A 121,896-nucleotide genomic window follows, 5' to 3' on the forward strand; every position below is an offset into this window, starting at 1 on the left:
GTGTGTATCCTGCAAATTACGTATCTTGCTTGCTTGTGTAGAATTTGCCACTCGCCACCTAAATCAGCCATAACAACTCACAAAAAATGGAATAAAAATTCACTAACTCTTTATGATCACATATGATGCTCCCACTGCATGCAACATTCACAGCAGAGCACTCAGAATACTATTGAATGTTCATTGGCTGTCAGAGAATGTGTGACGTAAGTGCACACAACAAACCTCAACTTGACTGCCATTGTTCGTGACTCCAACTATAGTGCCTAAGATTCGCAAGTCATTCTGTGGTGTTCGCGAACTACACTCCTTTTGCCATTGTATCATAGGCAGACCACTATGCAACTTGCAAACAGTATATCTACATGAATACTCCAAAAATTACATCCACCTGTGCGTAACTCAATAGGCTGACTATCACTTCCTTGGATTTCTGTTATGGAAACGGACTTCTGCTTCCGAGGTTAAGCCAAGAGATAAATACAATTATGCGAACCACCCCCACCCCCTCCCCTCTCATTCACATTTTACCTGAGAAATATGAGTTTATTTAGATCAAGTATCGCTTTTCTCTTGATGGAGAAGGTGTGCTGCTGCTGCCTTTTCTCTTGATGGAGAAGGTGTGCTGCTTCTGCTTAGCTGGAATACTTCCTTAGTATGCAGTTTAACAGACAGATAACCTCTATGAAATTCCTTTCTCTCAGATACTCAGTTTGTGCAACATCCATCTGCTTCTCAAAACTGAAACATCAAACTATGACATGTGGTGTAAAGTGTCTATTCTGCGGAATAACATGTTCTACTTCTAACCTCTCAGGCCGACGAAAGATGTTCATGGAAACCGGAAATGTTGTTTAGGAAGTTATTAAGTGTGGAACATCCCAGTGTGCACCCTGGTTTGTCATTTTGAAATATGTGTAAATGTGTGTAAAATATGCTGGCTTGAAACATTGACAAGATGCAGCAGCAAGTGACCGTCTCCACCTGCTGGGGAATGCTGCTTGCGCTTTGGCATCACAGCTTGGTGGTGCCTTGGAAGTCGTAGAGCAAAGGGTGCAGGAGATAATGTCAATGCCAGAACAGTTGAAGATTATATATGCAAATTGTCATTCTGTAATATCAATTCCGTACATGAACACATGTTGCGATCTATGCTGAGCTACCAGGTAAGAGAGATCTGTTTCACCCTCAATTATAAATCGAGGTGTACAGTGGAAACATTGTGCTCATAATATAGAAGAGTTACTGCAAAATGCAAAAGTGACCACATTATTTTTTAGCTTGAATAGATCAGAGCTCTTGTTCAGCACCCGCCCACTGCAAAGGGTGAAGAAATTTCATGTCGCAGTCTAGTTTCACTGAATAGAAGGTCCACTACAGCAAATAACTTCAAGAATGGTGACTGCAAGATATTTGTAAGGTAAAAGTTGGCACACATATTAGACAGGTGACAAATGTGCTTGGAGTGGAGTACATCGTACTAAAATCCCGTTCATTGCACTTAAAAATTCAATGCAGTGGCCAGATACGATTAAGATATTCATTGATGGATCAAAAATTGCTAATCAACCATACGAAGTAACACAATAAAATAACAGTACTATTGCTGTAACAGATTTTATTTTAAAAAAACGTATATAATTAGTCATTATCACCCTCAATATACTCCCCTCCTCTATCCTTACAAGTCTCCATGCGAACTGTCCATTGATGGAAACATGCTGGAAGTCTTCCTCTGTGACCTCCTTGAAGAGGCATACTGCTTTTTCTTTCACTGCTTCAAGAGACTGAAATCTTGTTCCTTTCAATGTAGATTTGACCTTGACATGGTGCTTGGTGGGTGGTCTAACACTAGGACACTGTACTTCGCTAGAAATATCTTAACAGCCAATGTCGTACGAGATGGTCTGTTGTCTTGATGTGCAGGACCCATGACTTGTTCTTCCACAATTTGGGTTGTTCTTTTCTTCTTTTCTCACAGAGTTGAGCAAGAACTCTGGGTAGTTTGACCGTCAGAATTCCATAAATAGATATGGTGAAGTTGGGACCAAGATTCATCACATGTTATCATTCTTTTCAAGGAATTAGAATCATGTCCAATGGTATTTAAAGTGTCAGTACAAAAATTTTCATGAGCTTTATTTGTTGTATCATGAGAATTGTTGGCACCAGTTTCACACACATTTTTCTCGTGTTAAACTGGTTACGTAAAATTTGCCTTGCACATTTTTTGTCAATTCCCACAGTTCCAGCAATCAATAGAATACTCAACCAATGGTCAGGTCAAATCAGATTAGCTACTTTTTTGATATTTTCATCCATCTTTGATGCTGAAAGATGTCCCAGGCATGAGCCAGTTTCATTGTCTTCTTGGCCATCTTGGAAATGCTTGAACAACTCAAAAATCTGCATACATGACGAACAGTCTTCCCCATTCACTTCTTGCAGTAAAAGATATATTTCTATAGCAATTTTTCGTTGCTCTATTATTATACTTAATACCAGCTCTTAGACAAATGAAGACTTTGACCACACTGATTTGTTTATAGACTCAGGCATGTTGTATTTGACTGAGAAGGCTTTATGCCTCACAGCTATTGGTCATTCATCTTTGGTGCATGTGTACTTACTCTGTGACAGCTTCAGTCCCTTTATTTTATAGCCACACCTCATATGTGGCTAGCACATTCCTTTGTCTTAATACCAAACGGTATAGCCTTACTGCCTGCCTCTAATATCAACAGTGTTTACCACAGAGACTGTGGCCAACATGCATGCTTTCCATTTTGTCTAGCCACTTGGGTTGAACATGATCTCGATTATATCTTATTAAATGTACTATCAGCTCTCAACATCATAGTGTTACTGAGGGAAAACAAACTCCAGTTTATGAATATTTTGCAGAAGATTGTTGAGCTGAAACAGAAGGAAATTTTGAAGAACTTCTCTGGATTCCATTGCACCAAAGACCTCCAACAAAATGTGTATGTCGACCTCCGCACACAGAATTCAACACACAGCTGGCAAGTACTTATCCCCAACTTCAATGCATCTGACTAAATCCTTGCACTTAATAAAAGGGCATAATGCAGAGCAAGGAGAGTGGTGAGGAATACAATAGACTTGTGCTTACCAGTGCTATAATCTTCAATGTGAGCATGAATGAAAGAATAGCACTTACGAAACTTAAAAAGAATACTGGAAAATATAAACAGAACAACAAATCTGTAGTTGAGTAATGATAAATACAGTGTTGCTCCACCCCATCGTGATATACCTGGATCTTCTTTGTCACGCTGCCCATGAGGTGGTTGAGATGCTGCTCAAATCTGTGCCACAGCGACACTCCTGAGGCCATCCAGAACTTGAAGACTGTTATTGTGATTAAGCACAGCAAATTTCAGCAGGTTCATATCAACAGGTACCGCACACCATCCACCTGGTTCATTCCTGCCTCTTGAAGGAAGGTGTTCACAGAGTGGGTGCCATATGCTCGATCTTTATCAAATGCATCGCCAAAATTTGACTGCAGTGCTGAACAAAAGGTTGGCTGATTCTCAAATTACTCTCGATAGCAATGAAAAATGTCCAATTTCCGTACAAGGTACCAGTCAAAATATGACAGAGCCATGTCACTGTCGAACCTGTGGAACTTCACGCTTTCCTTCATCATGCTAGTGATGGGACAAATGACTGGTTTTAACAACTGAGGGGCCAGTCCATTGTTTTTTAGTTCAGTCAGTTTTTTCCAGTTGAATGAAACAACCAAATGAAAGTGGTCTCTGCAGCCATGCCCCTTATTGGAAGACAAAATCCTTATGATAACATAAGTTAAACACAACAAGAGCAAAGCCCACGAGGAGGGTGTGGTAAAGCTAATCTGATAATTACTATGCACTTCACTGAAGTGAATCAAGCACGTGGTTCCATATTGGACAGGATGATTGTATCAGTCTGCTTTGGAGTAAGGAAATCACTTGCAGGAGCCCCAAGAGCCTCACTCATTAGCCACTGAACACTGAGCCTAATTCCTAACAAGGTGTCTTCAACTTTAGAAATAAACGCCCCTACCATTGCCTCATCACTCTCATCTCGCACTTGCTTGGGCAGTGTGAACTTGGCACAATTCTTTGTCACAAGAAAATGGAGTGTGCCCACTGGCTGGGGAAACAAATGCCATGGCTGAAATATCCAGAACAAAGGGGCCAACCATCTCCAAGTTTCTACGGTGGAAGTCAAAAGCTCATGTAGCAGATGGAGTCATAAGTTGCATCTTTCAATAGCAAATCTCAGAAACTCAGCCAGAAGTCAGTAAGTAAGTAGCACAAGTAACTCTGAAAAACACTGCTCCCCCATGATCTCTGTGGAGAATCTAGCAAAAATATCTATTTTCCAAACAGAAAGTATGTTAGATGAACTTCCAGTGGGATGCTACATACCTACCCTCATCCTGTCCCCTCAAAAAAGTTTATTTACCCACTCTAGTCCCTCTAATTTTTCAAAGTTAAATTCTCCAATTTGGTAACAACCTCCTATTCTTGAGAAAATCTGCAGCTCACACCAATGTGAGCAAGCTCATGCTCCTCCCCCCCCCCTTTTCTTGGGAGGGGGGGGGGGGGGGAGAGGAGGAGGTCCTGATCTCCTCCTTTGTCTAGTTTTTTGGGCACCACTCAATCATCATGTGGCCCGTTCTTTTCTTCAGAAATTGGCTTAACAACTTCTGGGCTCTGCCAACAGAAAGCTGCGCCAGGTTTTTTCAAAGTGGGCCCAGCATTCCACAAGGCTTGCAATTCCACTGACCTAGCTTGATGTTATTAGCCATCCCGACTGCCCGCACTCAGTTTTTTTATAACTAGTGTCTGGCCTGTGGCCAGCAAGCACTTCAGAGGCAATTTGGGAGAACAGCATGCTGCATAAAGAAATTGCCTTGGTCTCCCTCAGTTCCAGCTATTTCTTTATTCCACACTGCTTCAAGCTGTTTTGTGTGGCACATCTGCCACAGTCTGGATCTGTATCATGCCCATACTTGGAAGTGACTTAATTCAAATCTGAATATGGCTCTTCCAGAATCTACAGTACAACGGTCTTGGTTAGTCACTGCCTAGCCATTTAGCTACAAAACATATTTGCTACTGTAACTGATTAAAAAAAAAAAAAAAAGACTGATTGTTTATTGCATACTACTATGACAAATGTTTCATCAATAAGCGCAACTTGAAAGCAAATCATTCAGAAACATGAGAGCAAGTGAAAGCAACTGAAGCAGTATTTCTGACTAAGTAATGCAATGAAGAAGATGTGCACATTACTTGAACATAATGTCTCACTGCAAAAGTTGCTGGCTATGTATTATGATATGTATCTTATTTGAACATTTTGCTTACCAAACCATACATATATAAATGATCACAATACCTTACAGCATTGTAGATCATATAACTTAATAGCCTTGGATTTAGCCAGAACTGCAGTAATAGGTGCTTGTAGAACAGTGTAACTGAAATGCATTTACTTCATGTTTATCAACTTTGGATTTTGATACACTGTTTACAAATTCCTGAGGAGAAATCTTCTGGGAAAGACAACAAAGAGCAAAATTAACGTAACGTCAACAATGCACCTGTTTGTAAAAGATACTCAAAACATAAGGCATCATTTGGAATGCTTTGTAGTCAGTATTTTTAACCACAATGACAAAATGCCCCTGCCAGCTATTGAGAAGTGTGAGAATCGCATTGTGGAAGACTCTGCAGGAGAGACGCTCAGTAGCTCGGTACGGGCTTTTGTTGAGGTTTCGAGAACATACCTTCACCAAAGAGTCAAGCAGTATATTGCTCCCTCCTACGTATATCTCGCGAAGAGACCATGCGGATAAAATCAGAGAGATTAGAGCGCACACAGAGGCATACCGACAATCCTTCTTTCCACGAACAATACGAGACTGGAATAGGAGGGAGAACCGATAGAGGTACTGAAGGTACCCTTCGCCACACACCGTCAGGTGGCTTGCGGAGTATGGATGTAGATGTAGATGTAGGTACTATTTCAACAAAAATGTTCTCATTGAGTGTCTGCATGATTACATCTGGCCATAAAGAAATTAGATAATGCACTGCATGTGATATTGTTGAAAAACTGACCACAAATACATAAAGGAATAACATCTCTACAGAAGTTGATGATAGTCTGTAGTTCCAAATGGATGAGGCAGTCACCTGTCTTCTTTGCTTGTTGCACTAGAGTAACTGCTTTTTACATTTTTGAGGGTACTGGCTATTCTTTTTCACAGTGTCACACTTTGTGGTGGTAGTAGTAATAGTAGGCTTCTAAGGGACTCCGAAGCTCCCGTACCATCTCACATGATTTCTCCAGCTGCTCCTGTCTTGTGCTGCCCCTTGCCAGTTATTTATTCCCAATCTTTCATATTTGCAATCCTGGGTCTCCCCCTTGGTCTTTTGCCACATGGCTTCTCCCTGACTATTCTTAACACAATTTGGTCTTCTTTCATTCTCATCAGATATCCAGTCCATTGCAGTCTTCTCACATTTATTACATTTACTATCATTGGTTGTTGTGATAGCTCATAGATTTCTATGTCGTGTCTTCTCTTCCAGCATTGTGATTCATTGTCATAATATGGACCAAAGACTTTTCTATACACTTTATTCTCAAACACATGTAAATGGTGGCGTTCTGTTTTTGTTGGACTCCATGTTTCTGCCCCATAGATTAGAACTGGTCTGATGATTGTATTATATAACTTTATTTTAGTTTTCCTAGTCAGCAGTTTGTACCCTAAGAGATTTTGTATTGCATAATAGGTTCGGTCAGCATTTTGCAGTCTCACTTTTATTTCTACCTGTCTCTGATTTTGTTCATCTATCATAGATCCCCCACTTCATGACTTCTTGTAGAAAATCACTCCAATGCTGAAAGGGGTGAGCACATGCTGGTCACTCAGACTCCAGGATGAGAGGAACCCAACTGTTGTGAGGGCAATGGGAGATAAAGATCTTTGTCTCCGATTTTCCTTACAATAGATGAGTCCCTCTCATCCTGGGTCTTAGTGGCCTGGCCTTCCTTTTTAACTTTTGCCAATCTATTCATCTCTATCCCCTGACTATGGAACTAATAGTTCAAACAGCTAGGATAGTGTCATGTACTTTTACATATGCCTACTGGTAGTACAAGTATTTCATCTCCTAAAGGTGAGTACCATATTTACTCGAATCTAAGCCGCACTCGAATCTAAGCCGCACCTGAAAAATGAGACTCAAAATAAAGGAAAAAAAAATTTCCCGAATCTAAGCCGGACCTGAAATTTGAGACTCGAAATTCAAGGGGAGATAAAAGTTTTAGGCCGCACCTCCAAATCGAAACAAAGTTGGTCCATTGTAATATGAGAAACAATTTAGGTCGAATGAATGACGATACAGCTACAGTAGTTTGGTTCGAGTCGTAAGCTTAGCAGTTAAGCTTTACCACATAGCCATTGCTATGCGTCAGGCACTCCGTCCGTATTTATACGGGTGCCCTTCCTTTTTCACGTGGTTCGTCTGGTTTGAATCGATTGCTTATTTTGCTTTGATCTGATAAGTGCTGTTTTCTTTGTTATAGGTGTTTGCGTCACTCTTAAGCTGAAAATGCATTACTGCACTGTCATGCATTGTTTGTCGCATTCTGATAGTGCGTGTTTACGGCTTGTCGCGGCTCGCGGCATGGCTTGCATTTGTGCGCGCTACCGCCGGGTACAGTTAAAAAAAAGAGGAGAATCGTCTCATTAGCGAAACAATGGCAAGAGACTGCTATTTGTTGTTACTTAGACTGCTGCTTTCTTTGATAATGATCAACAAGAATCAAATAATAGACTGTGTATGATAGAACATGTTCTGAACGAGAGTTAGGCGAAAATTTTTCTCCGTTTGAAAATCTTTGCGGCCGCTTCTTTATTACATCAAATTCTGCACAGAAATTAGTCATCTTAGATTTAAAAATCTAGTCACTTGCCGTGCTTCATTTCTGACTGTATCACTATTAGGCATAAGAATAATAGGAATATAAACATGACACAATACGTATATTCTTCCGCGTTTGCTGTTGTCTCACTCTAGTTTCGTAGTTTATTAGGCAGACAGGATTTAAATGAGATAGCAGCAAACACGAAAGAATACATGGCAAAATGTTTATATTCGTATTATTCTTATGGTGAAGAGAATACTGTATGTGATTCAAATTTCATCAGGTTCCTATTAGCAACCATCTCTTCTCACAGATAGGAAAAAAATTCAGAACGTAGAGTTGGCCATATTGACAAACAACCCAAACAGTCTTGCCTGTCAGTTTTTCGTAGAACACTGAAATTGTGCTACATTCGAAGATGAACAATACGGAATTTGTATTTACTTCGTTGGATAATGTATGAAAATGCAGTAGTCGAAACTCGCGACGGAGAAAAAAAAACTCGTCTTCCACTTTTTTTTTTTTAATTTATTTACTGACGCAGAGGTTTTGGCGCCAGTATTTATCTTTGTGCCTACAAAGCATGCCTGCGTAGCGCTACATATATTCGCTGGCAGAAGTTAGTTGTGGCGGCACGTACCAACATTTTTCACAACTTCCGCTGCTTTGCACTCGATTCTAAGCCGCAGGCGGTTTTTTGGATTACGAAAACTGGAAAAAAAGTGATGCTTAGATTCGAGTTAATACGGTAGTGACCAGTAATTTTGTCTCGTAATTTTATAGTTTTCTCGAGTGACTTTTCCTCTTGACGCTTTTAAGGAAATATTGCACATTTCTTTGTTGCTGTCTGCCACATTCTTTTATATGTCAAGACTCCAATACTTATAGCTATTATAAATTATTACCATCTCCTCGTCTTCTCTTGTGCTGTGCAACAGTTTGGTAAGTGGGAAAGGCCAAATGACAATGCAGTAACTTTTTCTTGTCTTTTAATTAACGTGTAAAAACACAATAGTCAATAAAGAAAACAATTACAAAACTGATATGTTGGCAACAATGACTATTTATGATTACGTTTAATACTGAAAATCAGATTAAAACACCAGTTCTTACACTCTACCATGAGCAAAGATGTTTCATTTTGCAAGGTATGTAAGTTACCTGCATAACTGTGTATATTTTTGGTACGTAAATGCAATGTAATTAATTAAACGAATTCTTTTGGAAATTACATTCATAAAAGTAAGTGTCTGACAACTAATGCAATAAATCTAAGGTAATCAAGACACATTTCAACTGTAGATATTTAATTGACAATTTAAACTTCATTCAAATACCTCTATTCCCCTGTGGTGTAACTGACTTGTGGTCTTTTCATAACACCAAGGGAACAGCCACTAAGTGGAAGCATTTTTGCTCATTCAGTAAGACTCTTGATGGAAAACTGGTTTTAATTCACCTTCCCCAACTCAATTTTCTTCTGAATAGCTTTATATGAGTGATACAACAGAGAATCAATAAGACCAGCCACTGTGAATACCCCACCTATGATGGCACATACATTAGTTGCAAAATGTCCAAATGACCTGAAAAAACAAGATTTCTTAGTTTTATCTGACTTTGTACTTTTAGTTTTTTTACTAAATGATATAAAACTTTACCTTTCTCTTTCAGTGTACTTCACCATCATAGGAGCCAACTCGTAGTTGAAAAAAATTCCAGGCATCCCTGATTCACCACTGATTGTAGATATAACCTATAATTTTAAATTTTTATGAGTATTTGAGTCAGTAAATTCGAACCTACAGTAACACAAGTTGGTGAAAGATTAATTCACTTACTTTCTGGTGCCTGGTTACAGAAAACTGGTTTGTAAGTAAGATTGTGTTATCTTTGCTCACATATGTTGTAGGAACAATCTTGACATAGTACTGGAACATTGTAGAACCTGAAATGAGCAGTGTGTGTGTGTCAAGTACAACATTAAAAAAATCCAGTTTTGTTCAATACATAACACATACAACTGATACAAAAAGCACAAATATTATAGAAAATTAAATTAGTTAACATCAAAGGTAAGTCACAGACTTCTTGGCGAGTGACTCAAACATTAAAAGAATCAAATAAAGGTTTCTCAGGCTTCCAGCCGCATCATGTGGTTTAAAATCCACGAGCTTTTGGCTGAGTACTCCTTGCCCACTGTAAAGTGGCGACTGTCTTCTGGCTGCTGCTGCCATCCTTATATAGCTGGGGTGCCTTCTCTGACAGCACTGGTATCCACTCCGGCACCATATATGGTAATGTTTGCATGGTGCAGCCCCTGCGCCTGCTTCAGCCTTCCGATGGCCAGGTTCCATGCTGCGCTTAGCTGCAGGCCACCGTCTTTATTGAGCGTGTTGACACAAATTTTTATTTTGATTGCTTCTTTTGTTATGCTATCCCAAAAACTGTTGGTCCATGTGATAATAGATATCTCATTGAATGCAATGTGATGACCGTTTTCTAATGCGTGCTCTGCTACCGCTGATTCCTCTGGGTACCATACACGGAAACATCTCTCCTGTTCTACACAGTGCTGTTCAATTGGACGCACAGTCTGTCCGATATAGAACCGTCCACACCCACATGGTATTTTATATACTCTTGGCATTCTGAGGCCTGGATTTTAAACCACTTGATGCACTGGAAGCCCGAGAAACCTTTATTAGTACATATCGCTGTGAAACTATGCACTCCTATAACACTAAAAGAATCAGTTTACTTCAGCAAATATTATTCAACCTACTCACCCATTCCACACGGGTTTTTTCTGTCAGAAGCTGATACACAGGTCAAAAGTATCAAATATTACAATGGCAACAATAGCTTACAAATAACTGTAGCCCTGTCAGCTGATTTTTGTGTCACAAAACATGAGGTTATGCTTTATAATTAATTCAGATGCATCAATGGTTTCAGAGCTGGTAAAAATGGCACGAAAAATTATCTTGTGTCACATGCTGGGAGGGGGTGGGGGCTGTGACAAGTCCAGATAATGGTGACACCAACTGTGTGTTACTTGTGTAGTGAATCAGCATCTGAATAGTTTCATTTGTTAAAGTTGTAGTGGGAGGAGTGTTTCACTGTATTACTGTTTGTTGTTAGCTTAACATTAACCAACATATAAAACTTGCTGTCAGCAAATCCAGGCAAAGATACTTCTTACTACATGTGAGATAAGCAGCAGCAGCAGCTCATGAATAGTGCAACAAATTCAGTGAGAGTAGCTACTTGTGCACCATTTGACATTTAAGTTGTCAAGTGCCACACATGATGGATGCACAGTGAAAATCAAGTGCACAGGTGGCATGAATTCGATAGTAATTATTACTTGAAGTGAAATGATGAATTCTGTCTTATTATGCATGTGAAATATGTAAACATGGTTTACATACTGACAGTGTTCTCTTAAAAGGAATAATCATGGACTGATGCATTTCAAAATGAACTGTCACTAGAGATAGGCATATCAGCCTGAAAGCATGGTTGTGAATAAATACATTTAATAACAGAGGAGTTTGTGGCACAACTTGACTAGAAGAAGGGATCGGTTGGTAGGACATGTTCTGAGGCATCAAGGGACCACCAATTTAGTATTGGAGGGCAGCGTGGAGGGTAAAAATCGTAGAGGGAGACCAAGAGATGAATACACTAAGCAGATTCAGAAGGATGTAGGCTGCAGTACATACTGGGAGATGAAGAAGCTTGCACAGGATAGAGTAGCATGGAGAGCTGCATCAAACCAGTCTCAGGACTGAAGACCACAACAACAACAACAACAGTCCAGGTGGAGACTACTGTCCTTCCTAAACTGTTTAAGGACTGCAAATAAACAGAAAATAATCAGTTGATTGATCTTTTTAGACTGATCCACACTGACTCATAGTGCATTGCAGAAATTAACACCCCCCGCTCCCCCTCTCCCTTTCCCTTTCCCCATGAAAAGTGTGGAGTGCTGTTGCTCCAATGGGTCAACAAGGTTTTAGTATGTTACATTTGTGTCCTGTGAACAGAAGACAAAAGTTTCCATAATTAACAAAAGTAAGAAAACTGTAATAACTTCTTCTTCCATGACGGAAATTATCCACCAACGGCACCATGATGATCAGTGTATAAACACCAAGGGGAAGTCACTCTATGTTCATACGATTCTTACAGTAAATATTATAGTTTCTGATGTAAAGAGTGAAGTCTCCTGGAAAAAATATTTCTTGCATTTGATAAGAACAACAGAATCAAATGAAACAAGATCTCAACCAGATTACAATACTACATATTGAAGTTCTACTGTAATTGCTGTTTTTGAGCCTCTTCTCTAGATTTTTAAGCAGGAATAAAAAGGGAAAGGGCTGCCAAAATAGCTTTACTGTGATTGCTCTTCTGTGAGCAGTTGAAATCAGTAAGCTCACTCTTAGATGACATGTCTTTGGGCAGTTGGAATTGCAAAACTAAACACTTTGGATTCAGTTCCTTCTGATTTCACCAGAGGGACTCTTGCTCATGTTACAGATTGGGGGGGGGGGGCATTCGAGGAGAATTTGTGTCCCCTAATCTGTGACATCACACTGGTGGTATTTTCAGCTACTGGCTAATGACCAGTTGATCATCAGCCTTCTTCTAGGGTGTCTTTTTTCTTGAGTGTACTTCTCTGGTTATGCCAATGAAGTGGTATGCCAATAATGGGATTTATATAAGCTGCAACCCACGTTGTGGGTTTTGGAAACAGCCACAGAGCAAAGGAGTGGAGTTTTGTTCTTACAATTAGCATCTCAGTATGATATATGGTCAAGGGTGTAATATTCCTAAATTATCTTTTTCTTCTCCTTCTTGAACTCAAGGAAGTCTGGAGATAGAGAATAATGCCAGTATTATTAGTAACAGACAGGAGGACATTTACGATATACTTCTTCAAGCATTGTGCTCCCACAGACCTCATAGATAGGTTGATGGGTGCCATGGGAAGCCAAATGCCTAAGCCTCAAACATTTAAAGTATCTTGTGGTAAATGGATGCCCGACTTTACATTGCTCCAAAGTATAACTCTGATCTTCTCAGGAAAGTTATTTTCTTTGAAAATGAGAATGAAAGCACAGTATCCTCATGGTTTCTGATGAATCCAGCAAGACAGAAATATTCTGGCACTCTAATTTAGTGAATTCACTTCATAATCAGTTTTTAGTGTGAGGTCTGTGTGAAAAGCAAGACCTTGGATCATGGCAAACCACTGTATTGGAGTTCCAAAGCCAGCAAGCAACCACACTTCTGATGCACCTGACAATCATCTTGCTGAGCAGTGTTTAATATCTTCACCAAAAGAGACCTGTTTCTCAATATTTCAATAGATAAACTTAGTTGACCTTGTCTTCAACAATGAAGGATGATTTCGGCCATCATAAAATACTATCATTCAAGGAACATACCAGATACTAGGCAAACCACTTTGCTCAACTGCTCTTCAGCTGATAACCTTCCCATAGCATTGTATTAAACACACAATCACACCCCAATACAATTTATGTTTTAACATAGCTGTTGTCTGGCAAAAATTTGACTTGTATATCATTTGCCAATATACTATTCAGTTTGATTAGTTCTTCCCATGGACAACATGTACTGATAGGTGTTGTTACTTGTGTTGGTAAGTACTGTAACTGGGATTTGACAAAAAATTGGGAACAATTCATGAAACCAAATGAGGCTGGATGACCAGTCTGGGCTCTCAAAGGCAGAACGCTGAATAAGCACAGAACACAACAACAATGAAAACAGACATTGGAGACAGCAGTATAAACAAACAAGCCCACAGAGTAATGCAAGACAGAAACCAAAATGTACAGAACTGGGAAAAACCAAGGAACAACAGTGTGTTAAAGCTAGCAAATAACTGTGAGGTGATACACCACTGAAAGCAGGGCCACAGTGCAGCAGAATTTACAGAACTGCTGCGAGCACTAATTGGTCAGTGTAAGAGGCATGGTGCTGCAGCAGGGTGAGACCAGCACTGCGGCTCAGCAATGTGCACACTCGCAGATATTGCATCTCTGTCTGGAGGCTGCAGTCAAGATCCACACTTTCCAGCGGATTTTCAAAGTCACCAGGTGGGGATACCAGATCCCCCCACCCTGAAATGGCCATGTATGGCTAGAAGTATCCAGGCTGGTGTTTCAGGATATGAGCTGGTATTATGATTTGTGTACCAATGTGGAAGCCTGCTGACAGGTATGAGGACCCATGAGTGTCTGACATGTTTCTGGGATGCAGTGACATGGTTGTGGAGAGTGTGTGGAAGCTTCCACCTCCATGTCCATATCCACAGAAATCGCTGCTGGTCTTCTGGAGTGCAAATTTTATCTGTACAGTTGCGAAAGTGGCACACATCTGTTTTGAGGACAGGGTGGCCTACCAGCAGCCGTGCAGTCAGTAGATGTGGATGGAGATGGTTGGTGTGATGGCACTCCAAACTGCTCAGAGGGTCCACTGTTGTAAGGTGTCACCTATGAGTGATAAACATCATAGCCTGTGTCCATGTGTCTTTCACCCCATATGAGCATGTTTGCACCACTATGCCCAGGGAATAGCGTCCAGCATGCTGTGTCCAGGATTCTCAGAGCTGTAGGGCCAGGAAATGCAGGACAGTTCATGGTCGTCTCCCAAGGAAGAGCTTCACCGCACTACGGTCATGGACGGGTGTGCTCCGGTACATGCTCATGAACATCGCGAGCACTGCTTTGGTGGTGGTGGTGGTTTCCACTGCTTTTAACATTTGCTGCCTAAATGTCTGTACCAAATGCTCTGCCCCCACCACTGGGGGATGTGTGAAATGGCAGATTAAACAGGCGTTGTATGCCATTTGAGGTCCAGAGTTGTTCAAAAGTTGTCACCTCAAACTGGAGCCCATTGGCTGACATGATGGTTCAGGAAATCCCTTTGATGGTGAGAATTCAGAAGGGCATGTTAATCGTAAAATCTGTTGTAGTGGACACCATACTGACCACATACATGTAGCTCGTGCAAGCGTCCACAACTAGTAACCATATAGAACCTGAAAACTGGCCAACAGAATACAAATAAATGTGGTTCCAGGTGCGACAGAAGGTGGGCCTAGGGGTGAAGTATTGTGGTGTGGCCTGATGAGGGGTATGAGTGGAACAGCTGTGCACCATAGCTTTGTGTCCTTGTTTACCCTGGCCAGTAGGAATGTCACTGCACTAGGCCTTTCAGCCATGACATTCCCCAGTGCTTGTGATGGAGTAGTTATAAAATTTGATGGTGCAGGGCAGTCAGGACAAGAACACAGTGAATATCTGCCTCACAGTCAATCAGGAGGATGTCACACATGACTGACAGATGATGGGAGAGATGAGCTAAGCTTCAGAGCTCCAGAATAGTGTTCTCAGGAAACTAAGTGGGCCACCCACAAAGTGTTTAGTGCATGACTCACTGTAGGACTGGGCCACAGCCCATGTCAGCAGCAATTCATGCAGGCATAATGGGGAACCCATCCGAGGTTTGTCACCATTCTGTATTTATCTGGACACATGACATTTCCTGCTGCTCAAAGGCCATGTCTGGTGCCACAGAGTTTCCACATTGGCGTGTTGCAATTTGGGCTTGTAGTTAATGGTATGTCCAAATCAGAAGCACTGTACTGTCCATTCTGGTAGTGAGACGCATGGCCCAAAGAGTGTCAACAGTGGCTTACGGTCCATAATTAAATTAGTCCCAATAAGGTAAACATGGAAATTTTTAACTGCAAGACAATTACTAAAGCTTCCTTTTAGCAAGATATTCTTTTGAGACAGTGTCAATATCTTTGTTACATGGGCAAACTGATTGCTCAATACCAACTCTGCAACAATGCCATATGGAGAGGTGTCTGTGGCCAGAACTGGTGAATGCGATAGTGAAGAGGGTGTGTGTTGAGGTGGCATATGCTTCAACTACGTGGAAGCACACTCACAGGCAGCTGTTCACCTGTATTGAAAGCCTCTGTTCTGCAGCTGATTTAGTTAATGCGGGATATGGGCCACTTGTGGGGAGCAAGTGCCTGAGGTACCCCATTTGCTCCTGAGCAAAATTAGCATTTGTCTAAGGATCACTTTAGCCCCACATCACAAATATAGTAAATACAGTGCAAAGGTTTCACAGGCAGTCCTCAAGCGTAGTGTATGTGACAATTAAGTCACCAAAATAATTAGTACAAGTGGGTATAGACATGGTTACCTGTTCCAGAGTGGAAAAGATCCCAAAAGGCAAGTGCTTGTATTTATATAAACTGAAGGTAGTGTTGATAACTGCAATGCCTTGCGACTCCTGCTACATCTGCAAATATGTGGCAGTAAGGTCTATCTTAGAAAAATATTCTCCTCTGGGAGGTGGTCATCCCGACTTGGTATCAGGTAGGTCTCTACTTGTGCCTTGGAACGAAGGTCTCCACAGAGCCAGAGACAACCACTGGATTTCTTTACCTCTACTAGGGACATGACCCAAGTGCCTGATTTAACTGGTTCACTCACCCCAATCAATCAAGTTCCTTCTTGAGAGCTGTCCATGAGGAGACTGGAATGGCTTGTGCTAAACAGAAATGGGGCACTATGTCTAAATGCACTAAGATATAAGTCTGAAAATTTGTGGTGCACCCCCGGCCAGGTCCAAAAATAGAAGCAAAAGTGGCACAAAGGTCATCGAGTTTCCGGATGGGAAGGGCATAAGACATGACCTGAACCTTGTTACTGATGTAGAATCGAAACAACAAGAAGGAATCTAGCCTGAAAAAGTTTTTGGCTTAATGACTATCGACAACAAACAGTGTTGAAACTTCCTGGCAGATTAAAACTGTGTGCTGGACCGAGACTCGAACTCGGGACCTATGCCTTTCGCGGGCAACTGCTCTACCAACTGAGCTACCCAAGCACGACTCACACCCTGTCCTCACAGCTTTAGTTCTGCCAGTACCTCGTCTCTACAAACAGTGTTGTCAGCCACGTGACTTTCTTGGGGCTGTGGAGACCTGAAATGACCACCATAAGGAATTGAACTGTCAACACATGCTGCCAATGTAGGTGGGGCCATGTGGAACTACTGCCTGAAGTTAATGCAGTTGACACATGCGTCAAGCTTGGTCCAAATGTCCTGATAGCTTATGGCAGATTGTTTGGAAATATCCAACCTTTCCACAATGGATGCAGTGCATGCAGAAGTTTGTACAATCCAAACATGTGTGTGCTGTGCAACATGGGCAAGCCGGAAGACCCCACTGCTGGGGCCATTCACAGGCCATCAACACATATGAATTTGATGAATCATGAAGACTCCATCTAGGAAGTGGGTTATGAGGATATCACGGTCCTGGAGTGTGATGCAGCATATGGTCCACTGCTACTAGTGGTCGAGCCATGAGGCAACATTTACTGCCTGTATGATTTCAAAAGTGCGCAACTGTCAAAATATCATGTAATGATGGTTTGTTTAGCTTAAGGGTTGAAGTGCTTACTTCCAGGTTGGGAGCCAAATGGACCACTATGTCTCAAATTAAAGAATCTGGATAGAATGTTTTGCAAGTGAGTTTGTTCCAAGAGCTTTGAGAACTCTGCATCCTTTGTATGCTGCTAACCTTTTACAGCATTTCCAACTATTGTGACTAGTATTTGACAAAAGATCAGAAACATCTCAAGAAACTTGCAAGGCTGGCAACAGCCCTGGGGTTGTCAATAGTCGAATTATGAGCGCAGGTAGAAGACAACAATCAGGAAAATAGAAGAGATAGCAGTACAAATAAACAAGTGCAAAGAGTAATCAAAGAGAAAAATTAAGACACTGTGAAATGGGAGCCCAGGAACATCAGTGCATTTTGACTAGTGATATGATTGTGAGGCAAATACACCAATAAGATAGCAGGGCCATGACACAGTGAAACTTATAACATTGCCACAAGCACTAATTGGTCAATGAGAGAGGCATAGCACTGCAGCCGAGCGAGACCAGCACTATGGCATGGGGTGTGCATGCTCATAGATATAGAAGCTGCCACAGAAAATATTCCTGAGAATGCTAGTTTACGACACGTACTTTTAAAAATAAACTCATTCTTCAGGCAGCCTTTTTTAAAGATAAATATTATATAATTATATATGCAGATCTCAGTATGATACACTTGAATATTAATTGTCAAAAAAGAAAAGAGGTGTGCTTCGATTGCTTGAGTACATTTAAACACAGCAAGCCACATGCCAAACATGAATCATTTAAGTTATAAATACCCAGAAATGCAAAATTACTGGAAGTTGTAGTTTTTACTTAGACCAATATATGGAAATATACAGGAACGTTCACTACAATCTAGGAAAATTTGAATTTCATACCACATTATTCTTATGCCAGGGGTCATTGTTGACACTCTGCACTGCTAAGTATGTTGTTGTTGGGAAATACTTGACTGCCAAACAGGCAAACAAAGATTCCAGTGTACCAACATCAAAGTGAAACTTGAAAGACTACTTTGTGAGGACCTCTAAAGTCAAAAAGAGCTCAACTCCTGACTCCTAAGAATTCAAGACCATCACTGTGATCATCGGCAAAAGTTATTGGTGAGCCAACAACACTAAGCAATTACCAAGGAGAATCTTCAATCAAAATCCCACACTCAACGTGTGACAAATGCTCTCCAAGACCATTACGGTGAAGCACATTAGGCACTGCAATTAGCATTTTTGTTCATTTAAAAATGATGCTGTGAGACAAATCGATTCTTTTCTTGTGAGAAAAGTTTTACAGAAGACATGAAAGTCAACTGGATAAAATTACCGAGCCTCACACATGATCCAGGAAATATTCCCACTGATGTCTGAAAAAATTTGTCACCAGTCTTTAAGTGTGAAGTTGGCTAGTCACGCATTGGGTACCTTCCCAGATGGCAGATAGGGGAATACTCACCAGATATGGCAGGCATTGGGGAAATAAAATACCCAGGGTGGACCCAAACTAGCACAAAGGGAAGACAGATCTCAAAGCCATAAAGAAGGCAATGTGTCTAGGACAGATCATGTCTGAAATAAAATCAGCACAGACAGAGGCTTAAACGTGGCAGCGTTCGTGATGCGGCCAGGGGACATTCAAATTGCCAAAAACCCAAAGAAAATTTCACGCTGGACTGGAGATGATGTCAACAATTCTGAGGTGGAACAGGCCAACATGTCCAATCCTTGAGGATGATGATTATGGTGAGTCTTCATGTGCTAACTGTTGCATAGAGCAAGAGTCATATCATGCTTCTACATTTTTTAAAAGCAAAGAAGCTGTCACAAAAGAAGTTTATTTGAACAATATTTCAAGTATTATGAAGCTGTGGATGAAAACAGTGGTGTCTGCATCTCCATCTGTTTTCAGCAAGATAGTGCAACGATCACACGAGCCTTTTAGTACAAAACTGAGTGTCAAACAATTTTAAAATGTTTTGGTCTAATGAATATGAGTCTCCAATGACCCTGATTTAAATGATGGAATGCAGTTGAAATGGCCTCCAACAAATCACATCATCCCATTGAGGCATCATTAAGGACCACCATTGAGGCAGCTTTCGCTCAAAGGGCTTCACAAACATTGTATCCTATGTGTGTGTGCTTCACACTGAGATTATAGACTGTTATGCTTGGTAATGAGGGCATCTGAGTCACTTTGCTGTACAAAGGTCACCTGTGAACTCTATGGTGGTCGCCCACATATAATGTAAAACGATTTTTGTAATATTTAGTATTTTGCAATGATAGACTGTTCCGTCAGTTCTTGGTACAATATTTGATACATTACAAATGAAAACACACACAACAGTAGTGTAATATTCTACAATGTTTATGATTTATTTCACAAACCAGTTTTAAGATGTTTTGCAATTCATTAGGTACAAAGATAAATATGTGGTGCAGAATTTTTTGAAGGATCACAGATTTTAAATTTGTGCCTTTATAGATTAGCTCTCTGTTATCAAATATGAAAATTGTTCATGTTACATTTTAAGAATAAATTAGAGGAATTATTTCAGTTACAAGGTTATGTAACTAAGATAAAATATGTGACACATCAACTAATAAACTATATAACAAATTACGACAACTGTTCTTAGAAGAAAATAAGTTGAACAAGAAATTCTGCAGACATGTGCCATGGGAGTGGCTGAACCAAATGATCTTGTCTTTAACAGGTCCTAAATTACACCCAGATAAGATATACTAGTGACATTACGCAGTTAAGTGAAGCAGCTCTGTTTATACAAGATAATATTTTGAACAGGACAAGAGAAATTATAGTAAATGAAATAAAGGGAAAAATTGGGGCATGTAAGTAAGAGGGGTAATTTACAGCATGGTCTGGATGGGATTATGAGTAGTATCTGCAGTTAGGTGTGGTGAGTAAGGGAACTATGTCTGGTCATTCTTCAGTATTAAACTTGGTCAGATGGACATATGTTTATTAATTTCCATTATTCCACAGTAGTTCTTCTTCCTTCCTTTATGGATAACACTTCATATTGCACCTTGTAAGTATGGCCTTCTTTAAGCAGCTGGTCTGGTCCTTTTCTTATTTTCCTACTGCTGTGGTGTTTTTTCATGAGATTACCCTGCCAGACTGACCTACATAGAATTTGTCACACTTACAAGTGTTTTTATATATTCCACTCTTTTCCAAAGCTGAAATGTTGTCCAGAATGAGATTTTCACTCTGCACCAGAGTGCGCACTGATATGAAACTCCCTGGCAGATTAAAACTGTGTGCCGGGCCGAGACTCTAACTCGGGACCTTTGCCTTTCACGGGCAAGTGTTGTGTTTAGCATCACCCAAGATGCATCCCACAGTGTTGCACACATAAAACGATGTTTTAAAGTTCCTGGACTTAAGCTTTCTGGCTACATTCAGTGAAACTTTTCTTAAATATGGAATTGTGCACCATTTATTGCATTCTTAAGGTGGTAGGTTGAGAACAAACAGGGTAACGAACAGAGCACACCTGTTGTTCTTGCTTTTTGTGAATTTTGGAGTCCATCAAGATAGGAGGGTAGCCATTGTTTGGAGATCTTGTCTGAATGAATATAATTCAATTTGGAAGTTGGGAGATGTATATTAGAAATGTATCACTTAGTGAAAGGCAGCATATTAAGTGTCACTGGGTGTTGAGATCTGGAAGGTAATACAATATCTGTGGTGGTAGGTTTCCTATAAATCTTGAAAGTGTGAATATGATCACTGATGTCTATAAAACTCTGACCAAAGAGGCCATGAAGGCTCAATGGTACCGACCGGCTGCCATATCATCTTCAGCCCACAATAATCACTGGATGCGGATATGGAGGGGCATGTGGTCAGCACACCACTCTCCTGGCCATATGTCAGTTTACGAGACCAGAGCCACTACTTCGCAATCAAGTAACTCCTCAGTTCGCTTCACAAGGCCTGAGTGCACCCCGTTTGCCAACAGCGCTCAGCAGACTGAATAGTCATCCACATAAGTGCTAGTCTAGCACAACAATGCTTAACTTCAGTGATCTGATGAGAACCAGTGTTACCACTGCAGTAAGGCCATTGGCTTATTGATGCCTATGGTTTGATCTAAATAATTTATACAGTTACCCCAAACTCCATTGTGAATTTCATGCTATTATGGTCATCAACATGCCTAAACCAATATCCAACACTGGAAGAGGGTGGACCATTTCTGCAAAAACTATTTCTCAAAATCGTCAGTAATTATTTCAGCAAGGGTGAACTGAGGGGGCATCCCACAGCTGGACCATCCAACTGTTTGTATATCCTGCATTGAAACAGAAATAATTTTGTGTTAGGCACGTTTGTGTAGCTAACCTTACAGTCATCTGTAACAACCAGGTTAACTCCTGATTTATTAGATAAGTCTGCCAGAATGTTTAGACACTCCTGTACAAGCATATTAATGAATAGTTATTGACATCAAAAGAAACTAGCTTGACACTAGAGGGGCATCTGCAAGTCTTTCACCTTGTTCAGAAAGTCAACTGAATTAAGAATACCGTGACTAGGTTTAGACTTTGTTTTGACCTTGATCTGGTCATTTAACTCTTTGGCTAACACGTAACATGGACTTGAGACCTGAGAATGAAGACACAACAGGAAGGACTGGGTTATGATCTTTGCAGAGTTGTTGATTGAAATTCCCAGTACTACCCCTTTCCATCCGCTGCTCAGTCACATGTGCAGTCAAGGACAAAGTTACAATGACGAGGCAAAACATTGTGACTGCTTGCTTCATAACATGTTGGTCCACCTTTGGAATGGAATACAGCAGCGACTCTGTGTGGCATGGATTTGAAAAGCCATTAGCAGAAAGTTTTCAGTTTTTCATGCATAGGTCATGCAATTCCCAAAAATTATAAGTTGGTGGTTTGTGGGCTCACAGGTGGCACCAAATAGCAAATGGCTCTGAGTGCTATGGGACTTAACATCTGTGGTCATCAGTCCCCTAGAACTTAGAACTACTTAAACCTAACTAACCTAAGGACAACACACACATCCATGCCCGAGGCAGGATTCGAACCTGCGACCGTAGCGGTCGCGCGGTTCCAGACTGAAGTGCCTAGAACCGCTCGGCCACTGCGGCCGGCACACCAAATAGCATACATGATGTGTAGCATCGGACTTCTTGTGGGCTTAGAGGTAGCAGCAAATAGCATACATGATGTGTAGCGTTGGACTTGAATCAGGTAAATCTTGTGGCCAAGACATTATGTTAGTACACCGCCCTGCTCCTCAAATCACTTCAGCGTGATTCTAACTTTGTGGCATGGACAGTTATCCTGCTGGAAGATGCCATTGCCACCAGGGAAGACAAAGCATGAAGAGATGCAGGTGGCCTGCAATGATATTCATTTATTCCAGTTTGTCATGGTGCCTTTGACTGCTACCACAGGTCCTATGGAAGACCAGATGAAAATGACTCCCACAGCATAATATAGTCTGCACTAGCCTGTGCCCATAGCACAGTGCATATTTCGAGCAGCAGCTAGCGTGGGTGACCCTGTATCCAGGCACTTCTATCACCCTTTTGTAACCAGAGAACTGATTCATCTGAGAAGGCAAACATTTTCATTGATCCACAATAAGATATCGATGATCCCGTGTCCACTGCAATCGTAACTGACAATTTCATTGGGTTTGCACAGGAACACATAGGGGTCGTCTGCTGCAGAGCCCCATGTTCAACAATGTGGGCTGAACGGTGTGCTCCAAAACGATAGTGCCTGAACCAGCATTGTACCCTGTTGTCAGATCTGTCAAAAACTGTTGCCTACCTTGCTTCACAGAATGGACAAGCCACTGCCCTCCATGTTCTTTGTTGAGGCGTGGATGTCCAACACTTAGTTGCTTGCTCATGGCTTCAGTGATCTTCAATCTGATCTGACATTTGAAAGCATAGTCAGTTACCTAAATGTTTCATTGGCTCATGGTAGAGCATAAAAATGATGAAAAACTTCAACTTGAGGACATACCTGAACTTCCCTATCAAAGCCTGCTTATGAAGTATCAACAACCAGTATTAAGAAAGGAATCTAGAAATATTTTACAGCCCCCTACGTATTACTCTCACAAGAATTGTGAACACAAGATTAGACTACTTACAGCATACATATACAGAAGGCTACATAAGCAAAAAGGATCAGAAAGAAACCCTAACATGTGGTACATTGTGAAGTAGCCTCTAGCTTGGGCTTTGTAGTAGTTTGCAGAGTATGGATGTGCATGTAGATGTTTATCTTATCATGAATGGCTTCTTTAATCAAGATTCACAGTTGTTTACACCAACATTATGATAAATCATTGAAAAACAGGAAATCCTGAGATGCTTTACAGAGAGGTGACAATAGTGTGACAAGTGTTAACTCTAATTTCTGCTATATGAGTACTTCAAAAAGACTAGGTGAGAGAGCAGCTAAATCAATAAAAATTCAAAAACACTGACTGGTTTTGAATGCTTCCCAGACACTACCAATTGCTGCTAGCAGGAGACAGCATTTAATGCATCTAACATGTGTAGTATCTCAGTTTTATTTTACACCTCCAACACACCATTATTTATATCCATATCTAATTTTGTACAAATATTTTCATCTACATCATGCACAGCAGAAATTTATTTTACTCTGTGTGTGTTCATTTCTCTTTTCCTTTACAGAGACAGTGCCAGAGAAAGTTTGTTCATGTTCATCATTCAATGGAACTAGCTGCTATTGTAACAAACTCTGTCACTGTTATCTGCCATTACACTCAGTATAATTAGTATCGGGTAATGTGGCATAATTACTTGGTTTAATTCCACAGAGACATGTATGAAGAGTGCACACGTGATACACAGATGCTTGAATGTAATAAATAGGTACAAGATAAAAGAAATTATGTTTCTGTGACTTACTGATGAAAATACGTTTTTATGTTCCCAAAATCCTGTGTGCAGAGGACCAAACTAACATAAATGTTTTGTAACATTCCTTTGTTTTATAACATTCCTTCACCCATGAAAAGATGTGGCATGGTCAGTTGCTAAAAACTTAAATGTGGGACTCTAGGCAATGATATAAACAATTCAATCACATAGTTAATACAAAATCTGCTGAAAGAGGAGGGGATGTTATACATGTCAACAAATGAAATGACTTCAGCAACCATCAATTCCATGTGCCACTTCTAGTTTCATAGACAGTCATTCTAAACATGTACAGGTTAATGCTGGCAGTGACCACAAATCATTAAAATTTGTTGATGTCATAGGATTTCCACTGATTCAACTACTCCTGTCAGCCACTACACAGGCAGTTTACTGGAGTGTGCAAATGGAAATAAATCTGTGACTATGATTTTTGTTTTAGATTAGTGATGTGTTGGCAAATGTGCCAACACCTTGTAGATAGAGGAGGCTGAAATGCACGCTAACTAACGCCGACGGGCGTGAAGTCTGGAACAGGATACTTTAGAAGGCACTAAAGAAAAAGTATGTATCGTATGTTTACTTAACTTTACTTCATCCTTGTGGTACATCGCTATTGACGATACAAGTGAGACTATCTCCAGATACGGTAAATTACAATCACTGTAAGGCAAACGGCGCCTTGCTAGGTCGTAGGCATGGACTTAGCTGAAGGCTATTCTAACTGTCTCTCGGCAAATGAGAGAAAGGCTTCGTCAGTGTAGTCGCTAGCAAAGTCGTCGTACAACTGGGGTGAGTGCTAGTCCGTCTTTCTAGACCTGCCATGTGGTGGCGCTAGGTCTGCAATTACTGACAGTGGCGACACGCGGGTCCGACATGTACTAATGGACCGCGGCCGATTTAAAGCTATCACCTAGCAAGTGATTCTCTTGGGTGTGGAACAAGTCAGAAAATATAAGAAACATGAATCATTTGCCGGAAGATTGTCAAAATGTGGGAGTACATTACAGCAAACTGGAACAGCTAACATTTGCTGAATTAATATGCTGTCAGAATGAAATATAGTTATGCACTTTCAATAAATTTTAGATACACAAAATACCTAATCTTGACAGTTGTGGCCAAGCAATGCCAAAGCTGAAATCTAACAGACCTTTTTCCTTAAACTGGTCAAAGCGTCTCTGTTAAGATGTTCATCTACAGAGTAGAAAGAGTTGCCTATCAAAAAGTCTTTGAAACTCTGTTTAAACAGTATTTTATCTGAAACCAAGTTCTTAATGGTTCCTGGAAACTTACTGAAAATATGTGTTCCTGAATATTGGATCCCTTTTTGGACCAGGATAAGTGATTTTAGGTCTTTATGTAGATTGTTCTTATCCCTAGTATTGATACTATGCATTGAGCTATTAGCTGGAAACAGACATAATAGGCCCTACTTGCAACAAATTTTACTGAGGAATATATATACTGAGAAGCAGTGGTTAAAGACTTTGTGTCACAAACTGAATGAAAGCATCATGCAGTAAAACAATGAAATTGTTAGGATTAGTGGGGATGTATGACCTATTTACTTACATAAGAAATGCAGTTTTGTAACAAAGAAAGTAAAGTCTAATATTTCTTATGATAAAATTAAATTGGTGTGAGAGATAGAAAATATATTAAGAGTATGAAACACAGGTATTTAAAAAAAAATCTTACAATAAATGATACCAGAAGCATCATCAATATTTTGAATAACTCACTAGTACTAGTTCTCAAAAATTTTGTAGTTAGATCTAGAGACAAAATATGTAATGCCTGCAGTAAGCAATGCTATGTATGTTAGGATGAAGCACAGTGACTCAGTCCTCTTTCAAATAAATGATGTATATAACTGATTCACTCAAGAAGTGATATCTCGAGCAAATCACTGAAAACTTGTTTTGTTTATTCTAGATGTCGTACCCAACTCAGGCATCTTCAAGAACAATGTTAATTTTTATACAAGAAGATGGTTCAGCCAAGGGTGTTATTTCCATACCTGCCTACATTACCAAATGACGTACTCTAAAAAGCATCAGTATTAAATTTTAGATGTGAATTAATTACGGTGTTTCATTATGCTGAAAGGGATTATCAAGTGACTTAAGCATCATAATTTTGTGCTATTCCTAGATGTATATGGATGGTCATAGAGGTGTCACAAGTTTCTTCAATGCAGGAATGTCATACTGCACATACATTAAAACTACTTTAACTGTCGCTGGCAGTGTCTTACAGAATTCAAGCTTAACCCAGGTTCAGTGTCTAGTTTCGAAGAATTTTATAATATTTTGGCTTATAGTTTGCCAAATGTTTGCATCGCTCTCCATTGTTTTTACTGATTCAACGTAGAGAAACAAAGATCTTGTATCAAACGCTAGTTGCATTGTAACCCCGCATTATCTTTGGAAGTTGTCAGAGATTTCTCTACAAAGAAAAAAGAAGTAAAATCAAGTATTGGGATTTTCCAGTTACAAAAGTACCGCACATTAAGGAGGAGTTTCACCAGACACTTTGCCTACTCCTTTGTAGAGCACCAGAAGTTGTTTTTTCCTCATTTTGCGACAGGCATACATCTTCATCCATACTCTAAAAACCACTGAGAAGTATTTAGCAGAAGATACTTTCCATGTACCACATATTATGGTTACATTCCATTCCATTTGTGTATAAAGCACTGGAATAATAATTGCTTGGATGCCACTGTGTGTGCTGTAATTAGCCTAGTATTTTTTTCGCGACCGAGCTAGGTGGCACAGTTGTTAGCACACTGGACATTCAGGAGGCCATCCAGATTTAGGTTTCCTATGATTTTCCTAAATCACTCCAGGAAAATGCTGGGATGGTCCCTTCAAAAGGGCATGGCCAATTTCTTTCCCCATCATTGACACAATCTGAGCTTGTGCTCCGTCTCTAATGTCCTTAATGTCTACGGGACATTAAACAAAATCTTCCTTTCTTCCTTCTCTCAGCAGTTCCTACAAGAGCAATATGTATGGGGCTATGGTATATTCCTAACTTCCTCATTTTATACTGGTCCTTGAAACATTTTTAAGTGATCTAAGATAACTGACTTCCATCTTGAAGCCTCTGCAAGTTCAGGATTTCCGTGACACACTCTCATGAGTCAAACAAATCTGTGACCATCAGCACTGGCTTTCTTTGTATGTGTCCAAAATCCCTTGTTAATTCTATTGGTTGCGGATCCCACACATGTGAATTGTAAGTCTAGTAAGGGTGGCACAAGTGTTTTGTACAAAATCTCACGTGTAACTTGATTTCCATTTTTCCAGTATCCTACCAATCATTTGAAGCCTAAGTGATTATCTCACATCAATCAGGTATGTGAAGTGATTCCAACTGTGACTCAACAATATTGCAGTCATAGGACACAATGGCATCAATTTTATGAAATGCACAATTTTACTTTTCTGAAGTTTCAAAGCAATTTGTCACTATTTGCACCACTTTCAAACCTTATTGAATTATGATTGTATATTTGTGCTGGTTTTTTCCAATAGTACTTCAATATGGATAACATCATCTGCTGAAAGTCTGAGCTTACTATTAATAGTGCTTGCCAGGTTATAACATAAAACGTTAACAGTAAATATCCCAACAAGTTTTCCTGGTGAATGGCTCTAAGTTAATTCCACATATGTCGACGGCTCCCCATTCAAGACAAAAAGCCGGGTGCTCCCTACCACTAAGTCATTAACCCTTCGATAGTTGTGGCCCTTTGCCTCCCAATCCATACTCTAACTGCATCTGTGAGGTCCTTTATTACGATTATCAGGTACAGACCATGCGAGTACTGGCGATTAACGTAAGGTTAATACACTCACAAATTCGTTTCAGGTCTTATACATCGTCAATACGAGCTGATGTAGTATCGGGTCAAATGTTTTCGCAGTTGATAAGAAATACTGCATCCACCAGCATACCTTGATGCATAACTGTCAGAATGTGACGTGAGTTCATCACGGGTGCATCGTTTCTTCGCTTCACGCGCGGTAACTGGAACGGGCTACAATAAGCTTACGATGTTTTCGTTTGATTATCAATCCTTCGCAGCAAATGTATAAACACAGTATTTGGCTTTTTCAGTCTTAGAGTGTACGGTACTAATTGTTTTAAAAATTGTCTCTTCATATGTAAAGCATCATCAGCGGTATGTGCCTTCTGTTAATTCTTTTCACATGTAAATACGAAAACTAGTTTTTGCTATTATTGTTGGTAAAGGTAGGGCTAAATTTATATCGCTTTCACTATTCGCTTTTTTCGGCTTTTGGAAGCCCACTTTCCCTTTTGTACTATAATTTAGGAACTGTGTGTGTTATAAATGATTTGACGTACTGTAGCTGCATTTGTTTAGCATTCAGAACTGGCGAACTTGCAAATTAGTATACCAAAAGCTGCAATAGGCGAGAAGTGGAAATAATTTCTCGTTTTCCTGTCCGAAACCTCAGTTAACAAGAGAAAAACAGACAGTTGTCACTAAAGCACTTCAAAATGAGCAAAAAAACAACTTCCGGTGCTCTTCAAAGGGGTGGGCAAAGTGTCCGGTGAAACTCCTCCTTAATGTGCGGTACTCTTGTAACGGGGAAAATCCCAATACTTGATTTTACTTCTTTTTTTCTTGGTAGATAAATCTCTGACAACTTCCAAAGATAATGCGGGGTTACAACGCAACTAGCATTCGACATAAGATCTTTGTTTCTCTGCGTTGAATCAGTAAAAACAACGGAGAGCGATGCAAACATTTGGCAAACTATAAGCCGAAATATTATAAAATTCTTCGAAACTAGACACTGAACCTGAGGATCTTAAGCTTGAATTCTGTAAGACACTGCCAGCGACAATTTCGTGTATGTATCTGAAAGTCATATATGTCCTGAAACTATATTTTAGTAAGTAAATACGCAAATATCACGTTTGTTCAAACTCACCACTGCAATAGTTACAATAACATTGAAAAGGTTAAGCATAACCCTTCTTAATTCACGTCCCGTCTACGATATAAACTTTCTGCTTTAGGAGAAATCCGAATTTTTTGTTTCTTTGCAAATTTAACTCGTCTTTTCTTTTGTCATTAGTTTCAATTTTATGTTCAGTTTCGGGCATAATTTGCGGAAGGGGGTTTATGTAAGTACGAATGCTGTTCAAGATGACTGTTCTATAAAAGTAGCGTCTCATTGCGTTTACAAAAATTACGAATTTTGAAATAAATGGCCATCATTAACTTTGTGATCTAATGTAAAAGTGTAAAATATATTTGATAAATGTCAATTCTCATTAGCCCTTCTACATAATATTTAAAAATAAACATACTACCTTTGGACATGATAACAGTAAATCTACACCATGGGCTGAATGGGTTCAGTGGAAGTAATAAACACTGGTGACATAAGCTCTATGTTCTTTACATGTTGTGACACCAAGTGATTTACTTACTTTTTTGTGTTTTAGACTTCACATGAATGTGCAGTCCTGTGTCTCATGTAATTATTAAAATTGTAAACTCAATTTCTGGGCCATAAATGCATTGTGTATAAGTAGTGAAGCTAAAAATATGAATAAGCTTGAAAGTGAGATACTATCTGCATCATTAACATTAGCTCACAAAAAAGTAATTATTTTTTTTTAGTGTCTAAACATTACTAAGTGTAAAATGTAGTGATCAATCTTTACTACAACACCAACCATTGCAGTTCAGCTAGGTTACACGAATACTGTCCATGACATTTAGGTTGTTCCATGTAGAACCACAGATTTTTCAGGGGTGTTAACTCCAGCAGGGTGTGCTCCCAAAAGCCCTCTGCATCACATAGTCTTCGTTGATCCAAAAGTTATTTTCATGGAAGACAGAGCTGATAATTCTAATGTAGTCTTTCATTCAGTTTCATGTCCAGTTGGCATTTCAAGAACATAGCAACTAGGGTGGCCTTGTGATTTGCCCCAATCACATCCTACTCTTACATCTCCTGATGTTAGACTCCAGTATTCCCTCTAGTGGCTGAGCCGTAGCAATGCAGCTCTTTCTAGATTTCAACTGACAGACTACAGCTTGAAGATTGTGGGTGGATGATGGGGATCATTGACCTGCTTTGCCATCTCCACAATGGCAGCAATGGTCCTTGTTCTAGTGGGGGGACATATTTCAACAATCAGAGTTTGTAGACTGGAATTGGCTCCATACATCCTGACAGCACTGTCAACGTGCTTGGTGTGAACAGATGCACCCCATACAGGTGAAATGTAATCTGCAGAGCTCTCTCTCTCTCTCTCTCTCTCTCTCTCTCTCTCTCTCTCTCTCACACACACACACACACACACACACACACACACACGGCATGAGCAGTTCTCAAGACCTAAGGTGTAGCTCCCAGGTGGTGCCTATCAGCTTCCTCAAAATATTGTTTCTTGCACTGACCTTTATCCCAGTGTTATGCTAATGTTTCCTAAAGGACAGTATCAAGTCACACCCTGATATACAGGTGCTGGGCAATGGGCAGTTTGCCACGTGATGTCCAGTTCACTCTGGGCATCTTTATCCTATAAGTTAAATGTGCACTGTTGCATCATTGACATAGATGAAATGCCTTGGAGTGTTCTGTAATAGGCTGATTGTTTGGTAAATACTTAAAAACACAGGAGTGAGCACACTGTGTCATTTCTATATGCCACTTGATCATCTTACCCTGGAGAAAGACCTGGATCTTCTATTCTGCAGGAGATTGTCTATAAGGGATGTTAGTTGGTAATCACTTGTGAGCTTATAGACTTTCCTCTGCAATATTCTGTGGTTGATAGTGTCATAGCCACCCATTAAGCCAACAGAGGTGACTCCAGATATCTTATCCTGTTTGAAACCATACTCAATAAGCTGGGGATGTTCAGTAATTGACTGCAGCAATGTTTTTCAGGTCAAGAACCAGCCACTGCCATTAAACCTGAAAGGCTGATTTAGTGGTGAATCTGAAACATCCATCACATACCTCATGAATGATCTTGGTGTATGCAAAGCTAATTACTAGAAAGCCAATAAACTGACATTGAAATGAGGTAATCTGGTCCAGATTTACCATCATTATGTGCAATTTCTATGGAAATATTAATTTTGTCACTATCACTTATCTGCCTTGATCCATTCCAGCATCAAAATAAAGTTTGTGTGACAATAATAATCATAACTATTGTGGTAAAAGTTATGTAATGGATCCTCCTTGCCTATTTCAGTTTAGGTATGATATATGTACATTTTTTATTTATTTATTTTTGTGGCCCGCCCTAGTTTCACACAGGTAGTACCAAGTATCTACAGCCGGACAATTTGTCTTGATAGCAGTAATTAATTACATACATTTTACTTATGAATCAGTCTATCTATTGGTGAAACTCATATCCAAATTATTACAAGTAGTTGGCTCTCAAATTTGTTAGTTTCACAAGCACGCAAAAAAATTATCATCTTCCAACCCAACTTAGACATTGAGCTTGTTAGTCTGTCACAAAAATCAGGATTTCAGGGGGAGGTCCAATATCAAATTCTAGCTATTATACTCATGACATAAAATTTGTTGACTCCACCAACTCTTAACCACAATTGTAACCTCAGATGTCAAACTATGCTTCAGATTGTTCCATCACCACAATCTACATTTCACGAAATGATGTAGGAGCAAACTAAATACTGCAGGTGTTCTTTCTCTTTTTGCATGTATATCATCATGTGCCACTTCGTTATTAAGTCATGGGTCAGAGCCAATGTTCATTATAAGTATGTTCAATCATGCTGTCCAAATACACACACAAAATAATCTACAGCACTCCCAGTTTTCAACCAATAGGCTTCTCCTTCAACCCTGAAAGAGGGATAACTGGGGGGAGGAGGAGGGGGGGGGGGCTAAAAAGGAAAGGGTGGGGTAGGTCACTCAGGCTCCTTCCTCCTAATAGAATGGTCCCTCTTGGTTCAGAGGTTGAATGACCTGAAACTAACCCTCCCCACACCCCTACCCCTCCTCCCCACTTTACAGCTTATTTGGGGAGGGGCTCCTCTGAGTACTGGCCAGATTCTCTTCCCTGTGATTTTTAACTATTTTGTGTTTTGTATTTAACTACTTTGACAAATTGTTTTTCCTACATGCTCACCTGAATTATAACTTTGTGCAATCATAAATCTGTAACACTTATGCTTAACTTTCATAGTGAATTACATCTCTTTCAGTGACAAATTATCCTGAATTTCTAATAAAGCAGAAATGCCAGTCCCTGTGGGTGCTTACCAAACTGGTCCCAGTTGTTGGGATCGTATGAAACTGGGATTTACAATTGGTTTCTGTGTGGGAATGGCATCTGGTGCCCTATTTGGAGGATTCTCTGCTCTGAGGTACGGTTTTCTGACAGAATTGTATTAATAAAAAATGGGATTGTTAATTTTAATTTGTAAATGTCATTAAAGCAAACACAGAGTATGTACTTGGTGATGGCAGATGCCTAGTTTAAGTACAAAGGGACTTAATTCTTCCCAGCATATCATGCATCACTTCTTCTCGATAAAAGATATCCTGCTTTATAAATATCAAATTATGGTTTCCTAACTTGTGATGCTCATTACACCTTTCCTCGATACATATGTAATGTCTGATACATCTGACACTTTAATATTCAGTGAAAAACATGGTGAGAATGGCTCTCTTGTTGAATTTTATTGAGACTTGGAAAAAGGCAGATTATTCTATCTCCTATTTGCTCAGATTTAAAATAAGTTTACTTCATTGCGAACTTATGACAAATGGCTGTATTATTTAAAATTTCTGTTACTAGATTTTATATTATAAAACTTCAATCGTTATATGTCAAGTATTCTGTCTTATATTGTTTTGTATAAGAGGAATAGAGTGGTGTATTTGTTACATAGTCTTTTAGTTAAAAAACAAAACACAAACTGTGAAATGACAATGAAACAGAATGGATGGCCTTACTGACCTTCAGGTTGTGGACTTCCAAGTGCTGCCCATAAACAAACACAAAAGTACAAATAAACTGTCCTAACTTTAGGATGTGTTAGGTAGTGAAAGGTTTGAAATGAGGTGTAGGTCATTCAGACCTATATATCCTGACAGTTCTGGCAACATGATAGGGTATATTTTAGCACCAGTGAAAGCATGTTTGCAGAGCTGTAGGCCAGAGCCCAGTAGTTTACTCTGCTACCAGTTGAGAGGGGTATAAACATTGTGTATCAACTGCCTTGGCAGTGCTTGTTTTCTTGGAGAGTGACATGCCATTCAAATGGGCACAAAAATCCCCAATTACAATGAACTTTTATTCAGTAATTTCCTGTCGGAGATATAAAAGAGTTATCACCAAATTTTTTTTTCAGTTGGGCTTCTCCTTTCTAACCTTCGGTAACCTGCAGATCTGAAAGCTAGTTCTGTTTTTATATGGGTCTGTTGGCAGTACTGAGAGAGAACTAGAACCACATTTTTTTCTCCATTCTAATGCATAAAGCTCTTCTTATTGGTTTTTGACTGATTTTGCATGTTAATCATGATCATAAAAAGCCATTACTTTAAACAATTCTTTTTATTTAACAACGAAAGAAACAAGTCTTTATGTAAAAAGTCTCTACTCTATTTTTTGTATCTATTACTGCATTATATTATTTGAGATTTTTTGTGTATATCTCAATGTGTGGAATTTTCTTTATGTAACAGGTATGGGCTTCGTGGAAGAGAGCTCGTGAACAGTGTTGGTAAAATGATGCTGCAAGGTGGCGGCACTTTTGGAACATTTATGGCAATTGGTACTGGAATAAGGTGTTGAAAATAACTTTGTTCCCAAAATATAAGACTGGATATGACAGGTTAACATGTAGCACAACGTTAATATGGCATTTGCCAAAATTAGCAATGGACACATTATAGAATAGGTGGAGTTGACAGATTATTATTAGCTGCATATTCTTTCTGGTTGATATGTTATGAAACTGTAAAAAAATTGAGTGAGTCTGTGATTAATAAAATCAGCAAGTATGTGATTAACATCCTTATGGAACTGGCACATGAATTACTAATCATAAGCCATTGACTGTTTTTAATTACATGTATAGTTGGTAACTATCATGTTTGGGTATAGTGAACATTAATACTATTGGAAGTTTGTATCACAACCCATTTTTGGTTTTGCATTATTTCCTGTTGACATTTGTAATAAAGAATCCTCTTTTGACATGAGTACAGATATAAATGATGCTATTTAAAGGTGGAATTTCCGCAGCTGTGACTTTTTACTGTATTTAAGAGATGACACTTTTGTGCACATTTGACAAGTAAATGGGTTTGAATTATAAAAATTTATGTAGGATAGAGTGTTTCTTTCCAAAAGTATATTCATGTACTATAGATGCAGTAGCCAGGGTGTAGACACAAAATCCAATGCTTTCCCTGCTTAGGTGATGCAATTAGATGAAACTGTTCCCATCGTGCAGAGATCTTGGTTGGGCATGCTCTGGGATAGGACGAGATAGCACATGTCAGAAAGCTAGCAAACGTCTGAATTTTTTTAACATTAAGAATGTTTCACATAACTCGAGAAGTAAGTGAACTGCTTACACAGATAAGAGTGGCAACAGACTTTGATTCCTCACCCTACATGGCCATTGGGTGTGTGAATACTTCATGGGAGAAATAAGAAAATAAACTATGTTTTAACAAAATTAATTAATTTCTCCTAATATTAGATATTTGGGGAGCAAAATAACTGATGATGGTCGAAGTAGAGAGGATATAAAATGTAGACTGGCAATGGCAAGGAAAGCATTTCTGAAGAAGAGAAATTTGTTAACATTGAGTATAGATTTAAGTGTCAGGAAGTCATTTCTGAAAGTATTTGTATGGAGTGTAGCCATGTATGGAAGTGAAACATGGACGGTAAATAGTTTGGACAAGAAGAGAATAGAAGCTTTCGAAATGTGGTGCTACAGAAGAATTCTGAAGATTAGATGGGTAGATCACATAACTAATGAGGAAGTATTGAATAGGATTGGGGAGAAGAGAAGTTTGTGGCACAACTTGACCAGAAGAAGGGATCGGCTGGTAGGACATGTTCTGAGGCATCAAGGGATCACCAATTTAGTATTGGAGGGCAGCGTGGAGGGTAAAAATCGTAGAGGGAGACCAAGAGATGAATACACTAAGCAGATTCAGAAGGATGTAGGTTGCAGTAGGTACTGGGAGATGAAGAAGCTTGCACAGGATTGAGTAGCATGGAGAACTGCATCAAACCAGTCTCAGGACTGAAGACCACAACAACATATATATATTGCTGTTTTACATCTTTCTCAGTTCACTTAAATCTCTTCTTGTGAAAACTTCCGCTGCTGGATTAAATACAAGGCGGAAACTTGTAAGCACACTTGTGCTACAGGTTGAAACAGTTTGTGTCCTACACTTACTGACAGGTAATGTAACATATACAAGGGCGTGCTGGAAAGTAATGATTCCAGTTTCTTTTATGTGAAAACTCTTTAAGGCTTTTTAAGTAAACCAAATGTTATCAACACTTTAAAATTTATTCTTCATGTCTAGATACTTGGCTGTTGATGTTTTTCCTGATGAGAGACCAGTTTGTTGCTACCATCACTGTAGCATCTTTTACTTCATTGACAGAGCAACAACCTCGCCTCTGGTTGCATCGCTTCATTACTATCAAAGTGAAGTCTTTGGAGATGCTCTTTGAGTTCTGAAAACAGGAGAGGCCAAGTTGGGACTGTGTAGAGGGTGAACTCAAGGTGTCGGATTGTTGCAGATGTTGCAGCGCTCATGTGTGGTCCAGCATTGATACACTAAAGGAGAGGGTGCACTGTGTGTGTACAAATTCAAAGCTCGATTACAACATGCTGTTTCTCACATGCTTACAGAGTTACGTTACACACCATCATGTTACATGCTACAATTCGGAACCGTCTAGTGCCAGACAGATGCAGATAAGAAGAATAAGGATGTAGAATGTTAATAATGTCAGTATTACTTTTCAGCACACCCTTGCAAATGTGTCAGTCACACTTCGATCATTAGATAAGCCTGTAAGCATTATTTCAGTCAGTCTCGCTAGCACCTCTGATTTATTGCCAATACACAGAAACAATTCAAAGAATGAGCAAATTTGGTGAAGAAGAAAACATTATTTGCTATAAAAACATCAAAACAATTATAAAACTTTAAATGAAAGACATTCAAACATTATTCAAAGGAAAAAAATAGCTATCTGGAAACACCACAATTCTTTACTAGGCATGGGCCTGTCGGAAGTGGTACACCACTGCCTTCATACAACCTTTGAACTGACTTGCCCTGCCAATTATGGAGGACCTACAGTTTAACATGGATTCCAAACCATGGTGCAACTCAACATTTTTCACATCAACAAACAATACCATAGTGATAAGTGACATAAAAAAATAGGACTGATTTAGGAACCCCGAGACCTTTTGGATTTGTGGTCTGACAAACAGCAGTGAAAACGGAATCTTGTTTGAACAGTCTGTACATTCATAAGTGTTGGAATGCTTGTCCTGTTCAGCACTCTCGTTACGCCTCTTCCTTGTCATTTGCATTTTCTCTATAGTTGGTTCCCACTTTTGCATAATGCTCGTTTTATTATGAAGTCTCCTCGTATGTCTTCAAATTTTTGTTGAAAGAAGTAGTCCCTTTATTATTTTTATTTTGCGATCATACAGTTTCATTTTGCTCCCAAGAATCTGTTGTGTAGATTAGACTTTAAAAGTAGTATGTCTATTAAGTGGAAGAACAGTTTTTAGGTCAGCAGGTAATCTTCCATTCACATACATAATACAACAATTTCTGGTCCATCCTGCCTCCCAAACCTACAAATATTTGTGTTGTTTCTGCAATTGGTAGCATTTTTGAGATTGATTGCTGGCCTTTATTTGTCACTTGTACCATCACTGCATTATGAAATTACGTGGAAATGTAACTAATATCACATCTAGCCTTCATCATGACTTGCAAATAACAAGCAGTTGTTTCCTTTACTCAGTTTTGCAGGTACTACTACTTCAGGAGTGTTCCTCGTACTTGACCTTAGTGTCCCAGTGTAATGTCTTTTCAGGTTCAGTAAAGTTTTAGCTAACATGCAGCTTCTCCTCCAACAAATCTAAAACAACTTTTTCAGGACACGATTTTCCTCCCTTATTGTCAAGCATCCCTGTGTGTACAGCACACTTCTTTATAAAACCATTCAGATTGTTCAGCATGTATATTTTGATGCCATATTTATGTCTAAAGGACAGTCTCTCTTCCAAAGGACAGCTGATTCATTTATCCTCCTGAATAATACATATCACACATTCTATTGTTAAAATAATTTAGTATGTGTCATATTTTATATAACTGATCCTCTGCTTGTGGATATCCTGGCGGCAGATTATTAGCAAAATGTAATGCGTGCAAGATGATTATATATTTTTCTCTGCTCATTCACATTGTTATTCATCTATTTTGAAACAGAGGATCTAACTTCCAATAGTCTTGCAAATGGTACGATTTCGCATTACCCATATGAAATGAAATACCCAGAAAGACAAGTACTGTGTCCCCAAATCATCTGTGCAATATCATGAAATTTATTTGACAGCTATCATCACTATGGCATGTTTCTGTATTCTCGACATTTTGGATCTCCTCTGATTTGTCATCTTCTGATACATCCAGTAACTGATTGGCAGTGAATTTTAACTCTTTTTAGCATTAAAATATTGCATTGTTCTTGATTATCCATCAGAGAAATAAGCTTGCAAAAGACACCTGTAAGGACAAAAAATTGTTCCCGGGACTTCATTGCTTGTACAAACAGGTTTCACAGCTGCAATACTACAGTGAAGAATACACCTGTGGATGTGCACAATTATAAGCAATTTCTGCACTTGCTCATTGGTCATGGGAACACTTATAAGAATTAGCAATACTGGGCTATGTTGATGCTTAGAAGTGACAGCCACAGTGAATGTGTTAATGCTTGGAAGGTTCCCCCATCACAGTTCCAGAATATTCCTTCCTTTCTTGACAAAAATGGATTTCTTGGTATTTCAGTGGGATAATTAACCTTATCAAAGATAGGGGTACCCAGTCTAAAATTTGATAGTGTTAACAACTTTCTTGAAACATATTACTGTTCACAGCTTTCCATTAATCAGGAAAAAAAGCGCTTTGGGAAAAATTAAAAAAGTTTTGAGTTTTTGAGGAGGAGCACTGACAGAAATCTAAACAAATTTCTCCTCTACAGACATTAAAATTAAATAATGCTGCAGGCCCACAGAAAATAAAAATTTCTTTCTTTGGAAGTGGCAATGTTCTTGTCTTCTCTGAAAGGTACAAATGGTGTACAAATGCTTGAAGCACTAACTGCCCTGCCCCCCCCCCTATCAATAATACTACTAATTTAAAACTAATCTGGAATAGAAACATGTTTTAATTCCTTCTGTAATTTTTGCCATTCATCAGCACCATCTGTCATGATTCAACTGTAACTGTGTTCACTGCCGTATCTCTAAAATAAGTTCCATTATCATTGCAAAATATTAAACTACACTCTATAAATGGTAGCTTTCATTTTAGTATGTTCTATAAAAATTGATGATTTAGTGCATGCATACCAGTTTGGTCCTTTTTAAATAACACACAATGCTTTCATGAGTTGTCTCATTTTAATTTCTGACCTGTCTCCTCTCAATTTTTGCAACCTTCAGGTGTTATTAATGTGTGATTTTAATCTCCTGTATTTTTATACAGTACATTCAGTTCCTTTCTATCATTCTGATAGGTCTAAATGCTGTTCACATTTCTTCCATACTTTCCACAAACACCTCAATAACATCACACACTGCTTATAATTAAGGAGTTTCACTATAACATTTATGATTGCAACTTGACTGAGAACTTACCTTCATGAGTAACAACTTCAGTGCCATCTATAGGATTTGTTTTTCCAGGAATATTTTTACCAAATGATAAATGTGTTATACGATGGGATGTGTTGAAACTGGATGAAGAAAATGGCTGCACATCATGCACTGGAAATAAGCACAGTAAAATTAGTAACTGAAAACTTACTCACAGGGAATGAATAATAAATCTGTTAATAACTTGTATTGACACAATAACACCTAAGATAGCTATTTTTATTTACTTTACAATAATGTTTTTGATACAATAACGTACATATACATAGATACTCTGCAAGCCACCATACGGTGCACGGCTGAGGGCACCCTGTACCACTACTTGTCATTTTCTTTCCTGTTCCACTAGCAAATAGAGCAAGGGGAAAATAAATGTTTGTATGCCTCCACAAGAGCCCTAATTTATTATATCTTATCCTGGTGGTCCCACAAGCAAACTATGTTGGCAGCAGTAGAATAGTTTGGCAGTAAGCTTCAAATGCTGGTTCTCCACACTTTCTCAGTAGTGTTTCTTAAAAAGAATGTTGCCTTTCCTCCAGGGATTCCCATTGGAGTTCCTGAAGTATCTTCGTAATATGTGTTGTTTGTGTTTCTTAAATCCAGCCTGGTAAGGATCCAAACACTCGAGCAGTACTTAAGAAAAGGTTGCACCAACATCCTATGCAGGATCTCCTTTACTCTCCTTTACCTAAAATTCTCCCAGTAAACTGAAGTCGACCATTCGCCTTCCCTTCCGCAGTTCTCACATGCTTGTTCCACATCATTTGCTCTGCAACATTACACCCAGATATTTAAACGATTGACTGTGTCAAGCAGAACACTAGTAATACTGTATCTGATCATTACAGGTTTGATCTTCCTACCCATCCACATTAACTTTCATTTTTTTACATTTAACACTAGCTGCCATTCATCACACCAACTTGAAATATTGTCTAACTTTTGTTATATCTTCCTAAAGTCACTCAACATAACTAAGAAAGGGAATATGCCTTGATAAGAAGTCTTTAAAAAATAGCTAGGTTCCCAAGAATCTTATCAAGAATTTCAAGAAATATTGAACTATCCTGCCCTCTCTTTACACGGTATGCAAATCAATGTACTATTAGTATAAGAACCAGTGGCATATACTGAAAACATTGGTACAGCAAGCAACATTGAATTTATCTACTGTATTGCTCACTCATCGTGGTGTTATCTGTAATAAATTCTGCTCTGTTATTCTTCTTGCAGGACTACTCAATAATGTAACCAACATATCGGTTTAGAACCTTCATCTGCACCAGCAGATCCTTTACTATGGAATGTGAACAGATGACTTCCCTAATGAAAGACATTCTTTTCAGTGTGGAAAACAATTGTTCTACTGATGAAGTTGTAGCTGGTATGATTAATATCAGTTCATTGAGTTTATAGAGTACAGGAAGTCCTGTGTGACGTTCATTGTGATACAGGAAACTTGGAATTTCCTTCACAGACTTGGCTTCAATATTATATGACATAAACATTGCATTCACTTCAGCCTTGAACCTAAAAATATCAAAAAACTTCCTATTTATTGTCCTTAAGCTTTCAAACACCTCCTTAGCAAACACATTCTCAAAGCCTGAGAACTTATCTTGAATTTAACATTTTTGTAAACTTTAAATTAGGCAGCAATTCAAATCTAATGTTTAACTGCATGATTATCGTATCTGATATCTCCAGGTACAGCCCCCTGTAGTCATCCTTTATTGATGTTTCAGTGCAGTTTTCCTTTCTTCATTTTCCTGAAGTATCAAATATGCTTTCAGCCTTGCACAATGTTTTTTCAAACCCATCATATGTCTAGTACACAGCTCTTCTTTTGTATCTTCCACTTCTTTTGCTATAAAACATGTATAAGAATTTTGACTGCACAATGTTAAAAGTAATGTCTGTAGGTAAAAACAATTCTTCAGACACAACAGGAAGTTAAAACTGAAAATCTCTTAACATCATGAGGAATCCACATGCTTCACTAACAGCACTTGTGCCCCAATTTTGTGTATTTTCCAAATTGCTTATTTCGGAAGTGGTTTCTAGATATGTCATCAAACTCGGCCAACAAATGAATTAACTCCATGCAATTACCTTGATTGATTGAGTTGCAGCTTTCCCTCTGTCCTCGAAATGATAATTCTTGTCATCATTAAATACAGATGGCTGCTGTAAATCTCTTTAAGTATTTGCTGGTTCTGTTTCACTGTTTCATTGTGCTTTAAAATGCTTGCACATTTCTTTTCACTTAACTGCAAATCAATCCTACTTTTACAAAATGTTTTCTGCCTCGAAGTTGCAGTGTGCAGATTAAGGTCAAATAATCACAATATTTACTGTCCAAGGAGATTTGTCCTTTCTGAGCAACAAACATGGCCACTGAAAGAGTTTACACAATGTTTCACTGCTGCATAAAAAATTGTTTTGTTGTAAAAATCAAGATCAAATGTTCAAAGTCAGTGGCTCCTTCTGGCAGAATGGGTGAAGGAAAAGGACTGATGAGGTTTAGGAAATGGGGAAAGTTGCCCAGAACCCTGGGTCAGGGGACAGGAGACAGATAGGAGAGAAGGAAAGACTGATTGTTGGGAACCTGAGAGCTTAACGGTGGAAGTGACACTAATACACAAGACAGAGATTACTGACAAAACATTGTGCATGAGTTAACAAGAGTGGAAAGCTTAAGTGCATTGTATGTGGTAGAGATGAGAGAAATACACAGATCAGAAAACTGAGAGGGAGTGAAGAAAGGTATAGTTACTGAGAAAAATTGCTCATACTGAAGAAATTTAACATAAATTAAGGCCAGGTGGGTGGCAACATGTAACTACAGTTTCCACCTGCAGAGTTCTGAGAAACTGGTGTCTGGGGGAGGAATCTAGATGACAAGTGTGGTGAAACAGGCACCAAGATCATGACTGACATGTTGTAAAAAAAAAAAAAAAAAAAAAAATCGGGTGTGAAATCTTATGGGACTTAACTGATAAGGTCACCAGTCCCTAAGCTTACACACTACTTAACCTAAATTATCCTAAGGACAAAAACACACACCCATGCCCGAGGGAGGACTCGAACCTCCGCTGGGACCAGCTGCACAGTCCATGACTGCAGCGCCTTAGACCACTCGGCTAATCCCATGCGGTGGTGGACATGTTGTAGAGCATGAGTATACACCCTCTGCATATACCAATTCACCCTAACTGATAACTTAGTGGTAGACAGGCATATGTAAAAGGCCGTAACAGTATTTGTATGATAGCTGGTACACGACATGCATCATTTCACAGGGGGCTCTCCATTTGATAGTATGTTTTGCCATTTACATATGCTGGTATAGGTGGTGGTAGGAGCGTGTACATGACAAGTCTCACAGTGGGGACGGTCACAGTGGTAGGAGCTGCCGGGTAGGAAAATGGGTGCAGAAGGAGCATAAGGTCTGTCAAGGATATTGTGGAGATTGGGAGGGCAATGAAAAGTATTCTATGTGAGATGGACAAAATATTGGACAGAATGGACCTCATTTCAGGGCATGGTTTTAGGAAGTCATGGTCTTGTCAAAGTAGCTGATAAATACATTCAAGACAAATATAATACTGAATGATAAGAGGTGTACTCCTAAGTTGTTGTTGTTGTTTTTTTTTTTTTTTTTTTTTTTTTTTTGTAGGGGTTAGCAGTACCAGGATTGGATGTGATAGCCTGGGAAATCTGCTTTCAAACTAGGCTGGTAGGGTAACTACGTCCAGTGAAGGCTGAGTTGAGAATGGTGGGGTTTTGCTGTCAAGAGTCTACATCTGAACATATGCATTTGCCTTGAATGCCAAGGCTGTACAGGAGGGAATGTCTGGCACAGAAAGTATGGCAACTGTCAAAATGTAAATATTATTGATTGTTAGTAAGTTTAATGTATGCAAAAGTATGTAACTGATCCTTGGTGAGGATGATGTCAACATCTAGGAAAGTGGCATGGAATTCAGAATAGAGCCATGTGAAATTTAAAAGGGTGAGATTCCAAGAATTTTAACAGCTCAGCTTTATCAATGTATCTAAATCAAACCAGGCGCTGAAGGGTAATAAATCCCATGAAACATATACTATCAAAGGGCGAACCACCTGTAAAACTAGACATGTCATGTACCAATTGTCATGTAAACACTGTTGGGCCTTTTACGTGTATGACTACCACCAAGTTATCAGTTAGTGTGATAGGACATAGGCAGAAGGTGTATACAGCCAACAAACAATATCCTGTTGCTGGGCAAGCTCTACAACTTGAAATCTGAGAAATCCGCAGGTGCGAAATTGCATTACATGTCCTTGGTTCTCGCCACACACCTGGTCTTAATTTGCGTTAATTTCTTTGGTCTCAGCATTTCTTCTCAGTATCTATTTGTTTCTTCACTTGCTTTCAGTTTCCTGACCTCTCTATTTCCCCCATCTCTACCACACACAATGCACTTAGCTTTCCAATCTTATAAACTCATGCACAAATTTTTGCCAGTAATCTCTGTCTTGTGTGTTGCCCTATCTTCCACTTTTAAGCTCTCAGGTTTTTAAATCTAGTCCAGTACGAGGTGCATTCAAGTTCTAAGGCCTCCGATTTTTTTTCTAATTAACTACTCACCCGAAATCGATGAAACTGGCGTTACTTCTCGACGTAATCGGCCTGCAGACGTACACATTTTTCACAACGCTGACGCCGTGATTCCATGGCAGCAGCGAAGGCTTCTTTAGGAGTCTGTTTTGACCATTGGAAAATCGCTGAGGCAATAGCAGCACGGCTGGTGAATGTGCGGCCACGGAGTGTGTCTTTCATTGTTGGAAAAAGCCAAAAGTCACAAGGAGCTGGTCAGGTGAGTAGGGAGCATGAGGAATCACTTCAAAGTTGTTATCACGAAGAAACTGTTGCGTAACGTTAGCTTAATGTGTGGGTGCGTTGTCTTGGTGAAACAGCACATGCGCAGCCCTTCCCGGATGTTTTTGTTGCAGTGCAGGAAGGAATTTGTTCTTCAAAAGATTTTCGTAGGATGCATCTGTTACCGTAGTGCCCTTTGGAACGCAATGGGTAAGGATTACGCCTTCGCTGTCCCAGAACATGGACACCATCATTTTTTCAGCACTGGCGGTTACCCGAAATTTTTTTGGTGGCGGTGAATCCGTGTGGTTCCATTGAGCTGACTAGCGCTTTGTTTCTGGATTGAAAAATGGCATCCACGTCTCATCCATTGTCACAACCGATGAAAAGAAAGTCCCATTCATGCTGTCATTGCGCGTCAACATTGCTTGGTAACATGCCACACGGGCAGCCATGTGGTCGTCCGTCAGCATTCGTGGCACCCACCTGGATGACACTTTTCGCATTTTCAGGTCATCATGCAGGATTGTGTGCACAGAACCCACAGAAATGCCAACTCTGGAGGCGATCCGTTCAACAGTCATTCGGCGATCCCCCAAAACAATTCTCTCCACTTTCTCGATCATGTCGTCAGATTGGCTTGTGCGAGCCCGAGCTTGTTTCGGTTTGTTGTCACACGATGTTCTGCCTTCATTAAACTGTCGCACCCACGAACGCACTTTCGACACATCCATAACTCCATCACCACATGTCTCCTTCAACTGTCGATGAATTTCAATTGGTTTCACACCACGCAAATTCAGAAAACGAATGATTGCACGCTGTTCAAGTAAGGAAAACGTCGCCATTTTAAGTATTTAAAACAGTTCTCATTCTCGCCGCTGGCAGTAAAATTCCATCTGCCGTACGGTGCTGCCATCTCTGGGACGTATTGACAATGAACGCGGCCTCATTTTAAAACAATGCGCATGTTTCTATCTCTTTCCAGTCCGGAGAAAAAAAATTGGAGGCCTTAGAACTTGAATGCATCTTGTAAATCTCTCCAGACCTGGAGTTCTGGAGAACTTTTCTGAACTCTCACCATACCTTACCAGGCATTCTCCTTCATCCCTCTTCCATCTGCTTCGACCCTTCTGCCAGAAGAAGGAGCCACTGGCTCCAGAATCTTGCAGTTTTCAGTACCTTTATATGTGTTTTCTTCTGCCACCACTTGGTGAATAGATTTTTTATTTATCTAATTACATTATATTTTCAAAAAATGATTATTTTTGTTGAGATTAAATATTCACATGAAATTTCAGGATTTGTCCTCTGCCTTTAAACTGGTGAGAGAGGGGGGTAGTTTGATCATTTTTAACAATTTCTAACTTGAATGGCAGTGAGTATAAAGGTTTATTAAAAACATTTGCTGGTTAAAATATTATTCAGACACATTAAACACGATGCATTCTTCCATCTCTTAATTCACTAACCCAAATTGAATTCAGGGTAGAGAAAACGTGTTGAATGCAACATGCACATTTGGGCTACCAGAAGAGAAAATGTGCTGAATGCAGTCTTCCTACTTGCATACATTTACCCATGTTTCAAGCGAGCTTGGCATGACGTCACAAATGGCCAAATGAGAGTTGCCTTGATTACATGTTTCAAGAAATATTACAGAAGTGCTCATGCAGGTGCAGCTACGAAACCAGTTATCGGTTCAAAGGAACGAAAATATGGATTGTGAAATAGGTACTATAGTATGATTTATATATTGCAAATGGACTTATACTTGTAACTTAATAACTTATATTCCACAGAGCATGGAGAATAAACCCCTGGTAAGAACTATTCTCTAGGTGTGCAGCTATCAGGTATCTGTTCACAGAGCTTTAGTTAAACCGTGTAGCACCTGTTGTGGTCTCAAATAGAGTTATAAGCACAAAATGAACAGTCCACTTGCAGCAGTGTCAATACTGAACTTTCAATTGTTGCATTTTTGGTTGATCTGCTGGAACATCTGTTCTAAGTTCATAGGTAAGTAACAGTTTATCTACAAACAGGAATGACAGGACTAAAAAGAGTTTTGGTAGTAGTTAGAAACAAGTACATTTTATTGTTTTACACTGCATGAAGCTGTATTAGTCTACAACTTGTCTTCATTCTTGACTTTGTGTTCAAATTCATAAATCCTAATTTGAGAGGGAGGGCCAGTTTGGAATTATGGAAGAACTAGTTATAATTACAACCATACAGTGTTCAATTTTCTGTTTTCCCCCACTATTTTGGATTTACAGCAGTCTCTGTATGTTGATACTGTCGCAGTAATTGATCCCCACACAACCAATAATGTTAATTTGCTTTCCTATCAGAGCGCTATATTTGTACTGGTCTTCCCATGAAATACAATAAAATAGAAATTGTGGTCCATATTTCAAACTTTTGGAACACTCTTATCAATGAATCTGTGGAATTATGACTGTCTGGAGACCTTGTCAATTGGGATGGCAGTTTCCAGTTAGATAATGCATCCAATTCTGCTGAAGAAGAACTTCATGCTCTATGTAGCCAGTGTAGTTGTGCAATTCCACCGTGTGAAGATGGAAGGTGCTCATAGCAACACATCCAAATGAGTGGTATTAAACAGGAGACCTCAGTGCACTTTCGCTAGGTTACCATATTTACTCAAATCTAAGCCACACTTTTTTTCCGGTTTTTGTACTCCAAAAAACCACCTGCGGCTTAGAATCGAGTGCAAAGTAAGCGGAAGTTCTGAAAAATGGTGGTAGGTGCCGCCACAACTAACTTCTGCCACAGAATATGTGTAGCGCTACACAGGCATGCTTTGCAGGCACAAAGATAAATACTGGCACCAAAACCTAGGCATCAGTAAATAAATTAAAAGAAAAGGTAGAAGAATTTATGCATTATCTCATGTATTCTTTCATGTTTGCTGCTATCTCATTTAAATCCTTCTGCCTAGTAAACTACGAAACTAGAGTAAGACAACAGCAAACGCGGAAGAATATACATTTCATGTCATGTTTATATTCGTATTATTCTTATGCTGAATAGTGATACAGTCAGAAATGAAGCACGGCAACTGACTAGATTTTTAAAGCTACGATGACTCTAATTTCTATGCAGAATGTAATGTACTAAAGAGGCGTCTGCAAACATTTTCAAACGGAGAAAAATTTTTGCTAAACTCTCGTTCAGAACGTCTTCTATCATACGCAGTCTATTATTTGGTTCTTGTTGTTCATTATCAAAGAAAGCAGCATTGTAAGTAACTACAAATAGCCAGTCTCTTGCCATTGTTTCACTTATGAGACAATTCCTCTCTCTCTCTCTCTCTCTCTCTCTCTCTCTCTCTCTCTCTCACTCTCTCTCTTTTTTTTTTTTTTTTTTTTTTTTTAATTGTAAGCTGCGGTAGCGCGCACAAAAGCAGGACATGTCGTAAACACTCATTATCAGATTTCGACAAACAATGCATGACAACTTAATAATGCATTTTCAGCTAAGAGTGACAAACACCTATAGCAAAGAGAACGGCACTTATCAGATCAAAGCAAAATAAGCAATCGATTCAAACCAGTCGAAGCACATGAAAAAGGGAAGGGTACCTGTATAAATAAGGACAGAGCACCTGACACATAGCAACGGCTACTTGGTAAAGCTTAACTGTTAAGCTTACGACTCGAACCGAACTACTGTAGCTGTATCTTTATTCATTCGACCTAAATTGTGTCTCATGTTACAATGGACCAACTTTGTTTCGATTTGGAGGTGCGGTCTAAAACTTTTCTCTCCCCTTGAATTTCAAGTCTAAAATTTCAGGTGCGGCTTAGATTCGGGAAATTTTTGTTTCCTTGATTTTGAGTCTCATTTTTCAGGTGCAGCTTAGATTCGAGTGAGGCTTGGATTTGAGTAAATACGGTACACCGGAAGACTGTGGCAGGAAGTTGGTGACATCTGGCAGTTCACCTGAAATTTCATGGAACAATCTATATGCTGGGAAAGTTTTAGATTTCACATGGTAAAATGGATAAAATGTAGAGACTATTACGAGGGTAATCTCAAAAGTAAGGTCTCCTATCCCATTTTTTATAAGTACATAGACCTGTTTATTTCTACAACACAGGGCTATAACAAATGATTGAAGCGATTTCATAAATTCACTGTAGCTCCATTCATTGACATATGGTCACGGCACACTACACATACGTAGAAAAACTCATAAAGTTTTGTTCGGCTGAAGCCGCACTTCAGGTTTCTGCCGCCAGAGCGCTTGAGAGCGCAGTGAGACAAAATGGCGACAGGAGCCGAGAAAGCGTATGTCGTGATCTAAATTCAGTCATAACAGTGCAACGACACTTCAGGACGAAGTTCAACAAGATCCACCAACTGCTAACTACATTCGGTGATGGTATGAGCAGTTTAAAGCTTCTGGACGCCTCTGTAAGGGGAAATCAACGGGTCGGTCTGCAGTGAGCGAAGAAACGGTAGACCACATGCGGGCAAGTTTCACGCGTAGCCCGCGGAAGTCGACTAAAAAGCAAGCAGGAAGCTAAACGTACCACAGCCAACGGTTTGGAAAATCTTACAGAAAAGGCTAAAGCAGAAGCCTTACCATTTACAATTGCTACAAGCCCTGTCACCCGATGACAAAGTCAAACGCTTTGAATTTTCGGCGCGGTTGCAACAGCTCATGGAAGAGGATGCGTTCAGTGCGAAACTTGTTTTCAGTGATGAAGCAACATTTTTTCTTAATGGTGAAGTGTTTAAACCTCCTCTACCACGAAACGTGCCAGAACTGCGAGCTCGCATCAACAATGCTTTCGAACTCATTGATGGGGACATGCTGCGCCAAGTGTGGGAGGAACTTGATTATCGGCTTGATGTCTGCCGATTCACTAAAGGGGCACATATCGAACATTTGTGAATGCCTAAAAAAACTTTTTGAGTTTTTGTATGTGTGTGCAAAGCATTGTGAAAATATCTCAAATAATAAAGTTATTGTAGAGCTGTGAAATCGCTTCAATCATTTGTAATAACCCTGTATTTTACATCAGTTTATAGCTTGAACATTTAGCTATTTTTCGATATAATCACCATTTCCGTCGATGCATTTTTGTAGGTGCTACGGCAGTTTTTGTATGCCCATGTCAGCTCGTCGCCATGCTGTTCAAAAAGTTATGAACCTCTTCATTAGAGCTGAATCGCTTTCTGGCCAAATGTTCTTTTAACCTAGGGAACAGGTGATAGTCACTGGGCACCGAGTCAGGACTATAGGGTGAGTGGATGATTATCTTCCACTGAAACTGCTGCAGGAGAGCAACGGTTTGCCGAGTGATGTGTGGGCAAGCAGCATTGTCATGGAGAATGTGTACGCCCTTGCTCAACATTCCTCTTTGGTTCTAAATTGCCCGCTTGAGTTTTTTCAGAGTCTAACGGAACCTGTCAGCATTAATTGTGGTCCCAGTGGGCATAAAGTCGACCAACAATACCCCTTTCCGATCCCAATAAACGGTTGTCGTGACTTTACCGGCAGACAGTGTTTGTTTGAATTTCTGCAGCTTTGGCAAAGAAGGATGCCGCCACTGGCATGATTGTTGCTTAGTCTCAGGTGTAAAGTCGTATGCCCATGTTTCGTCACCCGTGGCAACTGAGTCCAGAAAGTTGTCCTGTTCGGCTGCAAGGTGGTGAAGAAATGCACAGGAAGCATCAACTCATTGCCGCATGTGGTCCTCAGTCAGCAGGCATGGCACCCATCTTGCGTACACCTTCCAGTAGTTCAATGTTTCCGTTAAAATTCTGTGAGCGGTGCATCGGGAAACCTCAGGAACCAACATGCAGAGATCATCCAGGGTGATCCACCAGTCTTCAGGCATGCTTTGCTCAACCTTCAACACTGTCTTCTCAGAAATTGACGGTCTAGAGCTCCTTTGTTCGTCGTGAATTTCGGTCTGACCAGCTGCAAACTCTCTACACCACTTACGAACATTTTTGACATCCATGCACGACTCACCATACACTTCTGTCAATTGGTGATAGATTTCAATCAGCGCAGTGCCCTTTGCATTCAAAAACTGAATAACTGCATGCAATTCGCACTTGGTGGTAAAATCCAACGGGAGCTCCATTCTCAACGGCTGCCAAGCCAAGACTGAGCGCCTCAGAGAGGCGTGCGCATGTTTACACACAGTGCCTGAAGCACTCTTCATAACAGTGTGACCAACTGCCATACAAACAGAGTTCTGTACTTATAAAAAAATAGGAGGCCTTACTTTTGGGATTAAGAAGCCTGTCATTTTATCGATCAATCAATTAAAAAATCCCAAATTAAAAATTGCATATTACTTAGGAAAAGAGCTCAAACTGCACAATAAGTAAACATGGCTATTTATTGAACTAAAAGGTTGGGCGAACTACTTCTAGCCTGGACAACACACAAAATTTTACGTTTCTTTTTAAAATAGCAATGTGAACAGCTAAAATAAAGGGCAGGTTCCCACTTAAGTTTGCTTCTGTCCTCTTATCATAATAAAGAGCACACTCCATTAAAATGAAGCAAAATGTGATTCCTCAGCCACACATTGTGCATTCATCACACCAGGGTATATAATCTCAGCATAATGGATAGTGCTTTATACTCAAAGCATCAAGGTGAAATTAAATGATCCTATGACTTTACTGACTGAGGGACTCTGTCACAGGTTTTTCTGCCAGTAGGTGTAGTTAACATATCAAGGTAAAGTTTATTTTGTCAGAGTTACCTGTATGAAGTACACCATAGTTGAGCAATTAATTTCTCCAACTGTGTCTTATTGTTCACCACTAACGGCTATTTTTCATCCTGCATGTTGCACAGGTCTTTGACAACTGTGAGATTATGACCAGTGGAAGAATGGCACAGTGTCATCTCTGCATGCCTCCTGCACTGCCATATCTCTTTCCTTATTTCACCGTATTTCCTCCTGGTCCAGTACCCATTCAAATTATACACTCCTGGAAATGGAAAAAAGAACACATTGACACCGGTGTGTCAGACCCACCATACTTGCTCCGGACACTGCGAGAGGGCTGTACAAGCTATGATCACACGCACTGCACAGCGGACACACCAGGAACCGCGGTGTTGGCTGTCGAATGGCGCTAGCTGCGCAGCATTTGTGCACCGCCGCCGTCAGTGTCAGCCAGTTTGACGTGGCATACGGAGCTCCATCGCAGTCTTTAACACTGGTAGCATGCCGCGACAGCGTGGACGTGAACCGTATGTGCAGTTCACGGACTTTGAGCGAGGGCGTATAGTGGGCATGCGGGAGGCCGGGTGGACGTACCGCCGAATTGCTCAACACGTGGGGCGTGAGGTCTCCACAGTACATCGATGTTGTCGCCAGTGGTCGGCGGAAGGTGCACGTGCCCGTCGACCTGGGACCGGACCGCAGCGACGCACGGATGCACGCCAAGACCGTAGGATCCTACGCAGTGCCGTAGGGGACCGCACCGCCACTTCCCAGCAAATTAGGGACACTGTTGCTCCTGGGGTATCGGCGAGGACCATTCGCAACCGTCTCCATGAAGCTGGGCTACGGTCCCGCACACCGTTAGGCCGTCTTCCGCTCACGCCCCAACATCGTGCAGCCCGCCTCCAGTGGTGTCGCGACAGGCGTGAATGGAGGGACGAATGGAGACGTGTCGTCTTCAGCGATGAGAGTCGCTTCTGCCTTGGTGCCAATGATGGTCGTATGCGTGTTTGGCGCCGTGCAGGTGAGCGCCACAATCAGGACTGCATACGACCGAGGCACACAGGGCCAATACCCGGCATCATGGTGTGGGGAGCGATCTCCTACACTGGCCGTACACCACTGGTGATTGTCGAGGGGACACTGAATAGTGCACAGTACATCCAAACCGTCATCGAACCCATCGTTCTACCATTCCTAGACCGGCAAGGGAACTTGCTGTTCCAACAGGACAATGCACGTCCGCATGTATCCCGTGCCACCCAACGTGCTCTAGAAGGTGTAAGTCAACTACCCTGGCCAGCAAGATCTCCGGATCTGTCCCCCATTGAGCATGTTTGGGACTGGATGAAGCGTCGTCTCACGCGGCCTGCACGTCCAGCACGAACGCTGGTCCAACTGAGGCGCCAGGTGGAAATGGCATGGCAAGCCGTTCCACAGGACTACATCCAGCATCTCTATGATCGTCTCCATGGGAGAATAGCAGCCTGCATTGCTGCGAAAGGTGGATATACACTGTACTAGTGCCGACATTGTGCATGCTCTGTTGCCTGTGTCTATGTGCCTGTGGTTCTGTCAGTGTGATCATGTGATGTATCTGACCCCAGGAATGTGTCAATAAAGTTTCCCCTTCCTGGGACAATGAATTCACGGTGTTCTTATTTCAATTTCCAGGAGTGTATATACATCTACTGTTGCAGAGAGGAAGGTGGTCCTATATGTCTTGGGTGATTTTTCTCGTTTGGTCACATTACTTTTAGGGCTGCAGATATCTGAGCAAGTGAAAAACTTCCTTGCTTGATGACACATCATCTGCTGCAGTGCCTTCAGGATCTCTCACAGCTCAATGTTACATGTATGAACACTGTCAGGAAGTTGAAGCTGAGGGCATGCCGAGGAAAGACAACTGGGCAACCACTGATGTCACCTTGTTTTGAGCTGTCCATATACAATATGATAAATTTGTTGTGCTAAATTCTCTCAAAACTGCAGCCCACTCACAAACAGTAGACACAGGAGAGTGGTAGATTCTGTCTTCCTATAGTTTCAATATGCATTCAGCACAGTGCCATTTTGTCCACTGATAACCGTGATACACTCAGTGTATAATAACAAGTATACAATTTACTCAAAGAATTATGGGTTCATAAAATCCAGCACATTACACTGCAGAGCAAATGTTCAGCACGAGTCCAAGCAACATTCGGTGTGCCATAGGGAAGCATTAGAGGATCATTAATATTCTCAATAAAGATGCATTGCTAGATAAGGTTAATAGCAGTCTCACTGCCTGCACTGCTGCTACTTTTTCTACAAACATGTGTTTTTGCTGGCTGATCATAAAAAATATAGAATAAATTGTTGCTTCAAATGGCAACTCCTTTGAATATAAATATTAGCAAGTTAATGAGAGTTTAGTAGCACCTGACAAAGATTAGTGATATATCGCTAAAGAGTCTCCCTCCATATCTGCAGGTCATACTGTAAAGCAATATGAAATGGGGGCAAACATTTGAAATCAGCTTTAGAGAAGATAAATGTAGGATACATTTGTTAGCATGATTCTTGGGAAGTGTAATGAAACTGTAAAGGAAACTGCACACAATACACTAGTAAGACTTATTCTACACTACTGCACTAGTGGTTGGAATTATCAGCAGTAGTTGCACATGACTGATTGACTGACTACTTCATGGTAACTGGTTTTAAAACTATTAAAATGTAAAACTGAATGAAAAGCCCAACAGTCCACTGTAGCTGTATTTATTTAAGTCGATCAGAGACGCACACTTTTAAGTTGCTTCTCCTGGTGCATGCCATACAGAAACAGTTGCTGTGGCACAACAGCAGACATCAAACAAATTAGCAAAAGGTAGTACAGCCTATGCAAAACAGAAATTAACATTCTGATGGAGTGTAAATGGAAATCTTTGGAAGGAAGGTTATGCTGTCCTTGGAAAACACTGTGGGTAAATTCTGGAAAAAGTATCTGATGAAGAGCAGAGAAGCAGTATGCTGTCTTCATCGTGTATTCCACACAGGGATTATGGGGTTAAAATAAAGAGGACTGAGGGTGTTTTCCGCAGCATACAGTGTTATTCTTCTGCACTCCACACACAATTGGACAGAAAGTCACCAATATTACAACAACGGGCCATCCATTAGGTCTTGTGGGCTATTGTGTAGATGTGTCAGGAACTAGTACTGGGGCTGAGTGTCACTGTGGGTGTGTATTATGGTATGTGTGTTAAATGAGAGCATATCTTGCAGAGTTTGAAAAATTCTCAATGCTCATGCCTAACAAGAAGCATACTCCTTACATTGTGACACTGTGGAACAATGAGAATGAAAACAGGCTCTCACTGCTTGCCTGGTGCAGCTACAGGCTGAGTCACAAATTTATTATGCTTTCTGTTCACAGTGAATGTACAGTTGTTTGACTGACATGAACAGAAAGCAGTTGTATAGCTTCATGAGGGTCTCCATAGGTCAACATTGTTCAATCTGTGTCATTCCTTTTTCTAAGTATAATTTCGTTCATGTTAACCTACACAGACAGGTGACACAAGATATATTACATGTACCATAGTAGGTACTCAGAAAATGTTGGTTTATGGAACAACTGGATTCCCTAAGAGGCATTTCTATCACTATATGGCTCAAGAGAATGCATCACTTTTCACTTTCTCTTTATACAAGTTCAAAATAAAACAAGGAACTGAAATAAACAAGTGTAATGCTGACAAAACATCTTATTCTATGCTAAAATAAACAAAATATCTTATTCTCCATGAAATATCAATCAAAATATAAGGAGATTGGATATATAAATAAATCTAATAAATAAATCTACTCACCAAGTGGTGGCAGGAGAACACACATATAAAGATACTGAAATTTGCAAGATTTTGGAGCTAGTGGCACCTTTTTCTGGCAAAAGGCTTAAAGGGGAAGGAAGAGAGATGAAGGAAAAGGACTGGGGAACTGCAGAAAATGGATAGAGTTTGGAAACGTCACCCAGAACCCCAGGTCAGGGTAGACTTACAGGCGAGATGTGAAAACCTGAGAGCTTCCTCTTCAACCCTTATGCCAGAAGAGTGAGCCACTGGTTCCAAAAACATGCACATTTCATTATCTTTATATGTGTGTTCCCTTACTAAAGCTTGGTGAGTAGATTTATTCTTTACAAGGGTGCTCAACTGTGATCATTTTTTGTGACATGTTAAACCTGCCAGCTGGACTGAAACTTGAACTGGGTTACACTTTTGTGGACAGGAGTATTCCCATAGAAAAATATGGAGAAATAAGAGCAGTCTGATTATGCTTTGAATCTACCAGTAAAGCCTGGTGGAATCACTCAATTCGAAGAATATGGCTTGCAAAAGACAGCTTTGCAAGTTCAAGTTCCAGTCTTTTGCCCAGATTTAATATCCCATATCACACTGCCTTTCATTGTTATCATACTACCTTGGTACTTCCTCTGGCCATTTGTATATATTGACTTACCATGCACATGATTAATAGAGAAGCTCTGGCCAGGTGCTATATGGAAACTGCCCCCTACCTAAAGTACAAATAAAATAATCTGTGTAGTTTTGTTAGTGACAGAAACAATACAAAGATTACATAGTGGCTACATAAATATGAATCACTTGTTGGACTTCACAGGAAATCTGAAGAGAACAAAGTAGTATTCTAACATCTTTATAGAAATCATACTCACAGAGCTTTTGTTGGGGGAGATGTATATACAGAAATTCTTATTACATGGAATCCAGGGCACAAGTGAGTAAGAGATAGCAAATCAAACAGAAAAAAGTGGTAATAAGGATTTCTCTTTTTCATTCCAGCTCACTACAGCAATAGAAGTGTCAGTTTTTACAATTAACAAAATGCCATCTGCAGCTAGAGTGCAAGCATGCAACTAGCATCTTCTAGAATATCTTAATCTTTGAGTCAATAAAGTAGAAATGACTTGATGAAAACGTCAAATGTTTCACAATAAATGGACTTTTTGGGGATCATTCTCTCAATGCCTTGTACAATCCGCCTAAATTTTTTGTAGGACCATTTAAAAAAAATACTATTCATTCAAAATCCAACCACTCAAATTAAATACACTGCTGCAAACTGAAATTGCAGCATTATGAATGCAGCATGCATCAACCATCAAATCTGGCACGGAATGTACTACATGCTTCTATATGTAAATTGTAGTATCTGCACCAGCATACATACATACATACACTACTGGCCATTAAAATTGCTACACCAAGAAGAAATGCAGATGATACAAGGGTATTCACTGGACAAATATATTATACTAGAACTGACATGTGATTACATTTTCACGCAATTTGGGTGCATAGATCCTGAGAAATCAGTACCCAGAACAACCACCTCTGGCCGTAATAAACAGCCTTGATACGCCTGGGCATTGAGTCAAACAGAGCTTGGATGACGTGTACAGGTACAGCTGCCCATGCAGCTTCAACACGATACCACAGTTCATCAAGAGTAGTGACTGGCGTATTGTGACGAGCCAGTTGCTCGGCCACCATTGACCAGACATTTTCAATTGCTGAGAGATCTGGAGAATGTGCCGACCAGGGCAGCAGTCGAACATTTTCTGTATCCAGAAAGGCCCGTACACGACCTGCAACATGGGGTCGTGCATTATCCTGCTGAAATGTAGGGTTTTGCAGGGATCGAATGAAGGGTAGAGCCACGGGTTGTAACACATCTGAAATGTAACGTCCACTGTTCAAAGTGCCGTCAATGGGAACAAGAGGTGACCGAGACGTGTAACCAATGGCACTCCATACCATCTTGCCAGGTGGTACGCCAGTATGGCGATGACGAATACATGCTTCCAATGTGCATTCACCGCGACGTCGCCAAACGCGGATGCGACCATCATGCTGCTGTAAACAGAACCTGGATTCATCCGAAAAAATGACGTTTTGTCATTCGTGCACCCAGGTTCGTCGTTGAGTACACCATCGCAGGCGCTCCTGTCTGTGATGCAGTGTTAAGGGTAACCGCAGCCATGGTCTCCAAGCTGATAGTCCATGCTGCTGCAAACGTCGTCAAACTGTTCGTGCAGATGGTTATTGTCTTGCAGACATCCCCATCTGTTGACTCAGGGATTGAGACGTGGCTGCATGATCCGTTACAGCCATGCGGATAAGACACCTGTCATCTTGACTGCTAGTGATACGAGGCCATTGGGATCCAGCATGGCATTCCGTATTACCCTCCTGAACCCACCGATTCCAAATTCCGCTAACAGTCATTGGATCTCAACCAACGCGAACAGCAATGTCACAATACGATAAACCACAATCGTGATAGGCTACAATCCGACCTTTATCAAAGTCGGAAACATGATGGTACGCATTTCTCCTCCTTAAACGAGGCATCACAACAACGTTTCAACAGGCAACGCCGGTCAATTGCTGTTTGCGTATGAGAAATCGGTTGGAAACTTTCCTCACGTCAGCACGTTGTAGGTGTCCCCACCAGCACCAACCATGTGTGAATGCTCTGAAAAGCTAATCATTTGCATATCACAGCATCTTCTTCTTGTCATTTAAATTTCGCATCTGTAGCACATCATCTTCGTGGTGTAGCAATTTTAATGGCCAGTAGTGTACATACATATGGGTGCAAAAGAGCTGGCATGGGTCTCACGAAAGAGTAGTACAGAAAGCAATCACAGGTGACGCGCATCATGTGTTGTATGGGCGGAACTGCTGACCCAGATGTTTCCTTGCCTGCAGCAATGTGCTGGACCAGTCAGCTCTTACACTGAGACAGGCTAACTGGCTTTCACAACACACCATGCTCTGGGTTCCCATGCTAGTTTTTTAGGCGATCTGTACATGTAGCATTTTGTGCTTGTTTCTATGCCAGTCTCTATGCATTGTTCAGACTCTCTGCTCCCTTGTAGACTGCCCCATGCATCAAGATGTTTCTGTTCCAGAGTTCTGCTCCCCAACTTTTGGATTGAGCACCTAGCATTGGCTAGGCTAGAGTAATCACACTTGTTCTGACAGGATGGTTCCAGGGCACTGCCATGCTTGTACAGATACCAGAGTGGCAATGGAGGACTTTATTACATGTGTGAATATTTTATTTATTTATATTTTCATAATGTTAATTTGTGGGCATCGTGGACCTGGCATTTTTGCAATGGTGGCAGGAACAGTTATGCCTCCAGAAGCAATAATAGCTGCAGCAGGAGTAGATGCAGGAGCTGCTCAAACCAAATGCAAAATTGCTTTGCTCTCACGCTGTGCTGGTGACAGGGCAGATGACCGCAAAAAAGCCTTCTCTCCCACAGCATCGTAGAGCACTTGCCCGCGAAAGGCAAAGGTCCCAAGTTCGAGTCTTTGTCCAGCACACAGTTTTAATCTGCCAGGAAGTTTCAGGTTATAAGAATGCTGAAATGCAACTTACGTTGTAAGTGGTAAATTCACTGTTGACACAAAATGTTTCTTTTGTTTTTGGATTCCAGATTGTTGACAAAGTTCACTTAATGTACCAATCAGTCACCTTTCCTTTTGGACTCTTTACTGAATTTGTATGACCAGCTGTTTGAGAATATCTTGGGCTGGGAAAAAAATTTGAGGTCCATGTGTTCCTTATGCCATCATCAGTAGCAAAATTTTGTTGCTCCTGCCCCATCCTCTTTGCCATTTGCAACAAACTCAAGGCTGAGTCACAGCATTGGCAGGAACTTGGTGCTGTTTCCCCTATTTCATCTAGTCAGTGGGCCACCCCTTTGATAGTGATTCACAAGACAAATGGCAGCACGCCCTTTGTGGCAATTACAAACAAACCATCAATATACTCTGTGTCATGGATTCATTATTGTATTCCACATTCACAAGAAGTGCTGGTGAGGCTGTCAGGGGCCCAGTCTTTTCCTGTATTGACCTATGTGATGCATATCTGAGGTTGCCAGTGGACGCTACTTCTCATTGTTTCTTAGTGCCCTATGACCCTTTTGGGCTTTATCAGTTTAGTTGCTTGCTCATTGGAACTTCTCCTGCCCCAGGAATTTATCAAAGATACATGGAGCATTTATTAAGGACATTCCCTGTTGCAATAACTACCTTGATGTCATCTGGGTCACGGGTTCTACACAAAAATGTAGGTTTTTTGCCCCTAAGGTGCACCTTCCAGGTCATGTGCTAGCAAAGATGACCTCATCCCTACAGATGAACAAGTCAGTATCATTGTCAGCGTGCCAACACCCAAGAACATGAAGGAGCTCCAGTCCTTTCTGGGCAAGGTTTCTTATTATACTAAGTTAATTCCCCAGGACACAGACATCTGCCATTCTCTTAACCAGCTCCAAAAGGGCATAAAATTAACGTGGTCTGCAGATTGTCAATGGATTTTTTCAGTTGCTCAAGCAGTCTTTGTGCTTCGCTCCCTGTTTGGCTGCTTTTATGCTTGGTAAGCAATTAATACTGACCACCAACACGTCCCAGTATGGCATCGGTACAGTCTTGTCACATCATAATCCAAATGACATTGAGCAGCCCATTGCTTAGGCATCAAAGACACTATCAGTGACACAAGGTAAACCATTCAACCATTCACAGACAAAAAAGAGACAATGGTTATCATTTCCTGTATTAAAAAGTTTTACAGTATTTTGTACCAAGCAAAGTTCATACTCATCACTAGCCAGGAGCCACTGACTTCACTGTTCGGCCCCAGCAATTGCAGAGGGGGAATTTTTTCTCAGTAATTACTGCTTTGACATTCATTGACCCAAAATTAAGTTCAATCGACAGGAGTCTCTTGTTTTCACATTGGATGATATCTTTCAGCAGATATTGTTTTTCTTTGATTGGGCAGGAAGTCACGGCCACCACGGCCCCTAACACCTCTTTTCCAGAAAACTATCTCAGTTTTCCAGAAAACTATCTCAGTCCAGTCGGGATGGCCCGAGCTTCCTCCTTCAGGAGCAAATTTGGCATGGCATATGTTTTTCACATTTTTGACATTGTCCATGGGTCTTCATGCTTGTCGTGAAGAAGCACAGCTGTGGACCAGTAATACCTCCTGCATTGCATCCTCGCATAGAGCAGCTGATGCATATGTCACACTGGTGTATACCTCACATGGAGGCTTTGGCATGGCGATACATCTACAGGATGGTACGATTGTGACACTGAACATCTTGTATGGATGTTCACAGCCTGTGAAGAAAACCAGACTGCGCTGCTGAGTCAGTATTCCTCTTAGCCAGTCCTGGAGCACACTTGGGACAGTGTATACATAAACTTCCCAGGCCCTTTTCTGGAAACGTGGTTGTTGGTGGTGGATGCGCTGTCCAATTTCCTGTATGTAGCCAAACTGTCCTTCACAACAATTTGTGAGTTGTAAGTCATTTTTGCCGTTGAGGGCTCTCCCCAGCTCCTCATATATGAACACAGTTGGCAAATTTATGTCGCTGGAGTTACCTACTTGCTTGGTAAGCAAGTAGGTAACATCAGACTATTGCTCATTTCACCCAGTTACTAATTCATAAGTGCAGCGAGTTGTGAAAATTTTGAAGACTGAAATAAAGAAATCTGGATATGCCTCATCCCACAACAGTGCATTGTCTAGTTTTTTAGCTATGTACCAGGTGATACTGGTAAATAGCTGCAGGCTGGCAGAACATCTGCATGGGTGCCAGCTATGGGGCCTTTTGAATTTGTTACACCTCAAGACACATGTCGTAGAATGTCACAGCCCACCACATTTTCTTCAGGGATGTCATTTGGGCCTGACCTATTGGCTAGCAGCAGCAGTGGCTGCTGGGTGTTGTGGTGGGTTACAAGGGCCAGCCTTTGTTTGTGCCAGGCGATGGGGTCAGTTATTGTGTCTTCCAGATACAGGGCTTCCGACTGTGGCTGCACGCACACCCACTGCTGCCCCTTACTGTGCCCTTTGCCATACTACTTTGGCCTACACAATATGGTGCGAGCAGCAATCGCTGGCATGATTTCTGATGCTGAGCCTACAGGCCTGAAACACGTGCTCTCCTTTGATCACTTGGCTGTGGAAGACTCCTTGCACCCAATGATGTAGGTGGACTGGTCGTTATGCCAGTCATCGCAAACTTCTGCCATTCTGAGAGGTGAGTCATCACTACCTACTTTGAGGTAGACTTGCTGCCAGGGAATCTCACGCCTCCTCCAGTTTTGCAACAGAGGTCGTGGCAGAAACCAGCCCATTTTTGTTCCTACGTGGCCTTTTCAAGGGGAAGGGATTTATTATTCCCGCCAACAGACATACATGTGGATGCATATGAGCTGGTGTGTGTCTTTCAGCAGAGCACTCCAGAATGTTATCATGAATGGCACACAAGGTGCATCACATGGCTGGACTTGCTGACATAGGTGTTTACTTGTCAGTGGTGATAGGCTGGGACAATCAATTCTCACATTGAAAATGGCTAACAAAGACCTGACTTTCGCTTTGTATCGAGTTCTTCCTCCTCTGGGGTCCCACTCCCCTGCTTCTGGGTCAAGTACCTACCATCGTCTACAGAAGTGACATTTGTGCTGACGGGACAGTTCTGCAGCATTGTCACATCTGTGCAGATGCAAAACAAATGCATTTCAGCACATCTGCACAAACTAGGTATGAGAAGACTGTCTACATTCTGTGTATATGGAAAGATTACTAAGGGGGTACTTGATCAGAAATAGCATTTGAATGCTTTTTGGCAGTAGGATCATGTTGTACCTCACATACCAAGAAGAAACTTCTACCAACATGTGCTGGAATTAGACAGCAGCAGGACTGTGGCCTATTGAGACTGCAGTTTATCACTCTGCAATATTGCTGCTCATGTTGTGTCATGATTCCATGACTGCTATGAAAATGCAAAACTGATGTATTCAGGGAAGTCGTACTCAATGTCATGGAGGATCTCAATGGCCCCAAGTGACTAGTGACTGGGAGTACAGACATACTGTTTGCTCAGCCATGCAGGTTCTTGTAGTCACATTACATACCTTGAGCCAGGAAATGGGCTTGTCTGCAGCAAGACAAGTATGTACAAAGACACTGTGATAATTTCTAGAGCATGATCCTCTGTCAGCATAGCAACCACTTGATACGACAGCGGAGAGAGGTGCTCCTACAGTGGTGGGCTTAACAACACTGGACAAAGGAGTGGCACAGTGTCATCTTTTCAGATGAGTCTTGGTTCTGTGTACTGCTTCACAACTGGAGTACCCGTGTCTAGTTGTTCCAAGGAGAGCAAACATCAGATTTCATTTCTCATCTTCAGGCCTAGAACATGATAAGAAGGTATGGGAAACAATTGGCTACTTGGCTACACAACATGATGATCTCTGGTTCACCCAGTGAGTAATTTGGACAGCAGCCATTACATTTGTGTTTTGTTAAGGCTAGTGACTGTTCCCTACCTTCAAAAGTTCTGTGATATTATCTTTCTGCAAGGTAACACAAGGCGGAATGCTGCCTATTTTTCCCTGACCTACCTGCATACAAGGGGACTTTAATATACAGGGAGACTTAAACTGATGCCCTAGCCAGCACTTTTCCAGGTCTCTCACGCATTGGAAAGGTCCGATCATGATTTGCCAAAAGATTAGCATGTCACCACTCACCAACCACTATGATTAATGAACTCTGGGCGAGTTGGAACAGCATGGAATGATGTATACGAGTATCTCTTTTATCCGGTCCTCATTAATCTGGGTTATCCACAGTCATTTTTTGTTTCCTTGTCTTTTTTTTAACATAAAAAGGATGGTATACAGTTGGTACAATATGGTACATGCACAGTCGTTATAACGGAACCAAAGGTGACATACAGATCACCAGTCTCATGCTTTTAGTAAGCTTTACTACAATCAGTGTGGGTCTGTTCTTTACTGAGTTAAGAAGCTGTACCAGTATTGTTAGTTTGTTTCCTTGTTTTGAGTGTGTGTAAGTGAAATAACATCCAAGCAAAAGAAAGTGGTTGTTTTGATGGACAAAGAGTTGGAAGTGCTAAAAAGGACAGACAAAGGAGAACTGTAGAGAAACATAGATGCAGAATATGGTGTAGGGATATCAACTATATCAGACTGGAAGAAGTACCAAAAAGAAACTGAAGACCTCTGCTGCAAAATGATAACTAAAGACAGTTTGCAGAACTGTGGTACAATAAAGTAAGCAAGAAAGAAAACATTGGATGAAGCAATATTCATTTGGTTCAGTGAGGAAAAAAAGAGTATGGTGTCCCAATATGCGGTCCTATCTTGTGGGAAAAGGTCCTAAACTTAAACAGCAATTACCCAATAATGATTATCACTTCACAGTCAGCCAAGGTTGGTTGGAGAGATGGAAACCTCATCAAGGAACAAGCCAGTTTTCAGTGATGGTTAAAAGCTGTTTGTGGGATACACTGGCCGCAGAAAACTTTTTAAAGATGAAGAAGTAATTTTCTCTGAAAATATCCCCATCTACACAATCATGCTGCTCTAAAATGCCACACAAGTTTGAAACAAAATACACAAACACACTGTTTCAGTACATAATCATAAATATGAACCGACTGCAGTAACTTTCAATTTTAAGTGCCTAAGAATGTTTTCCTGTTGTGGCAAAATAAAGGGTTTGTAGACCTGCATTGCAGTACATATTAGAGTTTTTGCATTTAGTAGAATATTTCTGGATGTTTGGTAACCTGGATTATGTCCTGTCCCACCCAGTCTGGATAAACGAGGTTCTTGTGCACTTGTATCTATTGTCCACACTCAGTCTGCCTTAACGCTCACCTAGGTTAAAGCCACTGTTGTTGCCAGAGGTGGCAGTTCTGTGTACTGAACTTGGCACCCTGCAAATTTAATCTTATGTTCTTCCTACAGTACCGTATATGCTTCCTGTCCTTCCTGGTGTTACAATTTTAATGGCTAGCAGTGTACTTTATTAGTATAAAAGAATGTCACATAAGCAGACAAATATCTACCCCTTTTCTTAAAAAAAAACTGTGACGTTCATGAGGGAGATGATAATTAAGAATTAAACAAAATATGCAATCAACCACAAAGAGATCAACTGCTTGTATGCAAAAAAAATGGAAATAAGCATATAGCATCATTGGCCGGGAGGCCCCTATTCGGGGAAGTTCGGCCGCCAAGTGCAAGTCTTATTTCATTCGACGCCACATTGGGCAACTTGCACGCTGGCGATGAGGATGAAATGATGATGAGGACAACACAACACCCAGTCCACGAGTGGAGAAAATCTCCAACCCGGCCAAGAATCGAACCCGGGCCTGCTAGCTTGGGAGGCGAGCACGTTACCACCCAGCTAAGCAGGTGGACTGCTTGTATCCAAGGAAGACAGAACAGATTATCATAGATGAAGGGCTATTGAGGATGCAAAGTCGATGAATTAAATAAGTGTGAAGAAGGAGCCCTTACCGTATTTCTGAAATTAAGAACTTTAAATTGTGTGTGGTCTTGGGAGTATGGGAAAAATTATCTCCAAACAGCTACCTTTAATCTCATCTTCTAAAGCATATAGTTCCATTATCAAAGGCATAAATTAGATTTAATGTACCCAAAAGAAATTGTCTTTTTAATAGGTCACCACTGGTTTGTTATTTACTGGGTATCTGTTACAGCAATTCAGATACAGACAAATAATTAAACATTCGTCATCATGTCTCAAATCTCTGGCTTCATTACTCCTCTGCCATTAATTATGAACTCAAAGGGTGGTTGTAAAAAAAATCGCTTTACCCACATATACAAGTTCATATAGCTACAGGCCCATTTACACAGTTGTCAAGATGAAGACATTAAAGTTTATACAATGTATAACCTCGAGAATCTGCAAACAGGGAACAATGCATTTTAGCGTGTATATGTTTTGACACATCTAAAATAAAAATAATAAATTGCAAAATAAAGTTCTGACACCCTTTTCTGTTTGTTTTTTGTAAGCTATCCACTTATGAAATGAGTTGCTCTTGTTTATAACAATCTAATAGACTCTTTTTTTTCACAAATAAAGGCTTAGCAAGCATAATAAAACTGTGATACAAAAGTGCACTGGTAAACAGTAAAAATGGCAGTACTGTTACTTACTCTGTTCACTTCCATGTAGCCATATATTTGACAAGCTTCACTAAAAGCTGTTTTCAGTTTGTCTGAATAATTCTCCACTTGACACTGTTTAACATCTTGCAACTTGTCAATTGCCCACTGTTTTCTCCTGTATGCTTGTTTAACTTCTTCACATGTATTACAACACCTAAAATTTAACAGAATTTTCAGAAAACAAATGTTCACATATAAAACCTATTTTTGTCTTTAAGTACTAGATATGTTACACTATCTATCTAGCAAAATTTGGCAAAAGAGTAATTAAACAGTACTACAAAAAGACAATACGGCAACTTACTCATTTGGTCCACCAGCCCCATAGCAGCTTCCACAAGTTTCTTTTGTTGTGTTACTGTCCTGCAAAAACTAATATCAGTACATAACACAAACATCTCTCTGAGCTTCCATACAGACTGAAATTATTTACAGATGCTGATTGGCAAGGATGCTCCCACCAGAAGCAGACTTAATCTTGTTACAAATATTTGGAAACAACAACAAAATTTTTTGCTAGCTCAATAATCATCACTCTTTTCATGTTCTGTTATGTTACACAAAGACTTGTTAGAGACATACTAAACACCAAAGGTGTAACAATATGTAGAAATATGAAGTGGGAACAACCACATAGTCTCTCAGTTGTAAATGAGCAATTGGCAATGTACAACACTGTTAAAATTCTGGGAAATTGCAGTTTCTCTGTAAAAGAAATTGCACACAAAACACTTGTAACTGAATGCTGCTCAAGGGGCCATTGAAGGTTGGTGTGAAAGACCCTAGGCTTGTTTAATTAATGAGGACGTATAACAGAAACAATGAAAAATTCTAACTGGTAGACGCTCAAAGAAAGATGCCATACATTTTGCAACAATCCACTTATGAAATTTCCAGAACTAGGTTTCTGGGCAGAAAGTATGAGGACTCTTTAGCCCACTACACATTTATCCCATAGAAATCATGCAATGGAGCAGGATGAAAATTTAACATTTGATACAATGAAATGTACCTTCTGTTACATACTTTGCAGCAATTTGTAGAGGACAGATGTACACAGAGAAAGAATATGTGCTGAATGGGTGAATGGGACATATCTTGCAGCAGGATATTTCACACAAAGGTAAGAAATCGACAACGGGTCAGATGTAAGAGTAAAAAAGGGACAGATTTTGCAGGTTGAGTGGGTACTTGAATACCATTTTAGGAGAAATGGAAAGGATTTTGGGGACAATATTCCTTATTACATAGCATGGTGAAAGGTATCTGAAGACACAGTACAAGATATTTTACAGTTCTTCTACTACAGTATAATAGAGGGTAATAGGAGAATTACACCTATGTAGTTGGTTGGTACAAGTACAAATAATGTGTTTGTGGACCAGATTTGGACAGGCACAATCTGTTGGTGAAAATCCTGACAAGGTATACAGCAGGCCATTCCAACAATGTCTCATGGCCCATGGGTGTCTAGGTACAACTGTTAGCTTGCCCACAGACAGCCAAGGTAGTACACACCACCCACCACTTCTGTTGCACGTTTTGCACTTGTACAAGCCACTTGGCCACTACAGTTTGTGAGTATTCGACCAGGACAGTATAGTCATGTAGATTATAATCCAGTTGCCTGACTACTGAAGGGTCAGCTGTTTACTCAGCCCTGACCGCCACTATCTGTGGGCGTCTGGATGTCCGTAGGTGGACACACAAGCTGGAACAGGTTGGTCTACAGCAGGGGTCAGAAACATGTCTATCATGATCTAATGGTACATCACGAGTGCTTACTTGAAAGATGGCCTGAGTACTGTGAGCATAAAAGAAAAATTGTTAGTAAAAATGTCATTTTTTTTGTAGCACTGAAAATGCATGCTCATTCGACCCAAGTCTGTTGTATTAGTTGACAAGTGCAGAGAACTGGTACGAACATCTTTCTTGAACATCTAAAACTGTGGTAATCAAACCTAATCATCTTTCTTGTATCAGTTCAATCACATACCACCTGCATGCCATTCAGTGCTACATTATTTCTTTCATTTTTGTGCATTATTGGTTCAGTATGTGTTGGGAGAAATCGGTGAGTTTCATCCCATTATGGTGCACTACCAACTTCCACGACGTAATACAATTCACCATGACAAAGAGAATATTATCTCAATGTTCATGTTTGGTTATCAGGGAGATTTTGTGATTAAGGCCTTCACACATGATGTTGTATCAAGAAAATAATACATAGTTCAATGACCTCATACATAATGATTGGTGTATGAAATAAACGTAAAATTTATCATTTCCATTCTGAATGGGAACATGAATTTTTTGTCACAGGAAGAAATGGTCCACACATTTGTTTATTATGTCAAGCTACTGTTGCATTTGTGAATAAGACAAACTTCGAGAGACATTTTAAAATGTGCACCCAAGAGTGAATGCAGATTTTCCTTTATACTGTGAACAGAGAACAGAAAAAAAACTCACACTACTTAAAAATCAATTGGGATTTCACCGAAATCTGTGCACAAAATCGGTGAACGAAACTATTGCCTCCACTCTTGATTCTTATTATTTTTTAAGCATATTAGTGAAAAGGAGGAAACCCTTTGAAGAAGGTGAATTTGTACAAGAGAGCTGAAAGGTGTTTTGATTTGACATTCTGTACTGAACAGCTGAGATCCCACAACCGTCTGTAGGAAGAAGGATAAACAGAATGGAGCAAATTGGTTGGTTTTTTTTTTTTTTTTTTTTTTTTTAAGGGTTGTTTTTACCATTTTTGTATCAAAACCAAGCATTGGATTCCAAGATGGCTACAAACAGCAAAAGGCTGTAATTTTTACAGTATATTCCTAAGATCCCAGTCTCTCACATTCTAGAAGATTTTATTGACATCTTTTTCCATTTCTGAGATAAAGAGGTTCAAAGGTACCTCACATGCACACACAAAATACTTGTGTAAAATCCTGTGTGAGGCAAAGTCTGCTGTATCTGCAAGTAGCCAGATATTGGCATGCATGTCAGAACTCTGGAAGAAATGGAGAAATGGAGGAAGCTAGCAGGCAGGAGACCCACATGCAGAAGAGTAATCCAAATTAATTTTAGGGAAACAAAATGCAATAGATGGACTGTGAACAAGACAACAGACCTGGGCAAGGATAAATGACCTAGACGACAACAATATGCTAAGTAATGCCATCGTCCCATGATGAGAACAAGGCCAAGATGCAACCAAACAGAATAACTAGGTGACAAGCAAGGTAGTTATCAAGCAGTCCTAGTACAGTAAACAGCAAAGATAGACCTGAAAATATCTAGCACAAAAACTGAACTGACCGGCTGTGCACTGAGTAGCACCTATATACCGGCCACACGAAATGCAATTGGCTGATGTAGTCATGTGGTGAGACAGTGGCGCTCTGTGAGAGCACAGAGCTGTGCAGCCGCAGTGCCCCCTGACGGCCAAGTCCACCTCCTCTGCCAAGCATGAACCACCACCATGCACAACACCAGAAAATCTAAATTATAAATAACCTCAGAAAATTGCTCAAATTTTAACATTATATTCTCAAGACATTTATCTAGAAGTTCCATCTTCCGTTTCCAAAAATCAACCATTACTGAGAAACACCTCAAAACCATGGCTTCTGGGTACTAAGATTGAGTCACAAATTCCAAGACAGCTATTCACAGGAAATTGGTGTAATTTTTATGACAATTCCTAAGATCAGACCTCCAACAATCTTGAAAATTTTCTTGATATCTATATCCATTTCCGAGAGGCAGAGGTTCAAAGTTATCCTGCCTGTACACACAAAATCTGCTGTGAGGAGAAAACTAGTTTATAATGTGACATTGCACGGAGAAAAGTGTTGAAAGCGTCTGCATTATCAGAAGGATTCTGGGACACCATGTTGTTGCACTGTATTGTATTGTATTTATTGATGTTGCCTACAAAGCATCTTTTGCATAAGACATTTTACAAGTCAAGTTATAAGTACACTTCTGAAAGTGATTTCTAGGCATACTTATTTAAGGTTACAATAAAACACTTTACACATTTCCTATTTACACTGAAGAGCCAAAGAAACTGGTACACCTTCCTAATATTGTATAGGGCCCCTGCGAGCATGTGGAAGTGATGGAACATGACATGATATGGACTGTACTAATGCCTCAAGTAGAGCAGAGGGAATTGACACCATGAATCCTGCAGAGCTGTCCATAAATCTGTAAGAGTACTAGGAGGTGGAGAGGTCTTCTGAGCAGCATGTTGCAAGGCATCCCAGACATGATCGTGTATGGGTACTTTAGTGGCCAGCGGAAATGTTTAAACTCAGAAGAGTGTTCCCGGAGCCACTATGTAGCAATTTTGGATGCGTCGGTTGTCCCATTATCCTGCTGGAATTGCCCAAGTCCATCGGAATGCACAATGGACATGAATGGGAGCAGTTGGTCAGACAGGATGCTTATGTATGTGTCACCTGTCTGAGTCATATCTACACTCCTGGAAATTGAAATAAGAACACCGTGAATTCATTGTCCCAGGAAGGGGAAACTTTATTGACACATTCCTGGGGTCAGATACATCACATGATCACACTGGCAGAACCACAGGCACATAGACACAGGCAACAGAGCATACACAATGTCGGCACTAGTACAGTGTATATCCACCTTTCGCAGCAATGCAGGCTGCTATTCTCCCATGGAGACGATCGTAGAGATGCTGGATGTAGTCCTGTGGAACGGCTTGCCATGCCATTTCCACCTGGCGCCTCAGTTGGACCAGCGTTCGTGCTGGACGTGCAGACCGCGTGAGACGACGCTTCATCCAGTCCCAAACATGCTCAATGGGGGACAGATCCGGAGATCTTGCTGGCCAGGGTAGTTGACTTACACCTTCTAGAGCACGTTGGGTGGCACAGGATACATGCGGACGTGCATTGTCCTGTTGGAACAGCAAGTACCCTTGCCGGTCTAGGAATGGTAGAACGATGGGTTCGATGACGGTTTGGATGTACCGTGCACTATTCAGTGTCCCCTCGACGATCACCAGTGGTGTACGGCCAGTGTAGGAGATCGCTCCCCACACCATGATGCCAGGTGTTGGCCCTGTGTGCCTCGGTCGTATGCAGTCCTGATTGTGGCGCTCACCTGCACGGCGCCAAACACGCATACGACCATCATTGGCACCAAGGCAGAAGCGACTCTCATCGCTGAAGACGACACGTCTCCATTCGTCCCTCCATTCACGCCTGTCGCGACACCACTGGAGGCAGGCTGCACGATGTTGGGGCGTGAGCGGAAGACGGCCTAACGGTGAGCGGGACCGTAGCCCAGCTTCATGGAGACGGTTGCGAATGGTCTTCGCCGATACCCCAGGAGCAACAGTGTCCCTAATTTGCTGGGAAGTGGCGGTGCGGTCCCCTACGGCACTGCGTAGGATCCTACGGTCTTGGCGTGCATCCGTGCGTCGCTGCGGTCTGGTCCCAGGTCGACGGGCACGTGCACCTTCCGCCGACCACTGGCGACAACATCGATGTACTGTGGAGACCTCACACCCCACGTGTTGAGCAATTCGGTGGTATGTCCACCCGACCTCCTGCATGCCCACTATACGCCCTGGCTCAAAGTCCCTCAACTGCACATACGGTTCACGTCCACGCTGTCGCGGCATGCTACCAGTGTTAAAGACTGCGATGGAGCTCCGTATGCCACGGGAAACCGGCTGACACTGACGGCGGCGGTGCACAAATGCTGCGCAGCTAGCGCCATTCGACGGCCAACACCGCGGTTCCTGGTGTGTCCGCTGTGCCGTGCATGTGATCATTGCTTGTACAGCTCTCTCGCAGTGTACGGAGCAAGTATGGTGGGTCTGACACACCGGTGTCAATGTGTTCTTTTTTCCATTTCCAGGAGTGTAGATGTATCAGGGGTCACTTATCACTCCAACTGCACATGCCCCACACCATTACAGAGCCTCCACCAGCTTGAACAGTCCCCTGCTGACATGCAGGGTCCATGGATTCACGAGGTTGTCTCTATACCCATACACGTCCATCTGCTCGATACAATCTGAAATGAAACTTGTCTGAAAAGGCAACATCTTTCCAGTCCTCAATAGTCCAATGTCACCCAGGCGAGGGATAAAGATTTGTGTCATGCAGTCATCAAAGGTACACAAGTGTGCCTTCAGCTCCGAGAGTCCATATAGGTGATGTTTTGTTGAATGGTTCGCACATTCACACTTGTTGATGGCCCAGCATTGAAATCTGCAGCAACTTGTGGAAGGGTTGCACTTCTGTCATGTTGAACGATCCTCTTCAGGTATCATTGGTCCTGTTCTTGCAGATCTTTTTCCAGCCGCAGTGATGTCGGAGATTTGATGTTTTACCGGATTCCTGATAGTCACAGTACAACCGTGAAATGGTCGTACAGGGAAAATCCCCAATTCATCGCTACCTCATAGATGCTGTGTCCCATCGCTCATGCGTTGATTTTAACATATGTTCAAACTCACTTAAATCTTGATAACCTACCATTGTAGCAGCAATAACCTATCTAACAACTGTGCCAGAAACTTGATGTCTTACATTGGCGATGCTGACCGCAACGCTGTATTCGGCTTGTTTACATATCTCTTTATTTGAATAAACATGCCTACACCAGTTTCTTTGACTCTTCAGTGTATTTAAATATTTTTCAATGGAGTAAAAGCAGTGATGCTGTAAATACGACTTTAGAGATTTTCCACAGGTTTTGACCTCAGTAACGGCTTTTATGTTTTTAGGAAGTTTGTTATAATGTTTAACTCCCACGTGGAAAGTACCTATGTGGCATGGAGATGTGTTGATTTCGGTTACATGTAGTTTTTTTGTTTTTTATGGTAAAATGATCATGTATATCATAGTTTGCAATCTGTAGTTTGCAATCTGTAGTCCTTATCTAATACATTCATTTTGATGAATATAAGGATTTCCATGATGTATACACATGATAAGGGAATAACATCAGATATCTTAGATAAGGGTTTGCAAGAGACTCTAGATTTCCATCTAAACATGATTCTAATGTTATAAGAACGTAGGCTTCCATGGCCGGTGTCATAGTGATTAAAATTCTTCTGGGTATTATACTGCGTCATTCCTAAAAACTAACAACAATAATAATCTAAAACCGACGTTTCGGCCAAATTGCAAAGGTCTTTCTCAGGTCACTACTGGTTTTGCTGGGGGTTAGGTGCTTCTATTTATTACAGGCTATCGATGTCTGATGTCACTTTTGTAAAACTTTTAATTGGCCCTCTAATATGATTGGCTAGTCATGACGTAAGGGAAGATGGAAGGAAAGAGGCTATTCGTGGATGACCATGTCGTCAACGTTTGGTAGCTGTCCGCCAATCAGCGTTCAGCTTCTGGTCGGCAAGTTTTCCTCCTGGTGTGCACGGAAGTGCCCGTGTGGAGTTGCTAGTCTCCCATCGGGCGCCTCCCCAGGTGGCGGACTGGGGAATGTTCACCAGATTTGGTGGACACTGGGGAAATAAAATACCCGGGACAGACCAAAACTAGTGAAACAATAACTGCTGTCTTGCAGTTGGGAGTTGGGTCTCCAAAGGTTAAGGGAAGAAAACCCTGATTAAAAATCACCCGTCCCCCAGTAGGGGTTGGATGCAGGGTTGACAGTCCGCTCTGTAAAAAACAACTGTTGTGAAACTTCTACAAAGTAAAGTCGGACGGATGAAGGAAGATGGACCTGGCATGGAAATGGACAAAGAGGATGGAATACAAATAAATGAAGGAGGGAAAATTAGGAAGAAGAGAAATATAAGGCGTAGATCAGATCTATATGTTGGTACTTGGAATGTGAGATCCCAATATCGACCAGGAGCACTGAAAGTAATGCTGGACCAAATAATGAGTCTGAAGCAAACTATAATAGCACTACAAGAAATTAGATGGACAGGGAATGGAGTTTTAGAAAAGAAAGCGGCAAATATATTCTATAGCTGCAGTGCAAGAAATCACCAGCTGGGGACAGGATTTTTTGTACATCATCAATTAAAGCATTTGGTAATAAGGTTTACACCCATTAGTCCAAGATTATCAACACTCAGGATAAAGGGGAGATTCTTTACCTACTCCATAACTAATGCCCATGCACCAACAGAAGAATCCGAAGAAGAAGAGAAAAAAGTATTCTATGAATCTTTGGAAAGAGTATATGATGAGTGCCCAGGGCATGATATTAAAATAATAGCTGGAGATCTAAATGCTCAGGTGGAGAAAGAACAGATTTATAGACCGATAATTGGCCCCCACAGCAAACATGCAACAAGTAATGATAACGGAACAAGGCTTATATTGTTCGCAGCATCTAGAAATATGGTAATAGGATCAACACTGTTCCCAAATAAAGAAATTCATAAGGGAACATGGAACTCACCAGATGGAAACACAGTAAACCAGATCGACCATGTGTTGATAGATGTGAGACACAAATCGGACCTATTGGACGTGAGGAGTCTCAGAGGCCCAAACATAGAAACAGATCATTTTCTGGTATGGGCACAGGTGAGGGCAAGGATATCTAATGCAGTGAAAGGAGACCGACCCAGGGCATAGAAATATAATATAACAACTTTAGAATCAGTGGAAGTAAGAGAACAGTATCAGGAGAAGATAACTCAGATTCTGGAAAATGCTGGAGATATAACAATATTGAAGATCAGTGGGAAGTGATAAAAACGTCGGTGGAGACATCGGCAAGAGAGATACTTGGAATTGGGACAAGACAAATAAGACCATCATGGTTTGATACTGAATGTGAAATAGTAACTGAAGAAAAGAAAAAAGCATATAGAAGGCCACTGCAATCACACTGTACGAGGAGGATAGTAGAAAAATACAAAGAAAAACGGAGGATTGAAAAGAGGACTCATCAAAGAAAAAAGAGAGAATGGATGAAAGCAAGTGTCAAAGAAGTGGAGCTCATGAGAAGCAAAAATGAAATGCGGCACAGAAGCCTTTTGGCAGCAAAACAAGCTTAATAAAAGATGAAACAGGGAATATAATAAGTGAAGGGAAGGGAATACGCGAACGATGGCGCAGGTATTTTGATAGTCCCCTCAACCGTAGAATAACTATACCAGAGAACCCAACAGACACGAATGGGGAAGAGGACCCAGACAACAACACTACCCCACCAAATATAGAAGAAGTGAAAACTGCCATGAAGAAATTGAAAAACAACAAGGCGGCAGGGGCAGATGGTATTCCAGCAGAACTGTTTAAGCAAGGAGGCAGAGAGCTGGAACAAAGCCTTCTGAAAATGGTCACCTGAGTATGGGAAGAGGAGAAAATGCCCCAGCAATGGAAATAGGGTATCATATGTCCCATATATAAGAAAGGAGATAAGATGGAGTGTGGCAATTACAGAGGGATCAGACTACTTAATTTGGGATACAAAATACTCTCTAACATACTATTCGACAGAATACTCCCAATCATACAGAGGGAGACGGGGCCATACCAATACGGATTCCTTCCTGGGAAGTCAGCCATGGATCAAATATTCACCTTAAGACAAACCCTGGAAAAAACAAACGAATAGGAGTTGGCACGCGTCACCTCTTTATAGATTTCAAAGCAGCTTATGATAGCATAAATAGAGAGCAGTTATATCAAGCTCTAGACGAACTGGATATCTCTAGAAAGCTGGTAAAGCTGGTGAGAATGACAATGAGCGAAACACAAGGTAGTGTAAGAATAGGAGGAATGATGTCCAACACATTGAGTATTAAAAATGGAGTGTGACAAGGGGATGCATTGGCATGCCTTCTCTTTAATGCCGCCCTGGAGAAGGTGATGAGAAACGCAAACCTTCTGAACAGAGGAACGATCTTCTATAAATCAGCGCAGATACTGGCCTACGCAGATGACATAGATATAATAGCAAGATCCCAAAAAGCAATGGAAGAGACATTTACAGCTCTTGAACAGGCCAGTAGGAACATGGTGTTAATTATTAATGAACAAAAAACAAAATATTTGGCAGCTGGAAAAGCACATAGAGAAAATATGCCAAATGTAATAACAATGGGCAATTATACATTTGAGAGTGTTGAACATTTCAAGTATCTGGGCTCGACAGTTATACATCTAAATGATACCTCCTTTGAAATTAAGCAGAGATTAATACTGGCCAACAGAGCCTATTTTGCCCTAACAAGACTTCTATCCTCAAGGCTCCTGACTCGTACCACAAAATTAACTATGTATAAAACACTTATACGACCAGTGCTTACATATGCCTCTGAAGCCTGGACATTAACAGCTAAAGATATTGAAACACTGGATGCATTTGAAAGAAAGGTACTTAGATGAATTATCGGCCCAATCTGTGAAAGAGGAAGATGGAGGAGGAGATACAACCATGAGTTGTATACCATATACAAAGACCAACCCATCAGAAGGATAGTGAAATCATCCACACAGAGGTTGGCGGGACGTATGGCTCGCATGAATGATACAGAAGTACCAAAAAGAATATTACAAGGAAAGCCAGGAGGGCAGAGAGGACGTGGTCGACCAAGAGCCAGACGGTAAGATGGAGTAATCGAAGATCTTAGGAAGATGAGCTATAGAAACTTGAGAGTATTGGCAAAGGACCGAGAAAGATGGAAAGAAATTGTAAAAGAGGACAAGGCTCATCATGAGCTGTAGAGCCAAGAAAGAAGAAGAAGTGCGCGGAAGTGTACTGACAGTTGCTCCACAGCTGTTTGTGCAGATACGTCTGTGTCCCGTGTAGCTTCTGCCCCGCGACCACTCGTGGTCCGTTGGACTGGGATGGCCAGCAGCCAGGACGCCAGGAGTTTGTAGCCATCTTCTCTGTTGATGTTGTCAGGCTGCTTAATAATTTCGATCGCCTCCCATATTTTACATTCTCGCATCCACGATTCTTTTGCCAGTACTCAGGCTTCCTGGAACCTGATAGGTTGTCCACAGTCACGGTGGTGTTCCACTAACACTGATTTATTATGTTGCTGTAATTGTACATAGCATTCGTGTTCTGCTACTCATAAGCTACAGGTCTCCCTGTTTCTCCTATGTAGGAAGCTCCACACTCACATCGTATTTCGTAAACACCTGCAGTGTTAAGATTGTAGACTACATCCTTGGTGGAACCTATAATTTTGTGGATCCTGTGACTGCTTTGAAAAATCGATCTGAAACCTCGTCGGCGGAGGACGTTGCCTAGCCGTTCACTGACGCCTTTTACATATGGTAAGTGTACCAGTGGAAGCTTCTCTTCTTTGCCTTCTTCTCATGTTCTGCTCTCTTCGGTTTTAGCTACCTTTCTTATGATGTTGTCATCATAGCCATTGGCATGAAACGTGTGTTGTAGCTCTTTTAATTCTTCTTTGATGTTATTTTCATCACTTATCCGGTAGGCTCAGGCAGTTAACGTATGCAGAACAGAATACTTTTGAGCTGGGTGGTGGTGGCTCTCTGGGTGCAGGTACCAATTAGTGTGCATTGGTTTACGGTACACTTTGTGTCCCGGTTTACCTTCGGCAGCTCTGTATACTTCCACATCCAGAAATGGCAAGGTACCATTGTTTTCAGTCTCATGTGTGAACTTTATATTTTTGTGCAGGCTATTTAAGTGCTGGAGGAAGTTTCCCAATTCCACTTCACCATGAGGCCAGATAACGAATGTGTCATCCATATATCGTAGCCAACATCTGGGACGTAACGGAGCAGAAGCTAGGGCTGTTTGCTCAAAGGCTTCCATGAAGATGTCCGCAGCTACAGGGGAGAGCGGGGAACACATTGCCACCCAGTCTAACTGTTTGTAATATTTTCACCGCCAGGTGAAGTACGTAGATGACAGGCATAAGCGCACCAGATCGCAGATATCTGGTGGGATCCGATCCTGTAGAATGCACATAGTCTCCTCAATGGGTACGTTAGTGAAGAGAGACTTGATGTCAAAACTGACCATAATGTCTGATGGCTTTATTCACTGTTTGCTAATCAGTTGTATGAAGTGGGAAGAGTCTTTCACGTAGGAGTCTGTTTGTCCCACAAGACGGCGTAACTTATGTGCCAGATGTTTCGCAACATAATATGTAGGTCAATCTATTCCGTTCACTATGGGCCTCAGTGGATAACGCTCCTTATGGAGCTTAGGTACTCCACAGATTCTACGAGGAACAGGCACCTTGGTGATTAGTCTCTTGGCTGTGTCAGGATCAGTTCTTGAGTCCTTTACGAGGGCCTTCATATTTCTGCCTATCCACGCCGTCGGGTCACTCCTTAGTACTCTGTAAATGGGATCGCTTAGCAGTTCGTCCACCTTCTTTTCATATTCAGAAGTGTCCATCAGCACCATAGCATTTCCTTTGTCCACATGTAGGACCACAATATCCTTTTTATTCCTGAACTCCGATATTGCCTGTCTTTCTTCGTGTGTGATATAGGCTCTGGGTGGTTTTGCTGTTCGTAAGATTCTTACAGTTTCCTGCCTTATCTTTTCTGCTTTGACACATGGTACTTGGTGGAGTGATGCCTCCACAGATTGAATTATCTCTTCTGTGGGAATCTTTGTGGGCGTAATTGCGAAGTTTAAACCTTTGGACAGAACTGACATCGCTGCCTCACTGATGCTCTGTGTTGAGATTATTCTAATGGCCCTTTTTGTAGTTTGAAATTGCTATTAGCTGTTTTAGAGTTTCCTCATAAAGCGACTCCACATTTAAGGCAAGAATGGAAGTAGGCACGGTATGCATTCATTACTATTTTCTCACTACACAATGATTTTAGTGAGCAAAGAAGGTAACATGTCTTGTTGAGTTCTGCATTAACAATGTACAAAAAGATAGATTTCTACTTACCATAAAGAAGAAATGTCAACTTGCACACAGGCACAATTAAAAGACACTTACATGTAGCTTTCAGGCGTCAGTCAAGAGAGAGACACACACAGACAAAATTCACTCTCTCTCTCTCTCTCTCTCTCTCTCTCTCTCTCTCTCTCTCTCTCTCTCACACACACACACACACACAAAAGCAAGCACACCTCACGCACACATGACCACCAACTCCAGCATCTCGGATCTCAGTTCTGCATTAAGGTAGTCCATAAGCTTATTCCATTTAACATTGCTCTGCAGCCAAAGTCCTAGGAGTTTGATTTCAGTACTGTTACTGACTAGTTCGTCATTGATAGAGACCAATGGGATAAACATGTCCTTGTTTGGAGCATTGTGGAATTTTAGTGTAATGGCTTTTTCACTATTTATTACATGTTGATTATTCTGAGCCCAGCTATATTGTTTTGTGATGACGTGAACTCCTTTTAGTATAATTGTGGTGTCATCTGCAAATACGGTTGTTTTCTGTGCATTCACATTTGAGGATGTGCAAAATTTTTTCTGCATGTAAAATCCAGTTTTGGGAGTAAAAATTAGTTTTGTGTTATTTAAATTTCACATTAAGTAAACTACCAAAATTTATGAGTGATATGCTCTGCTATGGCAGGGAAAAGAAGGGAACCAGTGGAAAAATACTCCTGTCATAGCACAAAAAAGGTGAATATGCTCCTGTTTAAAAAACTCTGACTGAAAAGTGGCATACCACCTGTCTCAGTCTACATTCCTCAGCACCTTCATAATTTTTCTGAAAATTTTGGCATGTAAAAATATTAATGCTTTTTTATGCTGAAAGGCAAGGAGACAATGGCACAGGTGATAAGATGGATAAGTAATAAATGCTGGAAGATAGTAGACACTGTAGTGAGAAAATGAGAGCAACACAGTGGCAGTGGAGCATAGTTGACAGTTTTAGGAAAAGACTGAAGGAGACACTGCCAGTAGAAGAGGAATAAAGAGATGCAGAAAGCGGAAGTGGGTAAGAGCCAGTGATAATGAGAGAGAGAGTGTATGAGGAAGAGAGAGGGTTACAGTGAGAAGAGACAGCAGCAGTAGGGAAGAATGAATGAAGTAGTAGCAGTTAAGAGAGAACAAGAGGAAGACATTGACAGTGAGAGGAAACAGTCATAGCAGAACAGCTGTGACACAGAAGACAGTGACATAGTAACACAGATAATAATGACAATGAGTTGGGCTGAATGACTGAGTGAAAATGGGCAAGTGGGAGTGGGTAGCTATAACCAATTTACAGCAATGGACTAGTGGGTGTGAGTGAGTTACAGTCAGGGAAACAGGTGGGAGTGAGAGGCAAGTTGCACGTTTAAAAGAGTGATTGTATGTTTGCATTCCAAAACTTTTGGGGAAATTTTTAAAGGTGCTGAGCAAGGTAAAATGAGGCAGCTGGTACTCCACTTTTCAGTCAAAACTCTTTAAACATGAGTATATTCATCTTTCTTGTGCTCCAATAGGAGCATTTTCTGGTAGTATAAGAATATATTTGTACAATGTTATGAAATAAAACCCCCCCCATGAACCATGGACCTTGCCGTTGGTGGGGAGGCTTGCGTGCCTCAGCGATACAGATGGCCGTACCGTAGGTACAACCACAACGGAGGGGTATCTGTTGAGAGGCCAGACAAACGTGTGGTTCCTGAAGAGGGGCAGCAGCCTTTTCAGTAGTTGCAAGGGCAACAGTCTGGATGATTGACTGATCTGGCCTTGTAACAATAACCAAAACGGCATTGCTGTGCTGGTACTGCGAACGGCTGAAAGCAAGGGGAAACTACGGCCGTAATTTTTCCCGAGGGCATGCAGCTTTACTGTATGATTAAATGATGATGGCGTCCTCTTGGGTAAAATATTCCGGAGGTAAAATAGTCCCCCATTCGGATCTCCGGGCGGGGACTACTCAAGAGGATGTCGTTATCAGGAGAAAGAAAACTGGCGTCCTACGGATCGGAGCGTGGAATGTCAGATCCCTTAATCGGGCAGGTAGGTTAGAAAATTTAAAAAGGGAAATGGATAAGTTAAAATTAGATATAGTGGGAATTAGTGAAGTTCGGTGGCAGGAGGAACAAGACTTCTGGTCAGGTGACTACAGGGTTATAAACACAAAGTCAAATAGGGGTAATGCAGGAGTAGGTTTAATAATGAATAGGAAAATAGGAATGCGGGTAAGCTACTACAAGCAGCATAGTGAACGCATTATTGTGGCCAAGATAGATACGAAGCCCACACCTACTACAGTAGTACAAGTTTATATGCCAACTAGCTCTGCAGATGACGAAGAAATTGAAGAAATGTATGATGAAATAAAAGAAATTATTCAGATAGTGAAGGGAGACGAAAATTTAATAGTCATGGGTGACTGGAATTCGAGTGTAGGAAAAGGGAGAGAAGGAGACGTAGTAGGTGAATATGGATTGGGGCTAAGAAATGAAAGAGGAAGCCGCCTGGTAGAATTTTGCACAGAGCACAACTTAATTATAGCTAACACTTGGTTTAAGAATCATGATAGAAGGTTGTATACATGGAAGAACCCTGGAGATACTAAAAGGTATCAGATAGATTATATAATGGTAAGACAGAGATTTAGGAACCAGGTTTTAAATTGTAAGACATTTCCAGGGGCAGATGTGGACTCTGACCACAATCTATTGGTTATGACCTGTAGATTAAAACTGAAGAAACTGCAAAAAGGTGCGAATTTAAGGAGATGGGACCTGGATAAACTGAAAGAACCAGAGGTTGTACAGAGTTTCAGGGAGAGCATAAGGGAACAATTGACAGGAATGGGGGAAAGAAATACAGTAGAAGAAGAATGGGTAGCTTTGAGGGATGAAGTAGTGAAGGCAGCAGAGGATCAAGTAGGTAAAAAGACGAGGGCTAGTAGAAATCCCTGGGTAACAGAAGAAATATTGAATTTAATTGATGAAAGGAGAAAATATAAAAATGCAGTAAATGAAGCAGGCAAAAAGGAATACAAACGTCTCAAAAATGAGATCGACAGGAAGTGCAAAATGGCTAAGCAGGGATGGTTAGAGGACAAATGTAAGGATGTAGAGGCTTATCTCACAAGGGGTAAGATAGATACTGCCTACAGGAAAATTAAAGAGACCTTTGGAGATAAGAGAACCACTTCTATGAACATCAAGAGCTCAGATGGAAACCCAGTTCTAAGCAGGGAAGGGAAAGCAGAAAGGTGGAAGGAGTATATAGAGGGTCTATACAAGGGCGATGTACTTGAGGACAATATTATGGAAATGGAAGAGGATGTAGATGAAGATGAAATGGGAGATACGATACTGCGTGAAGAGTTTGACAGAGCACTGAAAGACCTGAGTCGAAACAAGGCCCCCGGAGTAGACAACATTCCATTGGAACTACTGACGGCCTTGGGAGAGCCAGTCCTGACAAAACTCTACCATCTGGTGAGCAAGATGTATGAAACGAGCGAAATACCCTCAGACTTCAAGAAGAATATAATAATTCCAATCCCAAAGAAAGCAGGTGTTGACAGATGTGAAAATTACCGAACAATCAGTTTAATAAGCCACAGCTGCAAAATACTAACACGAATTCTTTACAGACGAATGGAAAAACTAGTAGAAGCCGACCTCGGGGAAGATCAGTTTGGATTCCGTAGAAATACTGGAACACGTGAGGCAATACTGACCTTACGACTTATCTTAGAAGAAAGATTAAGGAAAGGCAAACTTACGTTTCTAGCATTTGTAGACTTAGAGAAAGCTTTTGACAATGTTGACTGGAATACTCTCTTTCAAATTCTAAAGGTGGCAGGGGTAAAATACAGGGAGCGAAAGGCTATTTACAATTTGTACAGAAACCAGATGGCAGTTATAAGAGTCGAGGGACATGAAAGGGAAGCAGTGGTTGGGAACGGAGTAAGACAGGGTTGTAGCCTCTCCCCGATGTTATTCAATCTGTATATTGAGCAAGCAGTAAAGGAAACAAAAGAAAAATTCGGAGTAGGTATTAAAATCCATGGAGAAGAAATAAAAACCTTGAGGTTTGCCGATGACATTGTAATTCTGTCAGCGACAGCAAAGGATCTGGAAGAGCAGTTGAACGGAATGGACAGTGTCTTGAAAGGAGGATATAAGATGAACATCAACAAAAGCAAAACGAGGATAATGGAATGTAGTCGAATTAAGTCGGGTGATGCTGAGGGAATTAGATTAGGAAATGAGACACTTAAAGTAGTAAAGGAGTTTTGCTATTTGGGGAGCAAAATAACTGATGACGGTCGAAGTAGAGAGGATATAAAATGTAGACTGGCAATGGCAAGGAAAGCGTTTCTGAAGAAGAGAAATTTGTTAACATCGAGTATAGATTTAAGTGTCAGGAAGTCATTTCTGAAAGTATTTGTATGGAGTGTAGCCATGTATGGAAGTGAAACATGGACGGTAAATAGTTTGGACAAGAAGAGAATAGAAGCTTTCGAAATGTGGTGCTACAGAAGAATGCTGAAGATTAGATGGGTAGATCACATAACTAATGAGGAAGTATTGAATAGGATTGGAGAGAAGAGAAGTTTGTGGCACAACTTGACCAGAAGAAGGGATCGGTTGGTAGGACATGTTCTGAGGCATCAAGGGATCACCAATTTAGTATTGGAGGGCAGCGTGGAGGGTAAAAATCGTAGGGGGAGACCAAGAGATGAATACACTAAGCAGATTCAAAAGGATGTAGGTTGCAGTAGGTACTGGGAGATGAAGAAGCTTGCACAGGATAGATTAGCATGGAGAGCTGCATCAAACCAGTCTCAGGACTGAAGACCACAACAACAACAACATGAAATAAAATTCTTATGTTTTGAATAAACAGTGAGAGTGTACAGATTTTTTGTTAAGTAGATGTTTTACAGTAGCCAAAAATTAAAAATGTAGCAATCACCGTATTTTTAAAAGAAATAGTTCATTCTGATATGTTGACACAGAATTAGGGGTCTCCGCAGGTTTCACGTCAGTAGGGGCAAAATATTTACATGTGATTTAGAAATTTTGAGAGCAGTTGTTATCTACTCATTATTTTATATGTTAAAACCCGTTTTTACATTCCCAGCCACATTTTTAGTTTTTCTGTCATTTTTGTTATTTTCTTTTTGTCTCATTATAAGCTCTATTCCAATAATAAACAAATTTTTATGTTTATTTTGCACAATATTTACTGTTCATGCAGTGACTACAATTGTATTTCAATTAACGGTTCAGGGGGACGGGAGGGGGAGATGACAAGACATTACATTTGACTCTGCAAAAGTTTGTCAAATTTACTTCCATTGCAGTGAGAGCTTTGTTGAATGCACCTAACAACAGTATTTTACAATTACACTGTGTAGTAACTGTGAACTATAGTTTCAGGTTTTATAACCCCATTTTAAAGTACGTGTGTCCTACATGGGGCCATGCCGCTTCAGACAAGATTAGAAGCTGCAATCGTTACAGGACATAGTCTTGCATGAACATTACATCCCCCAAATTCATTTGGGTTGCTGAGTTGTCTTCCTCCAGAGGCAGAAGATGCTGGCAAGCGATTTTTATTTTTCCTGTGATACATCTGGAAACTGGCACATTCGAAACCTCCGAACATATGACAGAAAAGAAGAATGGGAACTCGTGTGGCTGTTCTGGCTGCTAAGGTAGTGAGACAATTCATTTCAATGTCTTAATCATTTTAGCTAACCACATCCAAGCCATCATTATCTCAATTATCATCTACCACTAACTCAATTACTGTCATGCCATACTGACCAACGTATAGATAGTTAACACCATATCTGGGCATGTAATACAGAAATAAATTCTAGCTGGCAGTAGACATTAGAGGTTTTTGAAGATGTGCAAACCTAGGGCTGTGGGAACTGGGAATATGACTTTCATTCCTTAGGAAGGGAACATTTCGGAGACAGAACTCTCACCGTGAATATCCTTTTTCATGCGACCATGTACACATGTAATAATTTCATCACTCAGATGACTGGCAGTTTCACTCCATTTTAATATAGCTTGTTAGTAATGCCTGGGTGTACGGGGGTGGATGGAAGGAGCTTCTGCGAATGATTATTGTAGAGGGAACACAACTGTGCGTATCCTGGAAATGGTGAACTAGTGTCAACAGCTAGTCCTTTTACCATCACGAAACATAGGAGAAAAATGGCAGACATGCAAAATTGTACCTCTTTAAAACTAAAAATCGTGACATCTTCATTAAATATTGAAGGATTGTCAAAAAAGTAAGAAGTCTTACTGTCACACAAATGCAAACAACATTCATGAGACATTTTAACATGGAAGAAATACACAGAAAGGTAAACAACTGAAGAGCAAAAATTGAAGGCATGAAGACAGCATTAGAACACCCTCATGAACAATATGGTAATATTATCTTTGTAAAACCAGATATGAGATTAAGTCAATAAGTATCATGGACACAAACAACATTAAAATTTTGGCAATTGAACTACAGTTGTGTACTATTACATCAGTGTACAAACCATCTAATATTGATTTTACCTTCCACAAGCCAAATGACTTTCATGACCAAGACATCAAGATTGTGTTGGGATATTTTAACTGTCAAAGTATCAACTTCTATTAAGACAATCATTCAATAGGGGCAGATGGTAGAGGGGGCATAAGCCTGAAAACATTTTCGTGATTGAAAACATGGCTCATGATGTTACAAAAACAGTAGAAGAACCTTTCTCCAGGATGCAACATTGGCCTATATCTTGTATAGTTTCTGGAGTTTTCCGAGTGGCAATTGTACTTGGCCTATATCCTGTATAGTTTCGGGAGTCGTGTGAATGGAAATTGTACCCTTCAATCTCTCCTGGACCCATTGCACTAAGGGATGGACTGTGTACAGCACACAGAGGCTTTGAATGGAGCAGATAATGTAACTGCAAAGCTTGTGTCGCCAGACATACTGCATGGGCGTAGAGTTCTGCTGTAATACTGAGCAATGCTCCAGAAGCTGATACCGAAAAATGTCAGTGCCATCGACTAAGGCACATTACACACCACAGTCAGTCCAAGAGCCAACAGTGCACACAAAGGTACTATTGCGAAATGGTCATGAAACTCAAGGTGATAGAGCGAAGCTCGAGTAGTGTCCTTAGGAAGCAAATGAAGGCCAAGGTGAACATGGTCCGCCGCACGAAGCCAAGGTGGTAAAGGGTTCACACCCACTGGGAAAGTTGCAGGTAGTGTGAAGGAAGTTAAGGTGCCACACAAAGAGCCGAAAGCGGGGGAGGGGGGGGGGGGGGGGGTAACAGAAAAGAGAGACACGTCCTGTACAACCAAAGGCGTCATCGAAGAAGGAGGTGTAGGATGGGTGGCTATGCAGGGCAGACAAATGGCATGCATATCTGCTCAGGAGAAACTCATGGTGGTAGGACAACAATAGTTTGGCAACTTCTGCAAACAGACACTAAACTGCACTAGTGTAAAAGGGAGTAGTGGCCAAACGGATGCCACGATGGTGGATAGTATTGAGACGGCATAAGAGGGATGGATGTGCAGAAGCATAAACTAAACACCCATAGTCTAGTTTCGAACAGACAAGGGACCGGCACAAACAGAGGAGGATGGTTTGATCGGCTCACCAGGAAGTACTCCTGACGACATGTAGGACACTGAGGGACCACATGCAGTGGGCTGCCAGGTAAGGCACTTGGGAGGATCAAGAAAGTTGCTTGTTGAGCACGAGCTCCAGGAATTTTGTAGTTTCAAAGAATGGAAGAGCAACAGACCCAAGATGTAAAGATTGTGGAAGAAACCAATTGCGTTGCCAGAAATTCATACAGATGATTCTGTCACTGGAAAAACAAAAGTCACTGTCAATGCTCCATGAGTGAAGATGATCAAGACATCACTGACGATGACGCTCAATGAGACAAGTATATGGAGAACTGTAATAAACTGCAAAATCATCAATGAAAAGAACGCCGGAGATGTCAGGTGAGAGACAGGCCATTATAGGGTTAATGGTGATTCCAAAGACAACGCTCAGGACGGAACCCTGAGGCACACCATTTTCCTGGATAACGGTATCCAACAAGGCAGAACCCACTGGGACCTTCAAAACTCGGTCTTTTAAAAATTTCTGAAGGAAATGGGGCAAGTGGACACGGAAGGTGAAGAAGATTGGAGAAATATCTCATGAGAATGCCACATCACAGAATTCCCCAGAAGATGCTGACCTACAAGGCGAATGGAAAAAGATATATCAGAAGACATAAAAAAAGATGGGTATGATTTTGTCTATTTGTGAGTTCAGAGCGGGCAACAGCATAATCCATGAAAGGAAGAAGATAATGATGATGATGATATGATGATAATGGCTTTTTGATCACACCTTGTATACTGAACTTGGAAAAAGATTTGGCATAAACCAATTTTAACCAGTCTCACGGCATACAGAGGCATGGAAACTTCAATGATTACCAGTTTTAAAAAATGAATATTGTTTTACTGCTTCCTATATTTAATTGTTCTTTAGGTTATATACACATTAAGTCTTATTCCCTTCTGATAGGTCTTTTGCAGTACAATTTTTGCAAACAGTATTAAATTATGTCATTTATCACACAAATGTCTTGTCATAATTACCTGTGAGCCAGTTATTGTAGCTCCCAAATCTGTAAAAACAAAAAAGACACACGCTATATAAAATCTACACAATTTTATCTGCATGGTGCAAGTTAAATGCATGCTATGGGAACAATAAATATCAACAGGCATGAAATATAGAAACATGTCAACTGAGTACACAATACACAAGAACAGAATGGATAGTTTTACAATTAATTACAGCTGTATCAAATCTGATCTTAAATGAGTGAAGTTAAACAATGAGAAAAAGTGTATTTACACAAAGTTTATTTACACTAAACACTACATTATGACATAAAGTAAAGGATTTTCTAAAGTGTGGATACAACCATATGGGGGATCATAATTTCATATCATTAAATCAAAGAGGTAGTGTCTGTACTCATATTAATAAAATAGAAAAATGTACTTTGCATATCATAATGAAATAAATTTAAGTTTTAAAAATATTAAGTTGAACTTATTGCACAAACAATACATTTGGTGTACTTCCAGTAAAATGTAATTCTTGGATACAACACATTCTTAAATTCATCACAACAGTTATATCAAGAATGACCGAATCTTGTCCCTTCTTGAATAAATTTCTGCATGTGTCCATGACTGGGTCAAATTTCCCAACATACTAATCAGGTTGAGACTTCCTGTGTTTTCACGAGAATGGTTAAACCAGTTACCACGACAGTTCCTTTGAAAAAGAGATGGCTAATTCCCTTCCCAAATTTACCCTACTTTGAGCTTCTGCTCCATGTTTAATACTAGATCTTAATCTTCTTCTTTCCAACCTTTGATCTGTCATATTTCACACTACCCCAACTGTGTTTCGTTTTCTTTTTGTTGCTTTTCTGTTCCATCATTACTTTGAGTATTTTTCCCTTCCCTCCAATCTTCTCTTTGACCCTTCTTCTTACTTTTCTAATTATTATTGCTGTTAAAATATTTTTCCCTACTTTGTTTTAGACTAATATTATCTCAAATTACAAATAAGTTCGAGGTTATATCCTCCCTTACTTTCTAGTGGACATTGTGTTCTATTGAAGTGTAAGTGATGTTGATTTTAAGCTAATTTTGCAATGCGTCCAAGCTTATTGCATAATACTGCAACAAATGAATACATGATATTAGGCCTACATTCTAAACAATAATATTGCTTGTTGTTTACTTCCAAAAGTCACTACAAATGATGTCCACATTACCACAGCCATACAAATACATTTCAGTAATTACTATCTTACTTCACAGATTGATACAAGCAAAGAATGTACTTTTTATATACTGTCAGCATTTATCGGTGCTTAGGACATCAACGGGGACAAATAGCTCACATATCAATGAGAATTTGGTTAATTATTACATTTAATTGCTATAACAGTGACTCTGATGTGAATCACAATTTTTACAGGGGAAGGACACTTGACTATATTAGTGTATCACATAACTTATATACATTATGTGACCAAAATTATCCAGACACCTCGCTGAAAGTGACTTACAAGTTTGCGGCGCCTTCCATCGGTAATGCTGGAATTCAATATGGTGTTGGCCCACCCTTAGACCTGATGATGGCTTCCACTCTCACAGGTACACATTCAATCAGGTGCTGCAGGTTTCTTGAGGAATGGCTGCCCATTCTTTATGGAGTGCTGCACTGAGGAGAGGTATCAATGTCGGTCGGTGAGGTCTGGCATGAATTCGGCGTTCCAAAACATCCCAAAGGTGTTCTAAAGGATTCAGATCAGGACTTGGATGTTATTCTCATGTAACCACTCCACCACAGGCCGTGCATTATGGACAGGTGCTCAATCAAGTTGAAATATGCAATCGCCATCCCCGAATTGCTCTTCAACAGTGGAAGCAATAAGGTACTTAAAACATCAACATAGGCTTGTGCTGTGATAGTGCCACACAAAACAACAAGGGGTGTAGGTCCCCTCCATGAAAAACATGATCACACCATAACACCACCGCCTCCTAATTTTACTGTTGGCACTACACAAACTGGCAGATGACGTTCACTGGGCATTCTCCATACCCACACCCTGCCATCGGATCACCACATTGTGTACTGTGACTTGTCACTCCACACAATGTTTTTCCACCGTTCAATCGTACAAAGTTTATGCTCCTTACACCAAGCGAGGTGTCGTTTGGCACTTACTGGCATGATGTGTGGCTTATGAACAGCCACTCGACCATGAAATCCAAGTTTTCTCACCTCCTGCCTAACTGTCATAGTATTTACAGTGGATCCTGATGCAGTTTGGAATTCCTGTGTGATGGTCTAGATAGATGTCTGTCTATTACACATTATGACCCTCTTCAACTGTCGGTCAAGAAACAAGGTCGGCCTGCATGCGTTTGTGCCGTATGTGTCCCTTCACATTTCCACTTCACTATAACATTGGAAACAGTGGACCTTGGCCCAGTTTAGGAGCGTGGAAATCTCGTGTACAGATGTATGACACAAGCGACAACCAATCACATGACTACGTTCGAAGTCCATGAGTTCTGCGGAGTGCCCCATTCTGCTCTGTCATGATGTCTAATGATTACTGACGTAGCTGATATGGAGTACGTGGCAAGAGGTGGCAGCACAATGCACCTAGTATGAAAAACTTATGTTTTTGGGAGTGTCCGGATATTTTTGATCACATAGTGTATACTTTACCAATACTGCAAACTACTTGTGCTTCTTGTAGTGACTTAATCTGGCAAACACGCAGCAGTTTGTAACAGCGACTTAAACTCAATATCATCCACAATTTACTTGTACATGTATTAGCAATACTACAAACAATTTGTAGCATTTGTCATCATATCACATAGCAAACACAAGTTGGCAAAGTGACTCAAAATCAATTTCTCTCAAACTTTAGTAATGTAAAAGGTCTGTCCATCTAATGATGGAGGAGTAGAAGCCCCATCAATGAAAGAACAGAAAGTCTAAATGGATGGTGAAATAAAATAAGGAGGTAACAGTAGCACGTTTTATTTGTCACTAGCTGAGAAACCTGGAGTTGCCCGGGTATTCATTTAGAGTTGTGCCGAGACTTCATACACGTTGAATTTATTTTGAACTTATAAATTTTCTTAGTATACAACGGTGAAGTAGTATGATTGGGGACATGAACAAAGAGCTTGTTTGCTTCACTAACACAGGAGAGCTGGCCACATGAACAGCAACTGACACTAAGTAACATAATCTCACCGGGAACGCCATCTATAGGATCTTTGGTGTGCTATGAAACCAACAGCACCACCTACTGGTTATTTGGTGTACTACACTTTGATGATTATTCATCTGTACCACTAAGATGAGTAAATGATATTAGATAGAACTTTAAATTATGATATCTTTCTTTTCCATGTTCAGATTTTGATGAAATACATCTTATATGTTGCTCCATGCTACACTCAAGTTACCTGTGGAAACTGCACGAAAATTTGTCTAGTAATTTTGGAGATGAACCCTTTCAAACAAACAGATACAATGGTTTTTGATAAAATCACAGTATTTTTTTCCATGATCCAAATTTGCTTGAAATAAAGCCAATACATTGCCCCCAGATGGTTGGTTGGTTGGTTGCTTGGGGAAGGAGACCAGACAGCATGGTCATCGGTCTCATCGGATTAGGGAAGGAATGGGAAGGAAGTCGGTCGTGCCCTTTCAGAGGAACCATCCTGGCATTTGCCTGGAGTGATTTAGGGAAATCACGGAAAACCTAAATCAGGATGGCTGGATGCGGGATTGAACCGTCGTCTTCCTGAACGCGAGTCCAGTGTGCTAACCATTGCGCCACCTCGCTCGGTCATTGCCCCCAGACTATGCTCAAGTTACCTGTGAAAACACCATGGAAGTTGGTCTAGTCTTTTTGGAGAACAGCATGTTCTAACAGTCACGGTGGGTTTTCAGTTTTATTATTAGTACAGATTAGACTTTACACAGTTGTAGAAAATTTAATACGTATGTTAAAAATAATAAAAACAACATTCTCTCTTTGAATCACTTCTTTTTCTTTGAATCACTTCTTTCTCTTTTAATTAATCCTATCATCACTTTTTAGCTACCCAGTTCTTATCCTTCTTTCACATTTATTGGTGTCTGACTTGCATAATGCGTCACAGGAATATCAGATGCTAAACTGTCACAGTTTTCAATGCCTGAAACTATCTAAACCATAGATGTATTGAATAAGCACAGTTCAAGGCTGCAAGCATGTGAACACAATCATTTTGTACTAAGAAAAATTGGTGAGGCAGAGAATTACATACCTTCTTTTTGTGGTTCTTCAACTGGATTTCCTGATTTATCTAATCTTCTCTTGTATATATTGTGCTCAATGTGCAGATGTTGCTCACCTGATGTGTCCATAGCATCAAGCACCAAAACTACAGCAATGAAACAAAAATAAAGTTTTACTGTGAAAATCATAATACTGCGACATGCTTTTTATCACTACATTAAACTCACATTCACAAGAAATAGAAGGTATAATAATGTCCAGATTTATCCGAAGTTTGGTTCCTCTTGAAGTATCCACAAATAGCTCTTCCGAAATGTCTGGTGACAGATAAGCTTGCAGTTCCGAGACGAAAAGCAATGTCATTATGATACCGCTCAATATAGTAACTGAAAGAGAAAAGATATGAAACAGACTAAGACTAAGAACAAACACTTTCATGTTTCTACCCAGAACAGTGTTACTCTAGTCACAAACATAATTCACACAATGGTGAGATATATCTTTTAATTACAATCCAACTCATTTCCAATTATTCTTTCATCCGCAGATATCAACTACTCAGCTTGATACATGATTTCTAGCTCTTGTTTATGTCAAACATTATTTACACAAACTATTAAAATTTTGGGAATGCCTGGATTTCAGTCTAAATTCCCACAATGTGTAATTTCAGCAGAAGCAAACAGACTGATACTGTGTAAACTAGATAACCACACATCTTCCAGAGGCCTTTTTGATAATCTAGGAATTCTTATTACTTTTATTCATTAATGACTTTTGTTTCTGGTAATAAAAATCGGTTACAGCTGAACTATGATCTGCACTATCACAGTACAAGACAACACTTTTTTTTTTTTTTTTTGCTCAGTTACATAGCAAAAAATAGTGGATTGTAATCAAGCCTCTAGTGTTACATCGGTAGGTAATTATTTTCTCTGAAAAATACCAATGCTATTGACAGAAGGTGAACAGCATCGATTTCATGTAACTGAGAAAGATGTCTTTTTATCTTACAGGTAACAGTTTTGTTTAGTATTTAATGTTATGTTTAGCTGGCATAAGCACAAATAATGTTACGCAATACGATTATCGTTAATGCAGTGTACATATCAAGTTTTTATGATATGCTTTTCTTTGACAATATGTATCTTAACTTGTTTCACAGATGAATGAATGAATGAAGTTATTAAAACTAAAAGAATGGTTGTGCTCTGCACAATATTCAATTGCTATCAGTAATGGAGCTGAAGAAAGCAACAACTACTGCAAAAGAAAATGAGTGGGACAGTCCACGTGAAATTAACCAGTGGTCAAGTTCTTGACATCTCAGATTTTGATAACTTTTGTACATTTATAGTATTAGTTGTTTACACGAAAATCTCTTTACTTGGGAGTTACTAATTCACAAACCCCCCCCCCCCCATGAACCATGGACCTTGCCCTTGGTGGGGAGGCTTGCGTGCCTCAGCGATACAGATAGCCGTACCGTAGGTACAACCACAACGGAGGGGTATCTGTTGAGAGGCCAGACAAATGTGTGGCTCTTGAAGAGGGGCAGCAGCCTTTTCAGTAGTTGCAAGGACAACAGTCTCGATGACTGACTGATCTGGCCTTGTAACAATAACCAAAACGGCCTTGCTGTGCTGGTACTGCGAACGGCTGAAAGCAAGGGGAAACTACGGCCATAATTTTTCCCGAGAGCATGCAGCTTTACTGTATGATTAAATGATGATGGCATCCTCTTGGGTAAAATATTCCGGAGGTAAAATAGTCCCCCATTCGGATCTCCGGGCGGGGACTACTCAAGAGGACGTTGTTATCAGGAGAAAGAAAACTGGCGTTCTACGGATCGTAGCGTGGAATGTCAGATCCCTTAATCGGGCAGGTAGGTTAGAAAATTTAAAAATGGAAATGGATAGGCTAAAGTTAGATATAGTGGGAATTAGTGAAGTTCGGTGGCAGGAGGAACAAGACTTCTGGTCAGGTGACTACAGGGTTATAAACACAAAGTCAAATAGGGGCAATGCAGGAGTAGGTTTAATAATGAATAGGAAAATAGGAATGCGGGTAAGCTACTACAAACAGCATAGTGAACGCATTATTGTGGCCAAGATAGATACGAAGCCCACACCTACTACAGTAGTACAAGTTTATATGCCAACTAGCTCTGCAGATGACGAGGAAATGTATGATGAAATAAAAGAAGTTATTCAGATAGTGAAGGGAGACGAAAATCTAATAGTTATGGGTGACTGGAATTCGAGTGTAGGAAAAGAGAGAGAAGAAAACGTAGTAGGTGAATATGGATTGGGGCTAAGAAATGAAAGAGGAAGCCGCCTGGTAAAATTTTGCACAGAGCACAACTTAATCATAGCTAACACTTGGTTTAAGAATCATGATAGAAGGTTGTATACATGGAAGAACCCTGGAGATACTAAAAGGTATCAGATAGATTATATAATGGTAAGACAGAGATTTAGGAACCAGGTTTTAAATTGTAAGACATTTCCAGGGGCAGATGTGGACTCTGACCACAATCTATTGGTTATGACCTGTAGATTAAAACTGAAGAAACTGCAAAAAGGTGCGAATTTAAGGAGATGGGACCTGGATAAACTGAAAGAACCAGAGGTTGTACAGAGTTTCAGGGAGAGCATAAGGGAACAATTGATAGGAATGGGGGAAAGAAATACAGTAGAAGAAGAATGGGTAGCTTTGAGGGATGAAGTAGTGAAGGCAGCAGAGGATCAAGTAGGTAAAAAGACGAGGGCTAGTAGAAATCCTTGGGTAACAGAAGAAATATTGAATTTAATTGATGAAAGGAGAAAATATAAAAATGCAGTATATGAAGCAGGCAAAATGGAATACAAACGTCTCAAAAATGAGATAGACAGGAAGTGCAAAATGGCTAAGCAGGGATGGCTAGAGGACAAATGTAAGGATGTAGAGGCTTATCTCACTAGGGGTAAGATAGATACTGCCTACAGGAAAATTAAAGAGACCTTTGGAGATAAGAGAACCATTTGTATGAACATCAAGAGCCCAGATGGAAACCCAGTTCTAAGCAAAGAAGGGAAAGCAGAAAGGTGGAAGAAGTACATAGAGGGTCTATACAAGGGCGATGTACTTGAGGACAATATTATGGAAATGGAAGAGGATGTAGATGAAGATGAAATGGGAGATACGATACTGCGTGAAGAGTTTGACAGAGCACTGAAAGACCTGAGTCGAAACAAGGCCCCCGGAGCAGACAACATTCCATTAGAACTACTGACGGCCTTGGGAGAGCCAGTCCTGACAAACCTCTACCATCTGGTGAGCAAGATGTATGTTTCATACCGAACTATCATTTTAATAAGCCACAGCTGCAAAATACTAACACGAATTCTTTACAGACGAATGGAAAAACTAGTAGAAGCCGACCTCGGGGAAGATCAGTTTGGATTCCGTAGAAATACAGGAACATGTGAGGCAATACTGACCTTACGACTTATCTTAGAAGAAAGATTAAGGAAAGGCAAACCTATGTTTCTAGCATTTGTAGACTTAGAGAAAGCTTTTGACAATGTTGATTGGAATACTCTCTTTCAAATTCTATAGGTGGCAGGGGTAAAATACAGGGAGCGAAAGGTTATTTACAATTTGTACAGAAACCAGATGGCAGTTATAAGAGTCGAGGGACATGAAAGGGAAGCAGTGGTTGGGAACGGAGTAAGACAGGGTTGTAGCCTCTCCCCGATGTTATTCAATCTGTATATTGAGCAAGCAGTAAAGGAAACAAAAGAAAAATTTGGAGTAGGTATTAAAATCCATGGAGAAGAAATAAAAACTTTGAGGTTCGCCGATGACATTGTAATTCTGTCAGAGACAGCAAAGGACTTGGAAGAGCAGTTGAACGGACTGGATGGTGTCTGGAAGGGAGGATATAAGATTAACATCAACAAAAGCAAAACGAGGATAATGGAATGTAGTCGAATTAAGTCGGGTGATGTTGAGGGAATTAGATTAGGAAATGAGACACTTAAAATAGTAAAGGAGTTTTGCTATTTGGGGAGTAAAATAACCGATGATGGTCGAAGTAGAGAGGATATAAAATGTAGACTGGCAATGGCAAGGAAAGCGTTTCTGAAGAAGAGAAATTTGTTAATATTGAGTATTGATTTAAGTGTCAGGAAGTCGTTTCTGAAAGTATTTGTATGGAGTGTAGCCATGTATGGAAGTGAAACATGGACGGTAAATAGTTTGGACAAGAAGAGAATAGAAGCTTTCGAAATGTGGTGCTACAGAAGAATGCTGAAGATTAGATGGGTAGATCACATAACTAATGAGGAAGTATTGAACAGGATTGGGGAGAAGAGAAGTTTGTGGCACAACTTGACCAGAAAAAGGGATCGGTTGGTAGGACATGTTCTGAGGCATCAAGGGATCACCAATTTAGTATTGGAGGGCAGCGTGGAGGGTAAAAATCGTAGGGGGAGACCAAGAGATGAATACACTAAGCAGATTCAGAAGGATGTAGGTTGCAGTAGGTACTGGGAGATGAAGAAGCTTGCACAGGATAGAGTAGCATGGAGAGCTGCATCAAATCAGTCTCGGGACTGAAGACCACAACAACAACAATTCTCAAAACTTCCAAATTATGCAATTTTTTGTTAATGTTTTAGAACCTTAAAAACACCATATCTCAAAAAAATTTGACCTACAGACCTAAAATTAGCATCATTTTATTCAGTTTCCTACAAAACAGTATGTCCTGCTTGACAATGTTCACAACAATGTTGAATTTTCCCAGACAATTTTTTTTTTTTTAAATTTTTAAAATTTCAGAACTTTTTTTTTTGTACATGCCAAATTTCATGAGGGTGTTCACAACATATTAAAATAAACTCTATTTTACAGGTAAATACAATACTCATTTTTAAGACTTTGGACGTATTACTAAGTTTTAATGTAGACTTTATTGTTAAGTCATTTTTATTTTTTATTTGTTTTAGATTATTAGAAACATACATTTAAATTTAAATTCACATTTGGCTTTCCCGTGATAACTGTGAAACATTTTTACATACATCATAACAACACCTACTGAAAGAAGAATATGAATAATTTATGTAATTATACCTTCATTTTACAAATACATTTATATTAATCAATATTATTAATTAAACAAAGGTTTAGCTTTTATTATTTAACAAAGCGTTATTTGAGTGCCTTGCAATTAGAAACTTTTCACTCATCTTCAACAAGGAAGACATTACGACACTGCAATTACATTCTTATTAGAGTCTCAGATTACATTTTGCAGTTTTCTTTTAAATGATATAACCTTGCTCTCTCAACCAATAATGACGGATTATTGATGTAACAACATTTTCTTTTCCAATATAATCTGTGAAGCTATTCGCAACTCTTTCATCTGATAGTCAATATGGTCTTCCAGTGGCAGCTGCAGGATTTAATTTAAAAAGTATGATTTTTTTTAGAACATTTCATGTAACAGATCTTTGTGATTATGAAAAAAATGAGATGATCCACAGGGATACATAAATAAAAGATTTACTTCTCCTTTTTCATCTCTTGATAGCACACAAGTTATCAACCATTTATTGTCATAAGCACAAGCAATAAGTCCTGTGAGCTGTTCAAAGTCATGCCATCTGCATCTGGACCCACTTAAATTTGATAACATCCAAATCTTTACAACCAGAAACAATTTCTGCTTCACATTTAGCTTTGCTCATAGTAATAAATCCATAATACTTTGAGTCCCTATGATTGCTATGGCTCTATAAAATCTTTTTCCCAAACTCTTTTTTTATTCTGCAAGCTCATTATTTGTACACAGAAAAAATGACTTATGGAATACATCAAACAATTGGAAATATTTTTTTTGTAATGGATGTAACTTAGTGCACTACTGGATTGTACTTGTGTTACACATACACATGAAGACATGTGGGCCTTTACGTACTTACTGGTTATTTAGCCAAATGTGTTTCAAAGCTTGAGGCTTGTGATTACAGCTTGAAAATGACTACCAGTTGAAATTAGCTACTAGAATGGACAATAAATTTATTACAGCCTTTTTGGATTGGAGGGTGTGCTTCCACTGTGCTTATACTATCCAAGGCTTGTTACCGTGCTGAAAGCAATACATTCATAGTCAGCTGTTGACTTGCTAGGCCCAACTCTGGTGTTTACTCCCTTAGCCACTGAAGATTCCACTTCTCCACAAGGCAAGGAATGGAATGGAACTGCCAAACTAGAAGTACAAAACAGAGTAAGAAAGAGATCTAATTTTTTTTTTTCACCAAGTGTGGAACCTTGTGGGGGACATGAGATTTCCTATGAGAACCAAACAATTATGACATGCAGTTTAGAAAGCTGTCACTGACAAGACAGATCCGAGCATGCTACAAACATGTGATCTGAAGTTTCTGTGACCAGTCTTGCATAAGACAAGAAGAGAGAAAATGAGGAATGAAGACATCACAGGAGAGATGCAAATGGATATGTCAATGACTGAGAGACTGAGTACTGCATAGCTCTAGTGGTTTGGACATGTGAAGGGACTGAAGGTAAGCACCTATCAAAACAATACTTGGAGAGAAATGTGCTGGGGAAAAGAGCTACAAGAATACCCACAAAAAGATGGTAGGATCAGATTAAAGAGTATTTGAAGACTAGAGGAGAAAACTGGGAAACAATATCAAGACAAGATGAATATCAAGCGAAATGGAAGCAACTTGTTCGTAAACAACCCACCCGGCTCGCTGGAAGGATATGAAGATGATGATGATGATGATGATGATGATGAGCTTTTACATCTGATTGATATGAATGTTAATAAAACTGCCTGAAGTTTTACTTTAGACACATTTATTAAGACAATGATTTCATTTCATATGAACATCCTCGAATGAAAAAGTGGAAAAAATGTGCCACTGTCATGATTTAAAATGATTAATTGCCCAATAAAATGTTGAACTGTATATGTTGGAATACAACAAGTACAATATCCCATGTCGTTTGTTGTGCTTGGTACTTACTGTATTCCAATATGTGTCTTTCAATGTTTCATTGGGCTAAGGATTTTCAGTCATGAAACCAGCACTTTCCTGTCACTTTATCCCCTGAACACACATGCTTAATTAGTTATACATGCATGGACCATGTGCTCTTCTTCCCCTCACCAGTGCCTTGCTAATTTTATCTCAACAAGTCATCTTCACTGAGGTGAATTACTGTCAACAGAAGTGAATGTTGTGTTATTATACAGGCGAGTCTCATTAGACATGATACTCCATTTATTTTGTGAATGGTTCCAGAAATCAGCAACTGATAGTATGCTGAGGGCATGTAATGTTTTGTTTGAATAATTCTCTGAACTCTGCTATCAACCGAGATACTGAAACAAGTATGGTTATTTTTAATGGAAGCATATACTTTTCATAATTGCATTCAATAGCTCTTAAAAAGGCAATTACAGTGATATAGTGCTTTTTATTATTGACCCTGAAACCTTTCCCAAAAGAATCCAATAAATGTACTACAACTGAAAAGCATTGTGGCCAGATATGGCTACTGTGGTGCAATCACTGCTGGGTAGAGCTCTCAAACAAGGTTCTTTCATTATATGCAGCAAGACAGGCCTAAGCTGCTAAGATAAAATCTCATTTCCTACACTGCATAGACAAAGAGTCAGCTTTAATTTTTGTATATGGGACTATGGTGTATGATAGCTTCTGGCCCATCAGACGAGGCTTAGGAAAGCTATTTCAAACTTATGTACATTTCCAGGTTGATGGGGAAACAACTACTGTTTAGTCAGGCATTTTTTCCATTAAAACCTCCCCATTGGTACTTACTTGTCAAAGCTGATATAGGACCATCGGTAATTCATACTTGGTAATGATGCACAACCCCATTTGTGGAAAAAAGAATCTTATGAAATTGTAATTATAGGAAATAAAAAAACTAACCATTTTATTTGGAATGACTGATAACATGTAACATACACAATAAATACTTTTCTTAATGAAACATAGTTTTACACTTTACTTAAGAATGTGTTCACATTGTTTACCACTGACTCCAAGGCACATCTGTAATCACCATTTGAGAGACAGATGAACATATGAAAGTACACGTGCTTCCGAGACATAACAGGTACTATAGAAGACTGGCAGTGTGGTTGCTTTTACATTCGTACAAACTTACTCCCTAATGTTGTGCTCACATTCAAAAATGAGGAAAAACAACCTGAATATATATTTCTTGAAATTCAACTTCTCAACAGAAAGTGTCTTATCTATGTAATATACAATCCACTCAAAGTTGGACAGCTCTCTAGCTTTGAATCCACACACTCACAGGTCTTGAATCTTTGTATGAGCACTTAACTGTAGCCGGAGATGTGAACATGAATTTTATAACCAACAGGCCTTCAGTTTCAAAATTCAAGCACATATTCTCCTCCTCAAATCTTACATTGCTTCCATTTGGGCCAACTCATCATACTGCAGACACTCATACTTCTATCGATATTTTTGCAACCAAGTCTCCAAACAAAGTAATTCCCACTGATGAAATTTCTGCACCTCTCTTACCTGCTCATGATGTAATATTCATGAATTATTGATTGATTATTACGTCCAAAGAACAAACCACAAGTGTCCACTTTTAGAGATTTTGGCTGCTTAAATATGTCTGAGCTGACAGCTGATGTTTATGATATCTCTTGACAGGGAGTGACAGTCAATAACTTTGATATAAATTATGAAGTATCAAATTTCACTAAGAGACTCAATAATTTATACAATAAATATGCTTCGAAAAATTTAGAAGAGTCAGGAGAAAATCTGCTCCATGGTTTACCAATCAATCCTGTCAGTAAGAAATGCAAAACTCAGATACATCTGCTCATTAACTGAGGACTTTCACAGACCTTCTGTCTGGTGAGAAAATCTGTGAGGGCTAGGACTAGCCATATCTCAATCTGCAGCTGAACCTCTCATTTCTACTGAGAATTTGAATGAGTATTTCACCACATCTACATATCTACTTGATCAACGCATGAGGTCACAAAACACTGAATCCCTTGATATATCTGCGGTCAGTACGAAGGGGAAAAAAAGTTTTCTGCAGCTGGTAAGCCTTAACACAGACAGGAAGTCAACTGGTCGAATTTGTTCTGCAATTGCAGGATACAACAATATTACAATACAAATGAGCAATTTTTTCAGCAACCCATTACTGCTTATAATAATATATATTTTTAATCATTCTCCAGCATCTTCCCAATGGCCTGCAAAAAGCGACTCGTTAAACCTCTACCGAACCAGAATCTGCAAAAAAAGAAAAAAACCTCTGGACTGCAGGCCCATTTGCATTCTACCAGCATTATCTAAGGCTTTAGAATACATAGTTCACAATCAATTTACCAGTTACTTAACCTAAAATAACTTTATGGATGAATACCAATCTGGCTTCTGGCAAATTAGCAGCATGATTTATAAAATGACTGATGAACTGAAACAAGCTATGGACAAATAAGAAGAGGGTATTGTGTGCTTTTGGACTTCAGCAAAGCTGTTGACTTGATATTCTACTTGCTAAACTCAAAAACTTTTCTCCAAGTGATGTACAGTGGTTCCTTTACTCCAAGTGCTGTAGAGTGGTTCCACTCACACCTTACAAACAGTAGCAATGTGTAATGGTCAGAATAAAGAGGTTGCAATGGAAGAATGTAGTAGCAGGTGTCCCATAAAGATCAGTATTAGGACCACTACTTTTCTTGGTATATGTTACAGATGTGTCAACTATTACCTCCCATTGCAAATATCATTTATTCATTTATACGCTGATGACCTTTAGTTATACCTAAGTTATACCGACAAATCTGGACACAGCCACCCAGAATGTATCAGAATGGGTGCATGACAAAAGATTTTCAAACTTAACCCATCTAAATTTCAAGCAATTTCAGTCACTCACAAAAGACATATTACTACTCAGTTCAGAGAAACTCTTCCACCCTTAATGCTAAACAGCACAGACATAAAAGAATTTGGGGTAATTCTGGACCATCACTGTGAATGGATTGAACACACAGCTGCAGTTTGTAAGAAGGTGTCAGCATCACTGCATTCATTACAGAAATACAAAAAAGTAGTTTCTCTTGAGCTTAAAAACAAACTAATAGAGACACTAATACATCCCATCCTTGATTATGATGACCCTATTCTCCAAGACTTTTTATATGAGAGTTCACATTGACTGGAACTGGCGATGAATGCTTGTGTGTGGTACATTTGTGATGCACATTATTTCAACCAAATCATTCCTGCCCATAACCAATTATCATGGCTATGTGCCGATAAGTGTAAATATTATCAGATCCTGGGTGTTCTGTATCTTCTCCTCTCAATCATTGCATTCCTTCCTCTTTATCTTCAATCCTTACACTACTATCTGAACAAAGCAGCAGAAATACTTTTTCCAATGAAATTAAAATCCTCACCTTAGCATTACACACACTACTGTGTTCTCTGAACAATTTTCTGTACCAGGAACCTGACTTTGGAACAATCTTCCTCAAAATATTAGAGAAACTAAAATCCTTTCAAACTTCAAAAGACAGCTAATAGCCCACTTTCTGTCACAATAGCTATCTCTTTTTACAGCTCAATTTCGTCAACCCTTCCTCCCACACCACTATTCCCTACCCTTGTCTACAGAGTTCTCTATGGAAATTCTCTTCTTTCCTAGCAACCACTGTCACTTTCATTTCAGTCCTCTCTTTGTTTATAAGTGTTGTAGCCAGAATAGCTTCTTCATGTGTTCTGTCAGTTGCAGTCTTCGGCCTGTTCATCCTAATCCTCTATTTGATGTTGAAGCTGCCAATTCACATTAGTGACCTAATAAATTGTGCAAGCGATGATGCGATGGACAGCAGTGAATTAGGATAGACATGACACAACAAAATCATCTGTATTGGTATCACCAGGGCATTTAGGAGCTCTGAGGCCCACAGGTCATGATTCCTTCAGTCATTGCTTTGCATCAGGCCTCTGATCTGTAGGTCCCAAGAGGGAGCCCTATCAGTGCTTGATGCCTGAAGCCGAAGTTGCTCCATCAGCCGGGCATGAGAAGTGGTTCCTTAAGAGAGTGCCATGGAAACCACAACAGAGGAGGGCAGTGGGACAAATGGTTTTGAAAAAATTGAGGTACTTGGAGTGATGGTTGTGATATTCACATAATTGGACATCATGTCAAAAACATGTAGGCACTCATATTTTTTTTGCCTCTGTATACATCAGGCAGTCAATACATTTATATTTTGGTTTTTTTTTTTTTCTTTTACCAAGATTGGGCAAACTGGCAAACATGGAGAATGGTGTTCAGTGCAGTTAACACACAAAGGTGGTTTTCGCAAGGACTACCCTCATGTAGTTATTGTCTACAGCTACCACATTTTGGGTCCGCAGTGAAGTGGGATGACATACGACCAAAGTGCACGCATTAGAAGTACCTCATGAGCGATGGGACATAAGATTTGATGTCGCAACTGTCTATTATGACTTTAATTTTTTCCAGGATGACATTTTCTTCAAAAGCTGAGATAAAGGTGCCTATATCTATCCCATTATCCTTGGAATCTTTTTTGCCTCATTAGACAAAATGTATGCCTTGCTGCTCAAGATTAGCCTGTAGTTCCTCATCTGGAGTGTAAGATGTCAGTATAAAACAATTCCTTGGACCATATTCAAGACCTTGTGTGGGACAATGGTCACTGGTGTGTCACACAGATGTTCAAATACCTGATGGTTGGTAGGTTGATTAGGGTTGAAGGACCAAACAGCAAGGTCATCAGTCCCTTGTTTAAAAAGTGGTCCATTCGGACAGATTTAATTATCAGAAGTCATAATGATAAAAGCGAAAAGGCTAAAAAACGTAAAAGTGCAGTCATGTAGTCAATGGTGGAAACAAAAGGAGGGAAGGCAACAAGTGAGCAACCCAAAGGCTGTGCTAGAGGCAGGAAATATCCCACCTCTGATGCAGTACAGGCAAGACCACCTGCTGTTCAAAAGCGTTCAACCACTAGAATGTAAAAGGGCATATCATAAAAGGAGACCAACCAAATCTAAAAGGCGACAAAAACAGAGTAAAAGGGAGAGAAAAGAGGATCTTGGCCAGGGAGTGGAGTCAGGAATCTCCAAACACAGCTTAAAGTGGGAGACAGCCCAACCCTCACCGCCCTGCCCCTACTCCAGATGGAGATTAAAAACCTCAGAACTGAAAATGAAAACCACTTTCATGGAGGAAACTAAGAAACAGTTCAACCATCTGGGAATCATCGGCCAATATTAAAGGTAAAGTGCAGGAAAGTCTGTACTTAGTATGCAGAGCCAAAAGAAGGGGGCATTCCACCAAAATGTGGGCTACTGACTGGAAGGCTCCACAACCACAACGCAGGGGTGGCTCATTACACAAAAGAAAACCATGGGTCAGCCTGGTATGGCCGATGCGGAGATGACAGGGTGGTTGAGTCCTTTTGGGAGATGCTGAAGGAAGAACGCCACAGGACAGGTGTCATGTTAATCACACGAAGTTTATTAGACACGGAGGTAGCCTCCCAAGAGTTGGCCCATGACTGTGCGAAGTGGTATTTGATATGAAGTCATAAATCCGCCGCACGAAGGGTTACAGAGAAGGGGGGGTAAGTGACTGCTCCCAGGCAAACGATCAGCAAGCTCATTACCTGGGATACTCACATGGCCAGGGACCCTAAGGAAGTCAGCATGGTGAAGATCACTGAGACAGTCATGGATGGCCAAGACCAAGGGATGGAGGAAAAACACCCTGAAGGCCACTCAATGAGTCTGTACATAACAAAACGAGGTTGAGTTGGGACTGTTTAATAACGGTAAGAGCCATCAATTCCACAGTAAACACCCCACATGCAGTTGGCAGGAGATGATTTTCCATGCCAACAGAGGACGTGAAGGCACATCCCACACAATCAGCAGATTTAGAGCCATTGGTGTAAAAAACAACAGCATCCCAAAACTCCCATAAAAGTTGGCAGAGAAAACAATGGAACACCATCGGGGAACGGAATATTTCGGACCTTAGCAGAGATCCATCCGAATCTGGGACCAATGAACTAAGGGAGGGGGGGGGGGGGGGGAATGTGGGAGAAAGGACAAAGAAGGAAGTTGAAAATCACGGCGAAGAGACCCAAGGTAGAGCCCAACTGGTAAACCTGCCATAGGGTGGGAAACAGGTGGGTGACGTCCTTGGTCTGAGAACAGGATAGAATAGGAAGGATGAGTGGCTGAGGAACGGGCAGCAATTGCATAAGAAACCAGAAGCTGGGACCACCAAACAGAAAGGGGGGAGGGGGAGGGGGATCCCAGCTTCTACCAGGAGACTATCAACAGGGCTAGTAGGGAAGGCACCAGTGGCCAAACGGATACCATGATGGTGGACCGGATCCAGGAGGTGCAGTGTGGAAGGAGCAGCCGAACCATAAACTTGACAACCAAAGTCCAAGTGAGACAGCACTTAAGCCCAATGAAGGTGGAGAAGAGTGGAACGATCCACACCCCAAGAGGTGTGGGCAAGGAAGCGAAGGACACTGAGTTTACGGAAACATCCTACCTTCACAAGTCTGATATGAGGCAGCCAAGTGAGCTTGTTGTCAAAAAGAAGACCCAGGAAACAAAACTCTGGGACCACAGGTAATCGTTATGCAGTGAGGTACAGCTCCAGATCAGGGTGACAGAAGTGGACCACCCACAATTTCAAAGGAGAGAAGTGAAATCAGTCAGAGAGGGTCCATGCAGTGGCAAACAGTATAGCACCATGGAGCTGCCGCTCTACAAAGGCTACCGAAGAGGAACTTATCCAAATGCAGGAGTCATCCACATACAGAGCAGGGGTGACCAAAGGACCAGCGGAGGCCACCAGTACATCTGTAGCAATGAGGAAAAGAAGTACACTCAATACGGAACACTATGGGATGCCATTCTCCTGGGTCCGTGTAGAACTAAAAACAGTACCAACCGGAACCCTGAACGACCGATGGAACAGGAACTGGCGGATAAAAATCTGGAGTGGGCCCCAAAGACCCCACTCATGAAGTGTGAGATGTGATGGCGCCAAGCCATGTCATAGGCCTTGCGTAGGCTGAAAAACAGTGCAACCAAATGGCGGCGCTGGGAAAAAGCCTGCCAAACTGCGGATTCCAAGCGAAATAAATGAGCGATTGGAGACCATCCCTCTCGGAAGCCACAATGGTAAGGCAACAGCAATCCCGAGATTCGAGGACCCGATTGAGCTGATGGGCTGCCATCCATTCAAGTAACTTGCAAACAATGTTTGTCAGACTAATTGGTCGACAGCTTTCGACAGACAGGGGGTTCTTACCAGGCTTAAGGATGGGAACCACGGTGCTATCCCTCCTTTGAGAAGGGAAGTCACCTTGGAGCCAAATACAGTTAAGCACCTAGAGAAGATGTTGTCGTTGCGGAGCACTGAGATGTTGAAGCAATTGGTTATGAATAGAGTCTGGGCCAGGGGCTGTATCATGAGACGGAGAAAGTGCGGAAAGAAGTTCCCATTCAGTAAAAGGTTTGTTGTAAGATTCTGACAGATAAGGGGTAAAAGATAAGGTGGAAGCTTCGGCCTGCTGTTTCTGGTGAAGGAAAGCAGCCAGATAGGAGGCTGATGCTGATGCTGTGTGTTCCCAACACACCCATTTTCTCTGTTTGATTAAGTAACAGGCTTTGGTATGAAGGCGTTTAAAGGTAATAAGATTGACAGCGGATTGGTGTCTCTTGAGGTGTTGCAAAAGCTTGACGGCAATCACGGATGGGGGCTGTACTCCACCATGGGACTTGCCGGCAGTGAAATGGTCCAGATGAGCGTGAGATAGCAAGGTTAGCAGCAAAAACAATCAAATCAGATATGTCATGTAGGACGTCATCAATACAACCCAACAAAGAGGGAGAAAAAACGACATTTGCAAGAAACTGGTCTATGAGAAGACCCCGACTAGATGGAAATGCACTGCCCCACAAGGGATGATGAGCATTACAATCCCTGAGAAGGACAAAGGGAGGAGAAAGTTGCTGAAGAAGAGCAGTTAAGGCAGTAGGTGTAAGAGTCCTGTCAGGAGGGAGATAAAGATTGCAAACTGTGACCCCAGACTCCAGGTGGACCCTAAAAGCAACTGCTTCCAATGTAGTTTGAAGAGGAATCTATGTGCTAGCAACATCCATACAGATCAATGTACAAATGCCACCAGAGGCCCGCAGGGGGCTGACCTGATTGCAACAGAAAGCACGGAACCCATGCAGGGTCGGTGAGTGATCATCAGTAAAATGAGATTCCTGTAGGACCACACAAGCTGCAGAGTAAAATGAAATAAATATCCATTACAATTCCAATGGGTAACCACAGAACAATGATTCAAATGGGGTGTGAACAGGCTAAAACCAGTCATGCCGCTGGGTCACCATCCGTCACTGACAAGGAGAGGGCGACATCCACAAACAGCAGGTCAGAGTCAGGTTGCGAAGGTGGGGACGGGACCTCTGCTGACACCAGAGGCTCCTTGTCCCGGAATTTATGTTTCTTGTTCTTTTCTGTTTGGGATCGAGGAGGGCTGTGCTGCAAAAGGGAGTCAGCTGCAGCAAGATCTAGAACAGAATGAGAGTGGGCTACCTGGAGGCCCACAGACCATGGTTCTCATGGTCGTCGTATGGCAGCAGACCTTTGGCCTGGAAGGTGCCGGGTAGGGGGGTCCCGGGAGGGGCACCCTTGACCTGCAGACGCCAAAGAAGTGTGACACTTCTCCAGCTGGGGAGGGGGAGTGGCACCCAAAGGGGAGGGTGTGGGAACCACAGGGGAGGGGTTCGGGACTGGGGTAAGAAAGGGGGAGGAAGGGGTGAAGATGTAACTAAAGCATAGCTAGACGTCATTGACACAGAATGAAGACGTGCATACTTTTTACGAGCCTCAGTGTAGGTTAGACAATCAAGGGACTTATATGCCTATATCTTCTTTTCCTTCTTATAAGCCGGGCAATCCGGTGAACATGGAGAATGACTGCCATGACAATTAACACACACAGGAGGGGGAACATAGGAACTCCCCACATGGAGTGGACATCCATAGTCACCACAGAGAGGGGTCTGCGAACAGGGGGAAGACGTGTCCAAAACACAAGAACTTAAAACATCTCATACATAGTGGGATGTACAGCTTCACATCACATCGATAAACCCTAATCTTGACCTTCTCAAGGAGGGCATCCCCTTCAAAGGCCAGGATAAAGGCACCAATATCAATGCGATTGTCCTTCAGGCCCTTCTGAACACGCCAAACAAAGTGAACACCCCACCATCATAGATTGTTCCTAAATTTCTCATCAGTTTGAAGGATGAGGTCCCTGTGGAAAATTACACCTTGAACCAGAATCGAAGACTGGTGGGGGGTTGTGGACACAGGAATTGTGCCAATATGGTCACAGGCACGAAGGGCTGCAGACTAAAGCAGTTTTGAACAACAATGAACCAGACCACATCTCGCTCAGAGTGTCCACTTTGCCAAATTTGTCTTCAATGTGTTCAACAAAAAATAAAGGTTTGGTATTGGTGAAAGTATCCCCATCAGTCCTGGTGCAAACTAGGTAGTGGGGGAAAGGTTCCACCCCTAGCCGATGAGCCTGACCCTCCTCCCAGGGGTAGCCACAGAAGGGAAGGCCGAAGGAGCAGAAGAAGCAGCACTAAAAGTATCATTTCCATTCAAAGAGATGGCCGTAGAAGAACGGCCAGAGTTTTGAGCCCATATGCATTTCATTTGCATAGCATCTGCCCTGATACCACCCACTCCGATCAGGGGCTCTCCCCATGGGCGCCACTCAGCCACAGCAAGGGCCAACTGCCACGGCGGCCAATGCTGGGAGCTCCGATGCTCTGGGATGACAAGCAACCACTCCTAGGCTTACATGAGGTGGTCATAGCTCAGGTATCAGAATCAGAAGTGTGATCCCTGTGTTTTGAGGGGGCTCAACCAAAAGGGTACATAGCGACCCCACCACACGAGCTGGCTACCATGCTGGCTATGAACCCTAGCATCAGACAATGACGTGAAGGAAGAGATGGAAGGAACTAAGAGGGCACACGCCAGAGACACTAGGTAAAGTGCTCTTCCCCAAATGGCTCACACTACAGAACAGGAATTTAGTAATGGAGGTCAAACCCCAGAGGGGGACCAGAGAAGGCCAAAAGAATGAGGTAAATATATAACAAAACCAAATTGCAAAGCCAACATAACCAGGAGGATATTGGGGCCAACATAAACAAGGACACCAAGAGAAGGAGAGGAGAGGGCAGAGGGGAGGGAGCAAGGACAGGAAACGAAAGGAGAGGAAGGGAAAGAAAATACAGCCTGGGAAAGAAGGAAGGGTGTAATAGCTTGGGGCTCTGTATTCGCCACGCATAAACTCACGAAAGGAATGTGAGGCCCCTGGGGGACAAATACCTGAAGATCTGTAGAATGTGCAGCAAAAGAGGCATTATCAATAACAATCCATTGCATGTTTCCTTAATGATTCAACTTCTCCAAGCTTATCTTCAATACACTCCACAACAAGTAATGGCTTTGTCACAGTAAAAGTATCCTCATCAGTTAAAGTATGCAGTAAGTACTGAATAAACTGTTTCAGTCCTAGACATCTGGCTTGTACCTCTTCCCATGGGGTAGCCAGGGTAGGAAAAGTAGAAGATTTCTAACTGTCCATGTTCAGGTTTTGATTCCTGGAAGGCAACTGCCAGGAGTCCTGATACCTCAAGAAGACAGGCATTTATTCCTTGGTAAGCATGGTGAGTTAGCAGCTCAGGCACCAGCAGTATGATCCCTGTATTGTCAGGGGGCTCAACCAAAAGGGTACATGGCAATCCCACACTGACAGATGGGCAACTACATTGGCTTTGGAGCACTAATAAGAACCTAAGCCGACAATCTTTAACACTGCATGCAATTGGTGCTATTTAAGGTGTTCTTGCCTAGTCACTCCACACTACAGAAAAAAATTTGGAAAATGAAGGTCAAACCCAAAAAGAGGATTGCAAATACTTCAGCCAAAAGGCAGTGAATGAAATAATATTTTAAGAATGGAAGGCAGAACCTAAGGAATAGATGGACTGACATCAAAGGCTGCCACCATGAGAAAGAGAGCCTAAGGCTGAGCATTCAGCACATGATCAAGTCAGCCACGTAAGGCTGTACACGACCAGCTAACAGACGGATCCCAAGGAAATGGGATTGGTCGGACACAGTCAGACAAGGTGCTGCATACAAGCATTTGTTGCTGTTTGGGTCTGTGTGTATTCTGTACTTCATTACCACCTACGGACATAGAAAAGTCTTGTGAATGAGAACAGGCCAAAATGTTAACTCAAATGAAACAATAAGCAGGCCTTATGACAACTGGACACTTTTTTTTCTTTTGAGACCATTAAATGTTTATACAACTCACCTCAATGTTAAAGCCAAACATTCCTCAGATTGTATAGTTTCCCTGAAATTTGACAATTTCATAATTGCATGATGGTTACCTGTAAGGATATAGTGAAATGTTTCTATGTTTATTCCATAGTGAATAAAAATTTTCCCGGGTCTCTCTTCAGTTCTTCATGTAAGTGATGAAATTCTCCCAATCTGCTTCGTCTGTGTAGTACAGGTCCAATTCAGATCTCCCTTCACTTTAGTTCAGTTCTTTGCCTCGTGAGGTATACATTTACTAGAAGGTACAAATCACTTTCCCCTGCCCAATCAAGCAGTTCACTTACCCCACAGGGTTCAAATGCCCAGTGAATGACTGGCTGCCACTAGTGTTACTCGGATGCAGTAAATGAACTTCTGCAGTAGGCCATTGTTGTATTATGATACAGACAACCTTTCTGTGGGATGAATACAGCCCCAGTGGATATCCAGTCTAATCCATATGCTTGGACCTCTGTTAGCAGTCTGAAGTGGGGCACTGTGTCTCTTACATCTTTCTTCAGACAACTGCAACTTCAAACCTGTGCTTCTGTCTTGGATCCTTCTAAATTTAATACTTTCCTTCTGAAAATATCTGCATCTTCCACTTTTATGTTGTGTATTCCTAAATCTTCTTTAAGTTCTCTGATCCCAATTACTTTTATTTTCTCAGTGGTACTTGAAGATTGTTTTTACAGCCTGTTCTCTCTAATTCTACATAGAGGTACCAAAAATCATATTTTCGTATTTTTTCTGTATTTTGTTTTAGTTAATCATATTATTCTTGTGGTCTTCAGTCTTGAAGACTGGTTTGTTGCACACTAGACTATCCTACACAAGCCTCTTCACATTTGCATAACTACTGTAACTTACATCCATTTGAACCTGCTCACTATATTCAAGCCTTGGTCTACCCCTACAATCTTTATGCTCCACACTTCCTTCCATTTCCAAACTGATCATTCCTTGATGCGTCACAATGTGTCCGATCAACAGATCCTTTCTTTTAGTCAAGTTGTGCCGTATTTCCTTTTTCCTCAGTTCAGTTCAGTTCCTTCTCATTAGTTACTTGATCTATCCATCTAATTGTCAACATTCTTCTTTAGCACCTCATTTCAAAAGTTTTTGTTCTCACTTTTCACTTCTGTATGATACTACAGTCAATACAAGCACAGGGTGACAATTATTGAACAATATGAAATATAATTGTCATAACCTCTGTATGGTTTGTGTTAGGATGCTCAAACTGCAGGGCATGATGGGAATTAGTACATGTGTATGGTTTGCTTTAGTGACGCAGCCCACTTTCATTTGGATGGGTTCGTCAATAAGCAAAATTGATGCATTTGAGGCACTAAGAATCCGCATTTTGTGATCAAGAAGTATCTTCGCCCTCAATGGGTGACTGTGTGGTGAGCAATGTCCAGACACAGAATATATTTCTTGATGGCACAGTGACTACCTAATGGTATGTGAAGGTTTTGGAAAATGATTTCATCTCCATTATCGAAAGAGACCCTGATTTTTTTTTTTTTTTTTTTTGGGCGCATGGTCATTAGCGCCCTGACTACTCTAAGAATGCACCGCGAGGCACAAGTTGACAACAACAACTAAAAGGGAAAACACGATAAAAGACAGACTGACAGGCATAGGATTAAAAAACAGCATCATCAAATGTCCTTAGAGAGGTTTGTCAAATTGATAAAACGAAGAACACGAGCAGCTGCTCGTGGGTCATCCGCTAAAATGGCATCGAAAGTACTTGGCAAGTTAAGATCTAGACGCAGTGTGTTAAAATTGGGACAGGACATTAAAATGTGTCGAACCGTCAGCAAGTGCCCACATGGGCAGAACGGCGCCGGCGCAGCCGTCAGCAGATGGCAATGGCTGAACCGGCAGTGCCCAATTCTTAACCGGGCCAAAACTACCTCCTCCCGCCGAGAAGGGCGTGAGGAGGACGTCCAAGCCACGGGAAGAGGTTTTAAGGCCCGAAGCTTGTTGTCTGTAAGTGCAGCCCAATCGGCATGCCACAGCGATAAAATGCGCCGACAAATGACCCTGCTAAAATCGGACGAAGGGACACAACAAGAAGCTGTCCGAGGCTGGAGGACCGCAGCCTTGGCCGCGGCATCTGCAGCTTCGTTCCCAGGGATACCGACATGGCCAGGAACCCACATAAAGCTAACCGGAGAACCGACGTCCACCAGCTGCTGAAGAGAGCGTTGGATCCGGTGTACGAAAGGGTGAACCGGGTACGGATCACTGAGGCTCTGGATGGCGCTCAGGGAGTCGGAGCAGATGACATAAGCAGAATGTCGGGGCGGCAGATGTAAAGAACAGCCTGGTAGAGGGCAAAGAGCTCAGCTGTGAAGACCGAACAATGGCCATGGAGCCGGTATTTGAAACTTTGTGCCCCGACAATAAAGGAACACCCGACCCCGTCATTGGTCTTAGAGCCATCTGTATAAATTAAAGTCATGTTGATGAACTTCGAACGAAGTTCCAAAAAACGAGAGTGGTAGACCGAGCCGGGGGTAACCTCTTTTGGGAGCGAGCTGAGGTCAAGGTGAACGCGGACCTGAGCCTCGAGCCAAGGTGGCGTGTGGCTCTCGCCCACTCGAAAGGTTGCAGGGAGTGAAAAATTAAGGTGTTGAAGGAGGCGATGAAAGCGAACTCCAGGGGGTAGCAGGGCAGAGACATGCAACCCGTATTGACGGTCGAGAGAGTCGTCAAAAAAGGAACGATAAGACGGATGGTCGGGCACTGACAGTAGCCGACAGGCATACCGACAAAGCAGTATATCGCGCCGGTAGATGAGTGGCAATTCGCCAGCGTCAGCATGAAGACTCTCTACGGGACTAGTATAAAATGCTCCGATCGCAAGTCGTAAACCCCGATGTTGTATGGAGTTGAGGCGGCGTAAGATGGATGGCCGTGCAGAGGAGTATACGAAGCTCCCATAATCCAGCTTGGAGCGGACGATCGACCGATATAGACGAAGTAGGACGGTTCGATCCGCTCCCCACGACATACCACTGAGAACACGGAGGACATTTAAAGAACGGGTACAACGGGCGGCCAAATAGGACACATGTGGAGACCAGCTAAGTTTCCTGTCAAATGTAAGGCCTAAAAATTTGGTTGTCTCCACGATTGGGAGAGCAACGGGACCGAGTCGTAAGGACGGTGGGAGAAACTCTTTGTAGCGCCAGAAGTTAATACAGACCGTCTTCTCGGCAGAAAAACGGAAGCCATTGGCGACACTCCAGGAGGAAAGACGGTCAAGAGAACGCTGAAGACAGCGCTCCAGGACACGTGTACACTGCGCGCTGCAATAGATGGTAAAATCGTCCACGAAAAGGGAGCCTGATACATCAGCTGGGAGGCAATCCATTATTGGATTGATCGCGATGGCGAAGAGAGCGACGCTCAAAACTGAGCCCTGTGGCACCCCATTCTCCTGGCGAAAGGTGTCGGACAGGACAGAACCCACACGTACCCTGAACTGTCGATCCATTAAAAAGGAACGAATAAAAAGAGGGAGGCGACCGCGAAGGCCCCATGTATGCATGGTGCAGAGAATGCCCGCCCTCCAACAGGTGTCGTAAGCCTTCTCCAAATCAAAGAACACAGCCGCGGTCGGGCGCTTCCGCAAGAAGTTATTCATAATGAAGGTCGACAAGGTAACCAGATGGTCAACAGCAGAGCGGCGCCTACGAAATCCACATTGTACATTGGTAAGTAGGCGTCGAGACTCGAGCAGCCAAACCAATCGAGAGTTAACCATTCGCTCCATCACTTTACAGACACAGCTGGTAAGCGAGATAGGTCGATAACTGGAAGGCAAGTGCTTGTCCTTCCCCGGCTTAGGAATCGGGACAACAATAGACTCGTGCCAGCATGCGGGAACATGTCCCTCAATCCAGATGCGATTGTATGTACGAAGAAGAAAACCTTTACCCGCAGGAGAAAGGTTCTTCAGCATCTGAATATGAATACAATCAGGCCCTGGAGCGGAGGACCGTGATCGGCCAAGTGCGTTTTCGAGTTCCCGCATGGTGAATGGGGCATTATAACTTTCACAATTCGAGGAGCGGAAGTTAGGTGGCCTAGCTTCCTCTGCCTGTTTGCGGGGGAGGAAGGCAGGGTGGTAATGAGCGGAGCTCGAAACCTCTGCGAAAAAGCGGCCGAAGGCATTGGAGACAGCCTCAGGGGCCACAAGGACGTCATTTGCGACCTTCAAGCCAGAAACTGGTGAGTGGACCTTAGTGCCAGATAGCCGGCGCAGGCTACCCCAGACAACGGAAGAAGGAGTAAAACTGTTGAAGGTGCTTGTGAAAGCAGCCCAGCTGGCTTTCTTGCTTTCTTTGATAATACGATGACACTGAGCACGTAATCGTTTATAATTGATACAATTCGCCACTGTAGGGTGGCGTTTAAATGTGCGTAAAGCACGTCGACGAGCACGTAAAGTGTCTCTACATGCTGCGGTCCACCAGGGGACCGGTACGCGACGTGGAGAAGAAGTAGGGTGAGGGATGGAATATTCAGCAGCAGCGAGAATGACTTCCGTGAGGTGTGCGACCTGACGATCGCAGCTTGTGAAGGTTTGATCCTGAAAGGTCGCCCTGGAAGAGAAGAGCCCCCAGTCTGCCTTGGAGATGGTCCAACTAGAGGAGCACGGAGAGGGGGTATGCTGCAGGAGATAGATAACACACGGGAAGTGGTCGCTCGAATATGTATCAGAAAGTGCATACCACTCAAACCGGCGTGCAAGTTGGGGAGTACATATAGAGAGGTCTAAATGGGAATAGGTGTGAGATGTGTCCGAAAGAAAAGTAGGGGCGCCAGTATTGAGGCAGACAAGATTGAGCTGGTTGAAAAGGTCTGCTAACAAGGAGCCCCTCGGGCAGGATGCTGGAGAGCCCCAAAGGGGATGGTGGGCATTGAAGTCTCCAGTTAACAAAAATGGTGCAGGTAGCTGAGCAATAAGTTGCATCATGTCTGACCTGGTAACGGCAGATGACGATGGAGTGTAAATGGTACAAATGGAAAACGTAAAAGTGGGGAGAGTAATGCGGATGGCAACTGCCTGCAGGCCGGTGTGCAACGTGATGGGATCGTAGTAAATATCATCCCGGACCAGCAACATAACCCCTCCATGAGCTGGGATACCTACCACAGGGGGTAGGTCAAAACGCACAGATGTGTAGTGTGCCAAGGCAATTTGATCGCATGGGCGTAGCTTCGTTTCCTGGAGGGCTACGACGAGCGGACGGTGCAAGCGGAGCAGCAACTTCAAGTCCTCTCGGTTGGAGCGAATGCTGAGAATATTCCAGTGAATAAGTGCCATCGTAAGAAAAGGAAGATGAAAGAAGGGGTCACCTCGAAGGCCGCTGAGGGCCTGGCTTCGAGCGAGCACTGCCGCCGCTATCAGTAGGCGGACAGTCATCGTCCATTGTGTCTATAGGTTCATCGGCCATCTCGGGAGGATGGCCGGGAGGGGGAGCTTCCTCCGTCGGTGAACGGCCAGATGTACGGCTACCAGCGGTGCGGCCAGGCGAAACGGATGACGGCCTGGGGCGGCAACCGCTGGGTGGCGCAGGAGAAGAAATGCGCCGTGGCGGAGAAGGAGAACTGTGCTTCCTATGAGCCTTTTTGGAAGGACGTTTGGTGGAAGTACCGGTCGAAGGCTGGGAGGTCGAGGTACGTAGGAAGTCTGCACGGGATGGTTCCTTCTTGAAGGCCCGTGCATCTGACTTCGGGGTCTTCGTCTTAGCAGAAGCTGATGAAGGGGCTGGTGTCTGTGGGGTGATGGGAGGAAGAGGAGACGTCGACCGCGCGATCTTAGCACTGGCCGAACGGACGACCGTAGTGCTGAAGGTCAGATCGCATGTCTGGGTTGCTACCTCCCTGGTAGTCCGAGGAGAGGCGAGGAAAGTACTGTATTTCCCCGCTGGGAGCAGCGCGGGCTTCCTACTAGCCAATAGCTTGCGAGCAGCCGAGGTGGACACTTTTTCTTTGACCCGAATTTCTTGGATACAGCGTTCTTCCTTATAGACAGGACAGTCGCGGGAGGATGCGGCATGGTCACCCTGACAGTTCACACAACGAGGAGACGGAGGTGGACAGTCACCCTCATGGACATCCCTGCCACAAGTGACACATTTAGCCGCATTGGAACAAGACTGTCGAGTGTGATTGAAACGCTGACACTGGTAGCAGCGCGTAAGTGTCGGGACATAGGGGCGAACAGAAATAACCTCGTAGCCCGCCTTGATGCGCGATGGCAGCTTAACACTATAGAAGGTCAAGAAAAGTGTCCGGGTCGGTACAAGGTCATTGTTGACCTTTTTCATGACCCTATGGACAGCCGTCACGCCCTGCTCAGCGAGGAAAGATTGAATCTCCTCGTCAGTCAATCCGTCGAGGGAGCTAGTATAGACTACACCACGAGACGAATTCAAAGTTCGGTGGGCCTCCACCCGGACAGGGAACGTGTACAGGAGTGTGGCCCGAAGCAGTTTTTGTGCCTGAAGGGCACTCTCAGTTTCTAGTAATAAGGTACCGTTACGCAACCTGGTACAAGATTTGACAGATCCGGCTATGGCATCTACGCCCTTCTGGATAACGAAAGGGTTGACAGAGGAAAAATCCTTTCCGTCCTCAGATCGAGAAACGACAAGGAACTGTGGGGCAGGCGGTAGTACTTTTGTCACTGGTGGCTGGTCACGTTTCCGTTTTTGGGCAGAAGTCGAAAGAGATGGAGTGAAATCCATTGCGGAGGAATCCCCCATGATTGCCAGCGTCTCCGATGGCGCGCTCCTTCCTTGTGGGGACCCTCTCAGAGGGCACTCCTGCCTTAGGTGAATGTTTACACCTCAGGTCACACCTCCCGAGAAACAGACGGAGGGACCAATCGGCATGGTCAGAAGGTATCAGCTCAGGCAATCACCCCTCCCCGGGCCTGGCCTTTACCAGGGGGTACGCGCGTGCCTTACATGTCTACCCAGGGCGGGGACTTACGCGTTACCCCGTCACCGGCTATGCGTGCGTGCGAGCGCGTGGGTCGGCCTTCAGGCACGCACAGGGAGGAAGGAAGAAGAGGAAAAACAAGAGAGAGAGAGGGAGAAAGAGGACAGACTATCTCAAACGCCGAGGCGGAGACCAGAGAAGGCAAGGAGAAGAAGGCAATGAGAAAGCAAGGAGAAGAAGGCAATGAGAAAGCAAGGAGAAGAAGGCAATGAGAAGGCAAGGAGAAGAAGGCAATGAGAAGGCAAGGAGAAGTCAAGGGAAAGAGTAAGGAAGACAGTGAGGTGGAGAAGAGCAAAGAAAGGAACCAACAAAAGGAAGGAAGAAACGAGAAGTGAAAAACCAAAAAGACCACAATTATAGGTCGTGGAACCGTCCGTCTCCGGACGAAGGCGCTAACTACCCCCGTGAGGGGGATGGACTCCTTTTAGTCGCCTCTTACGACAGGCAGGAATACCTCGGGCCTATTCCAATTCCCGGACCCGCAGGGGGAGACCCTGATTTCGACAAGATATAGTTCATGAAAGATGGAGCTCAACCACATAGAAACAGGATAGTATTTCATGTTCTGGAGACTGCATTCTGGCTGTGGAGTACTCAAGAGTCCACTGGCACGGGCCTCGATTGGCCGCCATATTCTCCAGATATGAACACATGTGATTCCTTTTTGCAGAGCTGTATTAAAGACAAGATGTACAGCAATAACCCCAAAACCACTGCTGAGCTGAAAACAGCCATTCAGGAGGTTACGACAGCATCAATGTTCCGACACTTCAACAGGTTGTGCAGAAGTTCACTACTCATCTGTGCCACATCATCGTCAATAATGGTAGGCACATCAAACATGTCATAACCTAAATCCCAATATCTGTAGTGATGTTTACATGATGAATAAAGTGTGTGCACACCATAGTTTGTAACAAATTTACATTTTTTTTCCTCCCATATAATTCAATAATTGTCACCCTGTACCTTCAGAAAAGATTTGCTAATGATTACATTTCTATTAAACATTAACAAATTCCTCTTTTCAGAAATGATTTTCATTGCTATTGCCAATCTACATTTTATATCCTCCCTACTTCAACGAATGTTAGTTACTTTGTTGTTTAAACAATGAAACTCAACTGTCACTTTTAGTTTCTGATTTCCTAATCTAATATCAGCATCATCTGATTTAATTTGACTATATTTCATTATCCTTGATTTAATTTTTTTGATTTTCATCATATGTTTCCAAGACAATATCCATTCCATTTAACTCTTCTTGAAAGTCCTTTGCCACCTCTAACAGATTTGCAATGTCATTGGTAAACTTTATAAAGTTTTTTTTTTTCTTTTCCCTGAACTATAATTCCTATTCCAAATTTCTCCTTGGTTGCTCAATGCACAGATTGAGTAACTTGAGGGAGAGCTACAACCCCATCTCACTCCCTTTCCAACACTGCTTCCCTTTCATGCCCTTACACTATTGTAACTACAATCTTACTCCTGTACAACTAGAAGATAACTTTTTGCTCCCTGCATTTTACTCCTGCCACCTTCATGGATATAAAGAGTGTATTCCAGCCAACATTGTCCACAGCTTTATTTAAATCTACACATGTTTTAAGCGTAGGCTTGCCTTTTTTCAGTCAATCTTCTACGATAAGACATAGAGGCAGAATAGCCTTTCACGTTCCTAAATTTCTCTGGAATCCAAACTGATCTTACCTGAGGTCAATTTATGCTAGTTTTGCCATTCTTCCACCAATAATCCATGTCAATACTTTGCAACCATGACTTACTAAACACATGGTTTGGTAATATTCATCCATGTCAGCACATACGTTCATTGGAATAGGAATGCTTCTTAACTTCCAGTATTCTGTGCTGCTTATTAGACCTAAAATTTTCCTCATAAATATTCTCTCTAATATTTTCTATTTCTCCAACTTATAACTCAGCAGTATGCAGTCCGGTTTCAATATAGTATTATTCTTATTATGCTGCAGTTTTGACTCCACCACAACTAATAAATTTTCAATGATGCCTAGCTGGTCTTGTAAACTGTTTTCTAATTTTTGTTTCAAAGTTATTGCATGTATGTAAACAGAAACAAAATCGTAATTATTTATTGGAATCAATAGTTTGAAGAAAATATTTTGTGATCTTTCCTACATGATTCTCTGCAATTCACATTTAAGTGCTTGGCAGAGGATTCCTAGAACTGCTTTCAGACTATTTCTTGACCATTCAATCTCAAATACATTAGCACATGGGAAAAATGAAACCTAAATCTTTCCCTGTGAGATCTGATCTCTCTTATATTATTAACATTATGGTCTTTTATCCTACGTAGATGAGAGTCACTAAATTTTTTTGCATTCAGAGGAGAAAGTTGATGATTGGAATTTCATGAAAAGATCTTGCCACAACAAATATCATTTTGTTTTAATAATGGCCATTCCAAATGGAAATTAAAGAAACTGCCAAATTATGTTAGCCACTAGAAACTTACGAACGGGAAAACTGGTTGTCATTGGATTTGTGGCACAGATATGAGTAGTTCCACAGCATCTGTAAGTGTTAAATGTACAGCCAAATTTGGTCAAAGTATTTAATTTAATTGTTGGTGCGAGTTCATGAATATTGTGCTGAATTAACTGTAAACACCACCAAAAACTGTTTCATTAATTACAAGCTACAGTTCATTCTGTGATTGAAGGACTACTGCACAATGAGTGATGATTTTGTTTGAAAAGGACTGATGTGGGAGGGCAAGATTTAGTTTCCCAACAGATGACAAGGGTAAGATGTGACGGTGCTGCTCCAGGGAGACATTTGGAAGGAAAGACAGAAGGAAGATTAGCATTTTACACACCACTGATGAACACAAAAGCCAAGATCAGACTGGGGAACGGCATCTGCCATGCCAACTGAAAGAAATCATTCCATCAATCATGTATAATTTATGAAAGAAGATATTATTGAGATGCAAAGCAGGAATTGCTTCCCATATCATTCTGAGGCCATGGCAAGCTCGTTTAGTTGCTACAGCTACTTCATACATTTGTTACGATTTTAACGTACGACCTTAAAAATTCCAGTCTCCATAAGCCTTACACAAATGAAATTTCTCTTTAAAGATTTCTGCAGGAGACTCCCAATGAGTTGCTGAGTCTATGCCATGTCAAGTTGCTGCACTACACTGAGCAAACGGAGGTATCCCATGACTATGATCACCTTAGTGTATTTTTTTTCCTATTGTCTTAGGAAGAGAAGACATTTCTGGTATCTCTTACTTAGCAACGTACTTTAATCCCTGTTTACGACTTCACTATAAGAAGCCTATAAAATTCAGCAAGTAACTACAGTTACTGTTGGTTTAGTTGTGCTTTAATATTTGTACCGAGGTTTTTCCGCACTCTGCAGCAAAACATACACAAAGAATATGTGATACTGTTTGTAATAAAGCATACTTGAAGGCAAGAGTTTTAAATGAGAAACCATTCTAAATAATGTGAATGTATGTGAAGTAAGTTTACAATAACTCTAACCTAAGTGTGTATTTCGTAAACAGTAAACAGCTATTAAATTTGTGACCTGTTTGATAAGTGCACATCCCGTACAGCAAATGTAAACAAGTGACTATAATTTTAAAATATGCTGACTTCCTTCTCATATAATTAAAATATTTAAGGTTCAGATTCATGCCAAATGACTTCCTAAACCACATGAAACACTGCTGCAGCAGGATGAAGCATTACACATCATTAAATCACCATAGCACTTGCAAAAACAGACAAATCATAAAGTTTTAATCACAAGTATTTGTTGTTAAGAGTAGCAAATTGGATAAACTGCAGTTTTGTCCAAAAACCATTGCCCCAATGACGTACAATAGCCAGATCAAGTAAAATCTTAGAAACTACCTCCTCAACTCACTACTATTTAACTTTCGATCTAACCCAGACTTCCGTTTACTCTGTAGCTCAGTATGTAAACACAGTTAAGATAATACATTCACATTTTCAGTGTTCACAAACTCTCAATCAAATTGTTAGCGTATAATTTAATCTGTATCTTGGGGTACAACACACATTAGTCTTACACCACACACTATATACCAAAAAATTGTAGATATATAAGAGAATATTGTCAGTGTTCTGATCTCGTTATTCGCGCATGTAAGATGTCAACGCCACAAAATCCTACATTAAGGGTCAAGGTCAAGGTCTGGTATCGGCAAGTTCAGTCGAGGATAAAAGGGAGAGCAGTATTCAGCATCTCACCTTGTTATCTTCTGGTACGATGGCATGTATCATAGTTACGGTGATTATCCATCAAATACGATCGTTAAACTCCGTAACACACTCATATAAGTGAAATACGTTTATCTGGGCGATCGGCAGTTTTGATTTCACTGCTATTAATTGCGAATGATGGTAATTTACAGATATACTTAACGCTTCATAGCATGTCACGGACGCTCACTCGGCTTTAATATTTACTCATTTGTATGTTGCCTACAGATGTCAACTGCCTTCTCTGCTGTTATACATAACAATAAAAAGGATTTATATTATGCTATCCTAGTGCAGCAATCAAGAGATTTCCAATTAAATTACACGCGTAATGCCTGTAACCGACGTCAAATGCAGTGGCCGGTGTCGGAATGATGCAGTACCTGTTGCGCCTCCAAATGTTTTGATCCTAAAATCATCCAAAGTTTTGGGGTATGCATCGAATTTTCGTAACGTACTAACTATATCAGCCGAGCTCATTTTCAAACAATATTACAAATATAAACAAAACTTTCATCCACAATTACACAATCTCTGGTCAGAACGTAAACTATAAACATATCCTTGAAAAACAATTTCTTCGACAGGAAATAATCGAAATAATAAATCAAATATATCGAAACTTATATCAAACCGTGGTCAATGGAATATCAGTACATAGATTGCAGCTAAGAAACAATACAAGAAGAATAGCTTTGCACTTTTGTTCTGCCGTGATTTTAGTAATTTGTAAACGTTTATACAGTCTGTGGGAGTCGCCAGCAGAACATCCGTAGACGCACAGTGAAGGATAGCATTATTCTGTGGCGGCGCGCACAAAGGACAGATTGTTTATTCTTTGATTATATATAATAGTTCTGTTGTTATTGATTCAATGTTAATATAAGCTTTTTGTTGCAATAAAAAAATATTATAGCCCAACTACTTCGTGAGTCTATCTTAAGATTGTAATAAGTAGTACGTGGCTAAAGTGGTGACCCCGACGTCATGAATTTCGTTGTAGACGAACAAATGCACCCCACTTCAATTTCGTCCACCAGGA

General features: G+C 41.1%; 1 protein-coding gene across 3 annotated transcripts; it reads right to left on the minus strand.

The window, feature by feature from the left end:
• Positions 1-8,941: 8,941 nt before the first annotated feature.
• On the minus strand, positions 8,942-121,415 carry LOC126187434 (endoplasmic reticulum-Golgi intermediate compartment protein 3). 3 transcript variants are annotated; one of them, XM_049928509.1, is made up of 11 exons: positions 121,238-121,415; positions 91,209-91,367; positions 91,010-91,126; positions 86,735-86,763; positions 65,481-65,539; positions 65,165-65,330; positions 55,551-55,608; positions 39,429-39,557; positions 9,801-9,907; positions 9,621-9,715; positions 8,942-9,545 (listed from the first exon to the last, which is right to left on the minus strand). In XM_049928509.1, exons 1-11 carry the CDS (start codon positions 121,332-121,334, stop codon positions 9,410-9,412), a joined length of 1,152 nt encoding a protein of 383 aa, XP_049784466.1. In that variant the 5' UTR covers positions 121,335-121,415; the 3' UTR covers positions 8,942-9,409. The 3 variants fall into 3 exon arrangements, with proteins under 3 accessions (XP_049784466.1, XP_049784465.1, XP_049784467.1); XM_049928508.1 differs by having other exon boundaries at positions 65,481-65,548; XM_049928510.1 differs by lacking the exon at positions 121,238-121,415 and adding an exon at positions 120,843-120,985 and having other exon boundaries at positions 65,481-65,548.
• Between the last annotated feature and the right edge of the window lie 481 nt (positions 121,416-121,896).

This window comes from Schistocerca cancellata, chromosome 5 (genome assembly GCF_023864275.1).
Source record: "Schistocerca cancellata isolate TAMUIC-IGC-003103 chromosome 5, iqSchCanc2.1, whole genome shotgun sequence".
NCBI classification, from domain to species: Eukaryota; Metazoa; Arthropoda; class Insecta; order Orthoptera; family Acrididae; genus Schistocerca; species Schistocerca cancellata.

Excerpts from the sequence above, each read along its gene's own strand:
- LOC126187434 (XM_049928508.1), bottom strand. The coding sequence starts at position 121,334 with ATGAGCTCGGCTGATATAGTTAGTACGTTACGAAAATTCGATGCATAC. Across the intron at positions 39,558-55,550 it reads CTCTATTAATCATGTGCATG|TGCATGATGTGCAGCCATTT; the intron begins GTAAGTCAATAT and ends GCTTATTTCCAG. Across the intron at positions 9,908-39,428 it reads TGAAGTTGTTACTCATGAAG|GTTCTACAATGTTCCAGTAC; the intron begins GTAAGTTCTCAG and ends TGCTCATTTCAG.